The sequence below is a fragment of the Tamandua tetradactyla genome, chromosome 2 (assembly GCF_023851605.1).
Source record: "Tamandua tetradactyla isolate mTamTet1 chromosome 2, mTamTet1.pri, whole genome shotgun sequence".
NCBI lineage: Eukaryota > Metazoa > Chordata > Mammalia > Pilosa > Myrmecophagidae > Tamandua > Tamandua tetradactyla.
This window is the reverse complement of record NC_135328.1, coordinates 93,272,294-93,394,189: the sequence shown is the minus strand read 5'-3', so window position 1 is coordinate 93,394,189 and position 121,896 is coordinate 93,272,294. Positions and strand designations below refer to the sequence as shown.

The window sequence follows — 121,896 nt, the reverse complement described above, 5'->3', positions numbered from 1 at the left end:
ACCCTGGGTTGGATCCTAACTTCTCCCTTTTAATGTGGAATCTAGGGCATGTCTTCTCAAAAAAAGAGGATAATGATAGCACAAATCTTTAGGATTAAACGAGATACATTGAGATATGGGAAGCTTTCCCTATACATTCGCTATTAGCGATTGTCGTCTTAATTTTTTAAACCGGTGCTCACTCCACCAGTACTTCATCTTTGGGGAGCTCTCCTCCCCACCAAGTTTTGCAGGACTGTCTCGGGGCTTGTAATGGGAAGAGAAAAAAGCTTGGCCTCACTTTTCTAAATTCTCCTACCTACCGCAACCCCGCCTCAGAACTACTGATGGATGTATTAGCGTACAGGAATGAGCTGCAGTTTTTAAGCAACACGCAAAGTGACCGACAGTCAGTCCTAGCACCTCCAGGAGCCCATGGCCCACCGTTTACACTGCAAAGGACCCTAGACAACAAGTTACTTCCCAAACATTTCACTACCCACCGCATCACTAGGCGCAAGCGTGCAGGAGCGAAAGGTTTCTGAGAACAAAGTTTTGAACAGAAAAGAGTTCCACAGCCACTCCCTATGGCCAGACCCAAGAGCTCACCTCACACGGCCCCGCCTCTCCCAGCCGGAAGTGACGCACAAGTCGAGTCCATCTCCTTCCGCCGTCCCCAGGGTGGCAAGGCCCAGCCGCCGTGGATGTGCGTCGGCGTCCGTGGCGAGCGGAGGGATTCTGGGTAGTAACGGCCTTAGCCGGCTGGGTCGGCTGGCTACGTGCGGCAGGTTTCACTACCGCCGAGGCCGTTAGCGGTGGCGGTTGTAGGGCCGGCGATAGCCGGACATGGAGCAGCCGTGGCCGCCTCCGGGACCTTGGAGCCTTCCCCAGGCCGAGAGTGAGGCAGAGGAAGAGAGTGACTTGGACGTGTCCCCCAGCTCCCCCCGTTGCCCTCAGCTGCCTGGGGGCGGCGCCCAGGTGAGAGAGGGCCAGCGTTCTGTGGGAGGGTGGGGAGGTAACCTTGCTGTCCACAAGACCCCCAGAGTTCCCAGTCTCCCTGGTCCTCTTCTGCACTCTCACCTGACCTCCGGGGTGCGTGCCTGCTGCCGTTTCCCCTATTTTAGCATTTTCTGAGGAGGCAGAGGGGTTGGCTCTGTGTTTCCCATCTCCACCTCTACGCACACCTTTTCTTTCACCTCGACTGACTGATTCGCCACCCTTGCGAGACGCTCTCCCCACCCCGCCCCGACAGCACCCAGATTTGGTGCTATAACATTGACCCTTTGTCCTCACGTGCGTGCTTTTTTTCTAAGCACTTTATCCCTTAAAAAGCTCTGATGCCTGTGCAGAGTTGACAGAATGATGGTAGTTCAGTCATTCACCGACTTTTCGACTTACGAAGATTTCAGACCCTGTGTCACCGATTTTGACATCTGAGCAAATTCTGTGAACTCTGCTTTTGATGCTAGCGTACATCTCCTATTCCTTTGACCAGTTCCCTCTTAACTGTCGTTGTTTTTAGTTATGCTTCACGTCATTCTTCGCCAATAAAAACATAATAGGCACACTCCTACCTTTTACTTCACACAGCCTTTTCAGGAACCTGATGCAACTCGATTTTCAGCCCAGGCCTTCCTTCCTCTGAAACCTATCCAAATGTAATAGACCATTATAGGATTTTTCGGGGTTCTGTCTTGGGGAATATTTACATACTGATATCGTCTTGCCCTAATTTTTCTCCTAACCAGAATGTATTTTGAAAATATTTCCCAGAATTACAGAATAAACACTAATACGTTCAGTGAGACAGATTATAGGTTTTCTGCCTTCCGGGCTTCTTGCAAAGAGGATCCTTGAGAGCGTAATAGATTTAATAGCAGTTTTTCCTCTAGACTCATTTTGCTGGATGTTAATAGGATGAGTGATTTAAACCGTTTGCTAGTGAGTGTAGGGCCTTCAATCGTACAGCCAGCTAACGGGGTTAGTTGGCTTCACACAGAGAAAAATGCTGTTTCATAACCACAGACTGTACTTCAGCCAGTCTGCCACTGGGAAAGTGCAAGGCAGTTTTTCAGGAGGGCAGAATAAGATTTGATGGGTCAGTAGTCACCCACTAATTATGGATCAGTAGTATCATCTTTTTATGCAAACGACAGCATGTAATATGTTACAGAGGGAAAGAAAATAATGCACAGCAGTTGCTGTCGTCAGTTTTAAAGGCATATGGAGGAGAAAAAAGGTCTCAAGAATTTCAGCGCATTGTGGTTGAATCACAAAAATAAGAGAAACTCTGCATTAAAATAAGATGTATGTCAGCACACTTGGAAATCGTAACTTGTGTAGGGGAATGGGGCTTTGGAAGTGTGTAGGTTTACCTTTCATTAAAAGTAATTTCCCTGATGCCATATAACTAGTTACTGGTAGAACTGAAACTACAATCCACTTCTGACTCCTGGTGCAGTGTTTTTCCCACCTCCTGCACTGCCAAGCCTGGGAAGTGCTGTAAAACTTTGATCAAATCTATCTTTGAATGGTGTTAAAATTTGCAGTGATTACTAATTCTGCATTATTTCATGTGTTTGTGACCTCCTTAAAGGGTTTATTTGTCTTGCTGGCTTTGGGACTTAAATTTTGGGATTGGAATATTTGGGAAGAATAAAAAGTTCAGGTCAATTTATAAATATTTTGTAATCTTAAGAAAAAAACTTTGGTCTAATTCTATCAAATATAGGGAACCTAGCATTTTAATGTCATATGCCATGTACAGTTCTGAGATCCTATGAGTGTCAATAAAGGCAGATTAGAATTTAGAGATCTTGAGAATTTTTGATGTTAAAATACATTAGTAGACTTTAGTAATGCCAACAGTTCTTTTCTGTTTTCACCCTGTGGTTGCCACCAAGTCCAGTCCCTGGCTGCTTGCTGATGACAGAAAAACAGTTCCTTTTTAGAATTGACATTCATTAAAATATAATCTTGTTTAATGTCCATCTAAAACCTCAATATGTTCACAGAATAAAATTGACCTAATATTTTATTTGGTCATGTGCTGGATAGTTGCTCAAATGGGCATATATTGTCTGGGTAGTCTGTGGAGAAGAATTTACACATAAATTATTTTTAGATTTCAAAAAAAATAACGTCTCTGTGTTTCACTTGAATATCTGCTCCCACATAAGTAGAAAGTTCATGCTATTTCCATTTATCCAGGTTGCTTTTTTTGATGTATCTTTGTCTTTTCTTAAAAAATAAACTTTATTACTTTTTCTTTTTTTCTCTTTTTCCTGTTCCCTTTTTAAGCATAGCTAGTAAAGTTATTTTTTATCTAAACTAAGGTAGCAAAAAATGAAAATATTTTATTTGATTAGTTAGGGACTTGGCATGTGGTACCTGGGCCCCAAACCTATGAATGAAGAAATTATCTGAATACCTAATTAGATGTCCACATTTGCTCCCTTAGAAATCTAAGTTTGTCTGAAGACTCAGTGAGGAAATAGGGACCATGCTTCAGAATTCTTTGCCACTGCCTAGTTTGTTTCATAGAGTGAAATTTATTTATTCATCTTTCATTTTTTGAATTCCATCTCCTCAAGAAGATGATAATTTAAAAAATAAATAAATGTAGTACTGTGTGAAAAACACCATGATAGAAGTAGCTGGGTAGGGAGAGAAAAAGGAGAGTGCTTAGAGGACTATGCCAGAATCTGCAAAGATGACTATGATTGATGTTACCCAAGTAGAGGGGGATTCCAAAGTTAGGCTGGGGGTCATGGGGGAAAGAAACAAATAAGGAGAAGAGTCATTGGAACTAAGTCTAGAGAGTTAATTAACAGGAGGTGAGCTCATGAAGGACCATTCCAGGCACAGAGTTTGCACTTTATCCCAAGACTAAGGAGTAAAATGATCAGAGTTGTCTTTTGGGAAAATTGCTGCAGTCTAGTAGAATGGAAATGGCTTGGGAGGAAACAACTGAAGACAGGCTGTCTGTGTTTATATAATTCAGTTGTGAAGTTATAAGACCTTAAACTAAGGCAAGGCATTAGTGATGCAGATAAGGAAACAGATCGGAGAGAAATTATTCTGAATAAGTGGTTTGAAGTTGATCTAGACTTAGTTAAGAAATCAGAGATTGTGCACGCAGCTTTTGTTTCATAGAGCAGAGAAATGTAAGGAATCAAACACCTGTCACAGTGCCTTATGTAGTACAGTTCAGTAAATTTTAAAACTAATTACTACTTTTGAGTGAAACAGAGTCACTGGGGTAGGGAATTTGGTGCCTTTTTTATTATTTTAATAATGTTGCCCATTTTGATTAGGATTAAGTTAAAGGATTTTTTTCTGATACAGTGGACTATAAATAGATATTTCCAACAAGAACTTCTCAGATAACTGAGGAGTGGGGTAATACAGAAAGAAAATAGAAACCAAGAAGATTATTGCTTCTAAATAAAATGTTCTTTGCAGTGAAGACCTTGGAAAACAAAAGGCTAAACATTCCAGTTTTCAGAATGTCAAATGGTCAAATGATGAACTTTTGTATTTAAGCTTTTGTTTTCATTGTTCTACTGTTTCAGGATTATGAAGACTATAAATCACATTTATTGAGCACTAGCTATATGCAAAACACTGCTAGTTGCTTAGCTTGTTGTTTATCAGTTTTGGGGAGAGGGATGTAAGCTAACAAAGAAGCTTAGAGTCTACTAGATAAAACAAGGCCTACAATATAAAAACGTAACTGCATACACAAAGCCAGGATACACTGTGTACTAAAAACATTGAACAAACATCCTTTGAGTATAAGTAAATTGAACTGTACTGCACACACAAACCCTTTGTCTTAATTTCTTACAAATAAAGTTTTATTTTTCATCCAGATATATAGCCATGGAATTGAACTGGCTTGCCAAAAGCAGAAAGAGTTTGTGAAAAGTTCTGTGGCATGCAAATGGAATCTCGCTGAAGCTCAGCAGAAACTTGGTAGCTTAGCCCTGCATAACTCCGAGTCCTTAGATCAGGAACATGCCAAAGCACAAACAGCAGTATCAGAACTGAGGCAACGGGAAGAAGAATGGCGACAGAAAGAAGAGGCTCTAGTACAAAGAGAGAGAATGTGTCTGTGGAACATGGATGCCATTAGCAAGGATGTTTTTAATAAGGTATGACCCTTGACAGAATAAACTGTTAGAAATGTTTGTAGCCAGTTGTGTATATTTAGTAGCAGAGCAACAGAATCTTGTAAACAGTATTCAGTTTGGACAGAGATTTGTGAAAAGTGCTTGTTAAAGAAACCAGTATGCCCAATAGTGTATAATGTGGGTAGTCCTTAGTAAGAATACATGAATGCGTGTAGCATGCTGGATATAACGAAATTCTGGAATCCGACTGCCTCAGATCTCAGCTTTGTCATGCTTTGGCTTCGTAATCTTGGGAAAGTCACTTAACATGTCTAAGCTTTAGTTTCTTCAACTATAAAAAAGAAGTAATTATAGGTACCTTAAATTTTTGGGAAAATATAAAGGTTAAATAAGGTAATATCTGAAAAGCACGTTTTGTGGGGCCTGGCGAGTGGTGAGACTCAGATGTTGGGTCCTTTCTGATGTTTCTGAAAAGCACGTTTTGTGGGGCCTGGCAAGTGGTGAGACTCAGATGTTGGGTCCTTTCTGATGTTATTGTGCTGTCAGCTTAGTATCAGTTTTGTAATACCAATGTATATAATTACTAGATTTATCAAATAAAACAAAATATTCACTGTTTATTCACCAGTGTGTATTTAGTAAATCTCAGATAGTAATCTTGACTTACTTCAGTTAGTACAGAAAGGGCCCTTTAGAAATAATTTTAACTCTTCTGTCTCTTAGTTAAATGTTACAGTATTTTTGCCAAGGAATTAATAGTTTATTAAAAACAGTGATCTGTTTCTCACTGAATTATAAGGCTTATTCTTTGGCTTTTGTATCTGAAGAAGAAATCGGCTTAAATTATAGCAAAATCAGAGCATTTATTGCCAGAACTGCACTTTAGAGCAGTGTTCTTCACACTTCGGATCATGACCAATTTAAGTGGGTTGTGAAAACAATTCAGTGCGTTCCAAGCAACTTAAAAAAAAAAAAGTAAGAGTAGGGAAGAAAATGTCCCGCATAGAAAGGGTCAGTATCTTATTGTGAAACTTGTGTTTTAAGGATGTGTGTGTGTGGGGGGGGCATGCATTAGAACACAATACAAAATGTTTCTTCACCTAAACTATAGTCAAAATGTTAGAAAGTTCTTGTTTTACAGCCAGACTCCAATTTAATTGACCAGTCTCAAATATTTGCTTATATTTTTGTACTGCTGAATAAATATTATGTACATTATAAAGCATTTACAACAATGGGATTTATAAGGATTTGATAAAAATCTAAATTGAAGTTATAAAATATTTTCTCCCGATCTTATGGGGTTATCCTTCACCCCTTACATTGGCCCCCCTTACATTGGGGACCAGTGCTTTAGAGTTCCTTTAATTCAACCACCTTATTTGGTAAATGAAGAAACTGAAGAACAAGTAGAGTGACTTGATACATAGTGATAGGTTAAATGTGAGGAATAAATTCCTGACTATGAGATTGAGAGACTAAAATAATGCAAAGAAAGTGTTGGAGTCTCCTTTATTAAGATACTTTTTAAGAATGAAATTGATAATTAATGGAAATAATAGAGAAAGGTGGCCTGGTTGAACTTTTTAAATCCCATGCTCCTTAGACTACTCAGGTTTTTAACCGTTGCTTTCCAGTGAAAACTAGAGTTTCTAAAGATTGATTTCAAAATGCCCAAGAAAGGGAGAAAATGGAGAAGCCTAATAACTTCATAAACTAATATTTTAATATGGAATCAAACAATATATATCAAAGAATAATCTATTAATGTTTATTTTGGAGAAACATAAGTCTGAAAACATGCTGTTGGGTACAGTTATTTCGGGATTCCATTTCTTCCATTATGCCAAAATGGCATAAGAAAACAGTTCATAGAATCTAGGTTTTAGCTTTATAAAAAAGGTGGGTTTTGTATATTATCCATTATTACTGTTCTCTGAACCTGAAACAGAAATGATATTAATACAGCTATGCAAAGAATAGAGTAAGCTTTCAACCATCTTTTCCCTTAATTAACCCATAATGGACATATTGTCTAAGAGGTTGGACCTTTTTTTGGTAGCCTTTTTATTATGCAATTTCAATCATAAGCAAAGAAAATAACAGTATATTGAACTACGTGTTCCATATCAACAACTACCATTATTCTACCATTCTTGTTTCATCTATACCTTTCCCTACTCCCCACCGTGTTTGATCATTGACTTTTTTTATTAGTTTTTGTTTTTAGGTAGGATTTACATGCAGATCTTTTAAGTGTATAATTTTAACAAATAGATGTACCCACATAACTCACACCTATCTAGATATATAATGTGGAGCGTTTTTTAAAAAAGTATTTAAATGTTCAGTCTGCAACCAATTAGGGCAATAGAATTCAGTAACTTCTAATTTGTAAAATAGTACTTATTTTTACTAAATTTAATCCTCAAGCTTCATGGGTAGTCCACTCGTTCTCATCTAAATCCACATTCATCATGTCCTTAACTATTTTTATTTTCTAGGTTTCTTAGCCTGTAACACTATTTGTTTCTGTCCACCTGGTATCCACTCCCACCCCCACCCTCTCCCTCTTTTTTTTTTTAGTATTTTTATTGAGAAATCTTCACTACATTCCATGCATGGTATATAATCAGTGGTTCACAAATCATCACATAGTTGTGTTTTCATCACTATGATCATTTTTTAGAACTTTTTTGCATCACTCCAGAAAAATAAAGAAAAAGAAAAAACTCATACCCTCTTTTTGACCACTAGTATTTCCAGCTACCCAATTTATTTTACCCTTTGTCTCCCCTATCATTTATTTAATTTTTTATCCATATTTTTTTTGTTGTTCACCTGTCCATACCTTGGATAAAAGGAGCATCAGACACAAGGTTTTCACAATCACATAGTCACATTGTAAAAGTTATGTCTTTATACAATCTTCTTCAAGAATCAAGACTACTGGAACACTGCTCAGTAGTTTCAGGTAACTTCCCTCCACCCACTCCAATACACCATTAACTAAAAAAGGATATCTGTCTAATGCATAAGAATAACTTCTAGGATAACCTCTCAGTTCTGTTTGAAATCTCTCAGCCACTGAAACTTTATTTTGTCTCATTTCTCTCTTCCCCCTTTTTGTCAAGAAGGCTTTCTCAATCCCTTGATGCAGGTCCCAGCTCATCCAAGGGTTTCTGTCCCATGTTGCCAGGGAGATTTATACCCCTAGGAATCATGTCCTACATGGGAGGGAGGACAGTGAGTTCACTTGCTGAGTTTAAAGAGAAAGGCCATATTTGAGCAGCAAAAGATGTTCTCTGGGGATGACTCTAAGGCCTAATTTTAAGTAGACTTAGCCTATCCTTTCCAGGAATAAGTTTCATAGAGGCTAACCCCAGGTTTGAGGGCTCGGCCTATTGATTTGATTGTCCCCACTGCTTGTAGAAATTCCCCAAATGGGGAAGTTTGATATTCCCTCATTTCTCCCTATTCCCCCAAGGGGAACTTGCAAATACTTCTTTATTCACTACCCAAATTACTCTGGGATTTATCGGGGCAGCACACTAACCTGGACAAACCAACAAAATCTTACACCCTATTCAAGATTAATAGTTAAGCACATGTGACTGGTGGCTATTATTGAACTGGATAAGTGCTCTCAATTCTCAAGCACCCAGAGAAAAAATTTGTAATTTTGAGCAAATGACTGAAACGTAAATGTGGTCCTAATTAATCTGTGGTATAAATGTAGGCTCTGTTAGAACTTAAGTGTAAAGAAGAAACCAAAAGCAGAGAAAAAACGGAAATACTTGCTTCATGACCACTGAAGTTTAGTTGAACACAGGTTCAACTAAACTGGCCATACAAGTTAAATTAGGAAATGCACTACCCAAAATATAAATTTTGTACCCAGTAAACATCTCTCCCTTTGGTTTCATGCAGAAGTTGAAGTTTTAAAATATGGACAATATCATCCATGTTCTATATTCTGATACACCTTAGTCCTGTCCAGATGAGCTTCGTTCATATCTCTACTCGCGGTCTGATAACTTTTTCTTCTCACTCACTCCGAATTGCTTTATCTAAATAATTTGCTATAGCTGTATATATATTGTTATAAAGGGTATGTCATCTTAAGTGTTATTTTATTTCTGCTTTGCATTTATGCCCCAAAACTATTTAAAAATCTTTTTTTCTTCCAGAGGGAATGGCCAAAAACAGATTTCTTTATTTTATAAAGTTCACTTACCTTCTTTTAAGCACACACAGTGGTCATGAAGCAAGTATTTCCGTTTTTTCTCTGCTTTTGGTTTCTTCTTTACACTTAAGTTCTAACAGAGCCTACATTTATACCACAGATTAATTAGGACCACATTTACGTTTCAGTCATTTGCTCAAAATTACAAATTTTTTCTCTGGGTGCTTGAGAATTGAGAGCACTTATCCAGTTCAATAATAGCCACCAGTCACATGTGCTTAACTATTAAACACTTGAAATATGGCTAATCTAAATTGAAATAGTCTGTAAATGTATATACACCAGATTTTGAAGACTTAGTACCCAAAAATGTAAAATATATTATTGTTAATTTTTTATATTGTTTTCAAGTTGAAATAATATCTTAGATATATTGGGTTAATTGAAATATTACTAAAATTAATTTCATCTGTTTTTGCTGTTTAATGTGGCTAATAGAAACATTTAAATTACATTTATGGCTCAGACTGTGTGTCTGTTGGAAATTTCTAAGTCTAAATGGCAGAGAAAAATCCTTTCATTTGCACATTATAAACTGGTAGAGAGCTAGCTTGCAGTTTTCATTTTTGTCAGTGATGATCTCAGGGTATTAATGTGATCACAGAATGTTCTGAGAAACCGTTTTGCCAATTTTTCTGGCCAGATAAAAAATTAGTCTTGGTCTGTTTCATAAATTACTTAATTAAAAATAATGCTTCCTTAATGCACATTTGTGATTGGTTTAAGAATCAATTTGTTTGGGCTTCCTAAGAAAAGTTTATTAGAAATACAGCAAAAGTCTATTTTTGTTTTATGTATGAACAGAGAATTTGAATAAATATACTTTATCCTCTATCTGCTTTGAATTTTGGAGTTCATTTCCATTAAGAACTCCAAAGATTAGAATTGCACATATCTACAGGAAAGGAATAATGCAAATTTGAATTAGGCATATAAAGGATCTTTCTATACCTCCATTTGATAGGGAAATTAAGTTTTAACAGATTAATTCACTTGTTTTTGTTTTTCTGTATGGTTTCTAGGACAGTTTTATAATTTTTCACATATGTATATGTGTTTGTGTGTGTGTGTATATGTGTGTGTGTAAATAAAATTAAACCCCAGTACAAGAAAATTCAGAAATTTTTGGTAAATAATTTAACAAATGAATTTAATGACGTAGTATGAATCTAAAACTATATCACCTTTTTATGGTTTTTATAAGAATGATTGCTAAGCATTTGGTATTATGAGAAAGACTCAATTAGAATTTAAAATCTGATTTTAATTTGTATCTTTTTTAGAGTTTTATTAATCAAGATAAAAGAAAAGAAACAGAAGATGAAGATAAATCAGAATCATTTATGCAGAAATATGAGCAAAAGATCAGACATTTTGGTAAGTCTATTACTTGTGTTCCTTCTTTTGTAATGTTTAGTACTGTGTGTGTACACAATATGAATTTATAAAAAGGGAACCAAAACCAGAATATGATAAATTGAATTTGTGTAGCTACTTCTGACACTGTTATACAGCGCTAGTTGTAGAGTTTGTTATAAGTAAAGAGATTGACAGAGTAAACCAAATTGAAGTGAAACAAAATTCAGTATGTAGTTATATAATAGTACCCTCTAAAACAGTCTTTCTTTATTCCTTACCCTTATTTCCTGACCAGTTTTTGCTCCTCCCCTCCCCCACTGCCACTACTTGATTATCTTATGGTTATAAGATTGCTGTTCATTTTTTGTAGTCTCCTGAATATGATGCTATATCATATACTTCATGTAGATATTTGAACTGTTTATTATTCGGATAAGTATAATAATAGAAATGTGTACAGACACTGAAGAAATAGTTTTTTCTACTGAAGATGAGGAGTGGGCTGGGCAAAGTAAATGAAGTAATAATAAGTGAAGGCTTCACAGAGGAGTAACATCCGAGCCAGGTTATGAGGAACAGATAGGAGTTCTCCATGTAGATCAGGGAAATAAGACAACAATGATAGCATGTATGCACAAAGGCACAGAGTCATGAAACAGCATGTGTTTCATGTGTTCTGAGAACTATAAGCAGTCTGATAGTGCTGGAGTGAAAACTCTAATGGGAAGTATTAGGAGTTACGTTTCAAAGTGTATTTTTTTAATCCCAAATAAGTAAATTTATTAAGCATGGTTTTTATTTACAGTATGTTAGTAAGCTTTTAAAATGGCATCTTGAAATATTTTTCTTATTTGGTTTTTTCCTTTCCCTATGTATTAGAATTTCAATCATATGTCATTCTTGTTAAGATGGAGGACTTTTTCCCCTTTATTATGAAATTTGTTTATAGAAGAATCATTTTTCTCAAACTTTTTATTAAAAAAAGAATATAGACTATATATTCTATGTAATTTCATTTATTTAATTCAAAAATAGTACCTAAAGATACTGTACATATTAACATTATAATAGGAAATAATGGGTAAACAGTTCTCCCCTGGAATAGTGAGAGTTGATAAATAGACTGGGATTTAGATGTCCAGGGAAATGTATAGGTGAAATAGCACATAATTATTAAAATATTTTGTGAGAATTTCAGGTAAATTGTTGGACTAGTTTAAATGACTGGATATCCTTAAGCAAAGGATTAATATGATAAATATTTATTAAATGAATATTTCTAACAAATGAATAATTCTAACAAAATCCAGTCAGGTACTATTTTTATCCCTATTTTACAGATGAGGAAACAGAAGCACAGAAATACAGTGGAACTTATCCAAGGTCCCAAAGCTAGCAAGTGGTAAAGCCAATATTCGAACCTAGGCAGTTTAGCTCTAGAGTCTTGTTTTCTTAGCCATATGATAGATTGTACTCTCCATTCGTTTACAGATTCCAAAATAACACAATAATTTCAGGTATGTTCTGTTCCATTAAGCATTTGACTGTCTTGAAGCATTTTGTTGATAAAAGTCTTCACTCTTCTCACAAAGGATTCTGTGGGCTACCTATAAAACAAACTTCTCAATTTCGTAATACTTTAGTGTGTATTTTTTAAAAGAAAGTAATGACTAGTATTTCTCAGGTAAATAAAAGCTATAATCAACCTCAAGTGTGAATTTATCTCAAGAATTAAATAGGTAGTTACAATTTTACATTTAATGAGACATTCCTCATGGCACCTACAAGAGTCAGTAACACTTTCATGTTATCCTTCCTATAAAAGAAAGCAAAATGGATAAGATTTTGGTGCCTCAGTGAGTCAAGATGCTGCCATGGAGAAGTAAATAGGAGAAGCGAAGCTCTATGGATGGTAGATTGAGTTGAAAATAATGACCTCTTCTGAAATATAAGAAAGCTAAGGCAAAATTGCTTCACAGGATTTATTTATGGCTTCAGGTATAAGAAACAAAGGTTATACTTTCTTTAGATCTGGCCCCAGAAGTCATTAGATACTTTAACTATACTTTGAGTACCTTTAACTAACTTCCGTAATCATTCTTATCCTCAGAATTTAAAATGACCTAATTACCATATCCAGAGTGTTGGGTAAATAACTGTATATAGCATTTCAAACTCTTTATGAAAAAAAAATGCTAAAATGCTTTTTTCTCATTTAAATGAGGAAAAATTTATCACTTATTTTCTGTTAATTCCCATGTATTGCAAGTGTGTATTCAGTAAGATATTTGTCCTTAGTTTTGTTCTTACTTGCATTCTTATATGAAACTTTGATACATAGAAGTTCATTTTGTATCTAGAGGAAAGGTCAACTGCCAAATTATTGAAACAGCCTTACAAAATTTCCAGGATGATTCAGTAACATACAAATTTTTGAGTCTAAAAGTTAATATTGTTATGTTGGAATTTATTCAAGTGTAATGCTAACAGGACGAAGTTAAAGCTCAGCGCTTTGCTGTTTCATGATTACCTGAGCAGTACTGAATTTTTTTTAACTTAATTTCTTATTTATTTGGTAGACATGAAGATACATACTCCTAAATAGTATCTTGGATTAATTTGTCATCTTGAAACAAAATCGCAACTATTTTCTAATATACTTAACTAATTTTTAAAAAAGATTTTAAATAAATTTAAGTTATAGGCACCACTAAATGTCTACAGTTTGTTACTCCATAAATATGTGTTGTGTGTACTGTGTATAAATAGACATCATGACTAAGTGGTTAAGGTCTATTTATTGTCATAACACTGGGTTGGTTTCCCATGCTGTCAACATTTTACCATATCATCATACTTTTTCGATATATTAGAGATAGGGTGGTTTTTCTGAATCTTTTATGTTGCTAAGCATAGCTTCTTGAGATTTTGCTTTCTTTGCCATCTTCCTTATAGAAAAAATTCTATTCTCTGAATAATATTGTGTCTTGAATTCATCTGTACCATGTTAGCCTAGGATGACCAACCATCCTGGTTTTCCCAGGATTGAGGGCATTCCCCAGATGCAGGATTTTCAGCTTTAAACCGGGCAGAGCTCAGGTAAACCAGGAGGAGTTGGTCACCCTACTTCAGCTTTATTACCTGAAATAAAACTTTCTGTGAATTTTGAAAGTTATTACCAGTGCACTGGGCATTGCTTTGAAGAGTATTCTCTCTCTTCTTTTACTCTTTTACCATAGTAGATTGCTCTGGTATTATACATTGGCTTTAAAGAGAGTCATTATAAAACAGCATTAGCTTCGCTTTAGAAAGTAAGAGAATGCTTGACTTTCATGGTTTACTTCTCTTTCTACAGGTATGTTGAGCCGATGGGATGATAGTCAAAGATTTTTGTCTGACCATCCATACCTTGTATGTGAAGAAACTGCTAAATATCTTATTTTATGGTGTTTTCATTTAGAAGCTGAACAGGTATGATCCATACCTTGAGTTTCTGAGAAGCTTAGAATTCCAGTTTTGTTTTTTTTGCTTTTTACATTATTTACTTTAAATGAAAGTATTGGAGGGCATAGAATTACGGTATTATTGTTTTCAGACCTATTTCAGTTTAATGTGGGGAGATATTATATATATTCAGTTGCTTCCATTAGCACATGGTAATTTTTTCCAGTGTGTTCCTCTTGTTCCCATAAACTATAAACCTCTTTTTTTTAAACTAATTAGAAAGTCATGTTTTAAAAGTCCAAACATTAATCACAATATTAAATTAAGCAAATAGCATGGCCTCCATTTAGTTACTCTGGTCCAAATACAAACAGCAACTTTCTGCTGATTAAAACTAAAATATGCTATTTATATGTCTGTATAGTATTTGACATGGGATAAAGCTAAAGAGACTAAAACCAAAAATACTCTAGTACTTCACATTTTGAATCAGCATAACAATTTAATATATTTCCAGAGGTATGTCTTATAAATTTAATCTATCTATTTTCAGAAAGGGGCTCTAATGGAACAAATAGCACATCAAGCCGTTGTAATGCAGTTTATTATGGAAATGGCCAAAAACTGTAATGTGGATCCAAGAGGGTGTTTTCGTTTATTTTTCCAGAAAGCCAAAGTAAGTAGCTATTTGGTATTGGTAAATGGGAATGTTAGGGCCTTAGGTGAGAAGGAAATCATCTAATCAATCTGCCAAAGAGTAAATTCTGTAAGTTTTGCAGTGAAATGAAATTTGAAGATTTCATACTATTTAGACTTAAAAGAGCTACATAAGAGGCTGTACCGTAGTGTCTGTGTGAAATTGAGACATATTCAAATCAACATGTATTTAGGAAACTTGGAGTGTTCAGTCATTTGTTGATTTAATAAATATTGAGTGCCTAATAATGGAAAACACATCTGTTTCAGATGCTGAGGATATAGTGTTGAACAAAGCAGTTAATAGAATCCTGCATGTATCAGAGTTAAATGGGAAAACAGACTTTTATAATGAAAAGTAGGAAAAACTAAAAAATTCAGTGATCAGAGAAATGTTAAAAGGCTGTGATTCGTAGAATATTATGCAGCCGTTAAAATTATATTTATGAAGTTTTTAATGACCTGAGAACATGCTTATGCTATACAATCAAGTGAAAAGAAGTGATGTACATTACCTATAAAGGATGTTGGCTATGTTAAAGAAAAATAGATGTGCCTAGAAAAGAGATTAAGTACATTTCACACCCGCTAGATCAGTAATGATTAAAGTTGTATAGAGTGTCTGGGTGATTCAGTGGTAAAATGCTTGCCTTTCATATGGGAGAACCGGATTCAATTCCCTGACCATGCACCCCCCCAAAAAAAAAATGTTGTACAAGAAGGGGTGTAAGGGTAGTTCAGTAGTACAATTCTCGCCTGCCATGCAGGAGACCCAGGTTAAATTCCTGGCCCCTACACTTCCCAAACAAGCAAACAAACAAATGAAAAGCCAAACAAACAAAAATGCAACAAATGGTCCTGCAGTACAGGGATACTCACATGGAAAAAGAATGAAACATGACCCATGCCATACAGCATACAAAAAAAAGTTGTGTAAGAAGTAGAACAGTAATAATTCTCATTCATTGCTGGTGGGAGTACAAATTGGCTAAACCACTCTGGAAAATTACCTAGTAAAGCTGAACAAGTATATCCTCTAACACCCAGAAATTCTCCTAGGTATATACCCTAGTGAATAAGTTCTCAAAGTGTGGTCCAGGGACCCTTGGGGATCTTCAGAATCTTTTCAAGAGGTGCTAAGTTAAAACTGTTTTCACAATAATGTAAGACGTTACTTGCCTTTTTCATTCGCAGTCTTTTCATGAGTATTATTCAGTAGAGATCGATGGAGAAGCCGAGTGTGAGAATCCTGATGTCTTCTATTAAATCAGATATTAAAGAGATTTGCAAAAACGTGAAAGTTTTACTCTTTACTAATTTTTTTGTGTTGGAAATTTGTTTTGTATAAAAATGTTATATATGTTAGCATGTAATAAGTTTATTTTTTTAGTTAATATATTCTTTAATTCCACAGTTTTAATTTCTAACAGTAAATATTGACAGATATAACCCACGTAAATGAAACCTCTTTGACTTCCTCAGTAATTTTTAAGAGTGTAAAAAAGTCCTGAAATCATAAAGTTGAGAGCTGCTACCCTAGAGACGCTTACATGTATACACTAGAAATCATAATGTTTACAATTGTTTTTGATAGCAAAATACCTGGGAAGAACCCATTTGAGTCTGTAGACAATGGAATGAATAAATTGTAATATATTCATTTGGTAAAATACCAGCTAGCATCAGCATGGATGAAGAAACAAGGGAGTGAAAGTCACAGAATGATACATCCAATACTAACCTGTTTTTATACAGTTCAAAACAAGCAGAACTGTGACAACACAAAACTCTCATGACCTATAACTTAAAGATCATAAACTTCAGGCAGTAATATTTTCTGTGTAAACTTTTAAAATTATTTGGGGGGGATCATAGCTTGTTTTATTTTGTGCTTTAAAATTGATAGTATTAAATGACTTATATTCTTAAACAAAAAAGCAAGCAGAACTAAACAACATACCATTTAGGAATACATATGTAAGTGGTTAAACTAAACAGGCAAAGGGATAATTAAGTCAAAGTCGTGATAATGGTAACCTCCGGGAGGAAGAGAAGTGGGATAGGGAACTGGTTTCTAAGTTACTGGTACAGATATATTTTCTAATTTCTGTGAATTCATAGTGTCGTCCCCCCACCCCCTCAACCCAGTAACCTGTACATAATGTATTTTACTTGCTCTTTTACGTATATGATACATTTTCTCATGCACAAAAAGAAGTTAGAAGGAATATACCAAAAAGTTAACTTTGGCTATAAATAGCTGGTGGAAATATAAATTAAATAAAAGTACATTTTCATGACTGCAATGAACGTATTTCCGTCTATAAGCAAGGCAAAAAAAATTACATTTTTAAATTAAGAAAGAAGTCAGAGTGGCAGTAGTTCTACCTTAAATGCCTTAAACTTTTCTGAAGTGCAACTTTAATAGGAAATACTCCCCAAACAGTAGCGTTTCAATGAGTAAATTAGCCAGGTTTCTGGTTATTCTTCTGAATTTTCAGTTAACGTAAGGGTACCAAAACCATACTTTCTTTTTCATCTTACATTAATGGATATAATTGAACTGAATAAGACGATGGATCATGGGCAAACAATACATATTCTTTGAAATTTTCTTTGACAAAATAGAGCTGACAGTGAAGTCTTCAATCTAAACACCCTGTTCTTAATTTTTTTAATTAAGAAATAACTTTTATTAGATGTTTACTTTGTGTCAAGTACTGTTTTAAGTGTTTTATATGGACTGGTTCATTAAATCCTCATAACATGTTTTTTAGATTATCTGTATTTTACAGGTGAGTAAATTGGTATAGAGAAATTAAGCAAATCACCCATAGGTTATTTAATTAAGAAACGAAAATCAGTCAATTCATTCTAGATCTAGATCCTTACATCTTAGACACGCAGTAAGGTCAGTTGTGCCACTCTACCTTTAATAATTTGTTGCATGACTATTTCAGAAGGATTGTTTTTTGAATACAAAGGCTAACATACTCTTTGTTCACATGGGTATCATATATTGATTTAAAGTAAGATGCTAAAAATTTATTAAAAGAAATGCTTCCTAAATTATGAAAAGATAAAATGGCAGCATAGAACATTTTCTGCACTATATATATAGATGCTGAGCTAATAATGAATCCACAGATTTTAATTTGGCTATACGGCCCAAATTGCAGTGAAAGAAAAAATAGCATTTCAGATAAATGGGCCCTTTGAAAATAAGGAATGAGACTTTGACAAGATCTCATCCACCAGTTAATTTAAAACTTAAAATTCTATTAGTGTAGGATATGCTCTGTAACATTTCTTTATCTCTGGAGGAAACATTTATAGGGAGTTTTAGATCAGGGATTTTGCTTATATTAGAGATTGTCGGATACATTAGAGTTCCACTCTCTCAGCATGTCAACATACTTTTTTTCCCCCATTGTGTTGAAAAGAAGCTACTTGTTTAACTAGACAGAGATATTTCCATAATGAAATTGAATATTTAGTTTTAATTGGTTTTCATGGCTTTCTACTAATAGGGAATAGTTATTTGGAGAATTACTAGGAACAGGTAATAGCGCTCCCTCACTAATTGACGGAGAATTAAAAGGTTTTAAGAATATCCCTTGGTTGTTAATTGGTAATGGGAAGAGAATAGAATGAATTTGAAAAGTTAAATAAGGACTGTATTAGATCCTAACAAGGATCCAGATGAATCAAAAAAAAAAACAGAAAGCCTTACTTTTGTAATAGTGGTTTATATATGAATAGAAAGGGATTGCTTCTTATTTTTCTTACTTTAAGCAAGCAGAGGGAAATGAAACAAATTAATCATTATTGTACTTAATAGAGAGTTTTTACAAATCTGACAGGGGTCACTGGTTTCTACATTTAAACTGTTGACCTTATCTTTAATCTCCCCACTTTAGACCTGATACATGCCTTTTTAGAACTTAGTGTGTATTCTAGAAGCCTTGACAGACACTGTCTTTGTTTTGTGTGTTTTCTAGGCAGAAGAAGAAGGTTATTTTGAAGCATTCAAAAATGAACTTGAAGCTTTCAAGTCAAGAGTAAGACTTTATTCTCAGTCACAAAGTTCTCAGCCTATGACAGATCAGAATCATGTTCCCTATTCTGGTGTTGGATCTATAGGTTTATTAGAATCCTTACCACAGGTAAGTTGGAAAAGTAAATATTTATTTTTAAATTTATTAGTTCACAAAACTCTTGTTCTTTTAGGCTGTCATTTCTTACCTGTAATATATGTGTGACTTTTTAAAATTTTCTAGTCTCAGTAGATAATCCTGAGTTTCATTTCATGCCATGTTTTGGTATTGAATCTTCTCTATCACTTAGATAGTTAGAGAGACACCAAATTTCACCTTCCTTTTAATGTAGAAGAGATGAGTTAGCTCTAAGCATTCTTAAAAGTAGGTGTTACCAATTGATCAACTCAATCAAATTCTTCAAGATGGCTCCTGAGGAACATCTTACCCTGTCCTTAGGAATTTATGTGGACAAGTGAGCTTCTAATATGTCTCAAAAGCAAACAAGATGATCTGCATGAGTTTATATGTATATAAATATGTATTTATGTATTTTCCCTTAATGTTGGTGTTGTCTACCAGATGTACATTTTTAGCACACATTAATGTTGCTGATACTAGGCTACTCTTTCTGGTAATATTGGCCAATTGTTGGAGCCTATTCAGTTTGCTGTTATATCAAGATAAAACTGCATCACCAGCATGAATGAGTTTATGTCAAAATGAAGAGAGCTAGAACACTGCTCTGTCATATACTCCTGAAGATAATTTATATTCTTCATTGGACAGTTCCTGAGCATTCTGATTTTAGTAGTAGCATTTTTTAAATCTTTATTTTGTTTTCCTTTTTTTTTTTTAAATTAAAGCAGCTATAAGATTACACAAAATCATGCACAAGCTGCAGGAGTTCTCATATACCCCACTCTCACAGTTTCCCTATTAACATTTTGCATTAATATGGTACCTTTTGTTAGAATTGATAAAATAATATTATAATTATGCTATTATGTTTACCCTGCTGTTCACATTAGCGTTCACTCTTTGTATTGTATAGTTTCATGGGTTTTGTGTGTGTGTGTGTGTGTGTGTGTGTGTATTTACTTCCTTGCAACCTAAAATTCCCTTTTTTTTTTTTGAAGATATTTTTGTTGAGAAATCTTCACACATAGTCCATCCATAGTATGTAATCAGTGGCTCTCAATATCACCACATAGTTGTGTATTCATCACAGTGATCATAAAATTCCCCCTTTTATGCTTTCTAAATATACAGTTTTTTTGTTTAATAACATTCACAAAGTTCTGCCTAATCACCATCATCCATTGCCAAACTTTTCCATCATCCCAAATAGAAATGTACAGTTACACGTTGACTTCCCTTTCCCGTTCTGTACCCAGGCTCTGGCCACATGTATTCTAGTTTCTGAATTTATGAATTTGCATATTCTGCTTATATAAGTGAGAGCATATAATATTTATCCTGTTGTGTCACACTTATTTCATGCAACATAGTGTCATCATAGTTCATACATGCGTTATCATTTATCAGAACTTCATTCCTTTTTGTGTGGTTTGTATACACCACATTTTATTTATACATTATCTGCTGTTGGGCTCCTGGATTGCTTCCATCCTTTGGCAATTTTGAACAATACCACTGTGAATATCAGGGTGAAAATGTCTTTTTGAGTCCCTGCTTTCATTTATTTTGGCATATACCTAGAAGTGGAATTAACTGGGTCGTATGGTTACCCTATACTTAACTTTCAGATACACTGCCAAACTGTTTTTCACAGTGTCTGCACCGTTTTACTTTCCCACCAACAAAGTACGAGTGTTTCTATTTCTCCACATCTTCTCCAACACTTAAAATTTTCTGTTTTTTAATAGACATTCAAAGGGGTGTGAGATGGCATCTCATTGTCAGGATTTAGTTTTAATTTTCCTGAGGCTAATGACACTGAGCATCTTTTTATATGTTTGTTGGACATTTGTATATCTTCTTTCAAGAAATGTACTCTAATCCTTTTTCCTATTTTTTAGTTGGTTTTTCTCATTTTGTTGTTCTAGGAGTTCTTTATATATTCTGGATATTAAACCCTTATCAGATATATATTATCCAAATATTCTCTCCTGTTGTGTACGTGTTCTTTTTACTTTTTTGATAAAGTCCTTTTGATGTACAAAAGTTTTTAAGTACAGTTTATTTTTTCTTTTGTTGCTCATGCCTTTGGGATAAAGTCTAAGAAACCATTGCCTAACGCAAAGTCCTGAAGACGTTTCCCTGTATTTTCTTCTAGGAGTTTTATATGTTTAGTTTAAACCTTTAATCCATTGAGTTAATTTTTATATATGGTGTAAGGTAGGGTGTCCACCTTCATTCTTTAGCATATGGCTATCCAGTTTTCCTAGCACCATTTGTTGAAGACGCTATTCTTTCCCCATTGAGTGCACTTGGCATTCTTGTCAAAGATTGCTTGGCCAAAGTTATGCAGGTTTATTTTTGAACTCTCAGTTGATTGATCTGTCCCTGTCCCAGTACCACACTGTTTTGATTACCGATAAGGTTTAAAATCAAGAAGTGTGAATCTTCCAACTTTTATTTTTTTTTAACTTTTTTATTGTATAATATAACATATATACAAAGCAAAGAAGGAAAAAAGCAGTAGTTTTCAAAGCACTCATCAGCAGGTAGTTATAGGGCAGATCCCAGTTTGTCATGGGCTACCATATAATCCTCTCAGATTTTTCCTTCTAGCTGCTCCAAAATATAGGAGGTTCGAAGGCTTAAATATTTTTTTATCATCACAATTGACTTTTTTTTTTGTAAAAAATAACATATATACAGAAAAGCAATAAATTTCAAAGTGCAGCACCACAATTAGTTGTAGAACTTACTTCAGAGTTTGACATAGGTTACAATTCAACAATTTTAGGTTTTTACTTCTAGTTTCCCTAAGAATGCTAGAGACTAAAAGAGATATCAATTTAATGATTCAGCAGTCATACTCATTTGTTAAATCCTATTTTCTCTGTGTAACTCCACCATCATCTTTGATCTTTTTAGGAGTATTTGGTCTATGGTTTCAGGAGTTATCTGGTCCAAGGACCCCAGTGGTTGTAGGTTTCTGGAAAGTTACTCTAGTGAACGGAACCCTTGTGGAATCTTATATATTGTCCTATGTGTTCTTTAGGATTGGCTGGAATGCTCCTGGTTGGAGGTTGGCACGTTATGATAGGTAGCAATGTCTAACTGAAGCTTGTGTGAAAGCAACCTCCAAAGTAGCCTCTTGACTCTAATTGAACTCTCTCTGCCACTGATACTTTATTTGTTACACTTCTTTTCCATCTTTTGGTCAGGATGTAATTGTTGATCCCATGGTGCCAGGGCCGGACTTACCCCTGGGAGTCATCTCCCACGCCGCCAGGGAGACTTTCACCCCTGGATGTCATGTTCCACTTAGGGGGAAGGGCAATAATTTCACTTGCAGATTTGGGCTTAGAGAGAGAGGCCACATCTAAGCAACAAAAGAAGTCCTCCAGAAGTAACTCTTAGGCATACCTATAGGTAGGTTAAGCTTCTCCGTTACCTACGTAAGCTTCACAAGAACAAGCTTCAAGATCAAGAGCTTGGCCTATTGATTTGGGTGTCCCTAAAGTTTGACACAGTATCAAGGGATTCTTTGATGGTAAAGTTTAATAGTTACATATTTTTTCTCCCATCCCTCAAGGGACTTTGCCAATACTTTTGATTATTGGCTTAATATAGTCTAGGATGTATCCAAGCATTACATTAGGCTATACAGGATTAAAGGACGTTCTTTGTATTCTGGGCTCCCAATGTTTCAGTTGTTCAAATGAGCTATACAGATAGGTTGAGTTAGATTATGTGCTACAGAAAATTTCAGTTCCAGACTAAATAAACCTTTCTTCCTCTGGTCTCAAAGAGTATGTGTGGTTCTAGCAACTTTTATTTTTTCAAAATGGTTTTGGCTATTTTAGGCCTGTTATTCTATATGATTTTTTTTTAATGTTTTTATTATAAACAACAAACAAACACACATTCTTGACATACAAACATTCTTGACATGGTTATAATCAGTGGCTCTCAGTATCATCACATAGTTGTGTATTTATCACCATGATCATTCTTTTGAACATCTGCATCTCTCCAGCAAAAGAAAGAATAAAGGAAAAACTCATAAATGCCATGCCCCTTACCACTCCCTTTCATTGACCACTAGTATTTCAGTCTACTCAATTTATTCCAACCTTCATTCCCCCTATTATTTGCCCATTTCCTATCCATATCCTTCACTCATCTGTCCACACTGCAGACAAAAGGAGCATCAGGCACAAGGCCCTCACAATCACAGTCACACTGCAAAGGCTACACCACTATACGATCATCCTCAAAAAACATGGCTACTGGAATACAGCTCCACAACCTCAGGCACTTCCCTCCAGCCACTCCAATCCACCCCAGACCAAAAAGGGGATTATCTACATATTGCATAAGAATATCCTCCAGGATAACCTCTCAGCTCTGCCTGAAATCTCTCAGCCGCCGACACTTCACTTTGCCTCACCTCTCTCTTCCCACTATATGAATTTGATGATTGGCTTTTCCATTTCTGCAAAGAAGGTTGTTAGCATTTTTATTGAAATTGTATTGACTGTATATTGCTTTGGTAGAATTGCCATCTTAACAATACTTAGTTTTCCAATCCATGAACATAGAATGTCCTTCTATTTATTAGGTCACCTTTGATTTCTTGTAACGATGTTTTGTAGTTTTTTTGTGTACAGATCCTTTACATCCTTGATTAACCTATTCTTAACTGTCTGATTCTTTTAATAGCTATTGTAAATGGAACTTTTTCTTGATTTACTCTTCAAATTGTTCATTTTTAGCATATAGAAACACCACTAGTGTTTTTGTTTGTTAATCTTGTACCCCACCACTTTGCTGAATTTGTTTACTAACTCTAGTAGCTTTGCTGTGGATTTTTCAGTTTTCTCAATGTGTAAGATCCTGATCTGCAGATGGGGAAAGTTTTACTTCTTCCTTTTATTTGGGTGCCTTTTATTTCTTTTTCTCACTTAATTTGTCTGGCTAAAACTTTGAGTACAATGTTGAATAACAGTAGTGACGGTGGGCAACCTTTTCTTATTCCTGATCTTGGGAGGAAAGCTTTAGTCTTTCCCCTTTGGATGATATTAACCATGGGTTTTTCATATATCCCCTTTATCATGTTAAAAGTGTTTCCTTCTATTCCTAATTTTCTGATTATCAGGAAGGTGCTGTTTTTTTGTTAAATGCCTTTTCCACATCAGTCCAGATGAACAATGTTTTTTTTTCCTCTTTGTTGTATTAATGTCGTGTATTACATTAATTGATTTTCTTACGTTGAATCACCCTTGCATTCCTGGGATAATCCTACTTGATCATGGTTTAAAATTCCTGTAATGGGCTGTTGAATTCAGTTTGCTAGCAATTTGTTGAGGATTTTTGCATCTATATTCAAGAGGGATATTAGTCTGTAATTTTCTTTTCTTGTCATATCTTTATCTGGTTTTGGAATATGTTAGGAAGTGTTCTTATCAGTTTTCAAAGAGTTTGAGCAGTGTTGGTGTTAATTCTTCTCTGTGCATTCCTGGGCTTTTCTTTGTTGGGAGGTTTTCTTTACTTGTTATTGATCTTAAGATCTTCTGTTCTTTAGTTAATATAGCTAGGAGTTTGACCATTTCATCTAGGTTATCTAATTTTTGGCTTATAATTGTTCATAGTATTCTCTTATCAAAGAACCAACTTTTGATTTTGTTAATTCTGTTGTTTTTTTATTCTTTCATTTATCTCTGCTCTAATCTTTATTTCCTTCCTTCAGCTCACTTTGGGTTTAGTTTGCTCTTTTCTGGTTGTTCAAGTTGTGAAGTTAGATCTCTGATTTGAGCTCTATATAAGCATTTAGGACTATAAATTTCCCTCTTAGAATTACCTTCCCTGTGTCCCATATGTTTTGGTATGTTGTGTCTTTTTTTTCATTTGTTTCAAGATATATCCTGATTTCCCTTGTGATTTTATTTTTTGGCCCATTTTTTTTTTAAAGTATGTTGTCTAACTTCCGTATATTTTTGGATTTTCCAGTTCTCTATTACTGATTTCTAGCTGTATTCCATTTTGGTCACAGAAGATACTTTGTATAATTTCAGTCTTTTTATAATTTATTGAGATTTGTTTTGTGACCTAACATATGGTCTGTCCTGAAAAATGAACCATGTGCGTTTGAAAAGAATGTATATTCTACTGTTTTTGAGTGTAGTATTCCATATATGTCTTTTTGGCCTGGTTTATTTATAGTATTGTTCAGGTTCTCCATTTCCTTCTTGATCTTCTGTCTAGATGTTCTATGCATTGATGCAAGTGGTTTAATAAAGTCTTCAACTATCATTATTAGGTGACTCTTTCTCCCTTCCATTTTGTCAGTGTTTGCCTCTTGTGTTTTGGGGCACTGTGGTTAGGTACATAAATATTTATGATTGTTATTTCTTCTTGGTGGATTAGCCCTTCTACTAAATATAGTATCCTTATGTTTTTGTTTTTTTTGTCTCTTGTAAGAGTTTCTGACCTAAAGTCTATTTTGTCCCATATTAGTCTTGCTACAGCCAGTTCTTTTGGTTACTATTTCCGTGGTACATTAGTAGATGAAAACATGGAGCAGTTGGTAGAATTTAAATGTATTAGATTAGATATATTGGTTGTTTTTGGTTTTAATTCTCTCTGTGATAAAGTCTGATAGTTCTAAGGAGATCGGTTGATGAGTTTGGAGAAAATCATTGGCTGACTCTAATATTCAAAATTCTCTCATGATAAAATGGAGCCCAGTCAAATAGGGTTATTTAAAAGCTTTCTTTTGAAGACCTTTGGAATTTGTCAAGGCAGGCCTAGATGGTCAGAAAAAATCTTAACATTCTTTTCAAAGATGGGATGTTTCTGGAAAGTGGGATAATGTAATAAGGTTATTATTTTTTAAAAGCTTAAATTTGGGAAACATTTTAACTTGTTCTTTCTTTGTTTTCAAATTGACAGTGTTGTGAAGTAAGCCAAATTCCATCCTTATTTTTGCGAGGACTAAAGCAAGATTTATACATATATATGGGGGGGGGGGATAAAAAACAGTCATCTAGCCATAGACTAGCTTTTAATTTGATTAAATTGTGATGATTATTTTCTCATTGAGGGTGGTATTACTACTAAATGGTAGAAGCAGGTTTGGAACTGAGATCCAGTGTTATTTTAGCATCCTAGACTTCAGTTATTTGTGCCACTTCCTTCTTAAAGACCTGTTTGGGAATAATACAGACTAGCTAACTTTTTTACTTTTATAATAAAAGAATCATAAAGTATATTGTGTTTTATTAGGAAGATGTTTTTAAAACCCTGCTTTCCTGTGAGATCAAACTCTTTCTCATTGGTGTTTTTAAATAAAATAATCATTATGAAATAGGTGATACGGTAGTAAAATTCTTTCACAAGCAGGTAGATATTCAGAACAATTAAATTCTTGGGAAAGATTCCCTAAAGTTCTGGGTCTTAATGGTTCATGTCCGTATTCATGGTGCTTTAATAATAAAATGGTTTTAATTTTGCATTTACTGAAACACAATTTTTATGTTTTCTGTTCCTAGTTTAGAAATGGACAAATAGAACATTTATGAGTTCTCCTTCTGTTTTAAAAATTAAACTGTTCTTTTATCCTTGTTAGATTAATTATTAAATTTTTTTTTAAATACCAAAACACCAAACAAGCGCAAACATTCCTAACTTTTAATCATTCTGTTCTACATATATAATCAGTAAATCATAATATCATCACATAATTGCATATTCATCATCATGATCATTTCTTGGAACATTTGCATCTATTCAGAAAAAGAAATAAAGAGAAAACAGAAAAAAATTCATACATACCATACCCCCCACCTCTCCCCGTCACTGATCACTTGGTTATTTTTAATGTGGGTCACCTCTCAAAAGATTAGATTTCTTACTCCAGTTTGTTTTACCCTTAGAGAGCAAAAATAGATCCTGAATATATTTCATTCAGTAAAAGCATTTTCTTCTGTGTTAAAGCATTTATATTTTGAGTATGTACTGTTGTAATTAGATAGTAATCTTTAAAATACATTACCGGCTTAAAGCCACATTTATTATTTAAATTATCAGTAGCCAAGTATGTCTAATCACATGGAAGATGTGGCTTTGTATGATTTAATACTTAAAATTACAGTCTTGTTAAAAACAGAAAAAAGATAGTGTTTATTACATTTCTATTTTTCATATATATCATTCTGTCTTTATCTCTTTGAATTAACTGGTAATATCCAGTTATTTATAGACTAAAAATTTAAATAAAGAAAATTGTATTCTTTATTTTCTTGGGTTTCAGCCCAAGTCTAACTCCAAAGTCCGTCTTCTTTCACACTGTACTACACAGCAGGGAAATAGAGAATGTAAAACTGAATATAGTTGCATATACTGGCATAAAACTGCTTATCCTGTGTTTTTATTCCCTTCATTTTTTTTTCAGAGTCCAGATTATCTTCAGTATTCTATCAATACAGCTCTTTGCAGTTTAAATTCAGTGGTACATAAAGAAGATGATGAATCCAAAATGATGGACACTATATAATTTGGTTAAGACTGCTAAGGCCAAGTACTATTTTGTTACAAGAAAGGAAGAACTTGGCTATTTTCTTGACACTTTTATGGGTGCTGCACTTTATTTTTGTTCGGTTTTTGATGGGAGGGAGAAAGAGTACTGAAATGTTTTGTAAATTTTTTTTCTTTGTAATGTGCTGCTAGGTTTTATGTGTGTTTTTTTGTTTTTGTTTTTTTTTCTTAAAGAGAAGAGTGGTACCATATGTTGCAAGAAGTCAAACTGGACCTTTTGTTTTTGGCTACTAAATTTGCCTTTAATCTTATTGTTCTCAATTTTGGAATCAAAGTATGAAAATCTGCACAAATACAATGTTTACAAGAACTGGTTGATTAAAGGAGGCATCTGCTACAGTCTCTTTTTATATGGATATGTCCATGTCCTACTCTATAAAAATGATTAAAGTTAAAAATGTACTTGTATCCTACTGCTAATTTACCTGTTAAATCTGGTGTTACATCATAGAAAAAGCAATAAATCACTACTTGATAATCTAAGATGGGTGGTACAAATTAAAGTCTTTCCCCTTAAAATACTAATATTACATTTGTATTTTTGGCACCATCAGTTAAATTCTTGACTATAAGATAAATTTGATATAAAGAAATTAAATGTACTCCCAAAATATTCTCAATGCCATATTCCTTAGAAGTTGATTTTATTTTTACTGTGTTGGCCTTTTACTAAAGTATTATAGTGATATAAAAAGTGATAGAGCTGTGATTCAAAACTAAATCTTAATATAGGGAAAATAGTTTTTGTTTGTTTTTTAAATAAGATCAACTTCAAGCCTACTCAGTCTCTTTATTCAACACAGTCTGGCACCTCTCAGAGGGTAAGTTCTAATGGCCTGTAAGAACAAGAATCTGATTTTAAGAACTGTGGTTCATTATTTCACTCTATTATAGCTCTTTTTTAAAAGGTAAGAGAAACCTTATAAAGCTAAATGCCTCAAGTAGCCAACCCATGAATTTGGTGACCTTATTGGCAATGATGGCTTTTATTACACTTGGCTTTCCTCCCTATAGCTCAGTCATTGTAGAGTGCTTCTGAGCTTTACTACTTCCTATATAATTCATTTTAAATATGCCAGGATATTTGATGGTTTGTTTTATTTAGAATTAGATGACTAAATAAATATTTGAGGATTAAGTTTGACATACGGGACATGAACTCTGAATTTGTATTGGTCATGGTCCTTTGGCCCTGTCCAGAGACTAGTAGCAGACATTTTGAAGATGACTAACTAGGATTGGGAATACGTGTCTCAATTTGAGAAACCAAATAATGCTAAGGGCTCCATATGGGGATCAGACCTGTGATCTTGGCCTTATTCACACTTTGTTTTAACTAATTGAGGTAATCAGGCACTCAGTACCCACAGAAGTGGACTGGAATTATCAAATCATACTTCATCTGTAACATCATAATCTTCCTGGCTTTCAGAATAAAAATCTCTTTTTGTGGTTTTGATATAAATATATATTCTAATAATAAAATATTTGACTAATTTATATGGTAGTATTCATCAGCCTGTAATTTATTTTACCAATGACCTAGTTATAGAAGTGCCCTAAATTTTCCCTTTCTGTTCTGGAGCAGGCTTTTGATTCTCCCTTCCTATTAAATAAAGAAAATGGACACAGGAGTAAAATCCCATTTCTCAAAAGAGCTGCTTAAACCATTACTTTCCATTCTTTCAACTTTACTTTTTCCCATTACCTTCCTATAACCACCCAAATTGTTTTGGATTTCATTTTGCCTTCAGTTTAGAGGTATAGATGACTAAAGACTGGCAGAAGAAAAAGTATGAAGAAACCTAGTAAACGATTCCTGAAGAGGTCATCTTTAAAATCTGACTATATATATGTTTTTACTTCAAAGGGACATCTTCTATATTTTAAGTGTCTGTAAAAGTAAGTGGATTTGTTTTGGGAACCAGTGACCGATGCAATAATTTGCACTTAAAGAATATGCCTTTTACATATGCCTTTTGCAGTACTTTACTAATAAGAACAGTAAGTTGACATCCTTTTTATTTTCATTTCCTTTAGTAATAAGGACTTTGTTACCAAGAAAAATGTCTTCTGTTTTGTTTCTTAAGAAAAGTGAGGAAGTGTTTACTAAATAAAGGGTAAATTCATATTTTAGGCTGGACAATTTTCCTAAACAAATGAAAGAAACAAATCATGAAAAATCCAAACAGATGAATGAAACATCTTTGATATCAAAGTATCCAGTGAAGATTGTTTCATTTGATAGAATTTACCTTCTAATAAAAGACTCTTTAAAAAATCGAATAGCCATTATTCCATTTATTCCCTATTAACTCAGTCTCATTTTATCAGTAGTAATGGAAATAGTATTGATATTAAGTTATTATTACTCTACATAGATGGGTACCATTCTCACCCAGTAATACCATTGGTGAGCTCTTTCATTTTACCTAATGAGCCCAACATTTCCTATAATAATTTCTCTTTAGGAAAATTGGGTCCTCTTCTTTCAGACTAGTAATCATATTACTCTTCGACAAGTGCCCACAGAAAAATATCAGTGCTATTTTGTAAGTAGATTTTTCTTACAAGATGAAAAGATTGATTGTAGGTGAAGCAAAGTGATCCTGAAGTTACCATTAGAGTATTTTCAGAGGGAAAAAAATATTTTAAAGTCAGTTTATTGTTTTCAGTTTTAAAAACAAGTCCTATGTTTCAGTTCTTAAATTGATGTGTAACCAAAATCATACTTGTCTGGGTTGAGGTCACATTTTTTATTGACCTCATAAGCATTTTAATAAGGCCCTTAAATTCTGTGCATCCATTTCCCATCTGTAATTAGCATGTATGTACACAGGTTCCCATAAGAAGCTGATTCATCCAATAAATATTAGCTTGCTTACTATGTAAGCTAACTGGGAATGGGGTGGGATACAAAGATGAATAAAAGTTTGTTTTGGGTTTGCTTACCATCTAATAATGAAGTTGAAACCATTATCATAAGCCTTGAAGAATTACATTTGAAGTCTGATCTTTTCTAAATATAAAAATTATTAAAATTCCCAAGTATATAACCACATCTTTCACATAGTTTCTTTAAACAGCATAATCCTTCATGTTATTTTTTTCTTCAAATATTTACTTTTGAGTCCTCTGGAAAAACATGATAAAATGCCAGACTGATATACACTTTGGGAAAACCTTCCAAAGTGCAATTTGTCCTGACAATTTAAACTTTACTCAGGGCTAAATATGGAAAAATGTGTGATCATCAGTGAGCTAATAACAAAAAAAAAAAGGATATGGAGTCAACAAAGCATATCTGCTTTTACTAGAAGTATTAAACAGAGTTAAACTATTCTTGACGGTGTGTTCAAAATTTTAAACTATAACTCCAAAAATAAAAATCTTGAGTTGCCAAAATGGTAAAGCTATTTCTGCAATTTATCAATGTGTGGATATATCTTGTTGATGAGAAAATACAACTTAAGCATGTTTTAAAACTAAAATTTATTCTTGCTGTTGCTTAGAAGTATTACAGCAGTTTAATATAGTCTAAAGTCTAGAATTATGATTTGTTACTAGCCTAGGTCAGTTTTGTCCTAAATTATGAGTGTCCCAATATTTTATTTTGCTGAAATGCCACTGTATGTAGTTGAGGGTAAAAGCAGCCCTGAGCTGGAGGTTAGAAATTGAGAGCTGAAGTAAAATTTGGTTGATACTATGCAATGTGCATTTCCCACAGCACACTGCTTACAGAAGGTATAACCAAAATAACTATGACAATCACTCCAAAAAACTGGGAAATAGAATGATACTATTCTCATTAGCTAGGAACTAAGGCATAGTAGCTTTTTTTAACCATGACATTCAGCTCCAAATATACTTCCCTATGACATAAGCCATAATAGTCATTACATCACTGTGTTTTTTCAGCAGGATGGGCTCCACAGCCCTTAAAATGATCTCATTTTATTCAGGATAAAAATACGGTTTTTTTGTTTTAATAAAAAGTTCATAGGCTTTTCCCAAAATAATGAATGTATGTGCAAAACTTTCAGTTAAATATTCCAGAATTTTGGTCACAGTGAAGAAGAGACTTAAGGATTTTCATAGCCATGTTCTTCTACCCCTCCTTTTGATTTCCACAACTCCTAAGGTGTCAAGAAGGCCAGTATGGCTCCTACAGGCAAAAGATAAAACACAGCATAAAACCAAGCCAGTCTAGGCACTATATTAAGACAGTACAGAAGGTGATGAGACATCAGGGCAGCAGAACAGAAGGTAGGATGGGATGGGCTCTCTGAAGTACTGATGAAAAAGTAATCTCCACAATTCTGAAATTTAATTTTATTATAATAAAGATTAATGTATGCCTTATAACCTAGTGTGACAGTACACAAATTGAGTTGTTTACAACATTTTTGGAAAGCAAATAGTTACCAAGATTCAAATAAGGCATAGAAAGTTGTGTAAAGAATGAAATGTTTTACTGTGATCTTTTTTAAAAGCCTTGGTCCATTTTGAAAGGTCATCAATGAATGAAAACTAAAATCAGAAAAAAAAGGAAAGTAAGGGTTTCCCCCAAAATGCATAACAGTCACTTGCTGGTATTTCCATTCTAAGTGACTTTAATAAAATGGGCCAGATTTTCAAAGGCAGTTAATAACAATTTGTACAAGAAACTTGTTTCACTTGATTTAGCACCAAGTAAAGTAGGAGTAAATATGCCATTAAAGATAGATTGGGTTTCTCCTCTACCTCCTGTATGGCCCTACTCCTCCAAGCAACACAATAAATACATAAGCTTGCATTCTCATTGTCCCACTAAGGAATGTAAAATAATGATTTAAAAATAATGACTACTCAGATTATATTCACCAAGAAGAGTTCTTCCCCCTTAAGGTAGATAGCAGTGAATGCTAGCAGGTATCAACTTTTTTTTGAGGAATGAAGAACTCTTGCTTCAGCAACCTCAATTACTGCCCTTTTTAACCTGCCATGCCTTTTTATTGCTTCACCTGTTTAGTTATTCTGATTGTTACGACAAAGGAATTTTCTCCAGGCATGCCTGATTCATTTCTACTTTCTAATGACAAAGTGTGCTTATTTTATGTAGTGCCATGGTTTTTCTCTTATTCTTTTTCTTTTCCTTCTTGTACTTTAATTTGTACTTTAACATCAAGGCATGTTGTACATTTGAATCAAAAAGAGACACTGGCAAGATCCTAAAGCACACATTTCTTAACCTGAGTAACATCTGAAAATGTACGATTTTAATTACATTTCCCATTGAAGAAAAGTTATTCAACTTCAGTGCTTGTCCAGTAATTTATAAAGTTAATTTCTAACAAATCTTATCCCTTGGTACACATATATTAAATTGAAAAGTTGTATTTTCCTAAATGCTATTAGACAGCAAATTGAAAATCGTGAGTAAACTAAACATGTTTAACAATAAATATAGCATACGGCCCACTTATAAGTTTCTTAGTTTAAAAGCAGCAGTGAATTTGAATTCTGCAACTGATCTGTAAATCCAGTCATCTTTTCTGGAATTGTATAGTGGCAATACCATGTCCCACAGAGCTGGAAATGTCTTTTTTGGCATCAGCCTATAAATATAAAAGCTTCTGATACTTTCCACAAGTTAGTATAAGGTATTTTTTTTTTTACATTTCCAGTAAAATGGAAACCTTATCAACCACTAACTCTTACTGAACAAAAGTTAGATTACTACCAGTTGCTTTTTTAATTTTATTCTAAATGATTTTTTTTTTAATTTAGACATAATCTTTTTTTAATTCCAGAAGATAACTGAATGAAACACACTAGAAAATTTCAAAAGGTAAATCTTGGTATCTGACTTATTTGGCACATCTTTAGTATCCAGAATAAAAGCAGAAATGAAACTAAGTTGCAAAGAATTCATACATGCCACAGTCTTAGGACAAGGAGCTTCTAAATGAAAGGACAAGAGTTCTGCTCATCTTAACCAATTACATGCACTTTTCCTCATGGTGTAACTGATGCTTTCTGGTTTGTTTGTGGAACTTTTGTTTGTAGGAAAGCATGTACATAAGGCCAGATCTTGTTGGTTTCTGTTCCAGAGAATGTTTCCAATATCCCTTTTTTCCTAAAAATGTCAAAAAAAAAAAAGAAATGAATACAGGTCTGAGTCTTCCCAATGAGTTTTTCAAAACAATAGTTTAATATGATATTATGGATTTGGGGGCCTCAGTAAGTATAGGTCTTGTGATCAAAGGAGAAAGACACTTGGCTGGGTACCAGCAAGCCTGGATTTTAGTTTTATTTGTGCCCTCTGGCTTTAAATAAATAGTTACTTTAAAAAATAATAGCACCTATCATTTATTGAGCATGCACTATATGTAAAGCCCCATGCTAAGTGCTTTACGTGTAACATTTCAATTAATCTTCTCCAAAGTCAACTTTCCTTATTTACTTTGATAAAACTGCATCTTAGTGACATACAGTAAGAGCCTGAATCACTCAGCTGGTATTAGGTTTCCAAACACAAGGTCTGTCAGATGCCAAAATCTCCCTTGGTTTTTTTTTTTTGCCCACCTTTCCATCTGCAAAAAGCTTCTAATAAGCATTCCTTCTATCACCTAGGTTTATTTTTCCCTCTGTTCTCTCCTTCTGAATTTTAGAGGAAAGGGGGATAAAAAGTGTTATTTCTGTTCTTTCTCTCATTGGGTTTCTCCATTTCTCCCTTGACAGATTTTTACTGCAATTTCCTGGGGATGACTGAGGATCAGAATCCTAGGGTTGCCTTTCAAACCATACAGATCCTCTCCAGAGATTCTGGCATTGCTCTTGCTCTCTCCCACCCTCTCAACCCACTTATGGCACACACAAGTGTGTCGTAAACACTGGTTTAAAAGCTGCATAAAAGCAACTGAAGAATTCTGGTTTGTTACTTTCTAAAAACAGACCAGTCATACCTCTGCAACTCTTCTTACTGGGTTTTCAGAAGCTTCACTGGGGGCAAAAGCATTCCTTTCTCAATATCTCATGAAATTTATCAGTTAAGACTAACAAATAATTCCCACTGTCGGTTTTTTTTGGTACAAAACATCTTCTGAAAGAAATTATACAAATATAGTACTTGCTGCATATTAGAAGCCCTCCTGCTTCTAAATTCACAGGCATCTTTAAAGCTTTCAAGAGAGCCAGCTTCTTAATTGCTGTAAGCTCCTTGAAGAGCCACTTTAAAATCACGTCAGTCTCACAAGTGGGTTAATTACTGAGGGCACAACTGCAGACATCTATTCAAGCCTAAAACTCTCTTGGAAACAACACTTGTCATTTTCATTCCTATAGTAGAATGGAACCAGTCTCAAATAGTTGGTCCTCCACAAAGTAATAACATCATGGTGTTTGGAAACAAAGACCTAATTACTCTATACAAAGTGCAAAACTGAAAAGTTTTAGAAGCAATACAACCGTCAGTATTTTCAAAGAACAGTGCTGACTATAAAAAGATTGTTGCAAATAGCACTTTCAATTTTTTGAAGTCCAGTCCTAGTTCTCCATGGAGGAGATAGGAGAAGCTTGAATTAATGACTATAGGCAGCATGGGCCAGAAACAGCCTTGAAAGACTAGGATATCTCCTAAGATAGCTACCTGAGTCACACACTTCACCTCTGCTGCCTTCTCCAATTTCCCTCCCTGCCTTTAGACAGAACTAAAGCCTCTACAAATTGCCTTGCAGAGTTGTTTTTATCTGTCCAGTATCAGTGTGTTCTCCATTCTTCCAGTTTCTTTTGAGAACTAACCAACCTCTCCACCAATCTGAGTCCATGAGATTCAGATGGGACTGCCCCCCCACTGCTCAGCGCCAAGGATGGATGTGATCAGAGCTAAGTGCCAGTCCCAGGACTTTTGCCGGAATTACCTGGCACTTGGCTCTCTTTTTTGCTGGATTAGCTAAACTGGTAGGATGTAAATTGGAGCTGTTGGGGGACTACCTCACAGAGAACCCACCTGAAATTGAAGCAAACACAGGAAAATGGAGCTAAGAGGGACCAAGGCATAATGACACTGTTTAAGCCCCTGGACTTAGCCACCAATCTTTGGACTTTTAAATTACATGACCAATAAATTTTGTTTTTGCTTATGCTAATGTGAATTAGGTTCCTGATTAATATAAGCATGTATTATATTGTATGATGCATATTATTTAACCAGCTCCCTGCAACACCCGCATATGGAAGGTGAGTTTCTTGACGACTGGCAGGGACTGGGCCTAAGTATTTCTGTGAACCAGGGTCTAGCTCAATGACAGAGTAAATAATAATAGCTAACAGTACCAGGACTGTTAACAAGTCTTTCAAGGGGTTATTTCACTTAATTCCCTTAACAACTGGGCTGGTTTGAAACTGCTATATAGCTCAGAAAAACCAATCCAATCTTGTGGGGGCAGATCTGTTGTTTGGGTGGGGCCTTTTGATTAGATTGTTTCCATGGAAAAGTACTCCACCCAACTGTGGGTGGGACCTTTTGAATTGGTTGGTTCCATGGAGATGTGACCCACCCATTCAAGGTGAGCCTTAATCTTTTTGCTGGAGCCCTGTATGAAGAGAATAAAAGGCAGAAAACATACAGCTCAGAGCTGACACAGGGTAGAGAGATGAAACCAATAGACACAGACATTTGGAGATGTTAAGCTAAGAGATGAAACTCAGAGTTTGTCCTGGAGAAGCTAAATGAGGATCCAAAATGCTTACAGAGAAAACCACTGGATCAGAAGCTGAAAGCAATGACCAGGGAGCAAGGACCAGTAGATGCCAGCCTCTTGCCTTCCCACTTATATTCCAGATGCCGGCACCTTGTCTTCAAAGTCAAGGTGTCATAATTTGGACATTTTCACAGCCTTAGAACTATAAATATGTAACCTAATAAATCCCCTTTGTAAAAGCCAACCCATTTCTGGTATATTACACTCTGGAAGCTTTAGCAACCCCATAAAGTAGGCACTAATATTGCCCTAATTTTAAATAATCTACGGCACAATCGGTTAAATACTTGCCTAGGGTCACACACCTAGTAATTTGCAGAGCCAGGACCCATCGTACAAATCACAAAATTAGAATAGCAATTACTTTAGAAAGTGAATCATTAGCTCCCTTATAACTTTGCCCTCCAGACAAAACTAGTAAAATAGTTTGGAGACTATTCTTTCAGGGTTCACTGCATATTCAGCCAGCAATAAAATAGTAATTATATAATGTCTAGCACAGTGCTAAGAGATACACATATTAATTCATTTACTCTTTCAACCTATCTTATCACTGCCATTTTACAGAGGAGAAAAACAGACAGAGGTTAAGCAAGAGGTTAAGGCCAAGTTAATAAATGGTGGAGCTGGGTTGTGAACTTATGCAGGCCTGCTCCAGAGTTGGCGCTATTCAGGACACTGTACTGTGTTAACTCTGTATTATATTCAATAAGCACATGAATGAAAGAAAAGGAGATGCAACTGATCCTCTGAAAGAGGGAAAGGATGATGGAAAATGCATTGTTTCCCAGCCCGTCAGATACTGATTCAGCATGGTTCCCATATTTGTTGTGCAATATGAATTTCCTGAAGAGCAGCATATAAAACCATGTCAGAATATAAGCTTTTAAAAGTTATTATTGAGCCAAATAAGTGATAGGAGGATTATTCAGCATTTGACATTCTTCCGTGCTATATCCTCTACTGGCACATGTAGCGGGAATTATTAGGCATGCCTCCCCAGTATTCATTCCAGCCCTCCCTTCACCACAAAGTAGAATCTGGGTGACACCCACCCTGCAGTGGCGGGGATGGGCCAATCAGCACAATCCCTCCCACCCAGGTTTTGGTTCAGGGATGGGCAATAACACAGGCCTAAAACATTTAGTGCATCAAGGGCATGCCCTGACCACAATGACTATTCAAGTTAGTTTAATCTGAGTGATAATGAGGGCTTTGTGCACTGGGAGGAAAGATTCCCACCCCCAATAGCAACCCCTTCATAAAGAGAAAGGTCCTGGCTGTTCCTGGAAACCATCTGCAATCATACAGGATGCCTACCTGAGGGCAAAACCAATACACAAAGGAAGGCAAAGCTGAGAGAATGACAAGTCTAAGGGTGAGGGAAGCCCAACCTACCTTCTGTTACACAAGCTAATATGCTTCCTTTATTGTTTAGTCCAACCTGAATTGGGTTGTTATTTGATTATCAATCCTGTAAAGTATGAATAATCAAAAACTGACTCTGTACCCCACTGTATACCCTGCTTTATCATACAAGAGAAGTTCCAAAAAGCAAAAACCTCACTGGTAATATTCCAGGACTGGCTCCGTTTGGACTTCATAAGCCTTCAGTCTCTTGATAACTGTTTCTGGTCTGTCATCCTCACGCTGAACCAGAGGTTCTCCAGTCAGATCATCACGGCCCTAAGCAGGAGTCAGAAAGGACTATATCAGACATCAATACAGCTTGATGTTTTTGAAGGATATTTTACTAACTAGTTAAATGATTTTTAAACACATATCTCCTCTACGTAAGCATCAATCACAAAAATGTGCTGATTTTTAAGAATGTGAATCAAATCTAAACATTGATTTGGATGCTGATGACACAGAATCACAACACCCCAGCATCATTTCCACAGTGAGTCGTGTTCCCCTTAGAGTAAATGGTTTTGTAAGCAGCCTCCAAATAATTCCATGTATATACAAAAAGATATACCTTAGACAAAAGTTCAACTTCAAGCCCTGACTATATGAAGGAGTCACTAATCCCTGTAGCCCCAACTCCTAGCACATTCCCTGGCAGAGACCAGGAAACTCATACAGGCTTTTGGATAAATAAAAAACCTCTTTAGTCCAAAATCTTAGAACAACCAGAAGTAAAAACCTAAAGTTGTGGAGCTATAACCCATACCAAATTCTGAAATCTGTTCTACAACTAATTGTTGCGATGTGTTTTGAAATGTATTGCTTTTATATATATGTTATTTATCACAAAAAAGAAAAAGAAAAAAAAGAAACCTCTTTTGCTCCTGCCGATGCCTCTCCTACCAAGTTGAACGGACCAGACTAGATGACCTAACAAGCAGCCTGAGAATATACCATGCCCTTAAGGGAGTTTTGGTCAGATGTAGGACTTCTAAGTTCATGAAGCTTATGTCTTCAAGTTTGTGAGAGAAAGAAGACTGTGGAAGGATGAATTATGTACCCCAATTTTAGATACGTTCTTAATCTTAATCCAAGTCCCTGTGGGTGTTAAACTCACTCTAAATGGGACCTTTTGAAGATGTTAATTTTAGAAAAGGTGTGGTCACTGAAATAGGGTGAGTCTTAATCCAGATTACTACAGGACTTCTAAGGAGAGGATCACAGGAAAAAGGAAGTCAATAGGAACCCAGAAGAGAAAGGAGAGAATGTCACACGTGAAAGAAGGCCAAGGAATCCTAAGGATTGTGGCAAGCCAGCATCAGAACACTACCAAACATTCTAGCTACTGAAACTTTGAGACAATAAATTTCTATTGTTTAAGCCAACCCATTATGTGGTATTTGTGATGGTGGCTCAGGAAGACTAAGACAAGGACTATTTGTGACAGATCGCTGTGTGGAAGGCCATGTCAGTTCCACCACAACTACTCACCACAGTTTTGGGAGGGTTGAATTCGATGTTGTAGACTCGGCCACTGGCTGGATGAATCCAGCGAGCAGTGAGACGTTGTTTAATGACCTCAAGGGGCACATTTAGATTAATCACTGTGTCTATCTGATAAGCTCTATCCAGGGCTTCGGCCTGTGGAAGGGTCCTTGGAAAACCTTTTCAAATGAAAGAAAAAAAAAAGAGAAATAATTAGTGTTGGGCAATATGGACAAAAGGAAAGACGCGCTAGGCAGGCTGAACCAGCTACGTAGATAATCTTCTGGGAGCACCTCCACAAAAACATGTTTAGAATGTACTGATCAGTCAAGCTGGAAGAGCTACTTCCAGGAAGCTTCTCCCCATCTGGAGCCATTCTAGGTGCACTCAACTGGTCACCCTTCTGTTTTGCTCTGGGTTTGCAAGAGGCCCCACTCTCTGTTCCTAAATCTACCGGCAACACTGGCCTGGCTCACCCTACATTTCATTCTTATCCGTGTCATTTTTGTCTCTTTTCCTCTTCCCGTTGCCCTTTCCTTTGTATATCATTCCCACTGGACTCAACTAGTATCTGTGTACATAAAGCTACTGACAGAGACTTTTGGAGATGGTAAATATTCCTACAGTCTACCCACCAGATCAGTTCAAATGCCTGGCCTGGTATGGGCTCAGCCCTTGCTTCTCCCAAGGGAGCGGTGACTTGGTATCTCTGTAACTACTCTGGAGCTTTCAAGACTTCACCAAGAGGAAATTCCAGGAGGCTACTTGAAATATCAACTTACAGGAAGTACTGCTTGTTTCTTTTCATATTTCTATTCTCTCACTCTCATGTAGGGGCTCCCAGAGCCTCCTCCCATGCTGCTCAGCCCCAGGCTTAACAATACACTTAGCTTTCCCAGGTTTTACTCTGTCAGTTAGAGGCTCTGCGATGGACCATTACATTCCTAATCTATGAAATAGGGATAATAAGAAAAGAGAGCCATAACCTGCCAACCCCCAACCAGGACCATTCCATCCAATCCTAAAGAACACCTAGGGCAATTTATAAGATTCCACAAGGGTTCCAGGCATTAGAGTAATTTTCTAGAAACCTACAACCTCCAGATGGGTCCCTGGTCCAGATAAATCCTGACACCTAGCCCAGCCTCTCCAGAACATCAGATAGTTCCATCACTCTACCCCATATTAGTGACAGACCCTTCCAATATAAAAAATTTAGAATTGTCATAGCCAAAACAACCCCAATGAGAGGTATGGAGAGATCAAAGGTGATGATAGAATTATACATAGAAGATAGGACTTAACAAATGAATATGAATGCTGAATCATTAAATCAATACCTCTTTTAGTCTCCAGTATTTTAGAGGAGCTAGAAGTAAAAACCTAAAATTGTGAAATTGTAACCCATGTCAAAGTCTGAAATATGTTCTACAACTAATTGTGGTGCTGTGCTTTGAAATTTATAGGTTTTTTTTATATATGTTATTGTTCACAAAAAAGGAAAAAAAAGTCAATTGTGATGATAAAAAAATATTTAGGCCCTCTAGCCTCTTATATTCTGGAGCAGCTAAAAGGGAAAATATGAGAGGATCGTATGGCAGCCCATCACAAACTCTGGGATCTGTCCTGTAACCACTTTTTGAAGAGTGCTTTGAAAACTATTGCTTTTTTATTTCTTTGCTTTGTATATATGGTATTCTATACAATAAAAAAAGTTTATAAATAAAAAAAAAGTAAAGTGTCTAGCTCACACAGTAATGAGTATTACATGCATTATAAAGCACATAGTGGGTATTTGCAGAGTCACTAAAAATCCTGAGGTACCAAACACTGTACCCTGCCTCAATTCCTCCCCTTCCTTCCAAACTCTTTCTGAAAGGAAACCAAGGGATTTAGGAAACACTCTCTCTTCCAATTCCCCTCACTCCTCCTTATGTGCTCATCCTCAACCTCTGGCTCTTACACCTCTTCCTCTGCCTACCCTGTGCTTGGGAGCTCCCAAAGATCTTTCCTTAGGCTTCTAGTCTCCTTCCCTGAGTGAGCTCCACTTTTTATGATCAACTATCTGTGGCCATTTCCCCTTTGACTCTGTCCCCCTTAACTTTTTCTGAACCTCTAAAGCCAAAGTTCCCTCCTCCACCTCTTCCCACAGGACATGGCCACTTCTCAACAGATCCCAAACTTCACCATCCACTTCACTCAAAACCTCCGTCTCCTGCTATCTGCTCAGCCTTGCCATCCTCCCAGTCGCCCAGGCAACACATCTTACTATCCTTATTTATTCTCCCCTTTCACCACCCTCCCCTCAACCACTAAGCCACAGTCAAACCTCCAAATATTTCCTATATCTTCTTTCCCACTTCTGCCCTGTCCTAAATAGAAACCTCATCATTTCTTGCCACTACTATTGCAAGGGTCTGCTAACTTACCCACTGGGTTCCAAATTCTCAACTCACCAAGTCTTTCCTCCACTACCACCATATTATCATTCTAAATACAGCTAGGCTCATGGTACGCCCCTCCGTCATGAACTTCAATATCATACAATAAGAAAAACAAAGCAGTATCATACTTAGTGCTGATGCGTTCGAAACATTCCCTTTACACTCGAAACATTTCCTTTAAAGTCAGTAACAAGACAACAGGGCTCATCAGCACTATTTCTGAAGACCCTTCTGGAGATAGCCAGTCCCTGGGTGAATGCACAAAAACCTATGATTCTCCTATAGCCAAGCAATAACTAGACAGAAGCTAATAATGGAAGAAAAAAAAGATAAGACACCTAAAAATGAACTTAAGAAATTACATGGTGCAAAATAAAGCATGTAAAGAAAAACTGAAAATAGTAAAGAAAGTAAGTAACCACCTTCCCCTCCCTCCATAACTCTCTATTCACATCTCATTTTAATCTTCCTCATGGCACATACCAGTATCTGTCCTTATCTGAGTTTGGATAAGTTTATTTTACTTACAGAAAGCTTTTTAACTTGTTTACTATTTGTCTCCCACTAGAATGCACTTTCCATGAGGGCAAGAACTTTGTTCATGTTTAGGTTCAGGCCCTAAAACAGGTTGAGGCACATAGAAGGGACTCAAAAACTATTTCAGGATGAATGCATGCATGCCTTCAGTATGCACATCCAGTGTCTATCTAGCATAGCATCGTTTGCCCCAAAGACACTCAACAAGTGTTTCAAAAATGTCTGAGTCCTCAAGATTCTATGCAAATCTAGACAGTAGGCACAGCCAATCAACATGTAGGCAAGACTTGAGTTTTCTCTTCTTGATACTAGATCCAAGAAATAAACTAGAGTAAATGCCCTGCCCAGGCTCGCCTTTAAGTTGTCCTTTCCTTCACCTGCCTGAATCAGGTCTAGCCCACTTGGAACCTTTGTGCAAATTAGAAAGTAGTGTTCCTCTTGGGGGATAAACAGAAGCAACAGGGTGCTGGCCTTGGTGAATGCAGCAGTGAGTGTGCGTGTGTATGCATGCATGCGTTTGTGTTTGTGTGTGCACATTTACATGTGTGTGAGAAGGTGGGGGCATGGCATTGAGTAGGAGAGAAGAATGCACAAACAGCAAGACTAAAGTAATGTTCCCTCTTCCAAAAAAGAATATTACAACTCAAACCTTTTTGAAGGAAAGGCTTATCCCAATTTCAAAACAAGATCTTTTCTGTGTTCTCTAAATCACCAAAGTAATAAGTAGAAACTGAAAATCCACCTATCCTCAAGGATTGTGGCCATACCTCTGGCTGGGGGAAGTTTACAGCTTATTATAAGATACACTAGGAACCTTCATCCTTCCTTTTCACTGTGATCCTCCATCATCATAAAATATTCTAAAAGCAGTGGGGAAAGAACTGAAGTCATATCCAAATGGAGCTTAGAAAATCATCCCTCAACTTCTCTCTTTCCAGTAGGTTAAACACCCAGGGGGCCAGAAAACATGACATGCCTCAGGCCCCAGGGCCATGAGTGGAAGAACTCAGGGGTCCTGGCTGCTGCCCCCAGCATCTGACTTGAAGTGCTCATTCTGCTGCCAGCAGCACTCATGGTTTTGGGTGGCTGAAATGTTCATGACACCTCCACTTACCGTCCAACAGCCAGCTATACTGGGTGAGATTTTTCAGCTCATGGAGGGCTAGCCGAGTCATGACATCATCTGGGATGAGCTTCCCTTGGTCAATGAAGGTCTTGGCTAACACACCGATTTCTATAGCCAGGAGGTAGGGGGAGAAAACAAGTCAGCAAGTGCATTTCTTTTATATACTTCCAGCTCCTAGGAACTGGTTGCTGAAAGGGGCCTCTGGACAACATACCCATATAAAAATATACATTATCAAATTTTGTAATAAAAAGGGAGGTAATAAAATAATCTATGATGCTTATTTTAGATTCTCAATTATGTATATGTGTGAATGTATAAACAGAAAATAAGATGCAAATGTATACATCTCTGTGTGATAGAATTATGAGTGATTTTTTTTTTACTTCTTTGCACTTTTCTGTATTTTACAAATATTCTCTCAGAAGAAAATATAAAAAGAATCAAAACCACTTTATTTTTAAATAATAGTTTTAAATAGGCATATGTAAGTGGCTCAGCCCAAGCGCTTATTAAATGTTCTGTGAGATTTTTCTAATTCTCAAAAACAGGTGCTGCTTTGTCATAATGCAGTTCAGTTTTTAACCAGATTAGCACTGTAATCATATTATATTTTAGTAAATAAACACACTGAAAAATAATTTATTACAATTTTAAAATATTATCCATAACTACATCGCTCTTCTACATAGTATTGTCATTTCCTCATGTTCTCTCACAGACCTATTTCTATATATTCAGAATTATAGTATAATTATATATATATATATAGTAATCTGGGCATATAAATTTTGGTGTTCTTCTATCACTACATATTATTTTGTAAGTACTTTTTTGTTATTTAATATAGTTATTTTATAATCCATCATGTTGATATATGTAGGAATGCACCAGACTTCTAATCGATCAAGATGACAGCTTAAGACACTCCAGGGTTCTGTTGTCCAACAGAACCTTTGAACAACTAGCAAAAACAGGCAGAGCCATCTTCTTCAAATCTACAGAAAACATTTAAAGGGTTGCAGTAACTGGAAGAATGCTGAATCAAGAAAATGCAATTTAAAACCTATAGAAGCTCATGGTGCACTTGGCCCCTCCCCCGCCTCCACCCCATCATGAGGTGGATGAGCCTGCACTCCCAGTCTGGGAGCCAGGCCCTGTTCTGAAGGCAGCAGAGTGATGTCTATGCACTTACTGGGGGACCTATATATCAGTGCCAATCTATCAAGAGGAAGCCTAAAGATGGAACAGCACCCATTTCTCAGGTCTGTCTTCCCCAAAATTGCCCTGCAGGCAAAAGCAGCTTGCTCACAACTAAAGCAGTGTCAGAAATAATTAATTCAAATGGCATGGGGTAAAGGATGACTGGCTGTAAGACATATGATAGAGCACCCAGGAAATGATGGAAAGTCTCTTTCACAGGAAGTAGAAGGGGCATTCACATTCCTGTAAATGGAAGAATTCTTAAGGCCATGAAGACATTCCCAGGTCAAGATAAGAAACAAGGCAGAAGATCCTGCATTTTCATCTTGGGCTGATCTTCTTGATAGGAGGGATAAACTCTGAAGGTAAGCTCCAGCCAGCACAGAGCCAATTTGCCAAGAATGAAAAGATGTTTTTGCACTGATTTGTTTTTCTTAGCTTCTGAAACTTAAGAAAATCTATGTCATGTCATTATCTGGATACAAATTTAAGACAGCTGAGGATTTAATCCCAGAGTTAGTATGTTAAAATATTACAATGCATAGGGTGCAAAAATCAAAAGACAAAGAAACAGCAAATGATGGCCCATTCAAAGGAACAAGGTAAAACTTCAAAAGACATTAACAAAGAAGACCTTGGACATACCAAAAAAGATACACACAAAAATGGTCTTTGATATGCTCAAAGAGATCAAGGAAATCATGAGAAAAAAACTAATGGATACCAGAAAAATGATGAATGAACAATAAATCTCAATAAAGAATCTCAATAAAAAGGTAAAAGGAACCAGAGGTACTGGAGTTGAAAACCACAGTAACCAAAATGAATAATTCCCTAGAGGGTTTTAACAGATTAAAGCTAGCAAAAGAAAGAAAGAATCAATGACTTGAAGCCAAGGCAATTGAAATGATTCAGGCTGAGGAACCGAAAGGAAAAAGAATGGGAAAAAAGTTAACACAGCCTGTAAGACGTGCGGGATACAATCAACTAGATCAATATATGCATTATGGGATTTCCAAAAGGACAAGATGAAGACGCAGGGGCAGGAGGAACAGTCAAAGGAATATAGGAGAAAACCTCAAAAATCCGATGAATGACATAAATCCAAGATACTTACTGAACTACAGACAGAATAAACCCAAATATACCCATACCACGGAATATAATAATCAAACAAATGCCAAATATAAAGAAAGAATTCTAAAAGTGGCAAGATAAAAGCAGTGTGTCACATTCAAGGGAGTCTCCATAAGACTATGTGCCAATTTCTCATCAGAAACCACAGAGGCAAGAAGGCAGTAGGAAAACAAAGTGCTGAAAGCAAAAATTGCCAGTCAAGGATTCTGTATCAATTCTCGCAAGCAGTGGAGACAACCAAATCAATAAGCCAAGCCCTTGATCTTGGGGTTTACCCCTATGAAACTTATGCCTGCAAAGGATAGGCTAAGCCTACTTAAAATTATGTCTAAGAGTCACACCCAGAGAACCTCTTTTGTTGTTCACATGGGCCTCTCTCTAAGCCAAGTTGGCAAGTGAACTCACTGCCCTCCCTCCTATGGGGGACATGACTCTTGGGGTATAAATGTCCCTGGCAACATGAGACAGAAATCCCTGGATGAGCCGGGACCCAGCAACATGGGATTGAGAAAGCCTTCTTGACCAAAAGGGGGAAGAGAGAAATGAGACAAAATAAAGTTTCAGTGGAGGAGAAATTTCACACACAGAATCAAGAGGTTATCCTGGAGGTTATTCTTATGCATTATATAGATATCCCTTTTTAATTAATAGTATATTAGAGTGGGTGGAGGGAAGTACCTGAAACTGTTGAGCTGAGTTCCAGGAGCCTTGATTCTTGAAGATAATTGTGTAAAGACGTAACATTTATAATGTGACTGTGTGGTCGTGAAAACCTTGTGTCTGATAATCCTTTCACCCAGGATATGGACAGATGACTAAAAAAATATGGATAAAAATAAAGAAATAATGGGGGGCAAAGGGTAAAATAGATTGGGTAGATGGAAATACTAGCGGTCAATGGGAGGGAGGGGTAGTTGTATGGTATGTATGAGTTTTTTCTTTTTTCTTTTTATTTCTTTTTCTGGAGTGATGCAAATATTCTAAAAAATTATCATGGTGATGGATACACAACTTTGTGATGATATACTGTGAGGCACTGATTGTACATCATGTATGGACTGTATGTGTGTGAAGACTTCTCAATTAAAAAAAAAAAGAATTCAGTATCAAGCAAAACTGTCTTTCACAAGTGAGGGAGGAATGAAGATTTACCCAGATAAACAAAAGCTGAGGGGCTCCACCACCACTAGATCTGCCTTACAAGAAACGCTAAAGGGAGGGCTGCAGGGTGAAAGGAAAGGACAGAAGACAACTGACTAAGCCACATGAAGACATAAAGATCTCCAGCAAAGATAATGATACTGGAAAATATAAATAGCAGTGCTATTGTATTTTTACTTCCTACACATCTAAAAGGCAAATGCATAAATGTAATGATGAATCAATAGTTTTGGACTCAGACTATATAAAATATGTAATTTGTGACAAGAACTACATAAACGTGGGGAATGAAGGGAGGGCTATAGGAATAGTTTATGTATACCATTGAGGTCGTTAAACAAAGCAAAGGAGATTGTTATAGACTTAGGATGTTAAATCTCAGCCCCCTGTTAACCACAAAGAAAATATCATAGAATATGCAAACTTATAGTACAGAAAGTAGAGTACAGATTGCCAGGGGTGGTAGTGGTGGTGGAGTAATGGGGAGTTAATGCAAAATGAGAGTAGGCTTTCTATTTAGGGATGAAGGGAAATTTATAGTATTAATGGTGGTGAGGGTACTTCAACATTGTGAATGTGATTAATCCCACTGAATGGTATGCTCGGAAGGGGTCAAAATGGGAAGAATTATGTTGTATTTATGTTTCCAAAATTTAAAAAAAGAGGAGAGGACTTCCAGGGAAGATGGCAGGGTAAGGGCCTGCAGGACTCAGTCCTTCCATCAAAACAACAGGCAGGAATTTTCTGCACAGTGCATTCATCTTGGATAGATCTTCCTGATAGGAGGGTGGAAACTCCAGAAAATCTCTGTCTTATCACCAGCTAGTTACTAAACCAAAAAAAAAAAAAAAAAAAAACAGACATCCCAGGGAGTTAATTCCAGAGTTAACAGTTTAAAATATTAAAATGTACAGTGTTCAACAAAAGAGTACAATACAAAGAAACATGAAATAATGGCCTGTTCTAGTTTGCAAGCTGCTGGAATGCAATATACCAGAAATGAACAGTTTTTAAAAAGAGGAATTTATTAAGTTGCAAGTTTCCATGTCTAAGGCTGTGAAATTGTCCAGTATTAAAGCAAGGCTATAGAAATGTCCAATCTAAGACATCCAGGGAAAGATACTTTGGTTCCAGAAAGCTGATCATGTTCAGGGTTTCTCTCTTAATTGGAAAGGCACATGGTAAACACAGCAAAATCTGCTAGCTTTCTCTCCAGGCTTCTTGTTTCATGAACTCCACTGAGGGGCATTTTCCTTCTTCATCTCCAACAGTATCTTGCTGTATGGGCTTTCGTGGTCCTCATGGCTCTGTCCAAAATGTTTCTTCTTTAAAGGATTCCAGTAAACTAGTCAAGACCCATCTGAAATGGGTGGAGTCACATCTCTCTCTAATCAAAGGTTAATACCCACAATTGGGTGTGTCACATCTCTGTGGAGATAACCTAATCAAGGTCCAACCTACAGTGCTGAATAGGGAATAAAAGAAACAGCTGCCGCCACCAGATGGATCAGGATTAAAACACGGCTTTTCTAGGGCACATAATCCTTTCAAATGGCCAATCCAAAGGAGAGGATAAAAATCCAAAAATCATCATGAAGAAGATAAAAATGTGGAAATAATGAAGCTTTTTTTAAAAAATGATCTTAAAATGCGTCAGGAGATGAAGGAAAGTACAGAGAAAGAACTACAAGATATCAGGAAAGCAATGAATAAACAGCATGAGAGTCTAAGTAAAGGTTTAGAAATTTTAAAAGGATCCAAACAGAGCTCTTGGAGTTGAAGACTACAATAACTGAAATGAAAACTATCAAAGAGGGTTTCAGAAGCAGAATGGAGCTGGTAGAAGAAAGAATCAGTGTACTTGAAGACAAGACATTTCAAATGAGCCAGGCTGAGAAACAGAAAAGAAAAAGAAATATTAAAAGCAAAAATAGCTTAACACATTTCTGGGACACAAACAAGTGCCCCAGCAATCTGGGAGTTCCAGAAGAAGAAGAAAGAAAGAAAGGGACAGAAGGAATAATAATTTTAAAAAATGACAGAGAACTTCCCAAATTTAGCAAAAATCATGAATACGTGCATTTAACAAGCCCAGAGAACACCAAACAGGATAAACATAAATACATCCCATCATACATTGATTACAATATCAAATACAAAGGACAAGGAGAAAGTTTTGAATGCTGCAAGAGAAGAGCAACATGTTACATACAAGGGAGTTCCAATAAGATTAAACTCCAATTTCTCATCAGAAACTATGGAGGCAAGAAGATGATGGATTGAAATATTTAAAGTGCTGAAGGAAAACAACTGCCAGCCAAGAATTTTATATCAGGTGACACTTTTTCAAATGGGGGTGAGAGTGGAAGATTTAGATATTCTCAAATAAACAAAAGTTGAGAGAATACACAAGACTTTGATGAGTCTTTGTACTGATTTTAACCTTGTATCGTATTTGTATTGTTAATGAAATGGTTTAAGGACTTCTGTTGTTATGGAATGAACATATTTTGTAGATGGGAAAAAACACATCTTTTTTTAGGGTCCAAAGGGTGGAATGTGCTGGTTTGAAAGGATTTATGTACCCTTAAAAAGCCTGACTTAATCCTAATCCAATTTTGTGAAGGCAACTGTTTCTTTCGATCCCTACCTAGAACTACAAGTTGGAAACTTGATTAGGTTTTGTCCATGTAAATGTGACTCACCCAATTGTGAGTATTAACCTTTCATTAGAGGCAGACGTGACTCCACCCATTCCAGGTGGGTCTTGGTTAGTTTACTGAAATCCTTTAAAAGAGGAAACATTTTGGAGAGAGCTCCTTTTTGAGAGAATGACAGAGCCACAAAAACTATGACAGTCCATGCAGCCAAAGACTTTGGAATGGAACACCCCTGGGGGAGCTTCATGAAACAAGAAGCCTGGAGAGAAAGCTAGCAGACATTATTACCATGTTCACCATGCGCCTTTCCAGTTGAGAGAGAAACCCTGAACTTCATCAGCCTTTCTTGAGTAAAGGTAACCTCTTGTTGGTGCCTTAATTTGGACTCTTTGTAGACTTGCTTTAATTTGGCTATTTCTGTGGCCTTAGAACTGTAACTAACAACCTATTAAATTCCCCTTTTTAAAAGCCGTTCCATTTCTGATATATTTCATTCCAGTAGCTAGCAAAATAGAACACATGGTAAATAGCAATATCTAGCTGAAGCCTGCATAAGAGTAGCCTTCAGAATAGCCTCTCAACTCTATTTGAACTCTCTCAGCCACTGATACCTTATTTGTTACAATTTTCCCCCTTTTGGTCAGGAAGGCATTGTTGATCCCACACTTTCAGGGCCAGGCTCATCCCTGGGAGTCATCTCCTACGCCTCCAGGGAGACTTTCACCCCTGGATGTCATGTCCCACATAAAGGGGAGGGCAGTGATTTCACTTGCAGAGTTAGACTCTCAAATTGCAGAGAAAGAGTCCACATCTGCACAAAAAAAGGAAGTCCTGTAGAAGTAACTCTTATGCATAACTATAGGTAGGCTTAGCGTCTCTGCTACATAAATAAACTCCACAAGAGCAAGCCTCAAGATCAAGGGCTTGGCCTATTGACTTGGGAATCCCTAATGTCTGAAACAGTATCAGGGGTTTCCCTGCTGGTAAAGTTTAATAGCTCTATTTTTTTTTTCTCCATTGCCTCAAGGGACTTTGCTAATAGTTTTAAATTATCTGCTCAACACACTCTGGGATGTATCCAGGCATTACATTAAGCTATACAGAATTACAAGCCCTTATTCCCATTCTGGGCTCCCTGTGTCATGAGGCATTCAACGATGTGAATGAACATGTGGGACATTTGGTGAGGCCAAATAAGCCAGAAACAAAAGAACAACAATGGTAGTCTCCTTTAGAAAATGCTTATAAGAAATCATATATAGGAGGGGCCAAGATGGCGGCTTAGTAAGGTGCGTGCGTTTTAGTTCATCCTCCAGAGCAACTACTAAATAACCAGAAACAGTACAGAACAGCTCCTGGAGCCACGACAGAGACCAGACACACAGCGTACCCCAGTCTGGACTAGTTGGACCGGCTGCGAGTCTCCACAACAATGAATTCCCCGAGCTGCGCGCACTTCCCCAAGCCACGGCGCCTCCCTCACAGGCAGCTTCCAGGACCAGCTGTGAGTCTCGGAACAGCGAGTTCCCCAAGCCCCGGCAGCTGGCGACCGGCGTCCCTCCCCCACAGGTGGCTTCCTGGACCGGCTGCGAGTCTCTGGACCGGCTGCGAGTCTTGGAACAGTGAGTTTCCCAAGCCGCAGCAGTCGGCGCCCCTCCCCCACAGGCGTCTTCCCGGACCAGCTGCGAGTCTCGGAACAGTGAGTTCCCCAAGCTGTGGCAGCCAGCTACCGGCACCCCTCCCCCACAAGCGGCTTCCTGGAGGGAAAGGAAAGAGTCTCCAACAGTAGCAGGGACTGAGTCCAACCAAACACCAATAGTGGCATTAATAAACAAATTCTGACAAATAAAAATAGGCCCCCAGCTCAGGTGAAACTGATCAAGGCGGAAGTCGCCTATTGGGCTAACTGAAAAAGAGGAAAGGGGACGAAACAGAGCCTTCTGCGGCTGTTTCTACGGAGGCTTGGTTGCCTCTGGACTCAGCGCCAGGATTACACAGGCTGCAACTGCCCCAAACGCAGAAACAGGCTGCTTTCAGGGCTCTCTACCACCTGAACCTTCCCCACGGGAGGGGTGAAATGCAACTCAGGTGGAATCCCTCTCTCAAGGAATTCAGATCCCAGAGCTTCACAATTTGAAGCCATTAAAACCAGCCTACAACCTTTCCTCTGTCTCCAAAATGCCCTCAGCAGGGAGAGCCTTCCAAAGCTAAAGGAGTCACAACATATTTTGCTGGTGGGACCCGCAGACAGACAAGCGCCACATACTGGGCAGGATAAGAAAAACAGAGCCCAGAGACTTCACAGGAAAGTCTTTCAACCTGCTGGGTCTCACACTCAGGGAAAACTGATGCAGGTGATTCCTTCACCCCGAAAGGAGGCCAGCTTAGTCCGGGAAAACCCAGCTGGAGTGTGTAATACCTATGTAGACCCTCCTAAGGGTAGGAGGGAAAAGGCACCTTACAAGCAGGACAAGAAACAAGAAAATAAGAACTGAAAATTTACCCTCTGTTAAACAAAACTTAAGCTAGAGGCCCAGAAAAAGCTGAACTGAAGGTCAGTGAACAGATAGACAACAAACTTATCTAGCAAGAAAACCCTAGGTAAGATAAGTGAAAGCAATCTCCAGAATAAACTAATTAAGGTAATTAAATGTCCAGACGCCAGCAAAAAATAACAAATCACACCAGGAAAATTGAAGATATGGCCCAGTCAAAGGAACAAACCAACAGCTCAAATGAGATACAGGAGCTGAGACAACTAATTCTGAATATACGAACAGAAATGAAAAACCTGTTCAAAAACCAAATCAATCAATTGAGGGAGGACATGAAGAAGGCAAGGAATGAACAAAAAGAAGAAATGGAAAGTCTGAAAAAATAAAATCACAGAACTTATGGGAATGAAAGATACAGTAGAAGAGATGAAAAAACAATGGGAACCTACAATGGTAGATTTCAAGAGACAGAGGTTAGAATTAGTGAACTGGAGGATGGAACATCTGAGATCCAAAAAGAAACAGAAACTATAGGGAAAAGAATGGAAAAATTTGAGCAGAGGCTCAGGGAACTGAATGATAATATGAAGCGCACAAATATACGTGTTGTGGGTGTCCCAGAAGGAGAAGAGAAGGGAAAAGGAGGAGAAAAACTAATGGAAGAAATTATCACTGAAAATTTCCCAACTCTTATGAAAGACCTAAAATTACAGATCCAAGAAGTGCAGCATACCCCAAAGAGAATAGAACCAAATAGGCATTCTCCAAGACACTTACTAGTCAGAATGTCAGAGGTCAAAGAGAAAGAGAGGATCTTGAAAGCAGCAAGAGAAAAACAATCCATCACATGCAAGGGAAACCCAATAAGACTATGTGTAGATTTCTCAGCAGAAACCATGGAGGCAAGAAGACAGTGGGATGATATATTTAAATTACTAAAAGAGAAAAACTGCCAACCAAGAATTCTGTATCCAGCAAAATCGTCCTTCAAAAATGAGGGAGAATTAAAATATTTTCAGACAAAAAGTCACCGAGAGAATTTGTGACCAAGAGACCAGCTCTGCAGGAAATACGAAAGGGAGCACTAGAGACAGATACGAAAAGACAGAAGAGAGAGGTGTGGAGAAGAGTGTAGAAAGAAGGAAAATTAGATATGATATATATAATACAAAAGGCAAAATGGTAGAGGAAAGTATTACCCAAACAGTAACAACACTAAATGTTAATGGACTGAATTCCCCAATCAAAAGATATAGGCTGGCAGAATGAATTAAAAAACAGGATCCTTCTATATGCTGTCTACAGGAAACACATCTTAGACCCAAAGATAAACATAGGTTGAAAGTGAAGGTTGGGAAAAGATATTTCATGCAAATAATAACCAGAAAAGAGCAGGAGTAGCTATACTAATATCCAACAAATTAGACTTCAAATGTAAAACAGTTAAAAGAGACAAAGAAGGATACTATCTACTAATAAAAGGAACAATTCAACATGAAGACATAACAATCATAAATATTTATGCACCGAACCAGAATGCCCCAAAATACGTGAGGAATACACTGCAAATACTGAAAAGGGAAACAGACACATCTACCATAATAGTTGGAGACTTCAATTCCCCACTCTCATCAATGGACAGAACATCTAGACAGAGGATCAATAAAGAAACAGAGAGTTTGAATATTACAATAAATGAGCTAGACTTAATAGACATTTATAGGACATTACACCCCACAATAGCAGGATACACCTTTTTCTCAAGTGCTCATAGATCATTCTCAAAGGTAGACCATATGCTGGGTCACAAAGCAAGTCTCAACAAATTTAAAAAGATTGAAATCATACACTTTCTCAGATCATAAAGGAATGAAGTTGGAAATCAATAATAGGCAGAGTGCCAGAAAATTCACAAATACGTGGAGGCTCAACAACACACTCTTAAACAACCAGTGGGGCAAGGAAGAAATTACAAGAGAAATTAGTAAATATCTCGAGGCGAATGTAAATGAAAACACAACATATAAAAACCTATGGGACGCAGCAAAGGAAGTGCTAAGAGGGAAATTTATTGCCCTAAATGCCTATATCAGAAAAGAAGAAAGGGCAAAAATTCGGGAATTAACTGTCCACTTGGAAGAACTGGAGAAAGAACAGCAAACTAACCCCAAAGCAAGCAAAAGGAAAGAAATAACAAAGATTAGAGCAGAAATAAATGAAATTGAGAACATGAAAACAACAGAGAAAATCAATAAGACCAGAAGTTGGTTCTATGAGAAAATCAACAAGATTGATGGGCCCTTAGCAAGATGACAAAAAGAAGAAGAGGGAGGACGCAAATAAATAAGATCAGAAATGGAAGAGGAGACATAACCACTGACCTCACAGAAATAAAGGAGGTAATAACAGGATACTATGAACAACTTTATGCGAATAAATACAACAATGTAGATGAAATGGACATGTTCCTAGAAAGGCATGAACAACCAACTTTGTCTCAAGAAAAAATAGATGACCTCAACAAACCAATCACAAGTAAAGAAATTGAATCAGTCATTCAAAAGCTTCCCAAAAAGAAAAGTCCAGGACCAGACGGCTTCACATGTGAATTCTACCAAACATTCCAGAAAGAATTAGTACCAACCCTGCTCAAACTCTTCAAAAAAATTAAGTGGAGGGAAAGCAACCTAATTCATTCTATGAAGCCAACATCACCCTCATACCAAAACCAGGCAAAGATATTACAAAAAAAGAAAACTACAGACCAATCTCTCTAATGAATATAGAGGCAAAAATCCTCAACAAAATTCTAGCAAATCGAATCCAGCAATACATTAAAAGAATTATACATCATGACCAAGTAGGATTCATCCCAGGTATGCAAGGACGGTTCAACATAAGAAAATCAATTAATGTAATGCGCCATATCAACAAGTCAAAGCAGAAAAATCACATGATCATCTCAATTGATGCAGAGAAGGCATTTGACAAGATTCAACATCCTTTCCTGTTGAAAACACTTCAAATGATAGGAATAAAAGGGAACTTCCTTAAAATGATAAAGGGAATAAATGAAAAACCCACAGCTAATATCATCCTCAATGGGGAAAAATTGAAAACTTTCCCCCTAAGATCAGCAACAAGACAAGGATGTCCACTATCACCACTGTTATTCAACATCGTGTTGGAAGTTCTAGCCAGAGCAATTAGACAAGAAAAAGAAATACAAGGCATCAGAATTGGAAAGGAAGAAGTAAAACTATCACTGTTTGCAGATGATATGATACTATACGTCGAAAACCCTGAAAAATCCACAGCAAAACTACTAGAGCTAATAAACGAGTACAGCAAAGTAGCAGGTTACAAGATCAACATTCAAAAATCTGTAGCATTTCTATACACCAGCAATGAACAAGCTGAGGGGGAAATCAGGAAACGAACTCCATTTACAATTGCAACTAAAAGAATAAAATACTTAGGAATAAATTTAACTAAAGAGACAAAAGACCTATACAAAGAAAACTACAAGAAACTGTTAAAAGAAATCACAGAAGACCTAAATAGATGGAAGGGCATACTGTGTTCATGGATTGGAAGACTAAACATAGTTAAGATGTCAACTCTACCTAAATTGATTTACAGATTCAACGCAATACTAATCAAAATCCCAACAACTTATTTTGCAGAAATAGAAAAACCAATAAGCAAATTTATCTGGAAGGGCAGGGTGCCCCGAATTGCTAAAAGTATCTTGAGGGAAAAAAACGAAGCTAGAGGTCTCACGCTGCCTGATTTTAAGGCATATTATGAAGCCACAGTGGTCAAAACAGCATGGTACTGGCATAAAGATAGATATATCGACCAATGGAATGGAATAGAGTGCTCAGAGGTAGACCCTCTCATCTATGGACATTTGATCTTTGATAAGGCAGTCAAGCCAACTCACCTGGGACAGAACAGTCTCTTCAATAAATGGTGCCTAGAGAACTGGATATCCATATGCAAAAGAATGAAAGAGGACCCGTATCTCACACCCTATACAAAAGTTAACTCAAAATGGATCAAAGATCTAAACATTAGGTCTAAGGTCATAAAACAGTTAGAGGAAAATGGAGGGAGATATCTTATGAATCTTATCATTGGAGGCGGTTTTATGGACCTTACACCTAAAGCAAGAGCACTGAAGAAAGAAAGAAAGAAATGGGAGCTCCTCAAAATTAAACACTTTTGTGCATCAAAGAACTTCATCAAGAAAGTAAAAAGACAGCCTACCCAATGGGAGAAAATATTTGGAAATGACATATCAGATAAAGGTCTAGTATCCAGAATTTATAAAGAGATTGTTCAACTCAACAACAAAAAGACAGCCAATCCAATTAGAAAATGGGAAAAAGAATTGAACAGACACTTCTCAGAAGAGGAAATACAAATGGCCAAAAGGCACATGAAGAGATGCTCAATGTCCCTGGCCATTAGAGAAATGCAAATCAAAACCACAATGAGATATCATCTCACACCCACCAGAATGGCCATTATCAACGAAACGGAAAATGACAAGTGCTGGAGAGGATGTGGAGAAAGAGGCACACTTATCCACTGTTGGTGGGATTGTCAAATGGTGTAACCACTGCGGAAGGCAGTTTGGCGGTTCCTCAAAAAGCTGAATATAGAATTGCCATATGACCCAGTAATACCATTGCTAGGTATCTACTCAAAGGACTTAAGGGCAAAGACACAAACGGACATTTGCACACCAGTGTTTATAGCAGCATTATTTACAATTGCAAAGAGATGGAAACAGCCAAAATGTCCATCAACAGACAAGTGGCTTAACAAACTATAGTATATACATACGATGGAATGTTATGCAGCATGTAATAACATGGATGGACCTAGAGAACATTATGCTGAGTGAGACTAGCCAAAAACTAAAGGACAAATACTGTATGGTCCCACTGATGTGAACCGACATTAGTGAATAAACTTGGAATATGTCATTGGTAACAGAGAGCATCAGGAGATAGAAATAGGGTATGATAATGGGTAATTGGAGCTGAAGGGATACAAACTGTGCAACAGGACTGGATACAAAAACTCAGAAATGGACAGCACAATACTACCTAATTGTAATGTAATTATGTTAAAACAGTGAATGAAGCTGCATGTGAGGTATAGTTTTTTTTTTTCTGTTGTCTTTTTATTTCTTTTTCTAAATCGATGCAAATGTACTAAGAAATGATGAATATGCAACTATGTGATGATATTAAGAATTACTGATTGTATATGTAGAATGGAATGATTTCTAAATGTTTTGTTAGATAATTTTTTTAATTAATAAAGAAATAAAAAATAAAATAAAATTAGGAAATTGGAAAAAAAAAAAAGAAATTATATATATATAACCTGATGTTTAGAGATAAGAACGAAGCCAATCAGGTTGGGGTTAAAGCAATTCAGAACACAGGGGTATGGAAGACATTGCTTTATTTTAGAACCACACATACTCTTTGAGACCAAAGGAAGAAAGGTTTATTTGGTCTGGAACTGAAATTTTCTGAAGCACATAATCTAACTCAACCTGTCTGTACAGCTCATTTGAACAACTGAAACACAGGAACACAGAATAAGAATGTGGTCCATTAATCCTGAATATTCTAATGTAATACCTGGATACATCTTAGAGTATAATAAACAAATAATTCAAAAAGTACTGGCAAAGTCCCTTGAAGGATGGGAGAAAAAATAGGGAACTATTAAACGTTACCATCAGGGAATCCCCTGATATGGTGTCAAACTTAAGGGACATGCAAATCAGTAAGCCATGCCCTTGATCTTGAGGCTTGCTCTTGTGGAGCTACGTGGGACGGGGTGAAAGTCTCCTTGGAGGCACAGGAGATGACTCCCAGGGATGAATTCAGTCCTGGCACCAGGGGTTCAACAATCCCATCCTGACAAAAGTGGGAAAAGAAGTGTAATCGATAAAGTTTCTGTGGCAGAGAGTTCAAATAGAGTCAAAAGGCTACTCTGGAGATCGCTCTTACACAAGCTGCAGTTAGACATTGCTACCTACCACAACTGCCAACCCCCAACTAGGACCATTCCAGCCAATCCTAAAAAACACATAGGGCAATATATAAGATTCCACAAGGGTTCCAGACACTAGTGTAACTGTCCAGAAAACTACAACCTCCAGATGGGTCCTGAAACCTAGAGGGCCCAGCCTCCCCAGAACATCAGATATTTCCATCTCCCTACCCTATATTACTGACAGATCCTTCCAACATGAAAAAGTTAGAATGGCCATAGCCCAAACACTTCTAGAGAGAAGGACAGAAAGATCAAAGGTAATGGTGGAGTTATACAGAGGAAATAGGATTTAACAAATGAGTATAATTGCTGAATTATTAAATTGATATCTCTTTTAGTCTCCAGTATCTTAGAGCAGCTAGAAGTAAAACCTAAAACTGTGAAATTGTAACCCATGTCAAACTCTGAAATATGTTCTACAACTAATTGTGATACTATGCTTTGAAATTTATTGCTTTTTGTATTTGTCATTTTTCACAATAAAGAAAAAAAGTCAATTGTGATGATAAAAAAATATTTATGCCTTCCAGCCTCCTATATTCTGGAGCAGCTAGAAGGAAAAATCTGAGAGGATCATATGATAGCCCATGACAAACTCTGGGATCTGTCCTGTAACCACTTGTTGAAAAGTGCCTTGAAAACTAATGTTTTTTTCTTTCTTTGCTTCATATATATGTTGATTATACAATCAAAAAGTTATTAAAAATATATCTGTAGCGAGGAAAAGTTGTCAAAAAATTTTTTATCTTCAGGCCAATGAGGAGAACAACCAGGTCTCCGTCCTAACTCTCTAACTCTCCCCTACCCCACTCCCCAAATCTTCTAGTTCCTACTTCTATGGTTTTGTCTAACGTACTGGATGTTTGTGTGGGCTTTATGGAGGTGATATTACTAGGGGAGGATGGAAGGATTATGGCAGGACAAGTGAACACACAGAAAGATGTTTACAAGTAAGAAATGCTATTTCTATCTCATCATCTGGGGGTGAGGGAAGGAGCTGTGCCGGTATGAAAATATTATGCACTCCAGAAAAGCCATGTTTTAATCTTGATCCAATCTTGTGGGGCAGCTGTTTCATTTAATTCTGATTCAGTACTGTAGGTTGGAAATTTCTGATTAGATATTTCAACAGAGATGTGACATGCCCAATTGTGGGTGTGACTTTTGATTACATAGAGATGTGACTCCACCCATTCCAGGTGGGTCTTGATTAGTTTACTGGAATCTTTTAAAAGAAGAAACCTTTTGGAGAGAGTCAGAGCTGACAGTAACTACAGAACCAACAGAGAGAGAGCCGGTAGAAACTTCAGCACTGACAGAGCAGAGACAAGGATGTGTGGAGATGTTTGTAGCCTAGCAGACGTTACTATGTGCCTTCTCATGAGATGTTAAGCAAGCCAGAACCTGGAGAGAGCCAAGGAAGCCAAGAGATGACAGCCAGCCCCAGAGAAGCAAAGTAAAGATCCTCCACAGGAAGCCAGGCTGCAGGCAACACAGCTGAGGAGCAAGGGACCAGCAGATGCCAGCACGTGACTACCCAGCTGACAGAGGTGTTTCTAACCTACTGGCCTTTATGGAGTGAAGAGCAAAGAAGACAAAACCTCAAGGAACTTCTATTAGAAAGAAATACATGTTTTGTATACAAAGAGGAAGATCAGATATCCAGAAACCAGAGAATGATGACAACTGAACACCAGGTCCAAGAAGAGACAAAAGTTCTGAAACTTAGAACAAAAATGACTGAAAAAGAAATGCCAGTAGATCTACAGAGAGCAAAAATAATATAAGCATGGAAAAAAATTACATTCCTTTAAAACCTTCTAACGAATCAACCAATTCAACCATAGCAGTCGGTATATATAATTTTGATGATAATAATCAAGCTATTAAGTTGTTTCCAATCAAAGATTATCCCCCAAATTAACATATGACATTTACTCAGTCATTTCACTTTAAAAAAATAGTAAAAAAAAAAAAAACCACAAATGACTACAGAGAAACGTCAGGAAGATGCTGTTAACATTCCCACGAAAACCTGTGCAGCTGATATCTTATCGTGGCCAAATTGTTTAGTCTAAGGTTAATTCACTTAGAAAAAAACCTCTATAAGTCATTGATGTAAGTTCTGCAACAACCAAGAAACTTTCAACTACTGTCTCTGAAGCCACAGAGCCTCAACCTATAAACACCAGCAGTATAATAGTGAAAAATAAGTCTCAAATGTAACTACCACAAAACTTGCAAGCACTGCATGTCAGGACACACAACTTGTGCGACCTCTTATTAGAAGTCACCACAATAATCGCCTGGACAAGGTGAAACAGAGCATCAACATTCTGCCAATGTTACAATCCAGAAAGGGCCTACTGGAAAGGGAGAACTACAAATAAAAACATATTTATCTAGGGTCCAAATAAATTCTCAAGACATAAAAAGAAATGATACACCCGGTGTTCTCGTTTGCTAGCTGCCGGAATGTAACACACCAGAGATGGATTGACTTTTAATAAAAGTGGATTTATTTCATTAGTTCTTCAGAGGAAAGGCAGCTAACTTTCAACTGAGGTTCTTTCTTAAGTAGGAAGGCACAGGGTGATCTCTGCTGGCCTTCTCTCCAGGCCTCTGGATTCCAACAACTTTCCCCAGGGTGATTCCTTTCTGCATCTCCAAAGGCCTGGTCTGAGCTGGGAATGCTGAGATGAGGTATGCTGAGCTGCTTGGGCTGTGCTACATTGAGCTCTCTCACTTAAGCACCAGCCAATTAAATCAAACATCGTTTATTGCAGCAGGCACACCTTCTAGCCAACTGCAGATGTAATCAGCAACAGATGAGGTTCATATGCCATCAACTCAGGTCAACAGCAATAGAACTAGGCACCGTCACCTGGCCAAGCTGACAACTGAATCTAACTACCACACCCATTAATACCATTGCTAGGTAATTGTCATGGTCAGATTCATGTGCCAACTTGGCCAAGTGGTGGTACCTGTTTGTCTGGTTGGGCAAGTGCTGGCCTGTCTGTTGCAATGAAGACATTTCATAGAACTAAATCATGATATGTCTGCTGTATCCACAGCTGATTCCATTTGTAATCAGCCAAGGGGCGTGTCTTCTGCAATGAGTGATGCTTAATCTAATCACTGGAGGCCTTTTTAGGAGGATTCAGAAGAGACAGGCTCTCTTCCTGCTTCGGCGGCGAGCCTCTCCTGTGGAGTCCGTCCAGACCCTCCATCGGAATCATCAGCTTCACAGCCTGCCCTGTGGATTTTGGACTCTGCATTCCCACAGTTACATAAGACACTTTTATAAATTTTATATTTGAGTGTTTCCTGTTGATTCTGTTTCTCTAGAGAACACTAATATAGTAATCTACTCAGAGGACATGAGGGAAGGACACAAACAGACATTTGCATACCAATGTTATAGCAGCATTATTTACTATTGCCAAGAGATGGAAAGAGCCAAAATGTCCATCAACAGACGATTGGCTAAACAAACTGTGGTATATACATACGATGGAATATTATGCAGCTGTAAGACAGAATAAAGTTATGAAGTATGTAACAACATGGATGAACCTTAAGGACATTAGGCTGAGTGAGATTAGCCAGAAGCAAAAGGATAAATATGGTCTCACTGATATCAACTGATATTAGTGAATGAATTTGGAGAATTTCAGTTGGTAACAGAGACCATCAGGAGATAGAAATAGGGTAGATATTGAGTAATTGGAACTGAAGGGATACAGATTGTGCAACAGGACTGAATATAAAAGCTCAGAAATGGACAGCACAATACTACCTAACTGTAATACAATAATGTTAGTACACTGAATGAAGCTGAATGTGAGAATGATAGAAGGAGGAGGGCTGGGGGCACAAATGAAATCAGAAGAAAAGATAGACAACAAAGACTGAAATGATATAATCTAGGAATACCTAGAGTGTATAATGGTAGTGACTAAATTTACAAATTAAAAAATGTTTTTGCATGAGGAAGAACACAGGAATGTTAATAGTGCAGGGTGTTGAAAACAGATGGTAATTCATATTTTAAAACTTTAACTTATGAGACTAAAGCAAAAAATGTTCATTTGGTACAAAATTTATATTTTGCCTAGTGTATTTCCTAATATAACTCATATGAACACATTAACTGAACACCACAGTACATGGAACCTTGAGTAGGGCATGAGATTTTGTAGGTTTGTCCAGAGTGATGCCCCAATAAATACCAGAGTGATTTTGAACAGTGAATAAACAAGTATACACAAAATCCCCTTCAAGGAATGGTGAGAAGGAGGGAAAACTCAACTTCCCCAAGTGAAGAATTCTTGATATTCTCACAAACAAGCAGTGGGGACAACCGAAGCAATAGGCTGAGCCCTCAATCTGGGGGGTTGTTCATATGAAACTTAACCCCGCAAAGGACAAGCTAAGCCTACTTAAAATTAGGCCTAAGAATCACCCCCAAGAGAACCTCTTCTGTTGCTCAGATGTGGCCTCTCTCTCTCAGCCAACACGACAAGCAAACTCACTGCCCTCCCCCTCTCTATGTAGGACATGATTCCCAGGAATGTAAACCTTCCTGGCAATGAGGGACAGAAATCCTAGAATGAGCTGGGACTCAGCATCAAGGGATTGAGAAAACCTTCTCAACCAAAAAGGGAAGAGTGAAATGAGACAAAGTGTCAATGGCTGAGAGATTCCAAACAGAGATGAGAGGTTATCCTGGAGGTTATTCTTATGCATTAAATAGATATCACTTTTTTTTTAGTTAAGGTGTAATGGAGAGGCTGGAGGGAACTGCCTGAAAATGCAGAGCTGTGTTCCAGTAGCCATGTTTCTTGAAGATGATTGTATAATGATACAGCTTTTGCAATGTGACTGTGTGATTGTGAAAACCTTGTGTCTGATGTTCCTTTTATCTACCTTACAGACAGACAAGTAAAACATATGGATTAAAAATTAATAAATAATAGGAGGAACAAATGTTAAAATAAATTTAATAGACTGAAATGCTAGTGATCAATGAAAGGGAGGGGTAAGGGGGTATGGTATGTATTAATTTTTTTCTGTTTTTTTTATTGCTTTTTCTGAACTGATGCAAATGTTCTAAGAAATGATCATGATGATGAATATACAACTGTGATAATATTGTGAGTTACTGATTATATAACAAGAATGGAATGAACATATGGTAAGAATGTTTGTGTTTGTATGTGGATATGTTTCATAAATTAAAAAAAAAAATTAAAAAAAAGAAAGAAATGAGACATTGTCAAGAAACCTGGCTTCTAAAGTTATAACCAGGCCTCCTTTATCTTCTAATACCAAACTGATTGAACAGTCCAAAACCACTGACCAGCAAAGACATACTGCAGCCAAAGCCAAAGCAACCTTTCACAGATTGACTCAGCCCAAAGAAACTGCAGGAGAGAGAAAAATCTGCCTGACCGAGTGGAAAGCTGACAAAGAAAGAGTGCTAAAAAGGCCTCTTAGCTCCATACTTAGCCAGCTAAAACCTGAAGGACAAAATGAAAAACCAGTTGGGTCTTTCTGGACTACCATGGCAGAAGAAGATGAACAGAGACTATTTACTGAAAAAGTAAATAAGACATTTGTGAATGCTTGAAACTGATTTAATGAGAAATGCCCAAAAGAAGAAATATTGGCCACACGGAATGATCTGATTGAAAATATTCCAGATATGAAAAAGCTTATTAAATACTGGATATGCTTTGCACGTCTTGTACCAATCACAAGTTCCACTGAAAATATCATCGCAATCTATGAGAAAGCCATTCTGGCAGGGGCTCAGCCTATTGAAGAGATACAACATGCAACTGTAGATATTCCAACACTGAAGAGTCAAAAAGAACTTAATTCTGGAGAAAATACTGAGGCTTGTGCAGCAATGGAACAAATCCAAGAAGTCCACACTGAAAATACAGGTGTTAACCTAGAGCCAGAAAAACTGGAAATGGAAAACAAACCGCATAGAAATCTGATATTTCAAGACTGTGAAAAAGAACAAGAGGACAAAACAAAAGAGCCCGTCAGTGATACTAAAACCCCCAATAACGAAACCAGAGCAAGTTGCTTAATTAAATATAATGTTTCTACTACACCATACTCGCAAAGTGTAAAAAAGAAGATGCAGTTTGATGAAACAAATTCTGCATTTAAAGAGCTGAAGTTTCTAACACCAGTGAGATGTTCTCGGTGTCTTCAAGCGAAAAATTCCAAATTGCCAGATATGTTCAAAGACCATTATCCTTGTGTGTCTTCACTGGAACAGTTAACAGAATTGTGAAACGGATACTTTGGTATGCTGTTCTAATGCTGTGCTCTGCCGGATGTGCTCCAAGACTGAGACAGCAGAAGAGAATTAAAGTCCTCATAAGGAATGGGTTTTAATATAAATAAGAAGGTACTTTGTGGTAAGGGAAAGATGGTAGGTAAACTTAATGGATATTAGAAACTTTAAAGTTAGTCTGAGTTCCTTTCTTAGTTAAAATTTTAACTTCCTTTGACGTATTTTATAGACTATTAGAATGAAGTTAATATATTATTAACAAATTTCACTCTAGTTTTGGTAGCATCTATAAAATACTAGCAGTTAAACTTGTTTTTCTGATATTAAAGCTTTACTGTTAAATCATGTCGCCTGAAACCTGACCACTATATCCAGTAAACATTTATTTTCCTCTCACATATAAATACCGCCAATAAAATTGTTTTGTAAAGCCCTGAAGTAATACTTAAATGACATACATAATCTACCAACTCTACAGTTTCAATAAGTGATTTTTCATTTTAAAAGACTAGTTTTATTTGACTGTGATCAAACATCACATATTTCATCTTATTCATGATTATTCTTTCCATTTATGTAATAGTAGCTATCTTTATTCTATTTACTGTCTTTTGTTTGGGAGAGTAGCACTTTCAAACTTTTTAACTGTGTACCTAATATGCATCCAATCAATTAAAATACCCGTAAAAAAATTTTTACCTGTGAAATATTTGGAAATATGCATTTAACAAGTTCATCAACACCAATAAATGCAACTTCTCTAATAAATGAAAAACAGAGTAACTAAAGAGATCTAACCATCTTCTCACTACACCTAGCAGGAGTCTCTTCAATCTTAGGCGCAATCAACTTCATCACTACTATTATTAATATAAAACCCCCAGCAATATACTACTACTAATCAATGGACATCAATGGGACATAGGAAAAAACTGGAATAAAGAATGTAAGCTTTATATCAATATTAAATTTCTTGAACTAACTAACTGCACTTATGATTATTACATAAATGAATATCCTTGTTCTTAGGAGATGTACATAGACATATAATGTGTTCCAAGAGTATGATGTGTGCAACCTGTTCTCAAACGTTCAGATGATAGATAGATAGACAGACAGACAGACAGACAGATAGATAGATAATGCAATAGCAAAGGTGGCAAAATGTTAAAATTGGTGGATCTGTATTGGGGGGTGGGAAGTGGGTAAGGGTATATTGGAGTTCACTGTATGGAATTTGCATTATTTTGCAAATATTTTATTTCAAAATAAAAAGTTTAAAATTCCCATTACCGCACAGAGATAAATATCATTAAAACAAATAATTATAAAAACTTCAGATGTTTTCAGTTGTGGAAACATATTTAAAAGCAAAAATGGGATAATTCTATGACTAGTCTAATAATCTATATTTTTATTTGTCATGAACAAATTTCTCTACCCAATAAACATTTATCTGCAATATTTATTAAAACTTTAAGCCTGTAATGCTTCTACTGGAGTTTATTTATAAAGAAAAAACAATTCAACACCCTACTTCAAAATCACAGTTTGTGATTTACGTTTCAAATTCTTACCTCCCTCCCAATTTTAAGCAAGAATTGTAATCAACCATTTTCATTAGACATTTGGTAAATATTTATTGGCTTGATTGCCAATAATTAAATATGATTTCTGAATAGACTTCTTATAAAAATACTGTTTTCTTTTTTATTCAAAAATGAACAAATTTAGATGCTTCCACACTTACAAAATACAAAAAGCTAGACCACAATTTCATCATTATCTTATATCTGAAATAGCACTTCACTAATAACCATAATACTAATGTTTAAAGGTAAATTATTCATGTTAACTTTCTATAAATTTATATAAAAATAGGGAAAGAATGTTATAGAAAAACAGGAGAGGTCAAGACCAGCTTTTAAGGATAATAATTGGAACTCCTAAAGCATGGAAACAAATCTGGGAAATGAGTGTTTGTATTACATAAAAAGCCATTGTTAATTCTGTGACCTCCCTTTAAAGCCTGGTCATTCATACAGTATTATCCAAAACCAATCATACCTCATCTCTAAAGGAGGTGGAAACAACTTCTGTGTGACCAGCTCAAACAATACAAAAAAGGAACTTGACCAGTCTGTAAATAATAGTTCTCTTTCACATTCACCAAGGAACAGACAACAGAAATGTAACCTAGTTCCTGCTTTTATGTAATAAACTTTACTTTCTAAAAGTTTTGAAAAAACTTTTCAATAAAAAGTATAATAAATCTAGGACAATGACAGGGAATGAATTAAATAAACTTACAGCAATCAAGGGATTTTTAAAAAATATCTTTTTAAAATGTCAGACAAGTCAGCACAGTGATTACCTCTGGGAGATGACAAGGAGACGTAACTGGGAGGGGTACATAGGTGGCCCCCCAAAATACAGTTTCCTTTTTGGTGGTGGGTAAACAGGTGTGCATTTTATTTTTCTTCTTTTAATGATACAAAGGCATCATAATGCTTTCATACATAGGATACTTCACGAGAATTATATTGACAACCAAAACCTCCATCAACCATTGACCCTCCCTCTAGCCATCGCCTCATCTCCTCCTCCTCAGGTGCCATTCCGGGTCTGTATTCCCGCCCCTCCTCTTCACTTTCAGATAAAATCCACAACTCCAGAACCGCATAGAGGCCCACTACGTCTGGCCCCACCAGGGTAACCTCCCTCCAACCCCCGATGTGCACGGTACCTGCAAACCACACCCCCAGCAAGGAGCTTTATTTAGCCATGGTCCTCCTAGCTTTGCACAAGACCGCTTCTCTCTTACTCTGCCTGATAGTTCCTACTCATCTTTCAAATCATATCTTAATGGGCCTTTCATAGTGAGGCTTCCTTTCTCTGGACCCCTATAATATCACAAACTTGTCTCTATTGGAGTATTTCACACACTGCTAAAACTATCTATTTACATGCGGTCCGCCTGCCCACCCTGCCTGTGAGCACCTCCAGGGAAATTTATTCATCTCTGCATCTCCAGCACCTAGCATATATCAGGTGCTTGATAGAACCATGGATAAATGGAGGGACTGGACAGACATCTGCCTGAATTCTCCTGGATTCTAGCAGTGGAATTTAAAAAGACCTAACTTATTTTGTTAAAAATGATCAATCCAGCAAAAGCCTACTTTCTTTGTATTCATTATCAGATCCATCTTTTTAAAATTGCTCTTTAAACTATTTAAACAAACTATGGAATACACATAAAATATAATTTATGCAGCCATAAAAAAGTAAATGAAGGCAGGGCAAGATGGCAGTGTACGGAGGTATAGAATTTAGTTTGTCCTATAGAGCAGCTAGTAAATAGCCAGGAACTATCTGGAACAACTGTTTGGGGGACATCTGTGACCAGACACATATCATATACCAGGCTGGAGTGGCAGGAAGGGCCAAGATCACAGCACAGAACTGTAAGTAAAGCTCCAGAGGTTGACACCCCTTCCCAACTGGCATGGCAGGCTCAGGTGGAGACACTTCCCTGTGGGGAAAAGAAGCAGTATCTGCTGGGAGCGAGGGAAGGCAGCTCAACCAGGCTCCAACTGCAGTTCCAATGAACAAATTTGGACTGCTGAATATGAGCTCCAAACACAGATAAACTCAGAGCAAGGAGGAAAGGAATCCTGAGGTCTCTCCCAGCAGAGATGAGGTGAGACTGATGAAAGAAAGAAGAAAGAACAACAACAAACAGAGGCTTTGGAGTCAGCCGAGCTCAGAATACTGGAAAAGGGATGTGCCCCCAAGAAAAGGGGCACATAGACCCATATCAACTCCAGCCCCTGACTCACAAAATTTGGGGGTTGGGGACTGGCTCTGTAAAGGGATTTCTTTTTCTTCTTTTTTTTTTTCTTTAAACTATTCTAGGTAGCTCAGTAGAGAAAGCCTCGGGAATTTTCAATTGCCAGCACTGACCCAGGCAAGAATGGAATTAAGTTAGGCCTGAAAGATAAAGTAAGGAATCAAGTGAAGTAAATAATTCTCTGAAGCACATATCTTCCCCAAGAAAAGGAGGGCAGAGCCCAGCTCAAGTGTCAGTGCTCATTCAGAGAATTTAGATCCCAGGGGCTAGAAAACAGAAATAGCTTAAGCCCACCTTCTACCTCAGCCTGTCTCTACCACGTCCCTGGCAGGGGCAAGTCTACTGAGAATTAAAAGCACCACACCACTTTACACCTATGGGGAGCCCTGGGCTCACAAGTGCCACCTGCTGGGTAGGCTAGGAAAAGCACAAAGTCCAGAGGCTTCACAGGAAACTCTGACAAACTGTTGGGTCTCATCTTCAGGAAAACTAGACACTGATTACACCCTCCTCCTGAGACCCGGGCCTGTCTAGACTGGAAAATCTGATTGTGGTCAATCATATCTTAGTGATCTTTCTTAAAAACAACAACAAAGGTTCCATTAAGGCAGGGTAAGAACCAGAAAAACCAGAGTGGAAAATTTTTAACCAGTTAAAAAGAAGCTACACTAGAGGTCTAGAATAAGTCAAACTGAATGCCAAAGAACAGTTAGAGAAAAAAGCCAATCAACAAGAAAACCCAAGGTAAAAGAGTGAAAATGACCTCCGGAGTAAATTAATCAAGGAAATCAGATACCTGGACACCAGCAAAAAAAAATTATGAGTCACACTAGGAAAAACAAAGATATGGCTCAGTAAAGGAAACAAACTGACACTTCAAACAAGATATAGCAGTTGAAACAACTAATTTAAAATGTTCAAACAGTCATGCTAAACCATATCAATGAGTGAGGGAAGATATGGCAAAAGAGATGAAGGATGTAAAGAAGACATTGGTAACCATAAAGAAGAACTTGAAAATTTGAAAAAACAAATGGCAGAACATATGGGAATGAAAGGCACAATAATGACAAACACAATGGAGACAGTGTGTTTCAAATCTATAAGTAGATTTGAAGAAGAAGAAGAAATTATCAGTGAACTAGAAAGCAGGACATCTGAAATCCTACACACAAAAGAACAGATAGAGAAAAGAATGGGGAAAAAATGAACAGGCTTCAGGGAACTGAGTGACAATATGAAATGCACAAATATACGTATTATGTGTGTCCCAGAAAGAGAAGAGAAGGGAAAGGGGTAGAAAGCATAAAAGGGAGAATATAATCACTGGAAATTTCCCATCTCTTATGAAAGACATAAAATTACAGATCCCAGAAGTGCAGCATACCCCAAACAAAATATAATCAAATAGACCTACTCCAACAGACTTACTAATCAGATTGTCAAATATCAAAGACAAAGAGAGAATTCTGAAAACAGCAAGTGAAAAACAATCCATCACCTACAAGGGAAGCTCGATAAGACTATGTGCAGATTTCTCAGAAGAAACCATGGAGGTAAGAAGGTAGTGGTATGATATATTTAAGACAGAGAAAACTTGCCAAAAATTCTATACCCAACAAAACCGTTCTTAAAAAATGAGGAAGATGTAGAATGGTATGATCTCTAAATGTTGGGTTAATCTCTTTTTTTCCATTAATTAAAAAAAAAAAAGAGAACGGGTAATTGGAGCTGAAGGGATACAGACTGTACAACGGGACTGGATATAAAAACTCAGAAATGGACAGCACAATACTACCCAATTGTAATGCAATTATGTTAAAACACTGAATGAAGCTGCATGTGAGGTATAGGTTTTTTGTTTTTTTTCTTTCTATTATTGTTTTAATTCTTATTCTGTTGTCTTTTTATTTCTTTTTCTAAATCGATGCAAATGTACTAAGAAATGATGAATATGCAACCATGTGATGTTATTAAGAATTACTGATTGTGCATGTAGATTGGAATGATTTCTAATTGTTTTGTTAATTCTTTTTTTAATTAATAAAAAAAAAATGAGGAAGAGTTTAAAATATTTAAAAACAAACAGACACTGAGAGAGTTTGTGAACAAGAGACCTACTCTGCAAGAGATACCAAAGGAAGCACTACAGACAGATAGGAATACAGGAAAGAGAAGTCTGGAGAAGATGTAGAAATGATGACTATAGGAAAGAGTAAAAAGAGAGAGAGAGAAAAAAAGATGTGACATTTAAAAGACAAAACAGTAGAAGGAAGTACTGCCTTTACAGTAGAAACATTAAATGTTAATGGATTAAGCTTCCCAATCAAAAGACATGCACTGGTAGAATGGATTTAAAACCAAGACCCATCTAAATGCTGTCTACAAGAGACTCACTTTAGACCCAAGGACAAAAATAGGTTGAAAGTAAAAGGTTGGAAAAAGATATTTCACACAAACCGCAACCAGTAAAGAACAGGGGTAGCTATACTAGTAGCAGACAAATTCAACTTCAAATGTAAAACAATTAAAAGAGGCAAAGAAGGACACTATGTATTAATAAAGTGGTCAATTCATTAAGAAGACATAACAATCGTAAATATTTATGTGTAGAGCCAGAGTGCCCCAAAATACAAGAGACACACACTGACAACACTGAAAGGAGAAGTAGACCTCTGCAATATATTTGGAGACTTCAATATACCGTTCTTATCAATGGATAGATCACCTAGACAGAGGATCAACAAGGAAACAAAGATTTTGAATAATAAGATAAATGAACTAGACTTAACAGACATTTACAGAACATTACACCCCAGCAGGATTCACATTTTCCTCAAGTGCTCATAGATCATTCTCCAGGATACACCACATGTTGGGTCACAGAACACGTCTCAATACATTCCAAAAGATTGAAATTATACAAAACACGTGCTCAGATCATAATAGAATGAAGTTGGAAATCAATAACAGGTGGAAGGCCAGAAAATTCAGAAAAATATGGAGGCTAAACAACACACTACTAAACAAAACAGAGGTCAAGAAAGAAATTACAAGAGAAATCTGTAAATATCTCAAGGGAAATGAAAATGAAAACACAATATATCAAAACTTACAGGATGCAGCAAAGGCAGTGCTGAAAGGGAAATTTATTGCCCTAACTGCCTATATTTAAAAAAAGAAGAGCAAAAATCTAGGAATTAACTGTTCACCTAGAGGAACTAGAAAAATACCAGCAAATTAAAAAAACAACAGCAAATTAATCCTAAAGCAAACAGAAGGAAAGAAATAACAAAGATTACAGCAGAAATAAATGAAATTGAGAACATTAAAGCAATAGAGAAAATCAACAAAACAGAATTTGGTTCTTCAAGAAAAATCAATAAACTCAATGGACCCTTAGAGCTAGGTAGACAACACAAAAAAAAAAAAAAAAAGAGAGAGGGAGAGAGGATGCAAATAAAATAAAAAATGGAGGAGGGGACATAACTACCAGCCCCACAGAATTAAAGAAGATAATGAGAGAATACTATGAGCAAATATAAGCTAATAAACTAGACAATGTAGATAAAATGGACAACTTCCTAAAAGGCAACCAACATTAACTTAAGAAGAAACGGATGACCTCAACAAAGCAATTACAAGTAAAGGGACTGAATCAGTCATCAAGAAGCTCCCCAAAAAAGAAAAGTTCAGGACCAAACAGCTTCATATGTGAATTCTACCAAGCATTCAAAAAAGAATTAGTACTAATCTTGCTCAAACTCCTCAAAAAAAAAACTGATGAGGAGGGGAAGCTACTGTGCCAGTTTGAAACTATTATATATCCTAGAAAAGCCATGTTTTAATTCTTATCCAATCCTGTGGGAGACAGCCATTTCTTTTAATCCTGATTCAATATTATATGGTGGAAACTTTTGATTAGGTTATTATTATTAGATGTGGCATGGCCAATTGTGAGTGTGGCCTTTTGATTAGATGGAGATGTGACTCCACCCATTCAAGGTGGGTCTTGATTTGTTTACCAGAGTCCCTTAACAGGGAAACATTTGGAAGAAACAAGTTGCTTCAAAGCTAACAGATCAGATGCTTAGAGAGCAGTTGCTTCAGAGCTGACAGAGTCAACATGAGACCCAGATGTTTGGAGATGCAGGGCTGAGCAGATATCACCACGTGCCTTCCCATGATATGCTAAGCAAAACAGAACCCAGAGTTGTGTCCCAGAGGAGCTAAGTGAAGGCCCGCAGATACCAAGTAAGGAGCCTCCACAGGAAACAGAGGCTGAACGCAATGGAGCAAGGGACTAGCAGATTCCAGCCACTTGCTGTTCTGGGTGGTATCAGCCTTTCTTGAGTGAAGGTAACTCTTGTTGGTGTGTTAGTTTGGACATTTTCTCGGCACCAGAACTGTAAACTTGTAACTTATTAAATTTCCTTTTTAAAAGCAGTCCATTTCTAGTATATTGCTTTCTGGCAGCTTAACAAACTAATAACAGCTACCTAGCTCATTCCATGAAGCTAACATCACCCTAATACCAAAGCCAAAGATAGATACTACAAGAAAAGAAAATTACAAACCAATCTCTTTAATTAATATAGATGCAAAAATCCTCAACAAAATTCTTGCAAATCAAATCCAGTAGCATGTTAAAAGAAATATACATTATGACCAAGTGGGATTTATTCCAGTTATGCAAGTCTGGTTCAACACAAGAAAATCAATTAACGTAATACAGTTTATCAATAATCAAAGTAGAAAAAACACATGATCATCTCAATTGATACAGAAAAGGCATTTGACAAAATTCAACATCCTTTCTTGAAGAAAACACTTCAAAGGATAGGACGAGAAGGGAACTTCCTCAACATGATAAAGGGAATATATGAAAAACCCACAACATCATACTCAAAGGGAAAGACTGAAAGCTTTCCCTATAATCAGGAACAGGACAAGAATTCCCACTGTCACCACTGTTATTCAACACTGTGCTGGAAGTTCTATCTAGAGCAATAGGCAAGAAAAAGAAATAAAAGCATCCAAATTGGAAAGGAAGAAGGAAAACTTTGTTTTCAGATGACATGATACTAAATTTCAAAAATCCTGAAAAACTATGGCTAAGGTACTAGAGCTTATAAATGGGTACAGCAAAATGGCAGGGTACAAGATCATCACACCCAAATCAGTAGTGTTTCTATACACTACTTATAAGCAATCTGAGGGGGAAATCAAGAAAAAATTCTATTTACAATAGCAACCAAAAGAATCAAATATTTAGGAATAAATTTGACCAAGGTCAGAAAAGATTTATACACAGAAAACTATAAGAAATTCATAAAATAAATCAAAGAAGACTTAAATAAATTAAAGGACATACCATGCTCATGGACTGGAAGACTAAATATAGTTAAGATGTATTCTACCCAAATTGGTTTTGGAGTCAATGCAATACCAATCAAAATCCCAACAACTTACTTTTCAGAAATAGAAAAACCAATAAGCAAAATTTTTTGGAAGGACAAGGTGCCCCAAACAGCCACAAATATCTTGATAAAGAGGAATGAAGTGTTCATACCACCTAACTTTAAAGCATATTACAAAGCTATGGTGGTCAAAACGGCATAGTACTAGCATAAAGATAAATATACTGATCAATGGAATCATATTGAGTGTTCAGAAATAGAGCCTCTCATTTAAAGACAATTGATCTTCGATAAGGTGGTCAAGTCAACTCAACTGGAATGGAGCAGCTCTTCAATAAACGGTGCTTGAAGAACTGGATATCCACATCCAAAAGACTGAAAGAGGATCCCTATGTCATACCTTATACAAAAATTAACTCAAAATGGATCAAAGACCTAAACATTAGTGCTTCTCAAACCTAAAACTTTTAGAAAATATAGAGAAATATCTTACAGATCTTGTGATAGGAAGTGGTTTCCTAGACCTTACACCCAAAGCACAAGCAATGAAGGAAGAAATAAATAAATGGGATCTTCTGAAAATTGAATACATTTGTGCATCAAGGGACTTTGTCAGGAAAGTAAGAAGGCAGCCCACCCAATGGGGCATAATATTTGGAAACCACATATCAGATAAGGGTTTAATATCCAGGATATAGAGAGAGATCCTACAATTCAACAACAAAAAGATAACCCAATTAAAAAATGGGCAAAAGACACTGTCATCCTTTTCTGAAGAGGAAATACAAATGGCTCAAAAACATACAAAGGGATGCTCAACCTCACCGGCTGTTAGGGAAATGCACATCAAAACCACAACGAGATCTCATCTCACACCAACTAGAATGGCTATTATCAAAAAAACAGAAAACCACAAGTGCTGGAGAGGATGCAGAGAAAGAGGGATGGAGAAAGCTTTCTTGACCAAAGGGGGATGAAAAGTGAAAGAAAATAAAGTTTCAGTGGCTGAGAGATTTCAAATAGAATCGAGCAGTTATTCTAGAGGTTATTCTTTAGCAATATATAGATATCCCTTGTCAGTTTTTGGTGTATTGCAGTAGCTAGAGGGAAATACCTAAAACATTCATACCATAATCCAGAAGCCTTGATTCTTGAAGATGATTGTATAACTATATCGCATTTATGGTGTGACCATGTGATTGTAAAAACCTTGGGATGGACACTCCCTTTATCCAATGTTTGGACAGATGAGTAAGAAAATAAAGACGAAAAATAAATAAATAATAGGGGGCATGGGGGTATGGGATGTTTTGGGTGTTGTTTTTTTATCTTTATTCTTATTTTTACTTTCTTTTTGGAGTAATGAAAATGTTCAAATATCAATTGAGATGATGAATGCACAACTATGTGATGATACTGTGAACCACTGATTGCACAATTTGGATGATTACATGGTACATGAGTATATAATATATGAATATTCAATATAAAAATAAAATAAATGGAAAACAGTTAACAACCCTTACTCCATTGAGTGATTAATAGGAATATAAAATGTGATATAACCATAAAATGAATATTATTCTGCCACAGAAAGGAATGAAATACTGATACACACCACAACATGGATGAACCTACAAAACATTATGCTAAGTGAAAGAAGTCTGACACAAAAGGTCACATATATATTGTAAGACTCAATTTATATGAAATGTCCAGAATAAGCAAATCTATAGAGTCAGAAAGTCGATTAGTGGTTGCTGGGGTCCTATGGGGGGAGATGGGTATAAACGGGAGTGACTGCTAATAGATCTGAGGTATGAGGTGATGAAAATGCTCTAAAATTTACTGTGGTGATGGCTGCACAATCCTATGTGAATATACTTAAATCCATTTAATTGTTCACTTTAAATAGGTAGAATCATATGCTACATAAATTATATCTCAACAAAGCTGCTAGAAAGAAAAAGAAATGGGGCACTCCTTATGGAAAGCGATATTATTTAGGAAGTTGCAGAACAGTACATACAGCATGCTATCATTTGAGGAAAACAAAAAGAGGGAAGAATAGGTAAGCATTCAGCTTTATGTGCATGAAATATCTCAAAAGGTATGTCCAGTAAATACCGTTGTACATTTTTTGGAATTTCAAATCATGTCAATGTACTGCCTATTACAAACTAAATTTTTTATAATTATAAAATAATTTGCTCTACCATCAATATCGTTCTAGTTATATACACCTATGCTGCAAGGGTGTATGTAAGAAAAGCTTTGTTAGACACACAGAATCTTGGGAGGAGCTGACAGAGGTTTTGAAGTTATCTATGGAGTTCCACTCTCCCAGTTTACAGATGAGAACAAATGAGATTTTTAAAGGTTAGCCATCTAACCCAGGGTCATGTCTTTGAGAAACCCTATGCCATAGAGCAGTGTTTCTCAAACTTTGGACAATGACACGCGAACTTCACACTTTCTGCCATAGCTGAATTATTATTTAATATATATGTTCCTTTAAAGCCACTTCACTTTTTATTATTATTATTATTAGCTATAATATCCATGAAATTACAGTTTGCTGTACTTTTAGGTTTTTTTGCTCAAATATACTTTGAAATAAATAGATACAAAACTTTTTCTCTACCTAAAATTATCTCATGAATCTAAACTTGAGAAATACTGCATTTTGGAAAGAGTAACTGGGACACAAGGAGACTCAGGTTTTCACCCCACTCCTACACTTAAACTGCCGGTTATTAATGAACAAGTTCTTTAACCTCTCTGGAGCTCAGTTTTCTCATCCATATGAGAGGACTGGACTAAATGTCAAAAGGTCAGAAATCAAGTTTCCTAGCTCCAGTCAATGTGTCTCCACTGTTATATCTGCTAGAGTGATTTTAAACTTTACTTATAAAATACAGCCACGGGTTATGAAACAAAGTATGCTCATGAGCTGTTGGTGGGAGAAACAATTGACACAATCTTTCTATGGCAGTATTTGATGATACCATATGTGCATAAATTCACACTAGGGAATTTACTTGAAGGAAACAGACATGGTACCAAGTATTTATGTAAAAGATAAACATAAGAAAATGGTTAATAATATAAAAGTTCAATATAGGAAAAAATTTAAATATATATAATTGTACAGCCTTTATGAAATTAAATATTTTTAAGATTGCTTAATGAAAATTAAGTGTAAACAAGCTTGCAATAAGTGAGAAAAAAGGAATATAAGCAATAGTTTGGAATACAATTTTACATATATGTACAAATGTAACAGAGAGAAAAAAGAGGAAAGTAAAAAAATAACAATACAAGAAAAAAAGCCAAAGAGTTCATTATAATTATCTCTTGGTGGTAGAATTATGGGAAATCTTAATTTTCTTTTTCTACATTCTCACAACGTATCTTTCTTTCTCTATAAAACACTACACAGTACTTTTTAAGGACTTCTTTTAAAACCTGTATTTTAAAAACTTCTCTTTTGTGTGATCCTGTGGGAAATATCCCAGCCAACTCAGATACAGAACATCTGTAATCACAATCTCATGACACCTCCCCAACCACTGTTTTTTGTTTTTCTTGTTAAAGAAACGCCCACAAAGACTGCAGGATTCCAGAAAGGACAGGCACCAGAGAAAAGTTGGGCCTCTCTCTCACCCTGCATTCCTCACTCCCTATTTCTACTCTCTGCCCTTTTTAAATTAATTTATTTTTTCATTACAGGTGCTATAGATTGACAGAATAGTCATGTAGTTAAATATAGAGTTTCTATATACACTCTCCACCCCCTCCCATTTTGTGAAACAGACACAAGACAGCACAAGACTGCAGGCAAGTTACAGGCTGTTAAGAATAAACAAAAAATGTTTCTTAATTTTTTAAGGAAAAAAACATTGGTTATTAAATTTACTTTTATTAAAATGATTTGAATTTTAACAAATTAATGTCTTTGGCTGTTCACAGAAGATGTTCCCTAAACACACAGTTATAACCCACTGCTCAGTTATTTTTCAGAGAATCTCTTAAGGACTGCTTTATATTCTCCTGCTTTGCAGGATCTTGCCCCAACCTGCTTCGTACTGGGGACCGTTTGGTATTACCTAATTACTTCAAATTTGTTGCAACAAGAATATCAAGCAAGTGAGTCAAAGAATTTAATCTTTTAGGAAAGATCAGCTGCAAAACAGTTTATTAATATTTTTTAAGATCACTGTTAGAAGAGAAAGAAATAAAAATAATTATACACCATAGTTGCTAGGTGTTGAACAGAGGAACCAAAGAACTCCAAGAGACAAACTAAAAACGAGAGTCTCTATCATTTCCTTTCTTTATTTGTCAATGGTTTTTAAAGAGAACCTACCTAAATGCCCACCAATAGGAAACTGGTTAAATAAAGCACAGTAGATTCAGCAAATAGATACCTATACAAACATTGAAAAGAATGAAGTGACTTTTTCTGTTTTCGTGTGGAAAAGATAGCCCAAATATAAGTGAAAACACTCTGGTGCAAATTACATACTGCAAAAAATAATAGCTGTACATATATATTTGCACATAATCATTTCTAGAAGGAACACAAGGCACTCTTTACTTCTGAAGAATAAGGTTTTGGCAGGGAATGAGAAAAGGAGTTAACTTTTTTTCCTACATACTTCTGTCCAGTTTTTAATCCTTTTGCCTTGTGCAGGCATACTTCCGTAATATATTTTTTAAGTAATTTCAAAGTGGATTGTATTTTGAAAATAAATCACTATTTTTGAGGAAAAACTCATCTTACTTTTTCTTTTTAAACAACTTTCTTAAAGTCTAATTTACATACCATAAAATTCACCCATTCACCCATTGTAAAGGATAAAATTTGTTGGCTGGGTTTTTGACCGAATAATAAGAACTCATTTTCACAAGAAACAAAACAATCTTTCAGACAACCAAGCACAAGAACAGTTTCCGCATTTAAGAACTCTCTCGGGCTATCAAAGATCAAGGCCAATTTTATCACTGTAATAAGGGTAAATAGCACTTGGCCTTCAGATTATGGGGGGAAAGGTCAGACCTGCAAGATCCCATAGACCTTAATAACAATAACAAAAATCAGAAAAGAAAGAGCATGCCCGAGCAGGTCTAACGCGTTTTCCAGGTGGAAGGGCAGGTGCAGAATAAGGTACAGCCCCATGGGCCCGCAGAAGCGGCTGCAACGGGCTGTGACTCTCAAACAAAGCCAAGTGGCTTCCTTAATTCTCTGAACTTTGAGCATGTCCTAACTTCCCAGTCCCTTCCTCCAATAACTCACCTAAACCGCCCCCGGGGGCCAGAGATTTCGGGGTGCAGTCATCCAAAGTCCGAGATGGCTCCCTGGGGTGGCGGGAACGAGATGCATCGCGTCCCGGGACCCGCATGCCCCACCCGCAAGCCCCCACTCAGGCCCCTCCGCCTGCAAACCCCGACTCGGGGGGCCCGGCACCGCCAGCACCGTGGCCCGGCTCCCACCTGTGCCCCTCAGCATGTTGTCTCGGAGAAGATCCCCACTAGAGAGGTGCTTCAGTTCGAAGTGTTTGATGATGCGAGACGACACGGTGCCCTTGCCCGAACCCGGGGCCCCCAAGATCACTGCGCGCAGTAGCCGTGCAGTCGCCCCCATGGTAGCAGAGAGAGGCTCGGGCGCGCAGACACCTGGGCTTGGACTTGGCGTGCGCGCTCACCGGCTCCGCCGCTCAGGGAGGGCCGGGTAGCCGCGCTGCGAAAAGGCGCGCCTTAGCCGGCGAGCAGGCGTCGGCTGCTGAGCCGGGGCTCTCCCGGAAGTGAGGCGACGGCTACCGGGCCGCCCCCGGGCTGGACATCGGTGCCCGCCCCCTCCGCGCCGCTGCACCTCCCCTCCTCTGAGCGCCGCCCAGCCCATCCGCGTAGGCCGCGCCCCCTCGGCAACCCCCTGTGCGCCCCACGGTCGCCAGCGCCAAGCAGCGTCTCTCCACCGCTCCTCCCAACCCTCCGCACCCCATTTGCTCCCTTCCGCTGCCGGGGGCTCCCCGAGGCTCCTCGGCGATCCCTGCGTGCCCTCCAGAGTCCTCTTAGATTCCCTCAACGCCTCCTTGCGCCCCCCCCGCCTCCTGCCCAGTTCCAGCGCCCTCCTCGGTACCCGCTCCGCAACCTCTGCGCAGCCCACCCCCCAGATCTCCTCGGCCGACCCTAGCCGCCTCCTCCCTCTCCTCTGTCGCCAGATGCCACCCTATCCCCTATACCCGCTCCACACTCCTCTCCTTCCGCGGGTCCCCGGACCTGACCCGCCAGTCCCGGCCAAATAGACTGGGCCTCCCTTCGAGCCCCCCTGGGAAACCACTGCGCCCTCCCATCGCCCCGCGCCCACACGCGCACCTACACTCTCCGCCCCCCGCCCACCGGTGCCTTTCCACTTTCCTCAGCTCCCCTGTGTGGCCGTGTGCCACCCTCCCCTTTCCCTACCCGTCCCCCACCCTCCTTCCCCCACTCCCACCCTACTCCCACTCCACTTTACTGTTGGGGGTACTCTCTTCCCCCTTCCTCACTTTCACGCTGATTTTTTTTCCACGCTGATTTTTAATGTGTGTTTTTCTGTGTAGAGTTACAGAGGGTGATCATGAGCTGAAAGGGTCTTCCTCTTCATTTCACAGGTAAGGAAACCCGGTTTAAACTGATCGAGGTGCTTTAAATCACACATCTATTGAGGAGTGCCCTTGACCTCTCAGGGTCCAATTTCAGACTCAAATGTACCTGTTAGTTTTACTCTGCCTTACCAAAAAGTATGGTTCCGAGTCCTCAGACTCCATTATTTGCCCTCAGAAAAGCATTTATTCCATGAATTTTTTTTCAGTATCTAGTATGTGCCCCATACTGTTCTAAGGAGGGCTCAGGGATGGTGTGAACAAGACAATTTCTGCTCCTTAGAGTTTAAGGTCTAGTGACAGAGCAGATCCTTACAGTGAAAGAAATGAACAGTCTGAGCGTGTGGAGCGTCCCGTGGATGGAACTGATGTGCGAGGTATGGAGGGAGGCCGTTTTCACGTTCGGGGGTCAGGAAAGCTTTGAAGAGCTGGAATTTACTCTGCATACAGAATTAGACGATGAAAAGAGAATGGCACAGTCATTTACATCAGAAATTTTATCATTCCTGTAACTTTTTGAGTTTATATTTCCATTCCACTTTCTCCACAGAACTATATTCTAAGGTAATAAATTGTTATGCATATAGGTTTTATATTTATCTCTTTTATACTTCTATGCCACAAAATATGTATTTAATTGAAATTTTTAATCTGTTTCATTTCCTATGACAGAAAGGCCCTATTGTTAAAATGCTCTTCTGATCAAATTATCATAGCACTCAATCGAAACAAAACATATATAATGTAAACTTTATGTAAATAATTGTCAAACAAAAAGTTAAACTTTTGTTGGAAGCACAGGTCTTAAGGAGAAAAAAAAGAGAGAGAGAATGGCACACGCAAAGGGGAAACACCCTAAAACTGAATGTTTGGAATGCTTCAGGAATAAAACACTCATACATTTGAGTACCAATTTCATTTGCAAAATGGATAAGGAAGATGAGCATGGAGTTGTTAAAATTTGTGTGTAAGGTACTTCATACAATGTCAGCCACAGGGGTCCAATAAAGGTTATCCATTTATCATTATTGTTTCTTTGTGCTAGGACATTGTGCTAAGGCACAAAGAAAGCCCTATTCTCCTCCGAGATTTCCAATGAGTGATCCAAAACTGCTTTCGATTTCAGAGGAAATGGAAATTATTTCAGAGAAGGATGATGAAGGGAAAGCTTGCTCAGGGAGTGAATCTGAGCTGGGTAAATGAATACATGAGGAGATTTCAAACGATAGACAGTGCTGTACTTAGAAAATTAATAGCTCATATGTATTCATTACTAAGCAACAAAAAATGAAAATAAATGAATTAAACATTCAATTCTGCTAGTAAGAAAAAGGGCACCAAAATAATCCCAGGAAAGCAAAACAAAGGGGATTAAGTAAAGAAAGAAACATAAATGAAAGGATTAGAAAATTTAAGAAATAGAACAGACAAAAGAATGAAAAGTCTGGACTAGTACAATTTATGAAACACTAGAAAACCTGAAGGTATGAAGACTACTTCTAATCTCTGAAGCTGGGAACATTTGAGGTTTCATCCATGAAAGAGACCTAAAAGAAAATACTAGGGAAAGCTTGGTTAAGATGAAAATGCTCTAACAAACCAACAATAATTGGCTGAGGAATCTTCCTGTCATTTGGGTGGGGAGTGAGGAAGTTGAGTATTTTGCTTACATCAACAGGCCCCACTATCTGTAGCTTTGCTAAACTTTGTTGATTACAATGAGTAAGTGCCCAGTTGTGTGAAATCTCTTGATAACGCTGCGTTGCCGGATCATTTCACTATACACAGGCATTTCTAAGAGTCTGTTCCTCATTGTTTAACTTGTTCCAAGTTAATATAGATTCTGTGTTCAACGTAATATAGATTGTCATTTAACTTTTATCCAGCAGGCATAAACTAAATATGACCAAGCAGATATACAGAATGTTTGTTGGTTAAATACTATTAATTACAATTTTGTCACATTAAAGAGCTCTAGAATATACAACTGGTGGAGGACTATAGGTGTACTTCCAGGAAACATGTGTGAATGTATATGTTAGTTCACACCATCGGGTTAGGTAGATGAGCACAAGAGTGGATGGGGGTCGTGTATGAGAAGCCATGAGTAGGACTGTAGCAGGTAAGGGGACCCTAAAAGAAGAAACCTGGAAGAGGGAGATCATAAAGAGAAAGAAAGTAGATCATTTATCCATTGCTATAAACACACACTACAAACCTTAGTAACTTTAAACAGGCTTTATTATTTTACATGATCCTCTGCTGGTCCTTCCTAGGTTCACTCATATAACTACAGTTAGCATCTCAGCTAGCCTGAGACCACTGGAGCTCTCAGGCTTCTTCACATCCTGGTGGTCTAGGGATTCCTAGAGAGTAAGCCCCACTGTGCAAGCACTTCTCAAACCTCTTCTTGCCTCTCATTTTTCTGATGTTCCATTGCTCAAAGCAAGTTACACGGCCAAGCCCAGAGTCAGTGTGTGAGGGGACTACACAATGGTATAGATGAGAGGTGTGATTCATTAGAGAACATTATTTTAACAATCTACCACAGATGGGCTCTGTATTAGTTATGTATTGCTGCATGACAGTCCCAAAACTTAGCGGCTTCAAACAACAATATTTATGATCCCATAGTTTCTGTGGGTCAAAAATCTGGGCATAGCTTAGCTGGGTGCCTCTGGTTCAGGGTCTCACACAAAACTGTAGTCAAGGATTAGCCAGAGCTCCAGTCATCTCAAGGCTTGACTTGGGGAGGATCCATTTCCAAGCTTACTGATGGGCTGTTGGCAGACACCAGATCCTCTTTGGCTGCTGGCTGGAAGCATCGTTTCCTATACTGAACAAAGCAGAAGGGATTTTTGCTCTTGCGGAACTTCCATTCCAGTGAGGAAAGAGTAAAGAAACAAATAAATATATTAAATGACAGGTATTTATATGTGCCATGGAGAAAAATAAAACAGGGTAAAGGAAGAGCAGGGTGAGGAAAGGATATCATTTTTTTATATAGACTAAAGGAAGGATTATCAGGTAGGCTGACATTGGAGAACTAAAGGAATCTGAGAGCAAGTCATCTAGATATCTGGGGAAAGAATGTTTTACAGAGAGAGACCAGCAACTGCACAGGCCGTGAGGAAAGAGCACATGAGGATTGTCAAAAAACAGTAAGGAAGCCAATGTGCCTGGAGCAGAGAGCACAAGGAGGAGAATGATGGGAGACCTCAGGAATGTACTGAGTCCAGACCTTATAGGGCCTTGTGAGTCACTGTGGCACAGGCTACTTTCCTAGGATGGCCACATGCTCTTTTTACAAGGTGACTTTGACAACCTTCCCAACAAGAGGAGGGTTTGTATGCCCTCCCTTTTAAGTTGGGTATGCTTTTGAAACTCTTTTGGCCAATTGAGATGGTGGACTTCTAAGGCACATCTGTAAAAAAAAACAATGAAGCTTCAGCTGTGATACTGGAAGACACATTCTGGAAGCCTTCAGCTGCCTCATAAAGAATCTGACTTCTCTAAGGCTGCGGTGCTGTGAGAAAGCCCAAATTAGCTCCCATGGAGAAACCACCTAGGGAGGCCTAGAGACTACTTGAAGAGACAATGCTTCGTCCCCTCATTCTAGCCATTTGATTGCACTTGGAGGAGACCCCTTGAGGCAGAACCATCCAACTGAGACTTTTCCGATTTTCTAGCCCACCGAAACTAGGAAAGAGAATAAAATGATTGTTGTTTTAAGCAATAATAAAAGCAAGAGATAATACAAAACTCAAAGTTTATATTCAGTGTTTGTTTTAATATAAATAAAATATTTCAAATGGCTTTTTATGGAGTTGAATTGTGTACCCAATGTGTCATATTTATGCTGAGTGTATCATGAATGGCCCTTCAGTTTATCTTACCACCAAACAGAAGCAAATACTCAACAACTTTGTTACCCAGGCAAGTAACATAACTGGGTAAAGTAGAGCAGACGTAAGAAAATGGCAGTGCAGTCAGTGGCAGTGATATGTGGCAGCTGTCACTTGGCCCCGTGTCAATAGGGAATGGAGAGTGGGTGACACTACTGGAGCTCCAGTTCATTGTTGCCCTTGAAATGAAGAACTAATATTGCCAGATCCCTGGTTTTCTGAGAAGCTCCTAAGCTGGATTTTAAAGGGAAATCTGCCAATTTTTAAATGTTAGCAACAAATTCAAATTTAAAAACAAAGTAAAATACTGGAGTGTTTAAACAAATTCATCTGTGGCCTCTTTCTGGCCCTTGAGTGACGTGGTAGGTAGTTTCATGCACATGCTGAGGAATCTCTTGTTTTCTCTCAGGGTTTTCTCTGAAGTCAGGGAAGGCTGCTTAGCTCACACAGACACAACCAAGAAATGCAAAGAAATTACTGCCCCGGGGTTATCTCTCAACTGATGGGGTTGGAGAATCAGTGAGTGAATGCCTCAACTTTCCACCCTTTGGCGGGAAAATTCCTAGATACATTCTCCATTGTTACTGAGAGGTTCACTAGCAGGAGAAACCCTAGTTACTCCTGTGTTAACGAACTTATCAACCTCTTTGTTGACTTTTCCTGGTGTCATTCTCCCTTACTCTGCTTCCTGGAATCATCATGTGTCTTGGTTTCCTAGGACTGTTGTAACATAGTACCACAAACTGGATGGCTTATAACAGCAGAAATTTTTTTTATTTTTTTATTTTTTTACATGGGCAGGCACCGGAAATCGAACCCGGGTCCTCAGGCATGGCAGGCAAGCACTCTTACCTGCTGAGCCACTGTGGCCTGCCCTAACAGCAGAAATTTATTATCTCAAATTCAAAATCAAGTTATCAGCAAGGCCACGCTTCTCCTGAAGTGAGGAAGACTCTGTTTCTGAGTCTCTCCTGGCCTCTGGAGGTGGCTTTCCCGCAATTCATAGTTAGACAACAATTTACATGGTTGCCACATGGCTCTGTCTTTCTCTACATATGCACCCAAATTTCCTCTTTTTATAAAGACACCACTCATATTGAATTAAGGACCCACCCTATTCCAGTATAATCTCATTCTATCTGTAACAAACCTACTTCCAAATAAGTTCACATTTTAAGGTGCTGGGGATTGGGACCTCAATATATCTTTTGGGAAGACACAATTCAACCCCTCACACCATCCACACAAACTCCCTGAACCAAAATGTGTCGGGATCTATTTTCTTGTGAATCCAAACTAATATACAGAGATGTGCATTAAAACATATTTTAAAAAGAGAGAGCACACAATAAACGATTGACGGTGTGGAAAGAGAACTTTTAATTTTATTCCTTTTTGCATAGTTTGAATTTTTACCATGTACATATATAATTTGATAAAATTTTTTATGATAGTAGGATTATAGGAATGTCCTTGCCTCCTTCTATTTCTTTGTTCTCTTTGGGTATGTGTGTGGGCATGGGCATTATTTTTTAAAAACTAATAATACACAATGAACAAAAGGATGAAGCTCTTCTACACATTCTGATACAGAAATTTTTCCAAGAGATAGTAAGTTTTTAAAAACAAAATATAGAACAGTTTGTAAAGTATCTGCCTCTAGAAGGACACAAAACCAATTGTTAATGGTTGCCTATAAGGAGGAGAACTGGCCGGCTGGTGAACAGGGTTGTAAGACAGCCAAACTTATCACTGTCCATTTTTACATATCTTTTGATCTCTGTAACCTGTGTGTATAGTACATATTTCAAAAAATTTATTGTATAAACAATATTTTTGAGGCCTAATAAATATTTTTAAAATAAAATCATGTCTACTTTCTTCTATAAAGGATTAATTTCTGTGAGAAGTGCCCTCTTGGTGAAAACAAGTAGAGAACTACCGAAATAAATGAAACCATTATTTCAGACTTTGGACAATGGGTAGTGAAGGAATATGAACTAAGAGAAGTGAAAAATATAAAGTAAGCTCGAAGATTTCCCCAGCTTTCTGCCTGGAGGGAGTTTCTAGGCCACAATACAGAAAGAGGTGACTCAAACAGATCCCTGCAAAGTCCCACTGAGTCGAGGAGATGAAAATTGGAGTTCTAGTTCTAGGCAACTAGAATTTGTGGGGCAGAGTACAAGGAAGTGAGAGCTGCCCATAGAGAAGGGCTTCCTAAAGCTTTTGGCTGAGTACTGCTCTGAGCATTTGTGAAATGAAACACTGTAAATCCAAGGAAAGAACCACAGGAAAGGAAAACAACAATTTACAGAGCTACCAAAGGGAAAGGAATAGTGTATTTACCTATCAGTCGCTGTGAAGTGGTCTTATAACCAATGAGACCTTGGTTAGAATCTCAGGAGTGGAGCTAAATTAGCCCTACCATAAAGATTTCTTTGAATATTCCTGATAAAGTTTAAAAGTTAGATTCATACTGATCCATGTGTCATTTAACTGAGAGCCAGAAAGAATACAACAAAATCCAAAATGCAACAATGGAAAATATGCAGTGTCTGACTTCCAATAAAAAAATCACCATGCATGCAAAGAAACAGGAAATACGACCCGTAGCCAGGAGAAAAAAAATCTGGCAATAGAAACAGATCCAGAAACAATAAAGATGACTGAATTAACAGGCAAAGACTGTAAAGTGATTATAAATGTGCCCAAGGATGTAGAGAAAATATGAACACAGTGAGGAAAGAAATGGAAGATACATTGGCTGTGATTAATAAAAGATTAAATGCTGCAGAAGCAAAGAGGGTCAACATGAAGACATAGCAATAGAAATTGTCTCAATATTAAACCCAGAAAAAATTACTGAAACAAAAAAAGGAACAGACTGTTGATGACCTGTGGGACAATATCAAGAAGTCTAAAATATTGGATTGGAATCCCAGAAAGTGAGGTGGGAAGACAGGGGGGAGAAAAAGAAGATATAATGGAGGAAACTTTTCCACAAAGCATATAATAATTAAATGCTGAAAACTGGTGGTAATGAGAAAGATCTTAAAAGCAAACAAAGATACGTTGCATCAGAGACAAAAAGATAAGAATGATAGCCAACTTCTTTAGGAACCATGACATCCAGAAGACAATAAAGCAACATCTTACAGAACAGATTAAAAAGAACTGTCAATCTAGAATTCTGTACCCAGTGAAATATCTTTCTAGAACTAAGTTGATAAGGAGATCTTCCAGACCCCAAAAGCTGAGATAATTCATCACCAGAAAATCTACACTACAAGAAATGCAAAGGTAAGGGATACCAGATAGAAATTTAGATTATAATAAGAAATAAGAAATGGTAAATACAAAATATGGGTAAATTCAAAAGACTTTTTCTCACTTTAAAATCTTTTTTAAAGATAGTTGAATTTAAAAACAAGATATTGTAGAATTTTATGACATTAAAATGTAGGACAACAATAATTACAAAAATAAGGGATAATGGAAGTATACAGTTGTAAGATTCTGACTCTATACAGGAATTGGAAAAACATCATTTGAACATAGTGGTAAATTAATGTGTAAAAAAATCTATAATAATCTAATAGTGGAGATAAAACAGAAGCTTAAAAATACACAGTTGGGCGGGCCACGGTGGCTCAGCAGGTAAGAATGTTTGTCTGCCAAGCCCGAGGACCCGGGTTCAATTCCCGGTGCCTGCCCATGTAAAAAAATAAATAAATTTATTAAAAAAAAAAAATACACAATTAATCCAGAAGAAAGCAGGAAAAGAAGAAGAGAAACAAAAAGTAGATGGAAAATAGAAAATAAATTGCAAGATATTTATAACTGCATTCACTGTAAATGGCCAAAACATACCTACTGAAGGTCAGAAGTTATCAGATTAGATTATTAAAAAATGAACAAAATACATGCTGTCTATAAGAAACATGTTTTAAATATCAAGACAAAAGTAGGTTAAAGTGAAAAGATGAAAAAAGATATCCATGAAAACCCCTGTCAAGGGAAAGCTGGAATGGTATTAATATCAAAGTAGAGTTCAGAGAAAAGAATGTTACTGGAATTAAGAAGGACATTTCTTAATGATAAAGGGGTCAATGCATCAAGAAGTCATTAAAATTCTAAATGTGTCTGCACCTAATAACAGAACTTTAAAATAAATGAAGTCAAAATTGATAGACATGAGATGAGAAATAGGCAAATGCACAATAATAGTTAGAGATGTCAACATTCTTCTCTCAGTTATTGATAGAACATAAAGACAAAAATTTAGTAAGATAATAGAAAATGTCATACATCAAATTAGCATACTAAAAATGAAAAACTGTATGGCTGTCTCAATACACACAGAAAAAGCAGTTTACAAAATTCAGCACCTGTTTATGATTAACAACTTAGAAAACTAGAAATAAAATATAAATAGCAGCTTTTATAGTTTAATCCCATTTATATGAAATCATTCATAATGTTTATCTCTGATAACTGGTTTTGGTCTTGATTCTTTTCATACTTTGCCGTGTCTTTTGAAAAATTTTTAAGGACCATATATGGTCTTTACCAAAAATCATCTCTCTAAAAAATAAAATCAGCTCCATTTAGTGTAATATCAGCTTGTAATTGTTCATGTTGATTGAGTCATTCTTTGATTCAGTAAGTATTTACTGATGGTGGTCAGGAACAATTCTAGGAATACAGCAGTGAGCAAAACAATGTCCCCATACTCATGGAGTTTTCATTGTAGTGAATGGGCAGAAAAGAGTGGTAATGAGTACTATGAGAAAATAAAGCAAAGGGCTTTTCACTACTTCTCCTACTCCCAGGCAGCAACTAAAACCCAGAGTTTCTTCTAGAAGAGCGCATGTGTCCTTGCCCCAGATGCTGGCTGGGGAAATCTCCCCAAGTGACTGGGCAGCCAGCAGTACCTGTGGGGAGCCCAGGGGCATGACTGGCTGTCCATCATGAAGAGCCACACCCCCAGGCACTGGGGCCAGTTGCATGGCTAGGCACCTCAAGTGGCCCCCAGTTGGGGGCAGTGAGCAGTGGATCCTCTGGCTGCCGGGTGCTGTGGTCAGCTACCCTGTCCTATATGCCCGGACCAGCTGTCCCACTGCTGTGAGGTGGAAGCAGCCTCCTGCCATGCCCATCATCTTCCTTGCTGTCCACTGCAGTAAGGGAGGGACAGGCCTGAGAGGAGGGGGTGCCTCAGGAGCACCACCTGCTGGGAAGAAGCCATAAGTGCAGTCTCTTAGATTTTTTAAATGTAATTTTTCTATATCTTCTAAAATTATTATATTATTTTAATTATATATTTTTATTTTAATGCATCTTATATATTCACATAACATATAATCATCCAAAGTGTACAATCAATGATTCACAGTATCATTATATAGCTGAGCCTTCATCATCACAATAAACTTTTTTTCTCTTTTGTGAAAAATAACATATATTTAAAAAAGCAATAAATTTAAAAACATACCATGATAATTAGTTGTATAGCAGATTTCATAGTTTGGTATGGGTTACAATTCCACAATTTTAGGTTTTTACTTCTAGCTGTCCCAAGACACTGTAGACTGAAAAAAAAGTCAATATAATGATTCAGCAGTCACACTCATTTGTTAAACCCTACCTTCTCTGTATAACCCCACCATCACCTTTGATCTTTCTCGCACTCTTTAGGGTTACTTTAGGGGTATTTGGACTATGCCCATTCTAACTTTTTCATGTTGGAAAGTGCTATCGATAATATGGGATAGGGGTCTAGAACTAGTTGATGTTTTAGAGAGACTGGCCCCTCTGCATTACAAGACTTCTGGGTCTTAGAAACCATCTGGAGGTTGTAAGTTTCTGGAAAGTAATTCTAGTGCATGGAACCTTTGTAGAATTAGTTCTTTAGGGTTGGCAGGAATGGTTTTGGTTGGGGTTTGGCAAACTATGATACATAGCAATGTCTAGCTGAAGCTTGCAAAAGAGTAGCCTCCAGAGTAGTGGTAAGTACAGTCTAACAAACTCCTTATCTGCCTAAGATTTTTTTTTAAATATATTTTTAAATTGTTAGTATCATTGTTATTGTTTTACTTGTATTTTTATTTATTTGTATATATATTTGTATATTTATATTTTATTTATTTCGTATTTTCTCTCCCTTCTGTGGGCTCTAATCTGAGTTCAATCCCATATATTTTGGGGTGTCTCTTTCTGACTTTGGGGCCACCTTCTGTTGGGATTTTTTTTTGGGGGGGAGGTACAAGGGCCAGGAATTGAGCCTGGGTCTCCTAAATGGTAGGCAGATATTTTGCCACTGAACTATTCATGTACCTTGCCTAGCTTTTAAATGACCCTCAAGTAGAATTGTACCCCTCAAATAGGATCCTGGCCTTGGTTTGGTGGGGATTACTGACAAACCAAGTGCAAAAGGGAACCTTCAATGCAAAATCAAGTAAATATAAAACTTTACATGAGTGAAGGAAAACAACTTGCAAAATAACTTTATTAAGATAATTAAATGCCCAGAACACAATAGAAAATCACAAAGCACATGAAGACCCAAGCAGAAATGGCCCAGCCAAACAACCAAATGAAAACACTGAAGGAGACACAGAATACAGAACAACTATTCAAGGGTATTTATAAAGAAATAAAGGCTACCAGGAAGACACAGAGCATAAAGAAGATTTTGAAAGATTAAATTAAAAAATAGCAGATCTCACAGAGATGAAAGATACAGTTGAACAAATTAGAAATGTACTAAAAACACGATAGCAGATTTAAAGACTCAGAAGAAAGAATAGGTGAGCTAGAAGACAGAACAATTGAATGAGATCACACAAAAAAATAAATGACACGAAAGATGGAAAAAGATGGAACTGGATCTTAAGGAAATGATGGACAACAAGAGGTACAGAAATATAACAGTCATTGGTGTTCCAGAAGGAGAAGAGTAAAGAACTGGGAAGATTAGTTGAATATACAATCAGGGAAAACTTCCCAACCCTTATAAAAGGCATAAATATGCAAATCAAAGAGGCCCAGTGAACTCCAAAAAGAATAAATCCAAATAGGCCTACTCCAAGACAGGTACTAATCAGACTGTCAAATGTTGAAGAGAAGCAGAAAGTCCTGAAAACAACACAAGAAAACCTATCTACTACATACAAGGGAAAACATGCAAGACTGAGTTCAGACTACTCAACAGGCACTGTGGAGGTAAGAAGGCAGTGGTATCATATATTTAAGATCCTGAATGAGAAAGGCTTCCAGCCAAGAATTCTTTATCCAGCAAAGTTGTCCTTCAAAACTGAGGGAGAGATTAAAATCTTCAAAGACAAACAAAAACTGAAAGAACTAGTGAAGGAGAGATTTGCCCTACAAGAAATATTAACAGGAGTCCTGTCAACTGAAGAAAAAAAAAAACAGGAGAGGAAGGTCTGGAGAGGGGCACAGAATTGAAGAGTACCAGTAATGGTAATTCAAAGGATAAAAAAGAGAGAGCGGAAAAAGAATATACAGATCTGACAAACAAAAACTAAAGGATAACATGGTAGACTCAAGAACAGTCTTTACCGTCATAACTTTAGACTTTAGTTATATAGACTAAACTCACCAGTTAAAAGATACAGATTGTAAGATTGGATTAAAAAATATAATCATCAAGAAGAAATAGATGACCTCAACAAACCAATCACAAGTAAAGAGATTGAATTAGTTATTCAAAAGCTCCCTAAAAAGAAAAGTCCAGGACCAGACGGCTTCACATGTGAATTCTATCAAACATTCCAGAAAGAATTAGTACCTACTCTCCTCAAACTGTTCAACATAATCGAAGTGGAGGGAAAACTACCTAATTCATTCTATGAAGCCAACATCACCCTCATACCAAAACCAGGCAAAGATATTACAAAAAAAGAAAACTACAGACCAATCTCTCTAATGAATACAGATGCAAAAATTCTCAATAAAATTCTAGCAAATCGTATACAACAACACATTAAAAGAATTATACATCATGACCAAGTAGGATTCATCCCAGGTATGCAAGGATGGTTCAACATAAGAAAATCAATTAATGTAATACACCATATCAACAAATCAAAGCAGAAAAATCACATGATCATCTCAATTGATGCAGAGAAGGCATTTGACAAGATTCAACATCCTTTCCTGCTGAAAACACTTCAAAAGATAGGAATACAAGGGAACTTCCTTAAAATGTAGAGGGAATATATGAAAAACCCACAGCTAATATCATCCTCAATGGGGAAAAATTGAAAACTTTCCCCCTAAGATCAGGAACAAGACAAGGATGTCTACTATCACCACTATTATTAAACATTGTGTTGGAAGTTCTAGCCAGAGCAATTAGGCAAGAAAAAGAAATACAAGGCATCAAAATTGGAAAGGAAGAAGTAAAACTATCACTGTTTGCAGACGATATGATACTATATGTAGAAAACCCAGAAAAATCCACAACAAAATTACTAGAGCTAATAAATGAGTACAGCAAAGTAGCAGGCTACAAGATCAACATTCAAAAATCTGTAGCTTTTCTATACACTAGTAATGAACAAGCTGAGGGGGAAATCAAGAAATGAATCCCATTTACAATCGCAACTAAAAGAATAAAATACCTAGGAATAAATTTAACCAAAGAGACAAAAAACCTATATAAAGAAAACTACAAAAAACTGTTAAAAGAAATCACAGAAGACCTAAATAGATGGAAGGGCATACCGTGTTCATGGATTGGAAGACTAAATATAGTTAAGATGTTAATCCTACCTAAATTGATTTACAGATTCAATGCAATACCAATCAAAATCCCAACAACTTATTTTTCAGAAATAGAAAAACCAATAAGCAAATTTATCTGGAAGGGCAGGGTGCCCCGAATTGCTAAAAACATCTTGAGGAAAAAAAATGAAGCTGGAGGTCTCACGCTGCCTGACTTTAAGGCATATTATGAAGCCACAGTGGTCAAAACAGCATGGTATTGGCATAAAGATAGATATATCGACCAATGGAATCGAATAGAGTGCTCAGATATAGACCCTCTCATCTATGGACATTTGATCTTTGATAAGGCAGTCAAGCCAACTCACCTGGGACAGAACAGTCTCTTCAATAAATGGTGCCTAGAGAACTGGATATCCATATGCAAAAGAATGAAAGAAGACCCATCTCTCACACCCTATACAAAAGTTAACTCAAAATAGACCAAAGATCTAAACATTAGGTCTAAGACCATAAAACAGTTAGAGGAAAATGTTGGGAGATATCTTATGGATCTTACAACTGGAGGTGGTTTTATGGACCTTAAACCTAAAGCAAGAACACTGAAGAAGGAAATAAATAAATGGGAGCTCCTCAAAATTAAACACTTCTGTGCATCAAAGAACTTCATCAAGAAAGTAGAAAGACAGCCTACACAATGGGAGACAATATTTGGAAACGACATATCAGATAAAGGTCTAGTATCCAGAATTTATAAAGAGATTGTTCAACTCAACAACAAAAAGACAACCAACCCAATTACAAAATGGGAAAAAGACTTAAACAGACACCTACCAGAAGAAGAAATACGGATGGCCAAGAGGCACATGAAGAGATGCTCAATGTCCCTGGCCATTAGAGAAATGCAAATCAAAACCACAATGAGATATCATCTCACACCCACCAGAATGGCCATTATCAACAAAACAGAAAATGACAAGTGCTGGAGAGGATGCGGAGAAAGAGGCACACTTATCCACTGTTGGTGGGAATGTCAAAGGGTGCAACCACTGTGGAAGGCAGTTTGGCGGTTCCTCAAAAAGCTGAATATAGAATTGCCATACGACCCAGCAATACCATTGCTAGGTATCTACTCAGAGGACTTAAGGGCAAAGACACAAACGGACATTTGCACACCAATGTTTATAGCAGCGTTGTTTACAATTGCAAAGAGATGGAAGCAGCCAAAATCTCCATCAACAGAAGAGTGGCTAAACAAACTGTGGTACATACATACGATGGAATATTATGCAGCTTTAAGACAAGATAAACTTATGAACCATGTAATAACATGGATGGACCTAGAGAATATTATGCTGAGTGAATCCAGCCAAAAACTAAAGGACAAATACTGTATGGTCCCACTGATGTGAACGGACATTCGAGAATAAACTTGAAATATGTCATTGGTAACAGAGTTCAGCAGGAGTTAGAAACAGGGTAAGACAATGGGTAATTGAAGCTGAAGGGATACAGACTGTGCAACAGGACTAGATACAAAAACTCAAAAATGGACAGCACAATAATACCTAATTGTAAAGTAATCATGTTAAAATACTGAATGAAGCTGCATCTGAGCTATAGGGTTTTTTTTGTTTTTGTTTGCTTGTTGGTTTGTTTGTTGTTGTTGTTTTTTACTATTATTACTACTTTTATTTCTTTTCTTTATATTAACATTTTATATCTTTTTCTGTTGTGTTGCTAGTTCCTCTAAACCGATGCAAATGTACTAAGAAACAATGATCATGCATCTATGTGATGATGTTAAGAATTACTGAGTGCATATGTAGAATGGTATGATTTCTAAATGTTGTGTTAATTTCTTTTTTTTTCTTTCCGTTAATAAAACAATAAAAAAATATATATAATCAATCTATGTGCTGTTTATAAGAGACATATCTTAGGCTGAAGGATCCAAATAGATTGAAAGTGAAAGGATGGAAAAAGATATTCTATGCAAGCTGTAACCAAAAGAAAGCAGGAGTTGCTATGCAAATATCAGATAAAATAGATTTTAAATGCAAAGATGGCATAAGAGATAAAGAAGGATATTACATATTAATAAAGGGACAATTCAACAAGAGGAAATAACAATCATAAATATTTATGCCCCCAATCAAGGAGCTCCAAAGTCTATGAGGCAAACATTGGCAAAACTGAAATGAGCTACAGATATTTCAACAATAACAGTGGGAAATTTCAATACACCACTTTCCACCATAGGTAGAACAACCAGAAAGAAGATCAACAAGGAAACAGAGAACCTAAACAATGTGATAAATGAATTAGACCTAATAGATATATAGAGGTCATGACACCCCAAAACACCAAGATATACTTTGTTCACTAGTGCACGTGGATCGTTCTCTAGGACAGATCATATGCTGGGACACAAAAAAGTCTTTATAAATTTAATAAGGTTGAAATTATCCAAAGCACTTTCTCTGACCTCAACGGAATGAAGCTGGAAATTAATAATCACCAAAGAACAAGAGCTTTCACAAATATATGGAGATTAAACAACACAGTCTTAAATAATCTGTGGGTCATAGAAGAAACTGCTAGAGAAGTTGGTAAATATCTGGAGAAGAATTATAATGAGAATATAACATATCAGAACTTACGAGATGCGGCAAAGCCAGTGGTGAGAGAGAAATTTATAGCCCTAAATGCCTATATTAAAAAAGAAGAATGGGGGGGGCGCAAGAGTAGTCCAGTGGTAGAATTTTTGTCTGCCATGCGGGAGACCCAGATTTGATTCCCAGCCCGTGAACTTCCCAGCAAACAAACAAACAAAAATTCAACAAATGGTGCTGCAATAACAGGATACTCACATGGAAAAATAATGAAATGTGATCCCGCCATACAGCATACAAAAAAAAAAAAAGAGAGACAATGAGCAAAAAATCAAGGACTTAGCTGTTCACCTGGAGAAATTAGAGAAAGAACAGCAAACTAACTCCAAAGCAAATAAAGGAAGAGAAATAACAAAGATTAAATCAGAAATAAATGAACCAGAGAACAACAAAAAACAATAGTGGGAGGACCAGGGTGGCTCAGCAGGCCTGCCAAGCTGGAAACCCGGGTTCAATTCCCAGTGCCTACCCATGTGGAAAACAATAATAATAATAATAGAAAGAATCCACAAAAACAAAAGTTGTTTCTTCGAGAAGATCAATAAAGTTGATGGACCCCTAGCTAGGCTGACAAAGAAAAAAAGAGAGAGGATAAAAATAAACAAAATCAGGAATGAGAGGGGGGTCGTTACCATGGACCCTGAAAAAATTTAGAAAAATCATAAGATAATACTATGAACAACTATATGCCAACAAACTAGACAACTTAGATGAAATGGACAAATTCTTAGAAACATGTGAACTACCTATACTGACTCTAGAAGAAATAGAAGATGACAACAAACCAATTACAACTAAAGAAATTCAATCTGTCATAAAAAATCTTCCCACAAAGAAAAGGCTAGGACCAGATGGCTTCTCAGAGGAATTTTATCAAACGTTCTAAAGAGAACTGACACCAATCCTGCTCAAATTCTACCAAAAATTTTGACGAAAAAGGAAGGCTACCTAACTCATGTTATGAAGGTAACCACATCTAATACCAAAACCAGATAAAGATGCTATGAAAAAGGAAAACTACAGGCCAATATCCCTAAAGAACATATTCTCAATAAAATACTAGCAAACCGAATCCAATGGCACATTAAAAGAATTATACATCATGACTACGTGGGGTTTATACCAGGAATGCAAGGGTGGTCCAACACAAGAGAATAAATTAACATAGTACAGCATATTAACAAACCAAAAGTAAAAATCACATGATCATATTGACTGATGTTGAAAAAGCATTTCAAAAAATTCAGCATCCTTTCCTGATAAAAACAGTTCAAAAGGTAGGAATGGAAGGAAATGTCCTCAATAACATAAACAGCATACATGAAAGATCCATAGCCAGCATCATACTTAACAGTGAGATATTGAAAATATTCTCCCTAAGATCGAGAATGAGACAAGGATACCCAGTGTCACCACTATTATTCAACATTGTACCAGAAGTCCTAGCTAGAGCTATTAGACAAGAGAAAGAAATAAAGGCATCCAAATAGGAAAGGAAGAGGTAAAATTTACATCATTTGCAGATGACATGATATTATACTTAGAAAATCCTGAAAAATCTAAAACAAAGCTACTTGAGCTAATAAACAAATACAGCAAAGTGGCAGGATACAAGATTAATGTTGAAAAATCAGTAATGTTTCCATACACATGTAATGACCTACCTGAAGAGACAATTAAGAAAAAATTCCATTCAAAATAGCTGCCCAAAAAACCAGGTATCTAGGGATAAGCCTAACCAGGGATATCAAAGACTTATGCCCAGAAAACTACAAAACATTGTTAAAAGAAATTAAAATGACCTAAATTGATGGAAAGACATTTCATGCTCATGGATGGATAGGAAGGTTGAATGTCATTAAGATGTCATTTCTACCCAAATCGATTTACAGATTCAATGCAATATCAATCAAAATCCCAACAACCTACCTTTGAAAACTTGGAAAAGCTAGTTATCAAATTTATTTGGAAGAGAAAGAGACTCTGAATAGCTAAAAATATCCTAAAAATGAAGAGCAAAGTGGAAGGACTATCACTTCCTGACTTTAAAGCCTACCACAAAGCCACAGTGGTCAAAACAGCGTGGTACTGACACAAAGCAAAATAATCGACCAATGGAATAAAATCAAGAGTGCAGAGATAGACCACCAAGTTTAAGGAAAATTTCCCTTTGATAAGGCCCCAAATCCACCAAATTGGATCAAAATAGTCTTTTCAGCAATGGGCATGGGAGAATTGGATATCAATAGCCAAAAAAATGAAAGAAATACACTCTATACCAAAATTCATTCAAAATGAATTAAAGACCTAAATGTAAGAGCCAGTACCATAAAATTTCTAGAAGAAAATGCAGGGAAACATGTCAAAGAGCTAGTAATAGAAAAGGTAGCTTCTTAAACCTTACAACTAAAGTACAAGCAGTGAAAGAAAAAACAGTTAAATGTGAACTCCTTAAGACTGAGAGCTTCTGCACCACAAAGGACTTTGTTAAAAAGGTGAAGAGGCAGCCAACCCGATGGGGAAAAATATTTGGAAACCACATAAAAGTTTGATATCTTGCATACATAAAGAAATTATACAACTCAACAACAAAAGAACAAAAACCCAATTATAAAATGGGCAGAGGATATGAATAGACACTTTTCTGAAAAGCAAATACAAATGGCTAAAAAGTACATGAAAAGATGCTCAACATCATTAGCTATAAGGGAAATGCAAATCAAGACAACAAGGAGATAACATCTCACACCTATTAAGAATGGCTGCAAACAGAAATTTTGGAGAGGATGTGGAGAAATTGGAACACATATTCACTGTTGATGGGAATGTAGTAATGGTGCAGCTGCTATGGAAAACAGTTTGGCAATTCCTCAGCAAACTAAATATTGAGTTGCCCTATGATCCAGAAATACCACTACTTGGTTATACACCCAGAAGAACTGAAAGCAGTGACACAGACATTTGCACACCAATGTTCATAGCAGCACTATTTACAAATGCCAAAAGATGGAAACAATCCAAGTGCCTATCAACAGACAAATGGATATACAAAATGTAGTATACACATTTGATGGAATATTACACAGCAGTAGGATGAAATGAGGTCCCAAATCATGTGACAACGTGGATTAACTTCGAGTACATAATGCTGAGTGAAATGAGTCAGTCACAAAAGGACAGATACTCCATGATTTCACTATTATAACTCTGGTAAAGATCATCTCAGAGGTTACACTGTAGAATATAGCAGACCTAGAGATACACAAAAGCTATAGATGGGAGAAAGGCTACCCAAATGAGGCTGAACTTAAATGCAAGGGAATGTATAGAACTGATGGTAATGAATTAGTGGGGTTATAAGTAACATTACCATATTGAAGATGGATATGATTGAAAGGGGATGTATAGTGCCACGTATCTCACTGATTAAACCTACAATTATAAATAAGTTCTTGCATGAACTATTTCAAGGGTTTGATATTGGGCAATGTGTCAATAGTAGAGGAATATAGGGGAAAAACTAAAAATGCATGCTAGGGCCAGTAGTTAACAGAAAGACATCAGCAATTCCACAGTACTACCAGGGACTGGGGGGAAGGGACAAGATACAAGGGGTAGTTTTGATTTGATATTTAGTGAGGCTGTGTTTGTCAGCTGTTTGTCTCTCTGGACAATGAAAATTGTCCAAAATTGAGAGTTCTGCTGATTACAAAACCATGTGAGGATACTGTAAGACGTGGTTTATTTTGGACATTATCCATGATGTCCAATAGATGGAGGGAGCTGAAGGGTACAATGACTGAGAAGCAGAATGGTGAACTTTGAAACATTCATATGATGGATTATGGTGTGGCTACAAAAAAGAAGGCTGCGTGAGGCACGCAACTAACTAAATAAACCTTGGGGACTATGTGTTGTGCAACATAAGCCAGAAACAAAAGAACAAATATGCTAAGGTCTCTTTCAGAAAATACTTATAAGAAAATTGGAGCCTAGATTGTAAGACCGTATAGCAGCCACACTTAATCTGAAGTTGTAAGTGTATTTCTAGATTCTGAGAAACTGAACTATATATGTATCAACTATTATTTCCCTGGAACTTTGAATAACTCTATGACACCTAAGATTCAGAGATGGAGTGCCCAGCCCTGAAAATTAGCATAGCCATATACAATAACAGTTGAAATAACCAAAAAAGAGATCAGGCCTCAATTAGAGATAACAATGAAGTCAATCTGGCTAATACTAACGTAAATCAGTATACAGGGTGAAAAATGATAGTATATGTACTCTAGACATTCATCAGCGTATGAAACCAAAGGCAGAGAGTTTAACTATGTCTAGAACCTAAATTTTCTGTAACATACAATCTAAATTAACCTGTCTGGATAGCTCATTTAAACAACCCAAACTCCTAGAGTCCAGAATGAGAACAATGCCTTGTAAGTCCGTATAGTTTGATGTAATATCTGGATACATCTCAGACTATGGTGGGCTGATAATTTAAAAGTTTTAGTAAGTCCCTTAAGAGTCTGTTCTAGTTTGCCAGCTGCCAAAATGTGATATGCCAAAAACAGAACGGGGAATTAAAAAGGGGAATTTATTAAGTTGCAAGTCCACAGTTCTAAGGCTTGAAAATGTCCCAACTAAAACAAGGCTATAGAACTGTCATCCAAGGAAAAATATCTTGGTTCAAGAAGGCCAATGACGTTCAGGATTTCCTTCTCAACTGGAAAGGCACATGGCAAACACGGCAGTGTCTGCTAGATTTCTCTTCTGGTTTCTTGTTTCATGAAGCTTCCCTGAGGGCGTTTTCCTTCATCTCCAAAGGTCTCTGGTTGTGCCAGCTCTGTGGCTCTTTCCAATGTGGTTACTTCTTAAAGGGCCCCAGCCAGCAACCCCACCCTGAATGGGTGGAGACACACCTCCATGGAAATCATCCAATCAAAAATTACCACCCACAATTGGGTGGGACACATCTCCATGGATAATCAGAAAACTCCCACTCAGCAATACTGAACATGGATCGAAGGACATGGCTTTTCTGGGGTCCACAAATTCACACCACACAGTGTCCAAAGGAAAAAAAATGGAACTATTAAATTTTCCAATCTGGGAAACCCCAAGTACCCTCCAACTATTAGGGACTCCCAAGAAAATAGGCCAAACCCTTGATTTTGAGGTGTGCACTTATGAAACTTATTTCTGTAGTGGAGAAGCTAAGACTACCTATAACGAGGCCTAAGAGTTGCTTCCAGGAAACCTCTTTTTTTGCTCAGATGTGGTTGCTCTCTTTCTAAGTCCAATTTCCTGAGGAAAATCAGTACCTTCTCTGCCATGTGCGACATGACATCCAGGGGTAAGTCTCCTTGGTGGTGCTGGGCATCAGCCCCAGGGAGGAGCCTGGCCCTGGCATGGTGGGGTCAACAATGCCTTCCTGGCCAAAAGGGGTAAAGAAATGTAATGAAATAAGGCATCATTTTGTGGCTAAGAGAGATCAAATAGAGTTAAGAGGCTATTCTAGAGGTAGTCTTATTTAAGTTTCAGTTAGACAGTGCTAATTGCCGTGGTCTGCTAAACACCAACCAACATCACTCCTGTTGGCACTTAAGAACACCTAGGGCTCAAACTGAGACTCTATAAAAGTTTCATACACTGTGTTCACTTTCCTGGAACCTATAATTTCCAGAGGGTTCCTAGGCCAGATAAATCCTGAAATCTCCAAGATTATTAACTAACTACATCTCCCTCTCCTTTAGTGTCAACACTCCTTCTCAACATGAAACAATCAGGGTAGACATTGCCTAAAGATCCCTATAGATCAGGAGAGATCAAAGGAGAAGGAGGAGGTATAACAGACAAAATAGGGTTTAACAAACAAGTATGACTTATGAATCACTGTATGGAGATTCCTTCAAACTTCCAGGGTTTTGGAGCAGCTAGAAGGAAAAATCTGAAATACTGGAAAGGGTAACCCACAACAAACTCTGAAATCTGTTCTGTAACTCCTTGTTGAAGTGTACTTTAAAAATTATTGCATTTTATTTCTTTTCTTTGTATATATGTTATTTTCACCAGTTAATGACTTGGGGGAGACCCTTTTCTCCCCATTTTACAGAGAACTTAGCACAGCCAGTTTACGTGACTTACTCAATGTCAGATCATTAAGCAGCAGAGCTAGTCTTTTGACTTCTAACCCAGTTTTCTTCCCACTCTGATGTCTAGAATAGAACAGGGCTGTCAACCATGACTGAGAACTGTACAAAGAGCCAAGAAGCCCCAGACAGGACAGGACACATAGTCCCATACACGCTGCACACAACAAATGGCCTTGGAAACCCTGCTGCTCTTAGGAGGTTTGGAGCTCAAGTCCAGCCTGCTCCTAGGTTTCAAACATTCCATTAAATTTAGCTTTGTTGGGTCATTCTGTGGTCAGAGCCTGGAGATGAGCTCGGTCAAGGGGAAGGAAGGGCGTAAGAACATGTGGGTTGGGCCCCTTCTACTTTTCCATCTCAGTGCCTTTCTTCTCAAGGCCATAAAGACAACCCAACTAGCTTCTCAATTGCTACAAGTTGGAAAATCTCTGAAATGTTTACTGTTTGCAAATGCTGAGGAGGCTGGTGTGTTATCAGAGATCTAGAATGCCTAGGCAGCTTCTGCTGCTTGCAAGGAGCCTAATGTAGAGACACAAGGGTCTTTGAATTACTGGAAAAGTTTGGCCAAATAATTTTTCGCTTGAGTGTATTAAATAGTTAGCAATTGCTGCAATTATGCTCTGTAACAACCACCACAGCAAGAGCCAGCTGGGCCCCTCTGCTTCAAGCTGCAGATCCACTCCAGGTCTGCTTCATGGTCTTCAACATTCTGGCCCCAGAGCTAATAACAAGGGCATGGTCTTCCCACAGCAAAGAGCTTACACACAAGACAGCAAGACAAACTTCACATGCTTGGTTAAAGTCTCTGCATCACATTCACTGACATTTCATTGGCCAAAGGAAGTCATGGAACCCAAACAGGGAAATGTACTCTGTCTATACTATACTCTGCAGTGGAAAGTACTGCAAAGTCAAATTCTAAATCATGGAGGAAGTGAAGCATCGGGAACAGTAGTTCAATGTACCACACTGAGCTAACAATCTGGTGATAACTTATTATAAATAATATAGAAACAAATAATATAACAATAGCTGATGTTTATCGACTCATTATTTGCTATCACTTTTTAAAGCATCTGGCATGTATTATCTCATTTGATCCTCATAACAACGCTTTGAAGTAGATACCATTATGATCCATATTTTTCAGATAAGAAAACCAAGACAGTGAGGCTAAGGAAAAATTAAGATCACACTGTACGTGTCAGAGAAGGCCAACAACAATTACATTGTAAAAGAATGCCATCTTACTTCCTCTCGCCCTTTTGAGTCTCCCCTACTCTTTCTCCCATCCCTCCCTACACCCTGTTCCTTCCTCTGTGTGCCCTGTCTTGAAAAATGACAACATAGGTTCTACTTTGTGTACTTCCTTAATTCCTCTCATATCCAAACCTTCCTCTTCATTCTCTGCCATTGCCTCCACTCATAGTCCTGTCACTTCTTTCCCAAAGGATCCTCTGCCTTTAGTCCTGCACCCACCAAAATCGCCACAGAGGGCTCTTCCTACCATGCAGATCTAGTCAAATTATTCCCCACTTAAAAAAATTTCACCATTCCCCAGAAATTTCAGGATATAGTTGCTTGTTATTCCAGGCCCTTCATTTACTGACAGTCTGCCCACACTCACCCTTTGCTCAAGCTTTGCAAGTCTACCTGCAGGTCTCATGCATTTTCATGCCCTTTTGTCTTTGCATGTGCTAGATCCTCTGTCCAGATCCCCTGCTCCCCCTCACTAGCTCCTATTTGTCAAGACCCTCACTTTCTAAGAAGCCTTCTCCATTCAATTCCCTACTCTGATTAGACCTACCTTCTCTGTGTCCCCAGCAGTCCCCAATATATTTTCCAGACTGCATTGCAATAGCAGATTCCACTGTCTGCATCTCCCTGCTTCAGAATCACCTGGAAAGTTTATTTAAAATACAAACTCCTGGGACTTATTCCAGACCCACCAAATCAGAATCTTTATAGGACAGTGCCTAGGAAACTACATTTTAAAAATTTCCAGAGATGATTCTGATTTGCACCAAGTCTAGGAACTATCTGGAACTACCACACTAGATAGGGCAGTGGCCATGCTTATATGTACTACTTAACATCTAGCGTGGTGCTTGTCACATAGTGAGCACACAATGAATGTGTTCTGATGAATGAGCGATATGAACAGACAGACGCCAAGGACCCTCCTACATGTAAGAATATTCGGCTGCAGTGATTCCAGGCGCCAGCAGATGGCGGTGTGTCAATACTAGTAAATGCTTTTACGTGAAAGGGAGGGGGAAGTGTTGTTTTACTGGAATTCAGGCCTCCAATGCTGCATACTTTAATTTTATTTTCTGTTTCCCTATTCAGATTAGCTGTATTGTCCCCCTTGCATGAATAAATTAATTTCTTAAGGCATGAAGCCATAGACAAGAAAAACAAGAGGAAGGAGGCTGGTAAAGCAGGGGCAGGTAATGAAGGAGGTGGAAGTATTTTCATAATTACCCAGTTTCCACCCTTGATGATGGAAAACTGCTCCCAGTGAGGACTAAGGGTTGTGAAATTACCCAAAGCATTCAAAAGATTATGCCATTTCAGCAACAGGATGGAGCCATCCTGTAATTTCTCTTAGTCATCCACTATTTCCTTTATGGACTGTTAAATGCTTACATGATTAACCTTTTAAATCATTTTCCTCAAAAAACAAAGTCTGAAGCCTGAGTCTTTCTCCTGGGCTGGGTACTTTATTATACTGAGGTGTTGAATGCCTTCTGTTAGACTGGGGGCCCCAACAGAAGGACGCTTTCTCCCCCTTTTCCCCGCCATGCCTCAGGGACATGTGCAAATAACTGATAGGGCTGGCTGCACACTGGACAGACTATCAGGCAAAAGCCAGAGCTAGAGGCCAGGCTGTTTCCTCCCAACACAGAGCTTTCAGCCCGAGGCCCACAAGGAGCAAACCAGGGAGGGGCCTGCTGCTCGCCCAGCTCCGGGCAAATGTGGGAGCAACCGGTAGGCACAAAGAAAGAAAAGCAAAACCTGCTCTCTGTATAGTCCCAATTGTATTGGGGTGGCACAATTTAAAGATTATCACACAATTCAAGAAGAACATATAATAGGAATAGCCATCAGGTTCTGAATGATAAAATGGACTAGATGGAAGTGCTTAAAAGTATGAGAGAAAATGCTCCTTTTTCCCCTTCCTTTTTTTTTCTTTTAAACATTTTTATGTGAAATATAACACATACACAAAAAACCAATAAATTACAAAGTACAATTTAACTAACAGTTATAGAACAGATTTCAGAGTTTTCTATAGGTTACAGTTCCACAATTTAGGCTTTTTCCTGGAGACTAAAAGAAATATCAATATAATGAGGCAGCAGTCATACTCATTTGTTAAATCCTATCTTTGTTATAACTCCTCCTTCTCCTTTGATCCTTCTCCCAGTCTTTAGGGTTATTTGGGCTATGCCCACTCTAACTTTTTCATATTAGAAAGGGGTGTTGGTAATATGGGATAGGGAGATGGAACTAGTTGATGTTCTTGGAGAGGCTGGCCCCTCTGGGTTTTAAGACTTATCTGGCCTAGGAACCCATCTAGAGGTTGTAGGTTTCTGGAAATAACCTTAGCATGTGAAAATTTTGTAGAATCTCAGAGCCCTAGGTGTTCTTTAGGGTTAACAGGAATGGTTTTGGTTGGGGTTTGGCAAACTCTGGTAATTAGCAATACCCTAATTTTGCTGAAGCTTGCATAAGAGTAGCCTCTTGACTCTATTTGAACTCTCTAAACCATTGATACCTTATTTTGGTACATTTCCTTTCTCCCTTTTGGTCAAGAAGGCATTGTAAATTCCACAGTCCCAGGGCCAGGCTCATCCTTGGGACACATGCTCCATGTTGTCAGGGAGACTTTCACCCTGGTTGTCATGTGAAGGGGGAAGGTAATGATTTTCCTTGCAGAGTTGGGCTTAGAGAGAGAAAGTCCACATCCGAGCAACAAGAGGTCTTCGGGAAATAACTCTTGGCATAACTATAGGTAGGCTTAGCTTCTCTGCTACAGAATTAAACTTCAAAAGCCTTAAGATCAAGGGCTTGGCCTATTGACTTGGGAGACCCTAATCTTTGAGACAGAATCAGGGGTTTCTCCATTCGTAAAGCTTAATAGTTTCATATTTTTTTCTCCCATCACTCAAGGGACTTTGCCAATACTTTTTAATTATCTGCTGTACATTCTGTGATGTATTGGATATTATATTAAGCTATTGAGAATTACAAGCCCTCATTTCCATTCTGGGCTCTATGTGTTTGGGTTGTTTAAATGAGTGATTTATTCAAACAGGTTTAGTTAGATCATGTGCTATAGAAAATTTAGGTTTTGGACAAAATAAAGCTCTCTTCCTTTGGTCCCATACAGTAGGTGAATTTCTAAAATACAGACAATGTTATCCTTAACTCCTGTATTCTGAATTACCTTAGACCCAACCTGATCAGCTACATTCTCATCTCTAATTGAAGACTGATCTTTTTTTCTGTTTCTTTAACAGCTGTTGTATGTAGCAATGCTGACATTCAGAGCTGTAGAACTACAATTCTGAGTTTTAGGTGCCACACAAGTACCCAAAGTTTCAGGCAGATACCTGGTTATACATATGTAGCATAGCATCTCAAAATCTAGAAATAACATTTACAACTCTGGACTAAGCGTGACTGCTAGGAGAGCTTACAATCTAGGCCCCAATTTTCTTATAAGTATTTTCTAAAAGAGACCACACAATATTTGTTCTTTTGTTTCTGGCTTATTTTGTACCACATAATGTCCCCAAGGTTCATTCGCCTTATTGCATGACTCATGACTTCATTCCTTTCTGTAGCTGCACAACATCCCATCACAGGTATACATCACAGTGCGCCATTCTACTTCCACCACCTTCATCCATGGGCATCATGTATATTGTCCAAAGTCATCAATCCATGTCTCACATTATCTTCATTTAGTTGTACTATCATCAACACTCTCGACTTTAGACAATTTTCATTGCTCCAAAGAGAAAAATAACCGATAAACACACCCTCAGCAAACGGAAAATCCTAACCTCCCCTTCACTCTTGTTCTTCCTACCCCCAATTATTTACCCTTGGTATTGCTGTGGTACTGTTAATGTCTCCCTGTTAAATAAAGACCCTAGTATGTGTGCTGGTTTGAAAGGATTTATGTACCCTAGAAAAGCCATGTTTTAATCCTGATCCAATCTTGTGGGAACAACCATTTCTTCCAATCCCTATTCAGTACCATAGGTTGGAAATTTGATTAGGTTATCTCCACGGAGATGTGACTCACCCAACTGTGGGTATTAACTTTTCATTAGAGAGAGATATGGCTCTACCCATTCCAGGTGGGTCTTGATTAGTTTACTGGAATCCTTCAAAAGAGGAAGCATTTTGGGGAAAGCTTGAGAACGACGGGAGAGCAACAGAACCAAGTGACGAGAATGATGAGAGCAGCAGAGACACGAGAACTCTAGAGTCCACCAGCCAGAGATTTTTGGAGATGAAGGAGAATGCCCCCCGGGAGCGTGAAAATGAGTGTTCACGAATCATGAAAGTCAAGAAGGACAGAGGAACTGTTCCACATTGAAGGAGACTAGAGGAGATGTGACAAATAAATGCAATACTGGGTTCATTGTGTATGTGTGCGAATAGTTTCAGGGTCTTTTTATGAAAATACAAATATCTAGCTCGTATTATGATCTCACTCCTTTCTTACACACAAAAGGTAGCAAATTATATGCGTGCTGTTCTGCTCCTTAATTTTTTTCACTTATTACTATATTCTGGATATCTTTCTTTGTTAATAATTATTATTATTTACTTTTACAAACTAACATTTCTCCTTCCCTTCACCTCTATTACCTCTAATCTGCTTTCTAGTTTTTGTTTCTTTTTAACCTATATCTTCCTTTTTTGTATGCTGTGTGGCAGGTCACATTTCATTATTTTTCCATGTGAGTAACCCATTATTGCACCAAAATTTGTTGAATTTTTTTGTTTGTTTGTTTTGCTTGTGTTCTAGTTTGCTAGCTGCGGGAATGTAACACACTTTTATTTGGCTTTTAATAAAAGGGGATTTGTTTCATTAGTTCTTCAGAAGAAAGGCAGCTAACTTTCAACTGAGGTTCTTTCTTACGTAGGAAGGCACAGGGTGATCTCTGCTGGCTTTCTCTCCAGGCTTCTGGATTCCAACATCTTTTCCCAGGGTGATTCCTTTCTGCATCTCCAAAGGCCTGGGCTGAGCTGCAAGTGCTGAGATGAGGCATGCTGAGCTGCTTGGGCTGTGCTATGTTGAGCTCTGTCATTTAAGCACCAGCCAATTAAATCAAACATCATTCATTGCAGCAGACACGTCTCCTAGCCGACTGCAGATATAATGAGCAACAGATGAGGTTCACTACCATTGGCTCATGCCCATACAACAGAACTAGGCACCTTCACCTGGCCAAGTTGGCACCTGAACCTAATTACCACAGCTTGTTTGTTTGTGTTTTGGGAAGTGCATGGACCAGGAATCGAACCCGTTTCTAGTTATCTAAGTGATATCATATAGTTTTTGTTCTTAGGCATCTTGCTTATTTCGCTGAGCATAATGTTTCCAAGGTTCTTCCATGTTGCAGCATGTCTGATAATTTCATTTTTTCTTAAGGCTGAATAATATTCCATTGTGTGTATGTACCACATTTTGTTCATTCATTCATTTGTTGAAGGACATGGGTTGTTTCTAGCTTTTGGCTATTGTGACTGATGCTACTATTAACATTGTTGTACAAGTATCTATTTGGCCCTTGTTTTCGCTTTCTTTGGGTATATACCTAGAAGTGGGTTGCTGAGTCTAATGGCAATTCTGATTTCACTTTTTGAGGAATCACCATATTACTTTCCACAGTGGCTGCACCATTTTACATTCCCACTAGCAATGTATGCATGAGGATTCCAATTTCAGTATATTTGCCAACACTTGTTATTGTTCAGTTTTGTTTTTTAAAATAGCTATTCTTGTGGCTATATAGTGGTATCTCATCTGGTTTTAATTTGCATTTCCCTAATGGTTAATGATATTGAGCACTGCTTCATGTGTTTATTGCCATTTGTATATCTTCTCTGGAGAAATGTCTATTGAAGTCCTTTGAATCATTACATTGTAAAAGTTCTTTATAAGTTTTGGATATTGTGATGATTTAGATGTGTTAACTTGGGCAGGTTATTGTGCTCAGTTATTTGTCAAACAATCACTGGCCTGATTTTTTTTTTTTTTTTTTAAGAGAGAGGGAGGAAAGGAAGGAAAGACAGAGAAGGAAGGAAGGATGGAAGGAAGGAAGGGAGGAAGAAAGGGAAACATTTTTTAAACATTTTCTTGTTTTATTATATTTTGTTTGTTTGTTTGTTTTTTACATGGGCTGGGGCCGGGAATCGAACCGGGGTCCTCCGGCACGGCAGGCAAGCACTCTTGCCCGCTGAGCCACCGCGGCCCGCCACTGGCCTGATTTTTACTGTGAAGATATTTCATGGATTTAAGTCATCAGTAAATTGATTGTGTTTATGGCAGATTATATCTATAATCACTAAAGGAGATTGCCTTTGGCAATGAGAAAAGTCTCATTCAATCAGATGGAAGTCTTAAAGGGAAAAGTGATGATTTCAGCAGTCATAAAGAAGAATTCTCATCTCTACTTCAGTCAGCTGGCTTCTCCTGGGGAATTCATCAAAAACCTTCATTGGAGTTCACCAGCTTGCAGCCTGCCCTATGGAATTTGGATTTGCTCATTTCCACAGTTATGTGAACCAGTTCCTACAATAAATCTCATAATATTGACATTATATTGGAGAACATGACTATTACAGATACTAAACCCTTATCTGACATATAACATGAAACTATTTTCTCCCATTCTGAGGGTTGTCAGAAACCATTGCTGAATCCCCAGGCCATGAACATTTGCCCCTATTTTACCTTCTAAGAGTTTTATGGTTTTAGCTCTTCTATTTAGGTTTTTATCCATTTTTAATTGAATTTTGTATATGGTTTGAGGTAGGGATCTAATTTCAATCTTCTTCGTATGAATATCCAGTTTTCCAATACCATTTGTTAAAGAAACCATTCCCTCCACCCCTACATGTACTTAGCACCCTAGCAAAAAATCATTGAATTTGAATGTGTGGGTCTATTTCTGAACTTTTAATTGTGTTCCACTAATTTACTTGTCTATCTTTGTGCCAGTATCACACTGTGTGGATTGCTGACACTTTGTAATAGAATTTGAAGTCAGTGTAAGTCCTCTAACCATGTCTTTTTCAAGATTGTTTTGAAACAATCTTGAGTCCTTTACAGTTTCATACAAAGTTGAGTTTTGGGTTTCCCATTACTTTGAAAAAGGCTACTGGAATTTTAATAGGGATTGCATTGAATTTGTATATCACTTTAGGTAATATTAACTCTTTCAGTCCATTAACATGGGATGTCACTGCCATTTATTTAAATCTTTTAAAATTTCTTTCAGCAGTGTTTCATAGTTTTCAATATACAAATTTTTTAGTTAAACGTCTTTCCAGATATTTTATTCTTTTAGATGCTTTTGTAAATAGAATTTTCTTAATTTCATCTTCAGCTGTTTCATTGCTAGTACATACAAATCTTTTTGTGTGTTTGTTGATCTTGTATCCTGTAACTAATGCTAATTCATTTGTTAGTTATACTAGTATTCTAACAGATTCCATTGAGTTTTCTTTAAATGTCATTTGCAAATAGAGATAGTTTTACTTCTTCCATTCCAATACAGGTTTATTTCATTTCTTTTTCTTGCCTAATTGTTCTTGCAAGATCTTCTAGTACAATATTGAATAGCAATGGTGAAACCAGGCATCCTTTTCTCATTCCTAATCTTAGGAATGAGTTTTTACCCAGAGTTCTTGCCTGCCATGCCGGAGACCCAGTTTCGATTCCCGGTGCCTCCCATGCGGGTGTGTGTGAAAAAACAACAGAAAAACAAACAAACAAACAAAAGCTAGAGTGCTCAAGGCAGCATAGCCCAAGCAGCTCAGCACTTACAGTTCAGCCCGGATGTTTGAAGATGCATAAAGGAATTGCCTGGGGAAAGAAGTTAGAACCTAGAAGCCAGGAAAGAAGGCCAAGAGACGTGTCATGTACCTTCCTGTGTAACAGAGAACCTCAGATGAAAGTTAGCTGCCTTTCCTCTGAAGAATACTAAACTTTTAATGAAATAGATCCTTTTATTAAAAGATGATCCATTTCTGGTGTGTTGCATTCTGACAGTTTTGACAGACTAAAACAGGGGGGAAGACAATTTTTTAGACATGTTGAGTTCGAAATAACTGTAAATATTTCCTATGGGCCACTGGAAACAGGGGGACTTGAAACCTTTGACTTATTGGTTAGCCGCTAAATACTCCATGGGGTTAATTATTTTTTATTTCCTTATCTGTGAAGTCTGGAAATTAACATGAATTCTATGTAGTTCCTGAAGAAAGGAGAAAGTTAAAGCTCTAAAATTCTAAATCCTACTAAACAAATTTTAAGGACATAGCCAAAATAGCTTTTGAACCATAATTTTATTAAATCAAACATGACCATTAATAGGTATGCCATTATCTTTTGCATATATGAAAATTTTATCAAAAAACACATATTATAACTGATTTAATTTCCATATATATTTTCTGTCTTCCAGATTTTCTACAATAACATACGGTATTATATACACAGGGAATAAAAGGAGGATACATCTTTTAAGATAAAAAAATACAGACTCACTGTGTCAATTTCTGAGTGAATATCTTTGGGACAAGAACTTGCTTTATACACGCCAAACATATGTAAGCACAAAAGTTACTAAGTGTTTCCAGAAATCACTGGAAATTTCCCTCCAAGAAGTACACACATGTTGATGTTTCTTGGAATCCCCTGAGGCAGGTTTCCCTTCTCTGGTTTCAGAGTTCCTGGGTCCCAAAAATCACTCAACTGGGCTCGTACAATAAGCCCATTGTTCTAATACTTCTCCCTGAACGCAAAATTCAGGGATTTGTCCTTTTTTGTCATTACAGTTCCAGACGTAACTATTAGCGATTCTTCCCAATGTGGTTTTCATCTCTTAGAGGACTGTCACATGTAAGATGTCTTTTACCAGTTTGTTTACTATGGTAGGGCTTCCATTCCACCTACACCAGCTTGGAAGGGAGGAAGAGAATAGCGCGTGCCAAACAGAGTCCTGTTTGTTATTAGACTGGAGAGTGGTTCAGAGATGAGTGATTGGGAAAGAGGATGATCTGGAAATAATGACATGTGAGGAGTAGGGCCAAAAAACTGGGTATATTTCAACAAGAGAAGAGGGTGGGACATTGGGGGCTTTGTCACAAAATAAATTAAATTTATTCACAGAACCAATGGATTGCAGTAAGAGGGAGAAAGAAGTCAGTTTGATATATAAATATAACCTGTTAGACAATTAGAGTTATTGGAAAATGGTGCACAATGCCTCCCAGGATATAAGCTGCCCATCCATCATGGGGACGGTGGACTGGGGAACAGAGTATTGGACAAAGCATTGACCTTAGTGACCTCTAAGATCCCTTCCAAGATCTGAAGACCTATGATTGAGTGAGTAATTAATTATTTAATTGGTCTGTATGCTGATATTAAATTACGCACATTGTTCTTTCATTTACAGAGTAATCACTTGGTGCCTCTGTACCGTTTTAAAGGTAACACTTTTCCAGTGTCTTCAACTGCATTGAAAGATCACATCTCCACGGTAGAGCCACATCAAAATTACTACATTTCTGTAAAGAACAGAAGTCTAAAGGAGCCAGAGTAAACTGTAGTCCTAACTCAATAAATAAGGCTAGGAAAGGGTAACCTTCTGTGTTAGTTAGGGTTCTCTAGAGAAACAGAATCAACAGGGAACACTCGCAAATATAAAATGCATACAAGTGTCTCATGTGACCGCCGGAACGCAGAGTCCAAAACTCGCAGGGCAGGCTGTGAAGCCGACAATTCCGATGGAGGGTCTGGACGAACTCCAAAGGAGAGGCTCACCAGCCAAAACAGGAAGATCCTGTCTCTTCTGAATCCTCCTTAAAAGGCTTCCAGTGGGGCGGGCCGCGGTGGCTCAGCGGGCAAAGTGCTTGCCTGCTATGCCGGAGGACCTCGGTTCGATTCCCGGCCCCAGCCCATGTAACAAAAACGGAGAAACAAAATACAATAAAACAAGAAAATGTTTAAAAGATGTTTCCCTTTCTTCCTCTCTTCCTTCCTTCTATCCTTCCTTCCTTCTCTCTGTCTTTCCTTTAAAAAAAAAAAGGCTTCCAGTGATCAGATTAAGCATCACTCATTGCAGAAGACACTCCCCTTTGGCTGATTACAAATGGAATCAGCTGTGGATGTAGCCGACATGATCATGATTTAATTCTATGAAATGCCCTCATAGCAAAAGACAGGCCAGCACTTGCCCAACCAGACAAACAGGTACCACCACTTGGCCAAGTTGACACATGAACCTAACCATGACACCTTCCAATACAGAAGCTAACAAGAGTCTGTGTAACATGGATGGGACTAGTTTTCTACTACAGTGCTTTCTGACAGGTGTGGGTTCCAGATGTATGGAGACATTAAGGGGCTCATCCTGGGGAGGCTGGGCAGAGCATTGGGGTGACCAAATCCATGGCCCTCCTGCCCTTGGTCATCAAATCCCTGGCCCTCCTGCCCTTGGTCATGATCAGACGCCCCCTCCATTCCAGAGCGCACACAGATATTATTATTTTATAATAATAAAGTGGTGTAAGGTGAAAAAGGTTGAGAAGCACTGGCCAGAGAAATGCTTTCTATTCTACACTCTGTTCTGGGGACTGATGCTGGTCTCTCTGAGCATGTCTTTATGGGCCTAAAGCAAAATGAGAAAAATAAGAACATTTAGTGAGATTTTTATAAACCTAACCGAATTCAATTCAAAGGGCTATCTTTAGTTTGAATTTTTGTCCTTGCTGTTTTCGAGAGAAAAAAAAATTGGTAAACTAAAAAATGCATCGAAATACTACTTAGCACCTACCACATTGGCAAAAATCCAAAGTTGAACAACATACAGTTTTAGTGAGGCTGTGGAGAGACAGGCATTCTCACACATTGAGGTAGGAATGCAAAGTGATACGACCCTTATGGCAGGAATATGGTGATATGTAGCAAAATTACATATGTATCTGTACTTTGATCTGTATGGTGGTTTGAAGCTGTGGGTACCCCAGAAAGATACATTCTTAAATTCAATCCATTCCTGTGGGTGTTGACTCACTGCAAGGAGGATCTTTTGAGGAGGCTACTTCAGTGAAGGTGTGACCCACCTCATTCAGGATGGGTCTCAATCCTTTTACTGGAGCCCTTTATAAGGGGGATAAATACACAGAGAGAGAAAGCCATGGGAAAAAGAAGCTGAAACACTGTAACTTGGAGGAGAAGTGAGGCAGAGGAGCCAAGGATCATTGGTAACCAGTCTTTAGGAAGAAAGCATCACTTGATGACACCTTGATTTGGATATTTTCTTGGACTCAGACAGTAAGCTAATAAATTCCCGTTGTTTAAGCCAATCCATTTCATGCTATCTGCTTTAAGCAGCAAAGGAAACTAAAACAATCAGCAATCCTGCTTCTATAAATATATACCAAGAATTAATGGGCAAAAATATAAAAATATGTTTGAGTAAAGCTATTCATTGAAACAGCATATGAAATAGCAAAAGACTGGAAATAACAGCTCAATGAATATTTTGTAGTAGATTTTTGAATAAGATATGGTTCACCACACAAAGGAAGCCATAAAGAGAAATGAGAAATAGCTCTATGTACTGTTTTGGAGTGGTTCCTAGGATATATTTGTCAATTAAAGACCAAGTTGAAAAAAATTGTATGTGGAATACTATTACTTATCTGAGAGAGCTGGGAGTGAGAGAGAGGAGAGAATACAATTATAGATTTTTATGTATATTAGAAAAAAAGTATAAAGCCCAAAATGTAAAAATAACCAATCCTCTATGTTGGGGAGCAGGGAAAAGGGTAGAGAAAATAGACATAGTCGTTAGGCATCTTTGTATATGACTTGTTTTGTAAATTTTACATTATTATGAATTCATTTTTTTCCTTACTACTATGGGGAAAGGTAAGAAACCATAGTAATCTGGGTATGGCAGAAAAAAGGACACCCATTTTTAATTGAGCATATAACTGCCCAACTAAAGACTATGTTTCCCAGCTTCTTCTGCAGCTAGGTATGGCAATTTGACTGAGTTCTAACCAATGGGAGCAGAAGTGATACGTGCAATTTCTGGATTGTGCCTTTTGAGAGTATGTGCCATCTACTTCCCCTTCTCACTTTCCACTGGGAAGAATGTGATCATAATGGTGGAAACTAGGGCTGCTGTTTCAAACCACAACACAGAAGCTGCATTTTGAGGATGGAAGAGGAACAAGATAGAAGATAGAAGGGTGGAAGCATCTGCATTAGGCATTTTTTGCTGTGGCGACAAACCCAAATTTTCAGAGGATTACAATAACGAAAGTTTATTTTTCATTCACGTAAGATATGAGCTGAGTGTTGCTATGGGTTGGCTATGGATTTTTCTCCACACATCTTCTTCATTTCAGGATCCAAGTTAAAGAAGCAATTCCTAATCTGGACATGTTCTCATGGTAGAGGGAAAAGAGTAAATGAACTGGTGGAAATACGCAAAATCTCTAAAACCTCTGCTTCCAAGTGGCAAGCATGTCAGCTCATATGCTATTGATGAAAGCAATTCAAATGGTGAAACCAAATACCAAAAAAAGTTGTGCATGTATACTCAGCAGAAGCACTCGTGGGGATATATGTTTTATAGGCTTGGAAATAATTGAGAAAAATAATGCAATCTACTACATCAGCATATTAGCTCTAGACTGCTTATGTTTGGACCATGTTATTTTGGCCTTGTTACAGTAGTATAATCTCTATTCTAACTGATATTGGATTGGTGTTGTCCATAAATAAATTTAGACAATAGAGGGACAGTTTTAAAAATATGGAATATAAGGTGGTACCAAAGTTATAACTCTTATTATTATTTTTTTAACAAAGAACAAGTAATGAAAGAAGCCATCTAACAAGGAAATGAATGACTTACCTGAATTAAAAGCTCCCAGACATGTCAATCATATATTATTCTTGTCCCTCAGCAGCAGAGCAATTGTTGTGTTCTCTGATCGGACATTTAATTTAGCACAAACTCAGAGAAACAGTACTCCTGCTGCATCTGGTATCCCTGGACAGCACAGAACAGAAAGCAGCAATAAAACACTCTCAAATGAAATTTAATTTTATATATTTAAAATTACTAGGTATATGATTGATACAAAGATGAACACTATTAGTGTGTTATATTGGACATTTTTAATTCGTACATATGATCTTCTGCAAATAGAATAATATATTTCAGTACCAGAACATACCCAGAAGTGTTTTGAAGTCTGAAATGAGAAAAGAAAAAATATATCTTCTAAATCACCATAAGCATATATTACAATGCCAGGGGCAAATTCTATTTTTAAGGTTGTCAGAGGTGCAGAGGAACTACAGTTGTGACAGCCAACTCTCCTTCCTTCTTCTTAGGAATAGCCTTGAACCTCTTAATCTAAAGAAGATCTAGCATATGTCTTCCTTTCTTTTTTCTATTGTCATAATATAAAAATATGTAACTTAATGTTACATAAATACAAATCTAATCCAGGATTCCTGTGGCAGTATCAAATGTAGGAACTTTTAAATGTAGAAAGCTTTTCCCATGTAATGACTTACTCCTTCAGGATTTTATTTACTTATTCAACAAATATTTATCTAGCATTTCTTAGTTTTAGAATTAGGCTGCATATTGTATTTCCTGCTCTATTTTATTTTTAACCTTCAAGTTGTTCTAATTTTACTGAGATAAAATTAACATAACATGAAGTTTACCATTTTAGACATTTTCAAGTATACAATTCAGTGGTTTATAGTACATTAATAATTTGTGCAATCACCACCATTTTCTTAACTTCAAAGCATTTCCATCACTCCAAAAAGAACTTCCATGCCTCCTAATTTCCCCCAACTTCTCCTGGCAAGCATTAGTTTACTTTCTGTCTCTATGGAGTTGCCTATCCTGCATATTTCACATAAATGGAAGCATACTACATATGGTTTTGTGCCTGGGCCTTACATTCAGCATAATATTTGTGTTTTGTTTTTGTTTTTTGTTTTTTACATTTTTTCTTTATTAGAGAAGTTGGTGTGGGTTTGCAGAACAGTCCTGCATAAAATACAGGATCCCCATTTACTATCCCACCACCAACACCCTGCATGGGTGTGGAACATTTGTTACAACTGATAGCACCTTTTTATAATTGTTCTATTAATTAAAGCCCATGTTTTAACATAGGGTTCACTGTTTGTGTAGTAGAGTCCCACGGATTATTTTTTAAAGTTTTATTTGTTACCATACATACAATCTAACATTTCCCCTTTTAATCATAGCCATATATATATTTCAGTGCTGATAATTGTGTTCACAATGTTGTGCTACCATCATCACCATCCATTACCAAAACATTTCCATCATTTCAGATGGGAACTCTGTACATTTTAAGCCTTAACTTCCCTTTCTCTATCCCTACCCCATCCCCTGGTAATGTACATTCTGAACTCTGACTCTATAAATTTTCTTATTCTAATTGCTTCAGCTCAGTGAGATTATACAATATTTGTCCTTTTGTGTCTGGCTTATTTCACTTCAAGGTTCATCCATGTTGTTGCATGTATTAGGAGTTCATTTCTTTTTACAGATGAATAATATTCCATCATATATATCTATCACATTTTATTTATCCATTCATTAGTTGATGGACACTTGGGTTGCTTCCATCTTTTGGCAATTGTGAATAATGCCACTATAAACATCAGTGTGCAAATAGCTGTTCGAGTTCCTACTTTCAATTCTTTTGAGTATATACCTAGTAGTGAGAGTGCTGTGTCTTACAGTAGTTATATACTTGCTTTCTGAGAATCGCCAAGCTGTCTTCCCCAGTGCTGCACCATTTTATATTACCACCAGCAATGAATGAGTGTTTCTGTTTTTCTGCATCCTCTGCAATACTTGTTATTTTCCGTTTTTTTAAAATAGCAGCCATTCTAATGGGCATGGAATGGTATCTCACTGCAATTTAATTTGCATTTCCCTGATGGCTCATGATGTTAAATATCTTTTCATAAGCTTTCTGACCATTTTATATCTTCTTTGGGGAGATGTTTGTTCAAGTCTTCTGCCCATTTTTTGATTGGGTTGTTTGTCGTTTTGTTGTTAAGTTGAAGGATTTCTTTATATATACTGGATATTAATCCTTTCTTGGATATGTGGTTTCCAAATATTTTTTTCCCATGGTGTAAGCTATCTTTTTACTGTCATAATAAAATCCCTTGAGGAAAAAAGTTTTTTATTTTGACAAGGTCCCATTTATCTATTTCTGTTGTTGTTGTTGCTTGTGCTTTGGTGTAACATCTAAGAATCCATTGCCTAACACAAGGTCCTGAAGATACTTCCCTGTATATATTTTTGTTGTTGTTGTTAACATTTTCAAACTTCATTTTCAGTACAGTTGAGGCAATATAAGGTTATATGGTAATAAATGAAGTCAAAAAGCAGATTTTTATATAATTATTTTCAAGAAAAAGTGCTCAGCTTAAATGAATACAATTGCTGTTATGTGTGTACAAGGCTATCTCAAAGTAACACTTTTAAACGTATAATCCTACTCTCATTTCGAAAAATCCCATGTATACTCTTGCACACTCTTGTGGACTCCAACTGTTATATCTCCTTAGAAAATTTATTCCCTATTGGAAAATTGGGGCTCAAAGCAATCACAATTAACCAGTTAAAAAAAGACTATGTCCCTCTTATTAGCAACACTAACCAAGTGGAGGAAATCCAAAGTACAGGAATCTAATTTTAATTTGCAAATGAACAGTGTCTTCTTTTAGGAAAAGATGAAGGTGAATTAGACAGTAGGGGCAGCATCAAACTCTTGAGACTTAGATTAGGCTGTTTTGTTTTCTATTTTTAAGCTAAAATTAGTCTATTGTTAATGGGAATTACACGTACAATGAAAGGTAACTTTATAGGTTTATACAACTTCTGCTATAAAGGAAAAAATCTTTCTGTTTTCCCTACATTTTCTTCTAGGAGTGTAATAGTTCTAGTTCTTCTATTACAACTTTGATTCATTTTGAGTTGATTTTTGTGTATGATGTGAGGTAGGGGTCCTTTCCTTTTTTGGGCTCATGGAGATCCAGTTTTCCCGGCACCATTTGTTAAAGAGACTATTCTTTCCCAATAGAATGTTCTTTCCCATCTTGTAAAAAATTACTTGGCCCTAAATGTGAGGGTTGATTTCTGAGCTCTCAACTCTATTCCATTGATGTATATGTCTGTTCTTGTGCCAGTACCATGCTGTTTTGATTACTGTGGCTTTGTAATAAGGGATGGACTTTCCCAATTTGGTCATTCCTAGCCAAAACAGGGTCAAGAACCCATGAAGGAGGCACACAGATCAGCTCCAAAGTGTCCTGTGGAGGGTTCAGGAAGGGTGCCAAAAACCTCTCTGATGGCTCCCTGAAGCTGAGCTTTCCTAGCCTGCCCAGTAAATGCAGCCCTTCAGCTAACTTTCCCCTGCAGTTCTGAGAAATTCTGCATCTTTTCTCCACCACCTCTGCCCCCATTCAGGCGAGTTTTCCACCTTTGTCCAGTCAGGTTGGAACAACAGATGTCCTCAGAGCTGGGACCCAGTGATAAATTCACTAATCAAAAGCTGTAATCAGGATGCATATCCCTGCTCTTGGAGAAGAGGATTTTATATCCCTTTCTGTTAGCAGCAGTTAGCCAGGGACTGGACCCTGCTGCAAGAGTGGGGGATGGGTACTAATAGCCACCATGCTGAGAGAGAGCAATTTGTAGTTCTTTTCCATAATTTATCAGCCTTTTCCTTTTGCTCTTTCCTGGATGCTGTCCAGTGCTCTTCTAGCCTGTGAAGTTTGGAAATAGTTGTTTGAAAACGTTTCCTGCCTATTTAATAGTTGTTTTGGTGGAAGGACTGAGTCCTGGAATTCCCTACTCCACCATCTTCCTTGGAAGTTCCCCCTTCAGCATAGCGTTTTTTTAGTTCATCTGTGTGTAGCATGTGCCAGTACTTCATTCCTTTTTAAGTTTGACTACTATTCCATCATATGGCTATACCACATAGTATTTGTCCAGTCATCAGCTGATGGATATTTGTTTGTTTTTCTACTTTCTGGCTATTATGAAAATGTTGCTATGAACATTCATATATAAGTTTTTGTGGGAACAGTTCTCCTGGCTATATATCTAGGAGTAGAATTGTTGGGTTATATGGTAATTCTTTGTTTAACCTTGTGAGGAACTGCCAGACTATTCTCCATAGTGCATGCACCATTTTGCATTCCTTCCAGTATGAGGGTTCCAATGTCTTCACATCCTTGACACCACTTGTCATTGCCTTTTCTTATCCCAGTGAATGAGAAACCAAATTGGCATTTCTCTAATAACTAATGATGTGAGCATGTATTCACATGCCTATTGGCCATTTGTATAATTTGTTCAGAGAAATCTCTATTCAAATGCTTTGCTCATTTTAAAATGGAATTATTTGCCTTTTTTGTTGTTGAGTTGTAGAATACTTTATATATTTTGGATAGAAGAACCTTATCAGATAAATTATTTGCAAACATTTTGTACCATTTTGTGAGTTAGCACTTTATTCTCTTGATAGTTTCCTTTGACACACAAAACATTTAATTTTGATGAAGTGCAATTTTAATTTTTTGCTTTGGCTTGTGGTTTTTTTGGGGGGTGGGGTGGGGGGGGTGCATGGTCTGGGAATCGAACCCGGGTCTCCCACATGGAAGTCGGGGACTCTAACCACTGAACTACCTGTGCACCCCTTGCTTGTGATTTTGGTGTTATATTTAAGAGAGTATTGTGTAATCAAAGGTTATAAATATTTACACCTATTTTTCCTTCTAAGAATTTTCTAGTTTTAGCTCTTATATTTAGGTTTTTGTTTAATTTTGAGTTAATTTTTGGAAACGCTGTGAAGTAGGGGGTTTGCTGGGAATTGAGTTATGTCCCCCACAAAAGACATGTTTAAGTTCTAACCCCATGCCTGTGGATGTGAATCCATTTATACATAGGCCCTTTGAAGATGGAACTAGTTAAGAATTGATCTTAATACAACATGGCTGAAGTCCTTATAAGCAGAGGAAATTGGACATGGATTAAAAGCCAGAAAAGGACACAGAGAAAGAGATTGCCTATGATGGAGGTAGAGATTAAATTACCATCAGAAATGGTATAGACTTTGAAGAAAACATGGCCTGCTAATACTTTGATGTTGGATTTCTAGCCTCCAAAAGCAGTGAAACAATAAATTCCTGTTGTTTAAGCCACCAGTTTGTGGTATTTATCATAGTAGACCTGGCAAACTGACAGTTTTAATTCATTCTTTTAGCATGTTGACATCCAGTTGTTCAGCACTATTTGTGGAAAAGACTGTCTTTCTCCCACTGAAAGAATGGTCTTGGCACCCTTGTAGGAAAACAACTAACCATAAAGATAAATTGTTGTTTTTTTCCCCTGAACTCTCGATTCTAGTCCATTGGCCTACAGATCTATCCTTATGCCAGTATCACATTATCTTGAGTACTGGCGCTTTTTGGTTTAAGTTTTGTAATTAAGGAAAGAGTGAGCCCTCCAACTTTGTTTTTCCTTAAAAAAATTGTTTTTGCTATTTGGATCCCCCGCAATTCTCTATGAATTATAGGATTAGCTTGTTCATTTTTTTCAAAAAAGGCAGTTGGAATTTTGATAGGATTGCTTTGAATCTGTAGATCAATTTGAAGGTTTTGTCATCTTAATAATATTGTTTTCCAATCCATGAACATGGGATA

General features: G+C 37.2%; 2 protein-coding genes and 2 pseudogenes across 2 annotated transcripts; 3 read left to right on the top strand and 1 right to left on the bottom strand.

Annotated features, from left to right (window-relative positions):
* Nucleotides 1-643: 643 nt before the first annotated feature.
* CDC37L1 (cell division cycle 37 like 1, HSP90 cochaperone) lies at nucleotides 644-28,112 on the top strand. Its single transcript, XM_077148274.1, has 7 exons — nucleotides 644-957; nucleotides 4,854-5,135; nucleotides 10,644-10,737; nucleotides 14,075-14,190; nucleotides 14,717-14,839; nucleotides 18,861-19,025; nucleotides 27,487-28,112. The coding sequence occupies exons 1-7, from the start codon at nucleotides 826-828 to the stop codon at nucleotides 27,586-27,588; spliced, it is 1,014 nt and encodes a 337-aa protein (XP_077004389.1). The 5' UTR covers nucleotides 644-825; the 3' UTR covers nucleotides 27,589-28,112.
* Nucleotides 27,763-79,505, bottom strand: AK3 (adenylate kinase 3). Its single transcript, XM_077148275.1, has 5 exons — nucleotides 79,207-79,505; nucleotides 43,364-43,483; nucleotides 39,275-39,447; nucleotides 37,941-38,059; nucleotides 27,763-33,747 (listed from the first exon to the last, which is right to left on the bottom strand). The coding sequence occupies exons 1-5, from the start codon at nucleotides 79,355-79,357 to the stop codon at nucleotides 33,627-33,629; spliced, it is 684 nt and encodes a 227-aa protein (XP_077004390.1). The 5' UTR covers nucleotides 79,358-79,505; the 3' UTR covers nucleotides 27,763-33,626.
* Nucleotides 59,059-60,585, top strand: LOC143675105 (cytoskeleton-associated protein 2 pseudogene; annotated as a pseudogene).
* LOC143675103 (cytoskeleton-associated protein 2 pseudogene) lies at nucleotides 62,262-64,513 on the top strand (annotated as a pseudogene).
* Nucleotides 79,506-121,896: the final 42,391 nt, after the last annotated feature.

Bases quoted from the DNA above. Each gene is read 5' to 3' on its own strand.
- AK3 (XM_077148275.1), bottom strand. From the start codon at position 79,357: ATGGGGGCGACTGCACGGCTACTGCGCGCAGTGATCTTGGGGGCCCCG. The intron at 43,484-79,206 runs GTGGGAGCCGGG...TCCTGGCTATAG, and splicing joins CAACATGCTGAGGGGCACAG to AAATCGGTGTGTTAGCCAAG. The intron at 38,060-39,274 runs GTGAGTAGTTGT...ACTCCTGCTTAG, and splicing joins TCAACCCTCCCAAAACTGTG to GGCCGTGATGATCTGACTGG.
- CDC37L1 (XM_077148274.1), top strand. From the start codon at position 826: ATGGAGCAGCCGTGGCCGCCTCCGGGACCTTGGAGCCTTCCCCAGGCC. The intron at 10,738-14,074 runs GTAAGTCTATTA...CTCTTTCTACAG, and splicing joins GCAAAAGATCAGACATTTTG to GTATGTTGAGCCGATGGGAT. The intron at 19,026-27,486 runs GTAAGTTGGAAA...TTTTTTTTTCAG, and splicing joins TATTAGAATCCTTACCACAG to AGTCCAGATTATCTTCAGTA.